A 133,917-nucleotide genomic window follows, 5' to 3' on the forward strand; every position below is an offset into this window, starting at 1 on the left:
GGTTGTTCTAGGCACTGTTTCTGAGTTTCCTAGGGTTTCTACCTCTTATGAACAAAAAAGAAAAAAAGAATGACAATGGAAAAAAAGAATGACAGAATGACAAAGAAAAAAAGAATGACAATGGAAACAATGCCCCTCAATTGTTTCGCGGGAGTGCATATGGCCTCAAGATGCCAGGCTGTGGGAGGAGGAAGGGAAGACAGAAGTTTTTGCGGGGGAGCCATCATGTGTCACTCCTGACCCCCTTGCTCATGGCAGGTCTGAGGCCAGTGGGTTGTCTTCTGTTGGCAAGGTCACCTTCTCCAGCTGAGGAGCAACTTTTGAAGATCCCCATACAAGTTAGGGAGAAAGAAAGAGCTACCTGGCCAGCCAGCCAAACCAGCAAAGCCTGGAGGACCCCTGGCCCCGACCACAAGGGCTAGCACCCAGGAGATAGAGACCAAGCTTAGAAGGGCTTGGCATCTGGTGGCAGAGAAGATTCTGAGATAAGAACATGTTTTTAAAACATAAGTGTCCCAAGAGGGTTGCTTCAGACTGGCAAGTAGCTCAAGCCAGTTTGTTTAGCTCAATGGGAGTAATTCCACTAAGTATTTCACTGGGGGGTGGGGGGAGATGAAATCTAATTTTTAAGAAGAAGCTTGGCTACCATCCATGAGATTTATTTGGGTGGGCCTCACCAGCGCACCATTCTCATTAGAGAGTATCTGCCTCTAAAATGAACTTTCTGATAGAAACGAGACTATACAGGAGTGAAAAACCAAGTCGCACCCTGAATTTGATTCTATCAGTTAGCAAGCCTTCCTGAACCTCCGTGCATTCCCAACCCCTTGCTAGAAGCAGGTGGGAGGTGAGGGAGGGGCAGGGATGGGAATAGTGAAGGACGAACAAGTATGAGAAGGGCTGAACGAGGTCCAAGCCACGGGGTGGCAGGAGTTGAGAGCCAGCTGTGGGCTCGAGCTGTCTCCATGGACAAAGTAGGTCTTGAGATAATATTTGGAAAGACAGGGAAACAGTCGTGTCTCTATCCAAATATCCAAATATGTATCTTATCCTGATGATTAGTAGCACACATGGAACTGGGAAGATGGTTAATGTAGTAGATGCTGTCAGTGCTCTACCTATATACCCTTAAAACCACCTATTCCATAGCTGCCACCTGCCAGCACCTGCAACCCTTTTCTTGGGGGCTCCCTTTGGCTGCTGGCTCTTCCTGCATGAGTAGGGACCAGGCTACAGTGACAAGAAATTAGCATTCACCCCAGCAGCCGTAGCAATGATGATGGGAATGGATGCATAGATTCCCCATCCCCTGACCCCATTGTAGGATATCTCTGAAGTCCCTGTTCTTCCACAGTCTCCCAGAGCTCCCATGGAGTAAGCCCCAGATGCCCACAGTATTAACTGATTTGATAACTCCCTTGCCCTTCTCCATCTCACTTCCTCACTCCTTAACAGGTGTTTCTAGGAGTCACCTCCCAGATAAACTGCCTGAAATCAAATCCTTTTCTCAGAGTCTATATTCTCACCATCGCTTCAAGTTTAATTCCATATTTTTTATCTTATTTAATCTTCCAGCAGCTTAAGGATGGAGAAATTGTTCTCATTTTCCCGATGATGGAATAGAGACCCTGAAAGTTAAGGTAACCACCTGAAGATCACGGAACGAGTAACTGACATACCCTGGGCTGTATTTCACATCAGATTTTCTGACTCTTGGCCTGATACTCCCTCCACCACACCACACAGCCTCTGGTCATCCCATCTCTAAAATAACCCAGCACAATAATGTGGCCCTTAATGTTCACGTCAGCAGGGTCCTTGCAAGAGGGGTATAGGGAACGATACATTTCCTAGTACTTCGCATATCTTAGCTATAAATAAAATAATCCTGTTACCTTCACATTTGAACAATTTGGTAAAGCCAAGAATTCTTGAGTCACAATCCTAAAATTCTGCTGCTAAATAATTCCCAAAGTAGTGGAAATTATCTATGGATATCAATAGAGGCATAACATTTTATTTGGGGGAAATATGGGTGAAAAAGATAAACCATTTACTTTTTTACTAAAGTAATGAGCTTTTTAAGTTTCAGAAAGAGGTACATAGTTTATAGCCCTTTGCAAGCACGCACCTGTCCCTCAGAGCATGTCCATCACAGCCTCCCAACACAACGGCAGACTTAACATCTGCTTAAGAAATGACACAGTAGCCCTGGCCGGTTGGCTCAGCAGTAGAGCGGCCAGGGCACACAGGAGAAGCGCCCATTTGCTTCTCCACCCTCCGCCGCGCCTTCCTCTCTGTCTCTCTCTTCCCCTCCCGCAGCCAAGGTTCCATTGGAGCAAAGATGGCCCAGGCGCTGGGGATGGCTCTGTGGCCTCTGCCTCAGGCGCTAGAGTGACTCTGGTCGCAACATGGCGAGGCCCAGGATGGGCAGAGCATCGTCCCCTGGTGGGCAGAGCGTCGCCCCATGGTGGGCGTGCCGGGTGGATCCCGGTTGGGCGCATGCGGGAGTCTGTCTGACTGTCTCTCCCTGTTTCCAGCTTCAGAAAAATGCAAAAAAAAAAAAAAGAAGAAGAAGAAGAAATGACACAGTAGCATTTACCCCCCTTTCTTTATCAGGGAAAAACTAGTCCAGACTGAATTACTTTTCTCAAAATACCCAAAATATGACATCTTCACCAGGCTACATTAGAATATCAGGCTCTATTCAGATGGGGGAAATGTAGACATACCCATTGACTTAAGCTGCACATCTTTGGGATGCGGGAGGAAACCAGGGTACACGGTGAGAACCCTCGCAGATATGGGGCGGATGTGCACACTCCACAGAGACCGTGGTCCCAGCCGGGAGTTAATTTCTCTTCTCAATGGTATTATGATCTATAAGCCTCAAGTTTGCTAATCAGCTGACCTTGAAACAAGACAAGTATTCTTTATTAAGCAACAAATATCTATTTCTCACAGTTCTGGAGACGGAAAGTCCAAGATCAAGGCGCCGTCAGAACCAGGGTCTGGTGCGAGCCCGCTGCTGGCCTGTAGACAGCTGCCTTCTTGCTGCATCCTTACATGGCTGAGCTCTATCCATGGGCCCTAGCTCCCCTGAGGGCTCCACATCATGAACTGATTACCTCCCAAAGGCCCCATCTCCAAGGACTATCACATTGGGAGTTAGGGTTTCAACATATAAATCCAAAGGTAATCAAATATCAGTCCTTAGCAGAAGGTAAGTCAAAAACTAATTTTTAAAATGGTTAAAAATAAGGGGAAAGAGAGAACTTGGGGGGATGGAGTGGAATTTTGAAATAATGTGTTTCACATAATTTTTTTAAAAAAATAACAATGCAAAAAAGAACAAAAGCATCTCTAAAAGTAAAGTAAATAAATAAATAAATAAAAGTAAGCTGAAACAAATGAGCCATTTGTACATAAAGTTGGTGGAATAACCATACAGAGGATAATTATTTCAAATGACTTAAAAACAATATTTTGACCATGCATCCCTAATGAGTTATATTCTAAGGACATAATGAACCACAAAGAAATCTTAAACTGTACACAGCAGTCTTATTGTCGGCAATACGGTCAGCTTATTTGTTTCTTATTGCTGCTGTAACACATAGCCATAAACTTAATGTTTTAAAACAACACAAATTTACGATCTTATACTTCTGCAGGTCAGAAGTCTGAAATGGATCTCACTGTGTTAAAACCAAGGTGTCAGCAGGGTTGCATTCACTGATGAAGACTCTAGAAAAGAATCTGTTTTCCTGCCTTTTCCAGCTTCTAGAAGCTTCCCATGTTCCTTGGCTTGGGGTCCCCTCCCATCTTCAAAACCACTGGCCTCCAATAGCCACTCTAATCTTTATGCCATCGTTCTGGTTCTAACTCCTCTACCTTCCTCGTCCCCACTTAAGAACCCTTTGATCACATTAGTCCCAGTTGGATAATGGAAGATACTCTCCTTGCCTAGGACTAAGCAATTGAGAAGGTCCAGATGTCCCCTGGAAGTCTCCAATGGGACAGGAATAGAGCAATTCTGATTCCTCATCGAGATAATGGTTACACAAGGAGAAAAAAATCAGTGCAATTTTTTCTGTATACACTATACTTTAATAAAAAGTTTACTTGAAAACATTCCATTGTGTGGAATATTTGCAATTAAACACAGAAACCGTTCTGCATAGGCCTGCCCCCAGCTCCCTCTCTAGCTGCAATGCAGGCCCTGAATCCTTGTTCTCTATGCTCTAAGCTCACTAGCCCTCATTTGGTAAACAGGAATGCCAAGATTTTCCTGGCCTGCGACTTTTCTACATGCTTTTCTTCTGCCTGCAGTGAGTTTGTCTGTCCTCATGGACCTGGAATTTCTAAAAATCCAGTCTCGGGTGAAAAGGCACCCGTTCAGAGGGGCCTGCCCTCACCACTCAACTAGGTTACCTTCTTCCTTCCATGATCCTGTCACAGTGCCCTCTGTGTGTTCTTCATTGCACTAGATTCATTGCACTTTTGTTATCATCTGTCTCCCATGATAGACCAATAGAGTGACCGATGAATACCGTACATGTGTAACACATCTCTACGGAGTGAATAAATGAAAGGGGATACCAACCCAAGAGTGGAGTGCTGTGGCCAGACAGTAAGTGAGGCTTTGTTGGCAGAATCTTTTTTTTTCTTTTTTTTTTGTATTTTTCTGAAGCTGGAAACAGGGAGAGACAGTCAGACAGACTCCCGCATGTGCCCGACCGGGATCCACCCGGCACGCCCACCAGGGGGCGACGCTCTGCCCACCAGGGGGCGGTGCTCTGCCCCTTCGGGGGGTCGCTCTGCTGCGACCAGAGCCACTCTAGCGCCTGGGGCAGAGGCCAAGGAGCCATCCCCAGCGCCCGGGCCATCTTTGCTCCAATGGAGCCTCACTGCGGGAGGGGAAGAGAGAGACAGAGAGGAAGGAGAAGGGGAGGGGTGGAGAAGCAGATGGGCATTTCTCCTGTGTGCCCTGGCCGGGAATCGAACCCGGGACTTCTGCACGCCAGGCTGACACTCTACCACTGAGCCAACCGGCCAGGACTGTTGGCAGAATCTTGAGGCCCTCATGAAATCACCCTAGATAAGCAGTAACTGGAGACTTCAGATTATAGTTATTCCTAGAGCCAATCTTTTAAGCAGAAGGAAATGCATTCAACAGAACAATCTATCATGTCCGCCACCTCCTCACCCCTACCAGCCCAGGGGATTTGTGGTGTCACAGCATCTTGATTCTTAACACAATGGCCCAAGAGGAGTTCTGGCTTCTCAGACGGTGACTGTCACAGCATCTTTGTGCACAGGTGTGATGACGCTCTTCTCACACAGCAGGGAGAGACTGCAGGCTGTAATTTCTCCCTAGCCCCCTATTATCAAAGCCACGTCACTTACTCCCAACCTTAGAATATACCCAAAAGTACACCCCCAAAGGTGCCAATTGCAGCTGGGGAGGCCCTATTAATGCCAAAAGAGATGTCAAAAAAAAGTAGAAGAGCTTAAATCAGAGATGGGGCCAACATCACTGAATCAGCCCTTCACTGGTGCCTTACCCTCAGAAAGAAGCCTCTGGCGACCCCCTTCCTTCCCCACAGTGACCAGTCACTGGCCCACAGCCCAAACCCTTACCTGAATATAGCCCAACCCTGCACTCTCTACCTAAATACACATTCCCACAACTTGACCCTCACTCTACCTGTAGTCTGATCCCTTAGACTGGCCTCAGACAGGTCCTCCCAATTCCAGGCACAAACAGTCTTGTCTTTGAAAGTACATCTTATCTTCTTACCAGATTGTGAATTTTCTGGGTCAAGAAGTCAATAAATCCTCAGAGACCGAATATACAAACCTATAATGGCCGAGGACCACCATTTAACCCACTACCCAAGGTTATGATTTCAACTAAACCACCAAAGAACAGATCTCTGGAAGGATTCAAAGAAGCCATTATAAAACACCAACATTTAGCCTTTGGTTTTGAAAATTGAAAATGGAAAAGAATCTGGTTGTGACCTTAATTCACATCAACTCTGTCACTCTCAAGGTGACCAGTTGGTGGAACCAGACAATTTCAAAGGATATTAGCTGAGTGGGTCACCACTGCTCTTCTGCTGTGGATCTACAGACCCAGAGAAGCCTTCCTCCCAGATCAGAGCATGTACAGGGTCCTACAGTGCCCATGACCACCTTCCTTTAAAGGCCTCAGGTCCTAGACAGCAATCCAAGCCAAGAACTATAAGCAAATGTTAGGCACATTCTGACACTGGGATCCTTCTATTCTCTCTTGGGGAGCAGAGGCATGTAGAACTCTAACCCAGCTTCCTGTTGGTGCCTCTCAGCAGCACTCCCAGGAGAAAAGTGCCTACTCTTGCCCTAGACAAACCAAGTTCCCTAGAACATGTGTGTGTAAGCCATTCCCATCTTTTGCAAAAGGCTGACACTCTGGGATAGAGTCTCATACTCTAACCCTCAGTGATGCTCAGAGTACACAATCCTTCATAATTTCATTCATTTCTTCATCTGCTGATTCATACTTCCATCCACCGACTCAACAAACATTCGCCGGGCAACTTCAAGAGGCCAGCACTGCACTGGCCACTGAACACAACAAAGACAAAATGCCACAGTCATTGAAAAGCCCAAGAAGGTCACTGTCTCCAGATACCACAGTTAAACAATAGAATTACAAAATAGCACTCTACAGAAGAATAAATCAAAGACAAGGGAACCCTGACGAGGAGGTAAATGGGATTTCTGCAGGCCCTAAATGACCATGTGGAACAGAGTTATCACCATTTTACAAATCGAAGTTTAGAGAGACTCAGTGATGCATTCACAGAGGAGGGAGGAAGGCAGAGCTAGTAGGATCACAGGGATAAGGCATGGAGAACACTAAGGCCAGCCTCACCTCCTAAGCTTTTTCCTGGGACACTTGGGAGTTTTTGCTTCCTCCATATTTCCATTTCTCCAGGGAATCATTCAAAGGAAATCCTCCTTTCTTCACTGTCCTCTCCAGAGACTGACTCTTGGCCCAGGAGAAAGGAAATGGAAAATGGCTTTGGGCCATCTCGTTTATGAGCTAGAAGGCGGATATCCCAGCAGGAGCTGTCTCAGCCTGCCTAATTGGGAGTGGAGTCATGCACCCTCCCTGGCCTCTCCGGTGACTGTAGGCCATTTCCTCTGAGTTGACAGACTTATTTTAATTTTGTGTTAGGAAATCTCCCTCATTAGCATTTGCTGTTCCATTTTGGGGGTGGAGGGTCAGAGAATTTGTCAGGTTAGCAAAGTTTATCCCTGGAACTTCCTTATCTTTCTTTTCATTACTGCAGAATATCCCTATGGAATCTCTTCTCCATTCATTCCAGTCCCCCATCCCACAATAATCAGGTCTCAGGGGCTGGTGGAGATACAACCTGTATGTCACCTCTACTAGGAGATAAAAGAAGTTGTGATGTATGAAAAACGCTGATGCTTGGAGTTAAAAGACCCAGATTATAAGAGTGGAATTTCGGGCACTAATAAGGAAGGCAGAGATTCCCATTGGCACTGGGTGAATTCTACTAGAGAGGGGTTGCCTACTCTCCACGGAGGTTAGAGCCGTGCAAACTGACTCTCCACCGCCCACCTCAAGTCTCCTTTTGCATTCCCAGAGCTGAGTGAGTTGGAATTGTCATTGTCACCAGCTCATTCCCAAATGACATTGCCACTTTAACCCTTTTTAGTAAGCCATGCCAGAAATATTCATTTCAGGACAGTTCTGGAAGGAATAGCCGCATGGAAAGTGTCCGCTGGGCCTGACTGGTGTTAGCTGGAAGTTCACAGCGACCGACCACGTACCTGCCCTCCCCAATCCATCCAGCAAGCGCTGCCTCACTAACGAACGCCCAAGTCAAGTCTCTCTGGGACTCGTACTGTCCTGCAGCATGAGGCTAGATGGTTATCAAATCGATTTCTTCTTTTTCCTGGGCACCTGGTTGAACCACGTTTCCCCCTTGCATCTGGGGGGGGGGCATGGGCTTGGATACAGGTATTGTGTTTGCCTCCTAAAATGTCTATGTAATCCTCCACATTCCCCCTCTGCTCTTTGGGCCTTTGAATGTAGACAATATAGACAAGGACTCCAGGACCCTGGAGAATGACCAGGGTGAGTTACATCGGAAGAATCTGAGCTGCTCTAGTCCTATGGAGAGCCAACCAACCAGGTACCCTCACAGTGGACATTGAGTAAATGAGAAATAAAGTTTCATTGTACTAAACCACTGAAATCAGGGCTGGAAGGTAATTACAGCTTTTAACTTACCATAGCTAATCTCTGCGCCACTCTGAGAGTTTTCCATCTCAGTGGATCTTCCATATTTGCCCAATATCCTGCTTCCCAGATTACTTCCTTTCCTGACAAAAAAAAAAAAAAATTTTTTTTAAAAGAATATTCTTTAGGAGCAGATGAAAATACAGTTGCAAAGCAGTCACTGCAAGGGTTCCCCAGCTGCAAGCTGCTTGCCAGGCTCTGAGCTGAATACCATTCCACTGATAACAATTCCCGGTCTCTACTGTTTCTACTGTGCTGGGAAATATAGTCACTAACTTCTAACTCCATTAATTTAAAGCAAAAATTAACATAAACAATCAAGTTGTAAACGAGCCTCAAGTCCCCTGCAGCCTCTCTGACATAGGGACAGGGCTGGGAGGATGGACCGAGAAGGATCTCCTTCCTGTGGAAACAGCACCCTTCCCCCACACTTTCTCTAACCCATGGCCATTGAGAGGCGGCCAGTCCCGATGGTGGGAGAGGGTAGCCCCGAGCCCTCGCCCCTTCACCCAATGTCCCCACAGTATGTATCTGGGGAAAATGACACAATTAGGGATATCAGGAGGGCTTGGGGTATGGCCAGAGTAACGTCAGACTAGGGCTACAGGAGTCTTTGCAACTGAAGAATAGAATGGAAATCCATGTTCTTCACATGGACTGATCCCGAGAAGTGGCAGCTGTAGCCATGTTTGCCAGTGATACGCATGATTTTGTATGCTTTCAGGCTGCACTGCTACTCAGAAGTGGGGAGATCCTGACAAAGCTCCGATTTGGATTTTCTTTGAAGATTCAATTGACCATCATCTCCAGGACCCAGACGTCAAATCCAGATAAAACTTTTGTCCATAACATTGTAAAAGCTTTTCTCCTAACTTTTTGGGTAGCACTCCCTGCCATTTGAATGTGAGCCTTGGGATGGCAGGGACTTTGCTTTATTCAACATATGCCCAGTGCCAGGAACAGTCCCTGGCATAAGCTGGAGCTTAGTTAACTTGTGTTGAATGAATAGAAAAGGTTGCCCAGGCTTAGTAGGGTAGAAGAGAGCTGGGGGTTGACTGGCTCGTTTCCATAAACAGGACAACCATCAGGAAAGCCTTCTCCATCACAATTCTTCTTCATGCAACATTCTGAATCCGAAAGTGACGACCACTTGCACCGTCTTCCCCAGGGAGGACCAGCTCCAGCTATCCTCCAGCCCTTCCGGGCTTCTTGTAGCATTCCTTCACGCCTCCTCTTTAGGGGCTGAGTTCAGGTTTATCAGCTTAGGAGTTAACTTCGTTGTAGAATAAACCTGTCCTTTTTTTTTTTACTCTCACTCTAAAGGAGTCTCAGGAGGGAGAGGGGGATAAACACAGATGGTTTGTTTCTCATCTTATGTAGAAGCCATGCCACTGGGTCACAAAGAACCCAAGGGCCAATGGGATCTCCAGGGTTCACCTGGCTTTCATTTCATCTCTGGCAAATTATCAAAGACCCAAGTAAAACAGAAGATGTGATGGGGAAACTTGGGAAGGGCCTTGGAAGAGCTATTTCTAAATGATGACTATAAGAGCTTTGGCTTCCTGGACTGAGAAATAGGTTATGGGGGTCTAGGGGTTACCCATCTCTCAACATTTTCTGCTTTGTCCAAAGCACCTGATTACCTAGGACTCACACACATCCTGCCGGTGTCATCCACAGCCAGTATGTACCATTGCTGTGAGTTCTCCACCTCATCCCAGGCATCTCTCCAAACAGGCTCTTGTCTCCCTGGCCAGTATGTACGATGGCTGTGAGTTCTCCACCTCATCCCAGGCATCTCTCCAAACAGGCTCTCGTCTCCCTGGCCAGTATGTACCATGGCTGTGAGTTCTCCACCTCATCCCAGGCATCTCTCCAAACAGGCTCTCGTCTCCCTGGCCAGTATGTACCATGGCTGTGAGTTCTCCACCTCATCCCAGGCATCTCTCCAAACAGGCTCTCGTCTCCCTGGCATGCCACAAGCCTTCCTCATCCTGCATGGACACAATGGTGCCATCCTCCCTGCAATTCCCCCCTTCCTCTGCCACCTAGAGTGTCCAGCACGGTGCCCATCGCATGACAGCAGCCTGGTTAGTATTCCTATTTTGGCAAAACAAATAATCTCTTTTCTTCTTTCCCTATCCAGTCCTACCTAGTCGGCAAGAGACTCCTCACATCCCCCCCTCCTTCACCTCTGTTTATAGTTCATTCCTGCTCCACACTCCTTTTGCCCTCTGTGTTCAAATCTTGTCCTACCAAGCGAGCCCCATTCAGCTAACAAACAAACGCAGGCACTGCTCTGGAGCCTTAACAAATATTAAGTTATTTAACTTTGTGGCCGTTAAGTAAAAATTCCTCTTACCCTCGTTTTACAGATGAGGAACTGAAGCACAAAGAAGTCAGACAGCTAGTAGGAGGTGGAACTTGGATTTGGAGCCAGACTGTCTGCACCCGCCCCCCTTAACGGTACCACCAAGTGCCCTTTCCCACCCTCATGCACTTAAACTCTCCCTCCCCAGACAAGGCCACTTAATTGGTGTGACAAGAAAGTTTTATTCCAACACCTGATACGGAGTAAAGTGACAGTGCAGAAGTTAGTATATGCAAGCTGATGTTTCGTGTTCAGGGTCCAAGGTCTGTCACTATAGAGTCTCTTCTTTGCCCATCCCAACCAAGGAGAGGCATTTGATTTCTTCCACGGCTCTCTCCTCGCCACTGCACTGGACAAAGGTGTTTAAGACCCTCCCCTGTCCAGTGGCCCGAGAGAAGGAAGGAGGTGCGACAGATCCACCCAGGCAGTCCCAGGAGGCGACTCGCCACGCCACTGCGCGGTTCGGTCCGCAGTCCGCAGATCCCGGACGCTTGCTGCTCTCTGGCGGCCGGAGCCGGGAGCCCGGAGACTCAGGACTCGCACCTTCGCTCCACGTACTCAAGGGCACCAGCAAGTGACCGAGAGGCTGGGGAAAGGGTGAGAGGAAGGGAGGCGCAGCTGAGAGAAGAGAGAGTGGGACCGGGGAGGGACGCGGGGAGGATTGCGGAGAGAGGAGAGAGCGGGCGTGGGCACCCGCGGCGAGGCTAGGAGAGCTTGCCACGGGGCTGGAGTGCGCGGCAGTGCCCCGCGTCCTCTGGACCCCAAACAGCCGCTTGCGGGAGTGCACGGCCGGACCTCCGACAAGTGCAGCGTGCCTCCTACCCCCGCCTGGCCCCGGTGTCGGCCGCACCTTCTCGTCCCCGCGCCGCCCCTCCTCCGTCCCGCCCCCCGCGCCTAGTTGCGAGCGCTGCAGTGGCCGCTGTCTGCACCGCCCGGGCCGGGAGCCGCGCCTCGCCCGCTCGCCTAGGCGCATTCGGAGACCGCGCGGGCCGGCGGCCGGCTCTCCCGTGCGACCCCGCGCCTGGCTCTGGGAGCCCCCGCCGCTGCCCCTGCCGCCCCGTCCTGCTCGCGGCCAGCCGCGCCCCGCGTCCCGGGCACTCGGACAGGACTCCGACGGAACCCGCGCAGGGCTGGCCCGGAGCCCTGCGGCTATGCCCGGTGTCCCCCTTCCTGATAGTCAGCTGTCCTGCGCCCGGGCCCAGCCCCCGACGGCTGCACTTTGAGATGACTTTCCGCGATCTACTGAGCGTCAGTTTCGAGGGACCGCGCCCGGACAGCACGGCCGCGGGCCCCGGAGCGGGCGGCGGCGGGGGTGGTGCGGGCAGCGCGGCCGCCTCGGAAGGCCCGGCGGTGAGCGGCGTGCCGGGAGCCGTGGGCGGCGGCGGCGGCGGCGTGGTGGGCGCGGGCGGTGGCGAGGACAACCGGAGCTCGGCCGGGGAGCCTGGGGCCGCGGGCGCCGGCGGCGAGGTGAATAGCACGGCGGCCGTCGGGGGCTTGGTGGTGAGCGCGCAGGGCGTGGGCGTGGGCGTCTTTCTGGCAGCCTTCATCCTCCTGGCCGTGGCGGGCAACCTGCTGGTCATCCTCTCCGTGGCCTGCAACCGCCACCTGCAGACGGTCACCAACTACTTCATTGTGAACCTGGCCGTGGCCGACCTGCTGCTGAGCACCACGGTGCTGCCCTTCTCCGCCACCATGGAGGTCCTGGGCTTCTGGGCCTTCGGCCGGGCCTTCTGCGACGTGTGGGCCGCCGTGGACGTGCTGTGCTGCACCGCCTCCATCCTCAGCCTCTGCACCATCTCGGTGGACCGGTACGTGGGAGTGCGCCACTCGCTCAAGTACCCCTCCATCATGACCGAGCGCAAGGCCGCCGCCATCCTGGCGATGCTCTGGGCCGTGGCCCTCGTGGTGTCTGTGGGGCCGCTGCTGGGCTGGAAGGAGCCGGTGCCCCCGGACGAGCGCTTCTGCAGCATCACCGAGGAGGTGGGCTACGCCGTCTTCTCCTCCGTGTGCTCCTTCTACCTGCCCATGGCCGTCATCGTGGTCATGTACTGCCGGGTGTACGTGGTAGCGCGCAGCACCACGCGCAGTCTCGAGGCAGGCGTCAAGCGCGAGCGAGGCAAGGCCTCCGAGGTGGTGCTGCGCATCCACTGTCGCGGGGCCACCTCCGGCGCAGATGGGGCACACCGGGGGTTGCGCAACGCCAAGGGCCACACCTTCCGCAGCTCACTGTCAGTACGCTTGCTCAAGTTCTCCCGCGAGAAGAAGGCGGCCAAGACGCTGGCCATCGTCGTGGGAGTCTTCGTGCTTTGCTGGTTCCCGTTCTTCTTTGTCCTGCCACTTGGTGAGTGACCCCTCTCCCACGAGTCCCTACCCTTCCTCCCTGAGACTGTGGCCGAGCCTTCCAGGCACCCAGACTTGGATGGCTTTCTCTGGTGGAGAGTAGCTCTCCACCTGAACATGGAAGGCAAACTTAGCAACCTCCCTGTTCTCTTAGATGCTCAGCTTTGTAGGGGACAAACAAGAGGCTCTTTGTGCTTGCAGGACTCGTTTTACAGGCTTCTAACTTTTCTGCTCCACCCCCACCCCCACCCCCCTACATTGCCATTAGGAGCCTGGGCTTGCTTTACACTCTAGATCCCGCTAAATATAAATGGTCCATGGAAATTTGTGCCAGTATCTGACATAGTATGTAATCAGCAGTATATGTGCTCATCTACATATTAATACACAGACGTTCCCAGATATACATGTCAACCCCCAGAGGTGGGTGCACAGAGAGGGTGGCCTACATCCACTCAGGGGCAGCAAGCCCTGGCCAGTCAACACGTACACCAGCAGGCACCAGAAACCACCTGTTTTCTCCCGCACTCATTCAGCTTGGAAGCTGGCCTCACTCAGAGACCCTCCCAGCTGCTGTCTGTGGATGCCCTGGGCTCTAGCTTCTGCAGTCTCCTCTTGGAATTGGGGCGGGGGGGACTATATGTGGGTAAGAAGGAGAAAGAAAGGGGTAAATTATCCAATGGAAAGTTAATGTTGTTCATCATGGTTTCTTAAATCTACCGAGTCCTTTAGCACTTTGGGAAAACTCACTATTTCCTCCACCAGGGTCCCTGCAGTCTTGGGACATGGACAGCTGTTCTCAGGGGCCTCTTCCCACACCTGACGGCCCTCCTGAAAGCCTTGGGACTGGGTCAGCCCCAGGAAGAGAAGGAGAACAGCATTTCTGGGGACAAATTTACCCTGAGTCATTTTTCCCACAACCTCAGCATTCCCACGCCGGGGCCTCCCCTGCCTTTCCTGGGCCTGCTCCTTCCACCCTCTGCAGCTGAGTCAGGGAAGGCACTATGGCCTCCTGCTCCCCCGCAGGCCCTCTCCACACCGCAGCCAGGGTGATCTTTATACATTATAAATTAGAGCGTCACTCTCTACAGAAACCCCTCAATGCTTTTTCTCTGCTCTGGGAACAAAATCCAAACCCTCCACCATGGCCTATGAGAGGGTGACCTTCCAATTTATTACTGTCCAAACCAAGATGAGACACTAGGAATATTTATGCTTGAACCACGGGCACAAACCAGGACAAACCCAGACATGTGGCTCCCCTCCTGTAAGGAAAGCCCCGCGTGATGAGCAGCCTCCCCTCTGGCCCCATGGCTTGGTTGCTTTGCCTTTCACTCCCTGCATGCTCTTGCCCTTCTGACCCTCTTCGAGTTTCTTGCCCACATCCCTCATGCCCTTGCATGTGCTCTTCCAACTGTCTGGCCTGCCCTTCCCAACCCCTCCTGGCTAACTCCCCATTCTTTGGGTCTCAACATAAACGCCCCCTCCTCAGGGAGGCCTTCCCAGATGCCTCGGTCTCAGTGTGTGTTTCTCTGCATTTCCTCCCTCGGACACAGGCTCTCTTCCTTTACTAGCTCCTCAGCTCTAATCACATCTGTGTTGCTTGGTCTGGTGTCGAACGTCCCCCACTGGTCCTGCAAGGACAGGGATGTACTGGCTGTGTCATAGAGTCCACAGCAGCCAGGACAGCCGGCTCTGGCACCAGATAGCCTGGGTTCAAATCCCAGCTCTGTTCCTTACTAGCTGAGTAACTTCCAGCGAGTCCCAGAACCGCTCTGTGCCTCTGTCTCCTCGTCTATTAAATAAGGAGGGTGGTAATGGTCATAATGACGACCTGTAGGGGTGTTGTAAGGGTGAGATATCATGTGTGATTGCAATTGTGGCACATGGTGAGTGTCATGCGAGCTGTCGCTTTTGTAGTAGATGCTCAACACAAGATAAAAAAATGAGTAAGTCACTGATTTAAAAATCACCCAGCCAGGGGCTCTTGTAGGGATAGGGTGAAGGGTAGAGGGGGTAGGTAGGGTGAGGCAAATTAGCAGGCAAGAGAAAGTTGATGTGCCCCCCTTTAGAAACCCACCCACCCAGTATTTAGAACACCCTCAAACCCACCACCAAGGCTATTTGCCCTGCCAGTCAACCCCTGCTCTGGCCATGCCCAGCTGTGCCCTGTCATCCTAAGTGTCCTCATCCTCCCACTGTCCCTTGGGTCACACCAGCCCCCTGTAGGAGATTATCAACCTGTGTGTAGAAGCCACCTCTCTTTATGGTTTTTTCACTTCCTTTAAAATTTCTAGTTGCGGAATAATGCACAGAGAAGAAAATAATATAGCAAATGTCTGTGTACCTGTAATCACCCATATTGAACAGTTGTTCAAATTTTGCTATATTTGCCTCAGGCCCCCTTTTCTCTCTTTTCTCAAAGAAATAGAACACAGCCACAACGAAGTTTTCTTCTCCTGTCTTTTTTGATCCCTCTTTCCCCTAAGGTAAATCTGGTATTTATCACTCTCGCACATGTTTACACTCTCCCCCAAATATCTGTATCCAGACTAATACAGAGTATTGTTTTTGCGTGTCTTTAGGGTTTATGTAAATCGCACCATGCCTTGCAAATCCATCTTCAGTTTGCCTTTTCCACCCAGTGTCGTGCCGTTGAGAGTTATCCATGCCCAGGCCAGTTCATTCCAGCAGCCGTGTGCTGCTCTGTTTGAGAGCGTTTCGTGGTGTCTTGATGCAGTGTCCATGTTTCTAATTTCTCACTGCTACAATCAACGCTGCAAGAGGCTTCTGTTTTCTGAGGTCTAGACCCTGTGTCCCTCTTCCAGGAAGTCATTCCTAAATTTCCATGGCCTTTGCCCCTGGCTGGTACACACAGCTTTTTCTCACTTACTCCATCTCTGCTGCTCCTCACAGCTTGTCTGGGGACCCCCGGAGAAGGGGAGGGGCAGGTATCCTTTCTACCTGCCTGTTCTGTGCCCAGCCTCCCAGGGCACCTAACTGAGCCCCAAAGCACAGCCCACAGCCACTGGTGGAGCTGTATTGAGTGGATCCTGGCAATTAGCAAACAAAACAGGACAGAGGCCAAACAGGTACACAGAATATTTCAATCAGCATAATGTGGCTTGGCGAGCGAATCAACAGGGAGAACAGGAGGGCAGAGCCTGAGGTGGTGGAAAGGGTGGCCTAAGGGCCATTCAGGCAGGACAGGGGGCCAGGAGACCCTGACGCTGCCCAGCACTGAGCCCAGGCCTGGAAGAGGGAAGGCACCATTGAAGGAACGGGAAACATTCTGAGCAACAAGATGGGGGGGTGATGTGGCATCCAGGGGAGTGACATATCTTGGTAGGAGGTGCCAGTATGTGGTGCGGAGTGGAGGGCATTAGGAACTTAGAGAGGGGGGCCAAGGATGGGAGCAGTTGCAGAAGCAGAAGTGCGGAGTACAATCTCCCAGAAAGAGGATGGAAGGGGAAAGAAAAGAGAGGGGCTGGGGACAGAGCCTGAGGGAACTCCCATTTTGAAGAAATAAAGAGGAAGTAGAGAAAGGGAAAGCCAGGAAGAGTGACACCTTTCAGCTCCCAGGCCCTGGTCCCCACACCAGGTTGAGGAGCAGCAGAGATGAACGGTTTGGGGAAAACTGTTGGGCCAACAAGGGCAATAGGCTATGAGAATGAAGACACCCAGTAGGGCCACAACCTGAGGGTTGTCAGACAGAACCAGGGTGCTCCTGACCCACACCTCCGGACACAAAGCCACGTGGCAGCTGCAGCCAATAGCCAGTGCAGGGGCATAGCCAGTGTGTGGTCCCGAGAGCCCATGAGGTACTGAGAGCCTTAAGAGAACCCGGGGTCCCAAAGGCACCTTGGCACAGAAGACAGTTGACTGCCATTCATAAACCTAAAATGCTGTAGGTCAGGCCAGAGCAGCATCAGAGAGAGATGCAGGTGAGGTTCCCTGAACAGTGGGGACTCTGGGGGCCCAGATCAATAGGCAGGAGAGATTGGGACACCCTGAAAATCCTGAGAATCCTGGAAAGGGAATAAGGGTCATCCCCTACAAACTAGCTGCCGTCTTTCCCCGTGAGGAGCAACTGTAGGACATGTGGCAGGCAGGCAGAGGGTCAGCTCAGTGAACTAGAGACACCACATGCCCAACCCCGTGATTTCAGGCAGCAAGCCCAGAAAGGGCAGCACCTGCCCTTCCAGGACACCCGGAAAGCCGTGTAAGGGCACAAGACACACCCCTCACCCCCATGAGAGGGCGCCACCTGCCTGGTGGTCTGTGCTGACGCCCAGCTGTGCTGTCTGCTCTGTGTAGAGTGACCACACATCCCGATCTGCCTGGGACAGTCCTGGTTATGCCTGTTGACCCGCATGATTACTAGTAGTACCCCCTTTCACTCTCAAAAATGGTCCAGTCTGGATGATAGTGTATCTGGTCACCAGCCCTTGGAGGAGGGGCTCTTGGCAGCCTGCCTATGACACATATGTGCCTCGTGCCCTCACCCCAGCAAGCTGGCACAGGACTGGGTGCCTGAGAAAATCCCAGGATGTTATTTATGTAAAGGGTCCTTCTTACAAGGGTCCTTTAGTCTAATGTGTAGAGGAGCCCAATCTTGCAGAATGCATATGGGGAAGGGCAGTAGCTAGGGCCTGCTACCTGCAGACTTCCATGGAGGACCCGCAAAGAGGGGGCAGGGGTGGGACCAGCTGGAAATGCACCTGATAAAAACCTCTGCCCCAGACACTTAGCATTAGGGTCCCCCTCACCCATAGCCTTCTGGTGTAGAAATGCTAGTCACCCTCCCAGCAGGCAAGAAGGGACAGAGGGACTGGAGGTAGGCAAGCACCCATCTGCAGAGAGCTCCCTTCCCCTCCCATGCGCCTTCAGAGGCCACATCTCTCCTGATGTTCTCATGGCAGGTACCTCACTGAGGCTGGCTTTGGCCTGCCTGGCAAGTCCCCACAACCCTCCACCCGTGCCCAGAAGTAGACCTAGCCACTGAGACCTACCCGTGTGCACACACACACGTAGTCCCACCCCCTGTCATTCCTAGTGACCACAGGCAGGTGCCCAGCCTGCATGCCCAGCTCTCTTTGGTTTGGCAGGTCACCAAGCCTCACTGGCTTCCTAGTCAGCCTCTGAATGGATAGAATGTGTTGGTCAGATAGAGCAGCCTCAGAGGCTCAGAGCCCATGGGCTCCTCCCAGGTAGACCTCCAGGTGCATAAGCTACCGGGAGGCATTGATATTGGAAGTCCCAGGGCTCAATGGGACTCCAGCCATGTGAGCCAGACCTCAGCTCCCTCCTGTACTGTCAGCAAGGCCCTGAGATATTGCTGCTTCCCTGACCGCAGCCGGGTGAACTCAGGAGCTCCCTTGTGTTCTAAACACTCCAAACATACCTTTGTCACACGCACTGTCAATATTCTTACACATACCATCAAGTGTGAGGGCCAAGGAAATGGTACATATGCAAGCGTAGAGGAGTGGAGGTGTTCGTGATCACCCTGTGGTTTGGGAAACCTGGAATGTAGAATCTATGAGAAGACAGGTCACACGATGAAGCAAGATGTCAGCAATTGAATGGATAAATAAATTGTGGTGTATTCGTTGACTGGACTATTATACAGCTAGGAAAATAACCAACCTGATGTCCACAACACTGCAGATGAGTTTCATGGGCACTATGCTGAGCAAAATAAGCCAGGTCTGAAATTAAAAGCTACCATAGTATGATTCTGTCGTGTGACATCCAAAAACAGGCAAGACTAATCAATGCTGATAAAAATTGGGATGGTGGTTATATGCATGAGGTGGGGGGGGGGGGGAGGTGGTGATATTAACTTGAAGAGAGCGCAGAGAAACCTTCCTAAGAGCCAGGAATATTCTATCTGAATCTGGGTGGTGCCTACACCGGTGCATGTATAGGTAAAGTTATCAAGCCATATTCTTAAGATATATGCACTTTCTAAACTTGACTGTCGGTATCTTATGCCTTAATGAAGAGAAAGAAAGTGGGAGGAGGCTGGAGGAGGCGGTGAATGTGCTGAGCCGTGGGTGTGCAGACAGGAAAGCACACTTTGGCCGCCAGCTGTGGGGGGTAGGCTCTGCGTGTGCGCCCCAGAGTGCTGGCCAAGTACCGTAGGACCCATCACTGCAGGCTCCCCACGGCCATGCACAGGTCTCATGCGGGGATCCACAGACACAGGGAGAGGCGTGGGTGCTTCAGGTCCTCAGTAGTGGCTGTTCCATTCTGTCCCCTGGCCCAGAAGCTTGAAGGAGGGGTTGGCATTACATCTTCTATCTGTGCCTTTACGGTACCTGGCACCCAGTAAGTGCTTGGTTGATGTGCATAGAGGGAGGAAGTGACAGAACCCGTGGCCTCTTCACATCCTGCCAGGACAGGGTCTGGGTGGCAATGTGCAGCATTATATTATATTATATTATATTATATTTATTATATTTATTATATTTATTATATTTATTATATTTATTATATTTATTATATTATATTATATTTTACTTTGTTGTGGTAAGAACACAACATGAGATCTACTCTCTTAACAGGCACAATGTTGTACAACAGATTTCTAGAACTTATCATTTTGTTTAAGTGAAACTTGATGCCTGTTGATTAGCTACTCCCCTCTCTCCCTTCCCCCAGCCGCTCTTAGATTCTGTGCGTTTGACTGCAGGCTCGCCTGGTGTTATTGTGCTTCGCTTTATTTATACTTCACAGATGTTGCATTGGTTACAAATTGAAAACAAGACCCTCCACCAGCAAGAAGGTCACAGCTCCCTTTACTGTGGTGTCCTGGAACCAAACCTGCAGTGTGTCCGAGGTGCACCTGTATTCTAGACACCTCTTGTAAGTGGAATCAAGCAGTCCTTCCGTGACTGGCTTATTTCACTTAGGACAACAGCCCTCTGTGTAAAATCAGCCATCCTTACTAGTGATCCATCAGGGATGGCCTCCCACTTATGTGACTGAAAACAAGTTTTAAAACATAACTGCTAACATTTACTGAGTGATTACTATGCATAAGAAATGATCGAGGGGGCCCTGGCCGGTTGGCTCAGTGGTAGAGCGTCGCCTGGCGTGCGGGGGACCCGGGTTCGATTCCTGGCCAGGGCACACGGGAGAGGCGCCCATTTGCTTCTCCACCCCCACCCCCTCCTTCTTCTCTGTCTCTCTCTTCCCCTCCCGCAGCCAAGGCTCCATTGGAGCAAAGATGGCCCGGGCGCTGAGGATGGCTCCTTGGCCTCTGCCCCAGGCGCTGGAGTGGCTCTGGTCGCGGCAGAGCAACGCCCCGGAGGGGCAGAGCGTTGCCCCTAGTGGGCGTGCCGGGTGGATCCTGGTCGGGCACATGCGGGAGTCTGACTGTCTCTCCCCGTTTCCAGCTTCAGAAAAATACAAAAAAAAAAAAAAAAAAAAAAAAAAAAAAAGAAATGATCAAGGGTTAGGGTTTTCCTATTCTCTCTTTTTGATTGTGGATAGTTTCAGACACATACTAAGTAGACAGAGCAGTGTGGTGATGCTCAGGAACGTGGGACCCAGCTACAACAGCTGTCAACCCACTCCCCTTCTTGGCTCATCTCAACCGTGAGTCGCTTTCCCACCACTGCGGATTATTTTGAAGAAAATCCAGATAGCATATCAGTTCATCTGTAGATTCTTCAATATGTATTTCAAAAAATAGAAACTTTAAAAAATAACCTTAACTCATTATAACACAAAAAACATTGTTTCATATCATCAAATATCTACCTAGTGTTCAAATGTTGACTATTGCCTCAAATTTTTAGTTTGTTTGAATCAAGGTCCCAAAAAGGTGCGTGCATTGCATGTAGTTGATGTGCATCCTTTAAATTAAAGATGTGCATCTTGATAAGATTCTTCTCCCCCCCTCCCATCTTTTTCCTTTCAACTTATTAGGTAAATGAAACCAGATTGTTTGCCCCAAGGAGTAGCCCACAGTCTGGGGTTTGCATCCTCATAGTACAATTTAATGTGTCCCTCTGTTCCCTGTACTTCCTGAAAAGTGGTTTGATCAGATTCACGTTCAGTGTTTGGAGCAAGAACTCTTTTTTGTAATATTAAGATTGATCAAGGGTTTAAGTGCCATCAGCCCGATCCACCCATTGTAAATTGTTCCATCAGCTTTTTGCCTGCTGGTTCTAATGGCCATTAACCATGGCCTGAACTCATATCACTGGGACTTAAAGTGGTGATATCTGAATTCTATCATCCCTTCTACATTTGTGCACTAAAATTCTAAAAAGAATTCACCACTACCTGTTTGGTTACTTGAAATAGAGTTGGTACAGGAAAAGCTGATTGACCCCAACATTGATCAAACCTTCAACTCCCTGTACTCACCTTGTCCTCTGGTTAGTCTGGCCTCCCTTCCCAGAGCTCCCTCACCTCCACTCACTTCTGTGAGCCCTGAACTTTGAATCTGACCATTCTTTTATGTGGGACACAGTATGTGTTAGTAAGTATTTAACAACTGGCTCTGGAGTGGAGGTTAATTTGTAGCACTTGCCCATTTCCATGGTGTAAATATTCCCACTGTGATCAATTTCAAGTTACTAAAGAGACATCAACAAGCTTGCAAAGTTCCTGAAAATTTAACCATCAGCTCTTGTGAGCCAGGGCGAACCAGTGTCTAGCTGAGCACTTGCTAAAGAAAAATCACACTTTCCACAGGCAGGCTTCCTCCTCGGGGCAGCCTCACGGTGTCCACTGAAGTCCTACATGTTCCCTGTGGGCTCTGAATCTCTCTCAACCCCTCCTGGTCCTAAGGGGTCTCACTCATCTGTTACTTCTCAGCCCTCCCTGGTTTCTGCCTCTCCTTTGCTCACACACACAGCATATAGATGTATCCCAAGTTTCTCATAAAAAGGATTCACCCTCAACTCCTGGTCCCTTCAGCTTCACCCCTCCCCATCTTCTTGCTTTAATCTTACTTTTTATCTACTTGCAAGAATATCCTATGCTACTTACTTCTTTTTAAAATATTTTGATATTAGTCTTAATCCTAAATATCAGAGCTGGGACTGGAACCCAAGCACTCTGGCTCCAGAATCCTTGTTACTTCCGCCAGGGTCAGCGGTCAGGCTGCGTCCAAGGTTCAGGCCAGTTGGCAGCCATGTTTTAAGCTTTAAATCTCACTGAGCCCCTCAGCCTCAGCACTCACCCTCCTGGCTCAGGTTCATGCTCCCTTACCCACCATATTCCGGCCACCAAGGGTCCTGAGCATTGCCATGGGACAAGGCCACTTCCTCTGTGACCTGATCCTCTCTCAGCCCCCAGGAGACCCCCAGAGCCCTTGAGCTCATCCATCAAGGGAAAGCCTCTGAGTGCCTGAGCCCATCTCTGCACTGCCTGAGCCCTGCTTCATCCTGCCTCATGGGCTGTATGCCCACCAAACGAGTCTGTGAATGCTGGAGGGTTTGTCTGCCTTAGCTTTGTGGGTGGTAACCCAGCCCGGCAATGTCCTGGACCCCTGAAAGCTGGTATTGGGGCCTTGTGAGCAATGCCTACAGAGTGACCACTGCCTGGGCATCTTCTCTGGCATAAGCGCTGATCTGCTCAGACCCATGAGCCGTTTGTCACTGCAGCCCCAGAGCTGAGAGGCTCATGCTCTGATCAAAGACAAGTTCAGCTGAAAACAAGAGCCATTTGGCAGACATTTCAGCCTTGGGCACTCTGAGCTTGGAATATGGCCACTCCAAGGCCACAGAGCAGGAAATAATGAGTTAAGAAGTGACAACAAAGAGTGGAAAGAAGGGGAAGAAAGAGGGAAAGAAGATGGAAAGAGAGAAAAAAAGAGGGAAGAGTTGACGGGAAATGGGTGGGGCTACTGTAGGCCTCAGGACAGGTCTGCGACTCCTCTTCCTGCCTTGGTCCCCTCTAGGCAGCCTCTGGGGCTCTAGGAGCTGCCCCTTCTCGCCCCACCCTCCACCCCCACTAATGGCCAAGGGAGTAGAAAAGGGGGGGAGGCTGGTGCAGCCCAATATTTCACCATTGGCTGCAAGTTATGAGCAAGGCTGACTGTGAATTCTGACATTCTGCCAAGAAAGAATGAGTTCCCTTCTGGTGAGGCCAAAACAGTGCCGGTAATCACATGGTCCACTCCTTGGCTTCAGAGCTGTCACTCTTCCATGAGGCTGGGCCTCACTGATCACCATCAGCCTTTACTGGCATCTCAGCATCAACTCCTGGGCCTGGCCGTTCTTGTTCCTTAGGAGGCGGGACTAGACTGTGATGATCTAGGCTGCAAATACCTGCCCCTCAACCTCACAGGCCAGACTGGCCCAGCCAACATACCAGAGAATGGGCTTACCAAGAAGCACCCTGACACTTCTGGCCAGTATTGTCCACTCATCCCACACATTGGGTGACTCCTGATAAAGGCACCCTAATATAGGGAGTGGGGAAGGCAGGTGGGAGCAAGCTTGATGGAGACTCACTTGAGAAAACAAGGTCAAGGAGTCGAGTGAAGCAGCCAAGAGTTATCTGTGCAGCCGTCTCCTTGCTGCGTCCTTACCGCCACTCCTCATTGGCAGGTAAATATGGCCACTGCCCGGCTCCAACCAGCCTGCTGAGCAAGAAGAAGTGAACACAGACATGCATGCTTGTGCCCTGCCTCCCCCAGCAGCAGACAGAAGAACTGATCCAGCCACAAAGGCATAACCCCATCGTTGTAGGTTGGGAACCAAGCAAAAGGCTTGAAGACACATCCTTGGGTATCTTGGGTCCGATCCCTAAAGGCAGAGCCTGAGACAGGGGTTCTTATGCAAATGATGGACTGAGGGAGGCTTTCAGGAGGGACCTGCGAGGAAGAGAGGAAAGTGGGTGAGGTCAACAAAGAGCTGATCCAGGAAGATATGGTCGGTCTCAAAGTCTAGCCACAGCCCGGCTCCACTGGAGCCCTGGAGCAAGCTCAGCAGCCTAGTTTGTACCAGCTGGAGGCAAGCGGGCTGGCCTTTTTAATCCCACTTCAGTTTGTCCCTGGCTGTGAGCTGCCCCTTGGTGGGAAAGTGTCATCTCCCAGTTGAAGCAGTTCCCATTGGCCAAGGGCATTTCTCCAGAGAAGGGGCTACTGTGAGCCCTAGTAGCCAACACTCATAGCAACTGGGAGCTGGGGACCTGGCTGAGGCATCAACAGCATCTATTTCAAACCTTAGAGGTGACTTTTTTTTCTTTTAATATATTATGCTCACTTTGCTAAAGATGGCACTGCCTACTTACTTAGAAGCCCGTTGCCCAGGTGATATCAATGTGTGTTGGGGGTGGGCTGTGGGCAGGCCTAGAGGTGACTTTTGAGCAAAGACTTGAAGGAGGGGAAGGAGATGGCCAAGCAGCTCTGTGGCTCCTCCTAGGAGGCGGGGGTCTGTCTGATGCTCTCTTCTGATAAGCAGCTCCCACGAGGAGGCAACGAACAGCCCAGCCCTTCTCAGCATTCTGGATGGAGCACTGAGTGTAGTGGAACCCAGCGTGGCCAGCCCCACAAGGCACCCTTGAAGCCATATGGAAGGCCAACAAACGCCACCTAGCCTGCTGGAAACCAGATTAAGAGGTGCTCAAGGAATACATAGCCCAGAAACTACTACTACCTCCCCAGGTGCCCAGGGGAGTGCAGTTAATCACAGAACCCTCCTGGAGAAGGTGGCTCTCGGCCGGAGTCTGAAGAAGGGGAGACACCGTTATGGAGAGGGGGTCATCCTGGCCCGGCCAACATGCAAAAGCCCAGTGAGGGGGGACAGCTACTGGTGGAAAAGAGCAAGTGTTTGTGACTCCTACGTTAACACCGGGGACCCCTGAAAGACCAGGGGAAGTCCTATTTTTATCTTGACATAGTGCTCACAGAAGACCAAGTGCTTCAGGGCTAGACTGACTCAAGTCCAAAGCTTGGCCCTGCCCCTTGCCCTCTGGACAGAACTAGAATCTTTCTGCAAAATGAGGTGTCAGTGCCATGAGAATTCAGTGAGAAGTACACACAGGGCCCGGCGTGGAGCCGAGTAGGTACTGGGCACTCAGAAAGCATGAGCTTCCATCTCCTTCCTCCTCACTTTACCCTAACACCACTTATTCATTCATTCAACAAATATTTGACAGTCTGCACTCTGGGGCAGGCACCTGTGTTAGAGGCTGGGATGAAAAGAGCAATGAATCCCATCCCTGCCTTCAAGAAAGCTAACGTCCAGTGGAATGGATAGAGAAATCATAGATTTTACTATATAAAAGTAGAGGCATTCATGAAAGGGCCCCTAACCCAGGCTTGGTCAAGGAGGATGCCTGACCTGAGGCTTCAGGGGTGGTGAGAGGAAGCAGGAAACACCGTGCAAGCAGAAAGGAAGAAGGGGCCCAGTTCCTATGGGAAAACTTGCTTGTGGCTTCTTGTGGCCAAATTTGGGCGGAGTTAAGACAAAGGCAGGACTGGGTCCTAAAAAGCCATGAATGCAACACGAGAAATTTTGGGCTTATTCCTCAGAGCCACTGGAAGCCACTCACGGTTTTCAGAGGGGAAGAGAGAGAACGCCTCCAGTGGCTGTGAGTAAAGTGGAGAGGACAGGGGACTGTGGGGACTGTAATAGCCTTGCAAACAAAAGGAGATGCCAGACTCAGCAAAGGCTGCAGGAACGATGTGAAGGGAGGGACCCTGATGGAGAGAAATTAGAATGCACTGGTGGTGACCAGTCGGACATGCAGGGTAGAGAAGAGGGATTCATTCAGCAAACTCAGCAAGTGTTGAACGCCTACTGTATGCTCAGTGTGATCATGAGGTCTTCTGGGTGATAGGACGGCAACACCAAGTAAACAGACACCAGTCCTGGCCCGTAGCCTCAGGGGAGAAAGATGATGGAAAACACAGTGAAGCATTACTCAGCTAGTTCACGAGAAGGTGGCAAGTGCCGTGAACAACAGTAGAGCCAGTTAAGGGGGATGCGGCTTGCAGGGTTGGGGGTGAGGGCGTAGGATATTGTAATTTTAAATAGGAAGTCAGAGAAACCTTACTGCTTTTACAAGACTCCTCTTTTAAGGGCAATCCTACATTTAGCAATGGGAACATGAGGAAGAAGCAAAAAAGGGAATTAATATGGAGTCACCTGACCAGGTGGATAGAGTGTCAGACTGGGACGCGGAGGACCCAGGTGTGAAACCCTGAGGTCACCAGCTAGAGTGCAGGCTCACCAGCTTGAGCATGGGGTCACTCACTCTGCTGCGGCCCCCAGTGAAGGCACATATGAGAAAGCCATCAATGAACAACTAAGGAGACTAAGGAGCCAAAACGAAGAATTGACGCTTCTCATTTCTCTCCTTCCTGTCTGTCCCTATCAGTTCCTCTCTCTGTCTCTGTCACACACACACACACACACACACACACACACACACACAAGAAATTAACATGGAGTAAAAAATCCAAGAGAATGGTACCCCAGAAGCAACAGTGAGGCAAGAAGCATCAAGGATGTACAAGAGAAATGTGTTCAGGTCGGGGCCTGTGCGGATAGGGGCTGAGGAGCAGAGCGGTGGAGTGAAAAGCAGGGAGGGAAGAGGAGACAGCAGGTGTGGGTGGAACCGGTGCAGAGAATGAGGGCGCATCTGTGACCGAGGCTAGCTTGCGGGTGACTGATGGCTCGAGAGCACCGCAACACATGTCAAACATGAGCCTTGGGTGAAAGGAGACATTCTTTTCTTACCAAGGAGGAAGGGAAGGGAGGGAGGTTTGAGCAAGTCCCCAACTTCTTTAGCTTCTGTTTTTCCCGTGAGACAGGAAGTGAGGTCAAGCACTCTGGAGAAGGTGAAGGGGTGGCACAAGGAGTGTAGAGAGGAACAGGCGCAGGAATAGGGGAGAGCCCGCTGAGCATGGGTGGCAAGACTGCTGGAAACACAGGACCCTGAGCTGAGATCACAGGCCCCAAGTGTGTTCAGGGAGTGAGTGACTCGCTCCAGAGTCGGATGTGGCTGGAGAAGTACAAGGTAAATCCAGGAAGATGTGGGTGTGAGAGCATGGCGAGCGGGCCGGGCTCAGCTAAGCGGAGGAGGCAAACAGAAGGAGATGACGGGAAGAAACCGAGAGACTGGCAGATCAAAGTACCAACGAGAGAGAGAGAGAGAAAGCTGCAGTCAGCAGTGGAAATGGGTTCTAAGTGAAGAAATAAAATGCTCAGATATATATTTTAAAAGGACCCCCCAGCTGCTGTGTGGAGAACAGGGTTTGGGGGCACAAGAAGGAGCACACTTGAAAGGGCACTGAAGACCCTGGCTGGTTTGCTCAGTGAATAGAGCACTGGCCCAGCATATGTATGTCCCAGGTTCAATTCTAGGTCAAGGCACACAAGAGAAGCGATCATTTGCTTCTCTCTCCCTTCTCTCCCCCTTCTCTCCCTCTTCCTCTCCTGCAGCCAGTGGCTTATTGGTTTGAGCATTGTCCTGGGCACTGAGGATAGCTCAGTTGGTCCAAGCACGTCAGTCTCAGGCACTAAAAATAGCTTGGTTGATTCAAGCATCAACCCTAGACAAGGGTTGCCAGGTGGATCCCAGTCAGGGCACATGCCAGAGTCTGTCTCACTATCTCTCCTTCTCTCACCAAAAAAGAGGAAGAGGGGCACTGCAAATGGTAGCTGGGATGAATGGTAGCTGGGGTGAGGATGATAATGGGATGGTGCATAGTGGGGATTCTGGGACCAATGAGATAGGATATTGCAGGGTGCAATAGAAAGAGAGGGATCAGCTGTATCAGGCACCTACAATGAGCCAAGCATGATGTGGGGAGCTTACCATTTAAGGTTAAGATAGACAGGAAACTGCCAGTGACCTGCAGTGTTCTTGGCACTTGAAGTAAGTAGATAATCTGGGGTGGGGATAGAGGGTAAAAGGGAGTACAACTAACTGCTAGCTTGGGAGAGAGTGATGTAGGAAGGCGTCCAGGAGGAGGTGCCCCTGGAGCTGGCACCACCAGGTGGAGGAAAGAGGAAGCGCATCTAGAATGATCATGTGCAAAAGCCCAAAGGCAAGACTGAGGCGTTCATTGGGGCCTGAAGGCAGCAGCAGTCAGTGTGGCACTTCTCTGATGCGCATGAAGACAGAGGTAAGACTGCAGAGAGGAGCAGAAGCCACGAGAGGAAGGAGAGCTAGGGGGTGATGCCGGACTCGTGGATGGAGAGGCGGGAAGGTGAGGGAGGGCATCCCATGAAAGCTCCTGGTTCCAGTGGCAGCTGCCGAGATGAGTTAGCACAGCTGGGCTTCATGTCTGCAAGAAAGGTTGTGTGCAAAGTGGAGAGTGGAAGAGGGAGCCAGCTCAGGGCAGAGAAAGGGGCCTCCAGGCCCTGAGAGAGAGTAGCCTTGTCTCAGAGGCCCCAGCTGCCCATTGAGGCTTTCCTGTATCTGAGCAACAGGTGCTGCCAAAGGTGTGCACTGGGCAGCTGGAGAGGGATGCAGGTGCAAGCCAGGCAAGGCAGCTGGCCACCCCAAGCAGCCAGTACTCAGAGTGGCTGGGGAAGGAGCAAGCGGGGAGTGGCTGAGAAGGAGCTTGTCTGCTGATGCCCCGACAGCACACCAGCATTGCAGGGACAGCAATGCCTGTGAGCCAAGTGCGCACCTTCAGGAGGCTGAGGGAAGTTCCCCATCTCATCTGTGACATGGGAAGGGGAGGGAACTGTCTGCCCACAGCCCTCTCCGGCCCAGAGATCCCTGCAAGAGGCTGTGGGCTGATGCGAGTTAGTTGGAGGTTGGGGGTGCAGAGGTGGCAGGGAGAGTGAAGCAGATTGCAGGGGGCACAGGGGGAGACGACAGCACTCCAGGCAGAGGTAGATACAAGACTCGGAACTGCCATCTATAAAGGGAACAGGAAATGTCTCTTGGGAGCTACTGCTTGTGGAAGCTGGAGCCCAAAGCACAAACATCGGTATTTTCCAGGCAAGATGTCTGCACACAGTGGACAGGGATCAAATAAACAAAGTTGTGGCGGATGCTGTTGGTGCCTCGCTCATCTCCCCTAGACCTTAGTGCACTAGGGAGCTAACTTCCACCAGAGCATCTGCCTTTGTCTCTCTGTCCACCCAAATCCTCCTCATCCACCCACTCAGCAGGCAGGAAGTGTGGGAAATGAACCAATGACTTGTGGGAGTGGGCGTATTTGTACCCCGACTCCCTCACTCCTCTGGGGGGCGGGCGATAGCTCTGAGTTCCTGTTCTCCGCTGTCTCCCAGCCCACCCAGGAACTCCAGAACACACCTTTTATTGGCCTTCTCTTCCCTAGCTCTTCTTTCCACTTCACTACTGGGGTTCCACTTATCTCCCAAATTAACAACTGGCATTTGAATCCTTGTCTCAGAGGGAGCTCAAAGACAGACAGAGCATCAGCAGGACACTGTAGCAAAATTGAGGGGGGAGCCAAAAGGCCATTTGAATTCCAGCGCCTTCTGTGTAAGGAACTCCCAGCTGGCAGCGGGCCACACAGGTCAGTTGAGAGTAAATTAGAATATTAATGTTTACACCAAGGCCCAAGCTATACAGTGTGCTGTGCTGCCCACCGATCTGAATCAAAACCACACTGATAACAATGCCCTTTGGCCGGCTTCGGGCTCATTGCTGAAAGCATAGTCCACTGATTTGTCATCGTGGGCTAAATATAAAAAATTGTGGCCTGAGTCAGAAAGTTATTTTCAGCACTCTGTCTTACTCTGCAGCCATTGAGGGATGCTGTTCGGAGGGCTGCTTTTCTGGAGGATGAGGCCAACCCTGGCGGGCCCCACATTCCAGGAACAACTACCCAACTCCTCTCCCAGGGGGTACCATCTCCTCAGCACACCCTGACTGATGCCCTCGTCTCCCTCAAACTAACTAGGTCTAAGCTTCTGTTTCTGGCCCCTCTCCAGAGCTGGGAAGTGGGTCCCTTCCTGGTCTGGGGTCTCCTCTCAGAAGCCACAGAAATAGGGAGGGAGGGAGTGAATAACAGCAGTATTTATTAAGAACTTAAGTGCTAGACACTGAAATTTATGAATCATCACAAAATCTCTGCCAGAGAAATATTATTGTCTATATTTCCCAGCAAAGGAAAGTGAGACTTAGCCACATAACTTGCTCACATAGCTCAGGGCTACGTGACCAAGGTTAAAAGGCCTTTGCACACAACGCTGCGTGACCTTCCTCTACCTCCACACTGTCTCTTAGCACCAGGAATTCTCTGTGTGGTGGGAGGTGGGTACTATGCAGGGACCCCAGGTTCGAGAGCGGGGCATGGCGCCTCTGTCCTCTCAGTAGGGAACCCTGCTTCTATTTCTTTGGGGGGAAGGGAAAAGAGGGCATGTGTCATGATTTGTCAAGGACCCCTATGCCTGGCCTGCTCAGCCTCTTGGGCACCTGCACCTTCTGCCCGGAATGGGACACTTTTGCCACCTACCCTCTGCTGCTGCTGTTGCTGACGATGAGTGAGGCTGAGAGAGTGGCCTTTGCTTCCTGGATCATGCTTTGCATGTTGTCAGGTGCTTTTTAGAGACACGACTCCTTTGGGATCATGGTGTAGATGCCAAGGGAGAGGTTTGTGGCAAGGTCTTCCTGGCACAGCCCAGACCCAAGTGCGCCCACCTCCTCCTGCCTGGCACTGCTCCCTCAGAGCCATCCCAGAGGCCTTCCTTGACCACCCCCCAGGGGGTAGCCCCACTGTCCTGCATTCCAACAGCCATTGTTTATTGAGATTTAATTCTAGGCTCTCTCACCTGCTTTAAAATATCCATGGCTCCTAACTGCCCACAAAATAAAAGCCAACCTTCCCAGAATTTAAGGCCCCTTCTGTCCCAATGAAGTTTTCTGAGCGTATCCTATATGACACTCCCAGGCCCCAGACTTGTTATCCTCTTGCCATCTGTCCTCTGCACTTGTGCCCTCTGCCCTGCCTATCCTGGTTGGCTCCTGCCCATTCTGTGAGACCCCTGCAAGGCCCCACCCCACGTGGTGAGCACCACCATCACCCCACCTGCTTTCCCCTGATATCTGATCAGATTGCTAACAAGGAGCCAGGCTGTTTGGTGTAAGCCCAGCGCAGTGCCTGGCATGGGGCAAGCCTTGCTCAGCATCGATCAGGGGTTCTTACCTTTTGTGCTAGGGACTGTTTAAGAGCCCATCTCGGTCACGCTTTCAAATGCACTAAATGAAATACAGAGAACTGAAATTAAGCCGATTTTATTGAACCCCTTGTAAAAATATTTTTAAATGAAATGTATGATGTAGTAATAAATGTGTGTCTACGTTAAGGCATGAAATAAGATCTAGAGGCGCGTTCTAATGACCTGAAGGTCGCGGAGGTTCGCCCTTTTGCGCCCAGGGGCTGCTAGGGCCTCCCGCCTTCTGGAGCATCTGTCTAACCCGTGTGGGTCTCTGCTCCCCGCAGGTTCCCTGTTCCCGCAGTTGAAGCCCTCGGAGGGCGTCTTCAAGGTGATATTCTGGCTCGGCTATTTCAACAGCTGCGTAAACCCGCTCATCTACCCCTGTTCCAGCCGCGAGTTCAAGCGCGCCTTCCTCCGCCTCCTGCGCTGCCAGTGCCGACGTCGTCGGCGCCGCCGTCCCCTCTGGCGCGTCTACAGCCACCACTGGCAGGCGTCGACCGGGGAGCCGCGCCTCGACCGCGCCGCCGGCTCCGACTCCGCGCTCCCCGGGGCGCCCCTGGCCCTCACCGAGCTCTCAGCCCCAGGCACCCCTGGCACGCCCGAGGTGCAGGCTCCCGTCACCGGCCGCGGAAAGCCGCCCTTCGGTTTCCGCGAGTGGAGGCTGCCCGGGCCGTTCCGGAGACCCACCACCCAGCTGCGTGCCAAGGTCTCCAGCCTGTCGCACAAGATCCGCGCCGGGAGCGCGCAGCGCACAGAGGCCGCGTGCGCCCTGCGCTCGGAGGTGGAGGCTGTGTCCCTTGGCGTCCCCCATGGGGTCGCAGAGGGCGCCGCCTATCAGGCCTACGAACTGGCGGACTACAGCAACCTCCGGGAGACTGATATTTAAGGACCCCCGAGCTAGGCCGCTCGAGGGGCTGTGAGGTTGCGCCGGGAGAGGCGGGTAGGGTGGGGAGAGAGCGCAGACGTGGAGAGGGAGGCTGGCTCTGTTCAAGAGGCCCGTGAGGATCAGGGACTCGAAACTGACCAGGGCAGCTGCTCTAGCATTCCCCGAGGAGCTGGGGCGGGGTGGTGCTCAGCAGGGTGGAAGGTTATGCGCCCCCACAGATGCTCCGAGCTCCTCCTTTCAGAGGGAGGGCTTATGGACTCTGTGGGGCTATTTGCTCCCAATCCTGGTTTGAGAAACAATGCTCCATCTATGCCTTGAGCCCTGGGTTGACAGCCCCAAGTATGGCCAGGCAGGCCCGTCCCTCCCTTGGGGAGAAAGGAGCACGGGGGCCCTGCATGGCTGCCCCACCGCCTCCCTAGGAAACAGTCACTGGGACCAGGGTTTCTCAATGAACACAGTTTCTCCTTACTGCCGACTGGAGGAAACTTGAGGGCCTGTCTCCACCACCCACAAGCTTTGGTGGCTGATTGGATGACCGTTTTACAAGCCTATTGTATTTCCCCGTGAGCCACTACCCCCTACCGGTACTCCATGCTCACTGCATCACCTGGCCCTGCTCCCCATTCTGCCCCCCAAGGGCCTTACTGTTTACACTGTACAGAGCTCCTTGTGCCTGTGCCCATCACCTTTTGCTGGGATCCAGAGCTGTCAAATGAGGAGAGCTTTATTTGTCATTTTGAGACATATTTATTGGTAAGAGTACTTCTATTTTGTCCAAACTGTGCAAACTGTCCCTTTTTAGCTTATAACCTATAAAGAACTACCTTTCCCCTCCCCCTAAAATCCTTCAAGTACTAGGGGCCCACAACAGGATAGACTGGGTATTCATTCACCTTTCTAGTTTCAAATTACCTCTCTTTTAACTGATGGCTGCTGTCCTTTAGGACTTGGAACATGACCAAAGGACTCTGGGGAAGAGGGGGAGGTTGTTGGCTTTTAAAATTCACTTGAGTAGTCTTGGGAAACAAACAGTAATCATAAGCACAGATTTTTCTCTTTGTCAGTCTCCCCAGATCTACCTGTGATAGTTTGAGGGCCTCAGTGGGGAAGGCAGCCATCAGTTAAATGGGTGAAACATTTCAAGAAAAAGCATACAAGCCCAAGAAGATAGGGGTACATGGTGAGTGAGAGAACGCCTACCTAGGCACCGTGTTTGTTATCTTTGAGTAAAGTGTCCAACACATCATAGTCCCAAGAGATTGCAAGTAATTCAGTTTTCAACTGGATAATCTCAACCAATCACATCCACCCAACCAGCATGGGAGTGATGACTTGGACCACTGGACCCTTGGGAGGAGAGCTGGTCAGACAGTGCCCCAAGGAGTCTGCAGTGGCGGTGTTCTGAGACGGAAGCTCCAGCTCCTGGAGCCACCATGGACCTGTACTTTGAGCTGGAAGTTTTCATCCTGTATTGGGGAGGTAGTCTGTTTGAAATGTCACCACAATTTCAGACCCTTCACCCCAAGTTTACAAGGTAAAAAGGCGGCCAGTATCGGGGCTCAGGAACTGACATTTCCCACTGTGGGTCTATAGCAAGTTCGGGATGTTCGGGACTGGCAACCCCCAAGGCACAAGAAGGGCAGCTTCAGGTCGGTGTTGGGAGCGTGTTGCACACTCCAAGAGGGTTCCACTTGGCAGCACACTGGCCACCCTAAAGCTGGGGACTCTTGGGGGGCAACCCTGTGATCTCACAGAAGTGGGGACTGTTGGTCAAGTCAGGGATCAGCAGTGGGGCAGACCCCAGTATCAGGACTGAACACTGTACCGCTGGGCAGAGGTCAATATCAGGGGCGGGTTCCTGAGCAGGGTGACATCGGTTCCCACGTGCCAGGGCAGTTGAGCCCACAGGAGGTCAACAGTGGGGACAAGGGAGTGAGGCGGAAAGTGAGTCCTCATCAGTAAGATCTTTTGGTGAGGGAAGGGCCTCCTTGCCCCCATCACAGCTTGCAGGCAGTGCAGGCAGCTTGGCCAGTGCTTTCTGTGGGCACGATGATCAGTCAGCAAACGTGTCTGATGTTCAAGCCTCAACTGCCATCTGCCAGGCACAGCGGCCCTCTGCGCTCAGATACCTCCTTCTGCACCCCCCACCAGGTACTGAGTCTTCAGGAGATGGGAGAGGGCTGCAGAGCCCCCAGAGAGGCCATACCACGGCAGGAGCATCCAGGGACTGGGTTCTAATCATCGATAAAGCACTGAGCTGCTGGCCTCCATCTCAGGACATGCCAAAAAGTTGTAGAGGGGCCCAGAGGAATGGAGGGAGTGACGACAGCATTTCTGGAAAGGGGAGCCTCTTGCAAGTGATTTTGGGGCATTTGGAATAAGTGCACTCACTGTACCATATCCTGGGTCCTCAGGTGTCCCAGCCCCCAAGCCTGGCCCACACAACTCATTAAAGACTGTCCCTGAAGTGCACGTAAAAAAATGGGCCACTGTCTCCAGGAAGCCCCTATGAAATGTCAAGGTGATTGGGGGAAGAAGGAAGATGAAGTGCCGGTCAAGATGGGAATAGGAGTTCCTTTGCAAAATCCTCAAAAATGAGGGCGTTTCTTAGTGAGAAAGGCAGGGTCCTGTGAGATGTGACAGGGAAAAAAAGCAGGTCTCCTAAGACACTGGCACTCGCCCAATTGCCCCAGTCCCCACCCAAAAGCCTCATTACTGCTTCCCACTTGAAACCCCTAGCTCCAGTCCACCCTCCCTCTCAAACTGGGCTCTTGCCACCCATCTTGCCTTGCTTCCCACACTCTCTGGGACCTCTGTCCCCAGCATTCCACAGGGCCACTTTGCAAGTCACCTGGGACCTTTCATTTCCCCAGTCTCCCAGCATCTGTCTCTGCTGCAGTCCACGCTAGTGGCCACGCCTGCTTCCTGAAATGTCCCTCCCCTTCCTGAGCCACGCCCCTGGGATTTCTTCTGGTCCCCTGACCACGCTTTCTCTCACTCCTGCGCAGGCGCCTCTTTCTGACCTTAAATGTCCCCCGGGGTTTTCTCCTTCCTTTTCTCAACTCCACACAATCTCATCCACTCCAAATCATTTCACTCTCATACATAAATGGTTCCCAAGGGTCTGTCTCCAGCTCCAGATGTGTGTTCCCTCTCCCCCGGATGACCCCCAGACGCCGCAAATGCAAGTCTCTTATCCACTGCAAAGCCCTCTTATCTGCTGCAGGCGTGACAAGCCACTGGTGCCGAGGCTTCAGGCTCCTCGAGGCCCTGAGTCTGCCTGTCCTCTCCACACTTCACCGTTTTCTCAAGACCTCGTTCCCAGATCCCCTGCCCAGAACTAGTCCCTGAGCACCCCTCAGTCTCCCTGATAGCTCGCACCAACATCACCCGGCTTCGAGTCCACTGATGGAATCTATATGTGGTCCACTGGGGAGAGAGCTGTCTATCCCCAGGGCTGCTCAGGACTGGATCTAAGTGTTCACTAAATATCGGATCTGTGGATTCACTAACTCTTCCTCAGGACACGACACCATTGCCCACCTGGTAGATGGCTCCACAGCACCATTTTTGTGAGACCCTCACCCCATCTGGTCCTGTCAGTCCTCAAGGAGCTAGAGCCTGAGTCCTCCCCTAGCCTGAGAGCCAGCTGCATCCAGACCCGTGCAGGAACACCTGCTCCACGTGTCCTCCACCCTCCTACCTGGAGCCTCCCGCAGGGCCCTCCCTACCACGCCTCTTCCAGGCGCTGACGGCACTGGGGAAAGGATGGGACCTCAGTGTCCCCACCCTCGGTGATCTGTCAGAGCTCTAACTCCTCAGTGCCCTCCTGACCCTGTTTCTATTCCCATCCCACTTCACCCCCAAGGGGTTACATGTTCACCGTCCACTTGGAAAGAATTTCTCTCTTTTTTTTTTTCCTACGGCTTTAGCGAAGCAGAAAACCAGATGCTTGTAAAGGCTAAACCGGTCCCGCAGCCTCTCTGCTCGGAATAGCTCTCTGGGGAGCCTGGTGGGCCCAGGTGTCGCTGGGAGCAGAGCCTTTGGGGAGTGGGCACTGCACTCACTCTCCTGCTGGCTGGGGCTGGCGCGTCTGCCCTTTCCCCATCCACCTGTTGGCAGGAGCAGGGGCACAAGGGAAACGCTGAATGGGGCCCGGCCGACATTCTCACACTGCTCTGGTCTGGGTCAGAAAGAGGTGGAAACTGCAGGAAGAATTTGGAACCCAGAAGAAATCCAGAAACGGGGGCCGTGGCAGGCTGGGCTTTCTGAGCCAGGCGTCAAAATGAGGGGTGCATAGGAGGCAGCTCTGGGCACCTCACCCTGACATTTGTGGCAGTCCTTCTGTTACTGGCAGTTAGAACTTAGACCTCAGTCCTTGAATTCAGCTAAGAAAGAATTCAGAGCCAAGAACTCAAATATAAGCGAAAGTTTATTTAGAAAGTCACAGAGGTGAAAGAAGTCAGCTAGCAGGAATTTTAGGGGAGGATCTCAACAGCTTGTTCATCAGTTTCCCAGGTGTGTCCTTTCAGGGTCCCAGTCTCCACCGACCGGTCTGAGCTGGGGCAGGGGGTCCTTCGTCCTTGCATCTGCTCCTGAAGTCAGTTGTGCTATTGCTTCAGCTTGTTTCACTGCTTTTCTGAGCCTGCAGCTGAAATGCAACTGAGACCTAAATGTCATCTCTAGTTTAACCAAACCCCTGTCTCTGGGGTCAGCAGACCCGAGGCTCTGTTCCTGAGGTTACTTGATGCAGGTCAGAGCCTCAGTCCTGAGGGCTTAATGCATAAGGGGGTGGTCATGCGAGAGCTCGTATGGGAGTCGTGTGAGGCTATTCTCCGGCCCCCTTATTCCTCCTCCAAGGGTGTCCAAACTGCGTGACTAGTGGTATGAAAGGTCAGGATGTCCAAGCCACGTGACTAGCAATATATTAGGGGAGGAAAGGTCACCCTGGGAGTCTGATTCCAGCCTATAAAACATTTTTCCCATTGCTAAGCACCTGGCACTTTCCAGCCTGCTGACACTCTGTACCTGGCCTATCAGTCCTGCTCATGCTTGTCTAACTGCTGACTCTGTCACTTCCAGGGTTCTCCACTCACATGACTCCACCATGCTGTCTGTGTCCAACTCTCTGTCCTGTCAAAAACCAAAGGAGTCCTAATTCCCATTCCTCAGAGAGACGCCCAGATGGGTCTCACTCATCTTTTGAACCAAGCCACCTAGGCTGGTCACAGGCTAGCCTATGATTTAACTAATTTGGGGAGAAGTCTGTATAGTTGTGCAGGCAGATAGGAATGGGATGGATCATGTGGCACAAACACAGTTGTCTGTGTACCAGAGCCTATGGATGGAGTGATTCTCCTAGATGGGGGAGTAGAGCAGGTAATGACTGACATCTCTAGCACACTGGATCTGTTGAGGGTACAGCTGCAAGTCAGGCGAAAGCTGATCAATAGCTGCTTGAACGTGAGCTATTAAACATGAATAGGGATGTGTCATGGAAACAGAGGCAGGACACACAGGGAGGTGAAGCCCTGCCTGGTGACCAAGCCCCATGCATCCTCCAGGAACCTGAATCCCTCAGCCCATTCCGACAAAGGTGCTTTGCTGGGGCTGAGCCACCCCTGTATTCTGGGTGGCTTCCTTGTCTATAAGTCCATTGCTCACTCTATCACTAGTGCCTAGAAATATCCCTTTTAGAATATTGACTCCCCCAAGCAGAGGTGCATCAGTCAGCTATTGCCATGATAATGCTGGAAAACAAGCCATCCCAAAGTTCACAGGTTACGAGAGCAAGGATTTGTTCTCTTACTTAAATGTTTGTCTGCAGGTCCTAGGTTTTGGTTTCAAGCTTCTGTGGACTCAGCCAGATCTATTTCCCTTTTTTCCATATTCTCCCTGAAACATCAGCTATCAGGGGCATGTTAGTCTCAGGATAAACAGTGAGTACACGAGATGCCAAACCCAACTGTGCAAATGTGTTTAAAGCTTCTGCTTATATTGCATAATGACTGTTCACAGTCCATTGGCCAAAACAGGTGAGATGGCCAAGCCCAAAGTCAATGGGCCAGGAAGATATGCTCTGCTCCTAGAGGGAGAAGAAAGTGATTGAATATTTGCTGGATAATCTTCCAGTCTAACTCAGAAAGCTGGATCAGGACTTCAACATAAGACTTGGGCTTGGGGGCCTGACCAGGCGGAGGTCGCCAGCTTGAGCGCAGGCTCATCTGGTTTGAGCAAAGCTCACCAGCTTGAGTCCAAGGTCACTGGCTCGAGCAAGGGGTCAATCGGTCTGCTGTAGCCCCCTGGTCAAGGCACATATGAGAAAGCAATCAGTGAACAACTAAATTGCTGCAACGAAGAATTGATGCTTCTCATCTCTCTCCCTTCCTGTCTGTCTGTCCCTATCTGTCCTTCTCTCTTACTCTCTCTGTCTCTGTCACACACACAAAAAAAAAGAATTGGGGGTGGGGAGGTCATAATTCAGCCCATAACAACCTCTTTAGTGGGAGGAGATTCAAGGTCACAAGGCAAAGCATGCAGTCACAGGGAGGAGGGAAGAATTGAGGTCACTCTTGCCATCATATACCATCAGTGGCAACACCAATCTAGCTCATGCTCTGAGCTAGCAAGCACTGGTCCAGGGTGGATTACCAACTCCTGCGGCCTGGAACAAGGGCCTCACCCCACCAAGCCCTAAGTGTCTTCAATTGTCACTAGGGCCCAACTCACACTATTTTTTGTAAGAATCAAATGAGATCCTGTTGTAAATGTTCTTTGGAGAGTAGAGGTAGCTCTAAGAAGAGAAGGTAGCTTTCTAAGCTAAATAGGGTGGCATTCATACATAATGAGGCAAAAGACAGATAGGTGTTCCAAAACATGCATAGACTCAAAGAAGAAAAAAGACCCTCTGACAAAGCCTGGTTGATGCAAACACAATGAAAACAACAAATCTGAAACAAAAAGGGAACATAACTGAAGTCACAAAAGAGAATACATACTTGAACAATTTTAGACCAGTAAATGTTTAAACCAACACAAAAAGGCCAATTTTCTAATTAACTTGCCAAAATTGTACCCCTCCAAAAAAATAGAAAATGTTAACAGAACATTAACCATGCAATCAATTAAAATGATAGTCAAAGATCTACTTCCCCAAAAATGCACTAAGTCCAGCCAGTTTTGCAAGTAAGTTATTTAAATCTCCAGGAAACACATAATTAACATAGTTGCAAAAGCCTTAAAAATACATGCACACGAAATCCAGCAATTCATTAAAATAAGGATATCGTGACCAATGTAGTAGATTGTATTACTGACAAAACAGTCATTGTCCCAACCTGCTGGGTACTTTCTGCAAGAGGAATACCTATTCACTGACATCAAGCCCAGGACATAAAGTCAATCCTCTGGCCTCATGTGAAATGGACAAGAAATAAACTTCCGTTGTAATTCACTAAGATTTGGGGGAGAAGGGTTGTTACCAGAGCAGAATTTAGCCTAAGCTGACTAATACAATGAGGTAAAGACTGTCCCAAAAATACAAGAAAAACATTAGAAATTTTATCAGTGCAATTAACGCATTAATAGATAACATAAAAACCCTATGATCATCTCAACAGACGCAGAAAATACGTTTGATAACATCCAATATTCATTCGTAATAAAACATTTACAAACTAATATGGAAGGGAATTTCTTTAACCTGATAGAAGATATCCAGAAACAGAGCAAACGGGATACTTATTAGAAACTTTATAAACATTCCCATTAAGTCAGAAATAAGGCTACAATCCCTATATCACTTTTACTCAACATTGTACCAGTAGTTATACTATAGGTAATAAGGAAAAGAAAAAAAGAAACAACCAGTACATATATTGACAGTAAAGAAACTGTATCAAACTTTGCACTTAAACTAATCTACCTAAAAAAAAAAACAAGAAAAGTGACTGATTATATAAGCCAAACTGATAAAAGACTTTACAATTTAACCAAGTCTGAATCAATATTCAAAAACTAAATTCTTCCTATTCCCCAGATCAGTGAGGAAAGGGTGAATTATCCAACAAGTAGTCAACAATGAGGAGTAAGCGTAAACTTGGATTCCTGCCTCGTGCCACAAATCCACTAAAGGTCTAAATATATAAAATAAAACTTTAAGAATCACTTTAAAATATAGAATACCATCTTTATTACTTGGGACAAAAAACAAGGAGAGTCTGAGAAAACGTCACAACCAAGAGGGAACACACCTAAGGAAACATGATAACTAAATGTAACATGGTATCCTGGATGGAATTCTGGAACAGAAAGGGGTATTAAGTAAAAACTAAGGAAATCTGAATAAACTATGGACTTTAGTTAATAATAATGTTCCAATATTGGTTCATTAGTTGTAAAAACATACCATATTGATAGAAGATGTTAACAATGGGGAAAATGAGAGGGACTCTATTTACTTACTTTTTCTGTAACTCTAAAGATGTTCTAAAGTCTATTGGTACAAAAAAAATTGATAGAGCTGAAAGGATAAATACATACACAATTATAGTCGGATACTTCAACATTATTCTCTTAACAGCTGATAAAACTAGACAGAGCCTGACCAGGCAGTGACGCAGTGGATGGAGCATCAGACTGGGATGCGGAGGACCCAGGTTCAAGACCCCAAGGTCGCCAGCTTGAGCGTGGGCTCAACTGGTTTGAGCAAAAGCTCGCCAGCTTGGACCCAAGATCGCTGGGTCCAACAAGGGGTTACTCGGTCTGCTGAAGGCCCACGGTCAAGGCACCTATGAGAAAGCAATCAGTGAACAACTAAGGTGTTGCAACACGCAATGAAGGACTGGTGATTGATGCTTCTCATCTCTCTCCGTTCCTGTCTGTCTGCCCCTGTCTATCCCTCTCTCTGACTCTCTCTCTGTCTCTGTAAAATAAATAAATAAATAAATAAAAATTAAAAAAAAAAAACTAGACAGAACATCAGCATGGATATAGAGAAAATCAACAATACCATCAACCAGCAGGGTCTAATCAACACCTATAGAACACACCACCCAACAACAGCAGAAAACACACCTTTTGCAAGCACCATAGACCAGTGGTCCCCAACCTTTTTTGGGCCACGGACCAGTTTAATGTCAGAAAATATTTTCATGGACTGGCCTTTAGGGTGGGACAGATAAATGTATCATGTGACCAAGACAAGCGTCAAGAGGGAGTCTTAAGACGGATGTAACAGAGGGAATCTGGTCATTTTTAAAAAATAAAACATCGTTCAGACTTAAATATAAATAAAACGGAAATAATGTAAGTTATTTATTCTTTCTCTGCGGACCGGTACCAAATGGCCCACGGACCGGTACCCGGTCTGCAGCCCGGGGGTTGGGGACCACCGCCATAGACCATATACCAAGATAGGCCATATCCTGCGCTAGAAAACAAACAGCAACAAATTTAAAGGAAAATAAGTAACTAAATAAATAAAAATAGAAAAACAAATTTAAAAGAATTGAAATAACACAGTCCAGTTGCACTTGGGGAACAAGATAAGCTCGCATTTCTTATTTATTAATTTAGTAAACTTATTTATTGAAGCATAATTAAATCTTCTAGCATAGAGGCTGGCATACAGAAGGAAGTCACTAAAAGTCTGGTGAATGAATAGTGACTGAATGAATGGGTGAATGAAGAAAAGATTTCATCTTGGGGGGGCCAAGGCCTGTATTTACTGATAAGAATGAAAAATAAATGATACTCTAGAATAAGTTACAATCGTATTTATTTATTTAATATTAATTAATTAAATATTAATCACTTTCTGTGATTTATTGTTTTTGTTGCCTTTTTTTTTAATTCAGTAAAGCTCACATAGAATCCGGAAAACTTCTCCTTGCAGCAAGAGGGCTGTTGCCCAATAAGGCCAGCAGATGGCACCAGAGGACGTGGTTCAGTCCATGAGGCAGTTCCGCCCCATTTCTCCCAGCCTTGGTGAGAAGGGGCAGCAGCCCAGCCCTTCCTGTGTCTCCCTCAGCAACCTGAGACCGCTCCCCACCACCAACAATCCAAAGGATGAAAATAGTGAAGATGCAGAGAGAGGACCTGTGAAGCCTGACTATGAAGGGGAGGCCAAGGGAAGGTGGTAGCAAGAGGTGGGTGGGTAATGGGAAAGACATGAACACACTGAAATGTGGAAAGGAAGGATGTCCCAGAGAGAAGGGGGAGAGGAACGGATGAGACAAGTCCCTGAGCTTGGGACATGGGATCCACAGTGGAGGGTCACACACTTCCTTTGTGTGTGTGTGGAGGGGGATGGGGGGGTCTAAAAGGACCGGTGTAAAGGCTGCCTGTTTGTAGATCTGGAGAGGAAGTTGCCTCCAGTTGGCGTCTACTTTGTCTGTGACGCAGGAGACCGGGCTGCCTGTTGACAGTGAAGACGCAGGAGAGGCAGAGGGTGACAAGGAAAACCCAGGCAGGTGCCAGCCAGCACCGAGGGTGGGTCCAGAAATTGGCACCATTCGGTTTGACTTCTTTCTTCACTTGTTCATTCATTCTGCAAATATTTGATAAATTACTATTACACAGGGTATGAATCTGGACACTGTAACTTATATTGGGGAGAGAAGGATACAGACAAGTAACTAAAACTATAAATAAACAAACAAAAACATGACAAAAGGAAAGAGAAGGGCTATGAGGAAACAGACCAGGGGAGGGAGCAGAGTACCAGGAGAGCTGTGAAAATGGGGTGCTTATAGAAGTCTTCCCAGAGTAGTGACAGCGAGCAGAGAGCTGAATTCAGGGAAGGAAAAAGACTTGCAAATATCTGGGGACACGCATTCCAGATAAAAGGGACAACCAGGGCCAAGGGAGGGTGCCGCATTCCAGATAAAAGGGACAACCAGGGCCAAGGGAGGGTGCCGGAAGTGGCAGCCAGAGGACAAATCACAGAAGGCGCTGGAAATCACCTTTTCGGGAGATCGTTGGAAACCAGGGAAGCACGTGACCGGGTTCATATTTTCAAAGGCTCACACCGGCTGCTGTGTGGAGATCGGGCTAAGGGGCGAGCACGGAAGGAGGAACCCCACGCAGGAGGCGACTGCAGCGCCGATGGCAGAGATGAGAGCAACAGGGGAGAAAGTTGCAGTTGCGAGTGATCAGATTCAGGATGTGTCTCGTAGGTAGATCCAACATCTGCTGATGGCAAATCTGATGACCAGATGTGCAGTGTGAAAGAGGAAGGGGAGTCCATGGCTCAGGGGTCTGCCCTGAGCCAGATGTTGAGACCGCTTCTCAAATCAAGCAGAATAGATTTGGAAAGGAACAGATCAAGAGTTCTGCTTTGGACATGTTAAGCCCATGAAATCTCCTGTAGGTGGTGTGTTGTGTGCTTTGCTGTGTTTCGGCCAGCAGGTGAGGCTTCGTGTTTTTCTCCAGCTGTGCCTATTGGTGACTCAGCTGTGGAGACAGGGGACAGTGGGTCCACTACTGGGCTTTCGCAGCACAAACAGCAAGAGAATTAAGAATATTGGAAAAAGATCTGGTGAAATGATAGATAATTGAAAAGCCCACTCCTGGAGCCAATTCTAATTAGTCAGGACTAATTAAATTAATACTATGATAGTTATAAAAGCCGAATCCAAGCTAATTAAAGCAAAAAGAGAACCAATGGCTCGTGTAGCTGGAAACGATACTGAAGTAGCTCAGAAACGGGAGGGAAGAGCTATAAGCCATCTGGTCTTAATCGTGGCCTTGAACTAGGCCTGGACAGATGTGACCCCATGCACCCCACATATGAAAGAGGGAAAGCGACAGATCCAAGACAAAAGTAGCAATGAGCTCTGCAGTGAAACGGAGGGGGAACACTGCATCCCACAGATCAAAATCTCAGATACCGAGCTCACCGAAATAAAACATGCCTGGCATGACCCCCTCACAAACCCGGTCGGGAACACTCCTGCCAAATCAGTGTCCAGCGACCACCGCTAGAACTGTGGGAGGCGAGAACAGCTTTTGTATCCGCCGTCCAAGTGAATGAAGCAGGGCTGTGACCAACCCTTCCTTTCTTATATGAAATATCGAACATAAGCTTAGGTGTCCTGGGTGCCACCTTGGGAGGACCACAAATCCTTCTGTTTGTTGCCACTTGATTATCCTAACCAAATGGCAAGGAGCCTCCACAAACAGCCCAGCCAGTCATTACGAGAAAGCACGGCCTCATGTAAACACTGCCATTCTGTTTGACAGACCATTCATTAGACAGGCAGCTCCCTGGCACTGAACCAGCAGTTCATCTCCCTCTGCACCTCGGGGTTACCCTTGGGCTCATCCCAACAGGCCCAAGTGAATGCTGGGTGACTCAAACCAGAGACACTTCACTCCCACATCTGTGGGCAGGACAGACATTCAAGGGGCTCCCATGAAGGGAGAGCTAACATACTGCTCACCTACCCAGTAGCAGCAAAGATGGGGAGAGACAGGACCCCAGGCCCCTGACAGCACGTCTCTGAGGGTGACACTAAACCACAGCTGAACACCTTGTCCATGGATGCCCTGATGCCAGCAGCAAGGAACAGTGCAAACCAGTCTACATAGAAGCCGGTGCCAGGAAAGAACTTTCCTCTCAGGTGGCCTTCCATAAGTGATAGGAACTGGATAGCAGGTGTTGGTGTTGGCCTGAGCGTGCCACATTTTCCACCCCTGATCAAGTCCTTTGGGTTTCAATCAATGCCAACACTGTGTCAGCAATAGTCCCAGCAAGGAACGCATGCTGTGTTCCTGGTACATCTAGTCTCTCCTCACTTCTGAATGACTCTTGCTTTTTGTTTGTTTGTTTATCTGCATTAAATCTGCTTTTGAAGCTGCAACTCATAAGTGCTGCCCACATTACACAACTGTTTGATATGGAGGCAGTGCACTGGAGGTCTGATTGCTTTGGCCAACTCTCCCGCACCTATCCCCACCTATGTCCCCAAGGCCCCCCTCCCTCCCTCCCTCCCAGGGTTGCTCCCTGCCCCTTCAGCTGGCACAGTCCCCACAAGTGCTTCGGGGAACCTGGATTTCCTCCGCTCTGCAGCTGCAGATGCCTGGATGAGGAGACCCAGGCTAGGGGTCCGGGAACCGGTGACATCCTATGTAAATGCAAGGCCCACCCTTACCACCAGAGAGCCACAAGGCCATAAGCAGGTCCTCCTCTCACATGCAGCATCTCTGTTGCAAGGAAAAACTTTGCTGGGCCAACACAGCCCTGTGTTTTGGGATGGGAGGACCAAGCGGAGGGCATCCTCAGACCCCTTTCTTAAACTTTGTAAATTGAGTTGTATCAGGCACACGGAAAAGTAAAAAGTCTTCAGTCTATAACCCAATGCATTTATATCAATGTATTTATCTATGTAAGCACTACCTGGATCAAGATATGGAACACTTCTGTAACCCAGAAAGTAGCCCCACCCTCCCTCCCCAGCACCACCCCCGTCCCTTCATTTCTACCACCTTACGTTAGCTTTGCATGCTCTTGAATTTCGTATAAAAGAAAATATAGGGTATATACAAGCACACCCCCTAGGAGATAGTACGGTTCGGTTCCAGACCAGTGCAAAAAAAGCAAGTATCACAATAAGACAACTCATAATCCTTTTGCTGGTGGAGGGCTTGCCTTCAATTTGTAAAAACGTAATGTCTATAAAGTATAATACAATAAAACAAGGTGTGCCTGTAGCCTTGTGTCTAGCTTCTTTTCACTCAACTAATATTTTTTAGATTAATAGCTGTCGCAAATATCAGCTCATTTTATTCCACTGTATGAGATACTGCAGTTTGTCCATTCTACTGCTGATGGGCATCGGAGCTGTTTCCACGTGTCCAGCGTTAGCTATTACAAACTGTGGTGCTATGAACATTGTATTGTAGTATGTATTTTCGGTGAGCGTGTGCGCTCGCCTCTCTGGGGTGTGTATACTCGGGCGGATATGCTGGCGGGCATGTGACCAGCTTTAGTAGAACCTGCCACACAGTCTCCCAGTGTGGTGTACCCATTTCCACTCTCTCCAGCAATGGCCTAGATTTGGGGGTGGAGGGCAGCACAAGCCTCTCCTTTTCAATGTGCAATAGGGTGAGTCTGTACTGTGGAGTCAGACAGGCCGCGGGTCCGTCTCAGCACCACCACCTGAGTGACACTGGCTACACTACTTAACTCTCAGAGATTCTGTTGCCCCATGGGGATGAATTGTCCTCCCCAGCCTGAGTTGTCATCCATGTCACATCAAGAGACCATGTGCCCAGCATTTACAACTGGCATTTGCCTGGCAGGTGGTTGGCACTAAGCAAATACCTTCTCCCTCTCTTGCCCACATATGAAGCTCACGACATGCCATCAGCAAATAAACATTTCAGGCCTTTTCATCCTTACGGAGTCCTTTAAAATTCCTACACTTGCCTGACCAGGCAGTGGCGCAGTGGATAAAGCGCTGAACTGGGATGTGGAGGACCCAGGTTCGAGACCCTGAGGTCGCCAGCTTGAGCACGAGCTGATCTCGTTTGAGCAAAGCTCACCAGCTTGGACCCGAGGTCGCTGGCTGGAGCAAGGGGTTACTTGGTCTGCTGTAGCCCCATGGTCAAGGCACATATGAGAAAGCAATCAATGAGCAACTAAGGTAGTGCTACGAAAAACTAACTAATGATTGATGCTTTTCATCTCTCTCCATTCCTGTCCGTCTGTCCCTATCTCTGACTCTCTCTCTCTGTCTCTGTTAAAAAAAAAAAAATTCCTACACTTGCAATCCTGAGAATCTACGTATGGTTTTCTTCCCCATTATTTATATGATGGGCCACTTCTGCTGTCACATCGCAGTTAGTGGGATGAAATCCAGGACGTGGAGAGAGTCTGGCTCGATCAGTGCCTCCCAAGGTGAAATTAACAGGTGCTTCCCACCCAGTAACTTGGGGCCAGGAAGGAGACCAAACTAAGGTCTAAATTTACATTGTCTGTTTAAGTACTGATTTTGAAAAGAGCTTCGAGATAGCCTGACCAGGTGGTGGCGCAGTGTAGATAGAGTGTCAGCCTGGGATGCTGAGGAACCAGGCTCGAGACCCCGAGGTTGTCTGCTTGAGGGTGGGTTCACCCAGCTTGAGCACAGGCTCACCGCTTGAGTGCAGGGTCACTGGCTTGAGCATGGGATCATAGACATGACCCCATGGTCACTGGCTTGAGCCCAAAGGTCGCTGGCTTAAAGCCCAAGGTCGCTGGCTTGAGTCCAAGGTCACTGGCTTGAACAAGGGGTCACTGACTTGCCTGGAGCCCCCCAGCCAAGGCATATATGAGAAAGCAATCAATGAACAACTAAGGTGCTGTAACTATGAGTTGATACTTCTTATCTCTCTCCCTTTCTGTCTGTCCCTCTCTCGCTTACTAAAAGAAACAGCTCCAAGATACATTATCTTCACTAAAACAAACAAAATGTGGACAGGATGAATAATTTGTCACTTTTGCATAAAAAGGACAGAGAAGGGTATATATTTCTATGGACTTATATCTAGAAATGGATACACAGGACTCCCAAGCACAGGGCTGTGAGGGGCAGCCATGGCACTGAGGCAGGTGTGGGGCAGATGTTTCAGTACAGCCTTCTATGACTTTTGAGCTTGAAGACCCACATCGATAGACCCTCTATTCAAAATATTTTCATATAGACACAGGCAGTCCCCAGGTTACAAATGAGATAGGTTCTGTAGGTTTGTTCTTAAGTCGAATTTGTATATAAGTTGGAACAGGTACATTGACCTATTAAATGCAACTTAGACAGGTGTTTGTCTTAACATAGTATTTATTTTTACCTTTCTGTGCATGTAACTACTTAAACATTTTCAAACCTACAGAACCTATCTCGTTCATAACCTGGGGACTGCCTATACTTATATATTTTTAAGTTATTCATTAGGTGAATATAAATCCCTGACATAAACTCCACTAAGATGTGTGGTGGACCAACCCTGGCAAAGCAAGGTGCCTGTTAGATGTGTGCATGCAGGTGAGCGTGCATGCGGGTGGGTGCTGGTAGGCGTGTGTACAGGTATGTCTGCATGGTGGGCAGTTCCACCATGACCTGAGGTGAGAGGGGAGCGCGTATAGGGTCACATCAAGGGCAGTGCCCTGAACTTCCAAGAAGACCCACCCTAAGCTCATACGGAGTTAGACCAAGCGGCCCACCTGGCTTTTCACTTCTTCCTCCACTCAACCCCTCCACTCCATAGATTCTGAAATCTATCAGTAGAAATCTGGAGTGAAAAAATGACTCAGTGTTCTTTCGGGTTCGATGTGTATGTGTGCAGATGTGGTTGTGTGTGGGTGGAAGGGAGTGGAAGGGTGTGAGATGGTGCATCTGTGTGGGAGTGTGTGTGTATAGATGGGTAAGTATATGTAAGAGATGCATCTGTGTGTGTATGTGTGTGTTTTTCACTCAGAAAAAAAAAAGGCAGGAAAGACTACCCCCAATAAGAAGTGGGCCCTTGGAATACCACAGGTGAACAACACTTAGGGATATCCCCTTGCCCAAAACTATGGCCAGACTATCCACCTCCCTACAAGTCAACAGCAGCCACCCGAGGGCCTGATCCCGGGCCCCAAGGCCAGTTGACACTGATTAATAATTAACGTAGCTGAGCTTGGCATGGAACCACAACAGGTGTCCCCTCCCAGGGAGCTCACCTTCACTCCATGTGGCCATATCACTCAATTAGGCCAGCAGAGAGCCAGCAGGCAGTCCCGGGCCGGCCGTTCTGAGGGAGCTGGGGCTGGGCAGTAAGGAGCCTTTATCCCCAAGGCATCTCTCCAGCAGGAAGGCAAAACACCACAAACAGAATGAAGCGAGGGGATATCCCTTCCAGTAGAAGTAGGCACCTCCTTTCTGGGGGCACAGCCAGGCCACGGCTCCCCCCACAATCCCCTCACTCAAAGGGAATGTAATTTAAAACACTCACACACACACAAGACTGATAAAAAGCAGAAGAGAGAGGCTGAGGAGTACAGAAAGGACAAGCCTCTTTTATTATCCCAAAAGGCAAAGTGTTGAAGGCACTTACAATGACAAGGGGGGGAGGGCAGGGGAGGCATGGGGAAGTCAGAGGTCAGAGGTCAGAGCACGGAGGTAAGTCAACAGGCCCCACCCTACTCACCACCAGCAGGGAGAAAAGGAAAGCTACGGGGCCAGCTCTGAAGCCAGTCAGGGTGTCTAGCTCTACAAAGGATACAAATCCATTCTACAGAGGATTAGGAAACTAGGAACACAGGGCATCAAGGGACAGGGCTGGCAGTCACGAGTTAGTGGTTCTTTAAGGAAGATGCTCAGCAAGAACAAAGGCCCTCAGGTCCCCTGCTGGAAGAGGTCTCTGTACATCTCGATGAGACGAGCGGCTTCACGCTGTCCAGAGAGCAGAGCACCATGGGTGGTAGAATAGTACTTGCGGTGGGTGGCCTCACCTGAGAACAGCACCTGCATGGGCTGGGAGGGCGATGGCGAGGTGAGGGGGGAGGGGCAGGAGAGGCCAAGGGGCTGCCTGTCTGCCCCAGAGACCCCCATCCATACGACAAGTCAGAGGAATGAGCAAGCATCTGAGATGCAGGCATTGCTGCTTCCCCAGAATGAGGAGCTGCCCACCCCACCTGGCTACCTTCCCCTGTTCTGCCCCAGACACCAGGCCTCAGTTCTGTCTGCCCTGAGGCTTTTAGGAGTCCTGACTCTGCAGTCTCAGAGGCTCATGATGCCTCTTTACCAGGGAACTCAGGGAAAGCAGTTTAACCTCCCTAAGCTTTGGTGTTCTCAGCTGCACAATGGATTTATACCACCTGCTTCTGAGGGTGGTTGGAAGGATTAAGTGAAATAATGTATCTAAAGCACTTAGAACCTGGAAGAACATAAGCACTCAATAAAGTTAGGCGGTAATTTAACAAACCTTTATGGAGCCCCTGTTAGGATCCAGGGACTGTTCTGGGCACTTGGAAGATAAAAGGTGACCAGGCTGCTGCTTTGAGGAGCTTCCTTGCTGGTGGGGAAGCCAGACACGAAACCCAATTATTAACAGTGTCATAGTGACGTGATGGGTGTTTGGGTGAGGCACTCAGAGCCCAGAAAAAAGGCTCAGGTCGGGGGTAGGGGTACACACAAAGCTTCCCAGAGGACGGACCTTTGGGCTGCTTCTTGGAAGACTCTGGGTAAACAAACAGGCAAAGGACATTTAAGGAGGAAGGAAAGTGGGGGCAAAAATGCATCGAAGCAGGCCTTGTTCAGGGGACAGTGACAATTTTGGTACAGCCAGGTCTCAACCTCAAGAAAGCAGGCTGTGTAGGTAGGGTCCTGGCAAAGCACACGTGCTCGCATTTTAAGCTTGGGTTCGGACTTTATCCCAGGGCACCTCAAACTGAATGTGCAAAGACACCAGCTGGGACCCTGGTAGAGTTGTTCATTCAGCAGGTCTGGAGTGGGCTGAGTCTGCATTTCTGATATGCTCCCATGGACCACCCACTTTGAGTAGTGAGGCTTTAACCCACCAACAAGGAACACACAGAGGTGGTCAAACCGAAAGGGGAACCTCATGCTATGACAGAGGGCAAGCTGCCTACTACTCCCACATCCATTCTCCTTTCTCCTCAGGAACAAAGCCCTGATTTTTAAATGGGTCCACTGCCATCCAGAATAAAAATGATGCATCCTAGCCTCTCCAGCAGCTGGTATAGTCATATGACTAAGTTCTGGCCTATCATCTTCCAATGCACTGTTGCTTAGAGACACCAATTTAGCCCCAAGGGGCTGCCTCCTTCCAGCCTAAAATGCAGATGCAAGAGCAGCAGCCTCTGCAGCCCTCTGGGACCACAAGGAGGCCTTGAAGATGGAGCAGGGTGTTAATGACACGAGGTCCTGACACCCACTCTGGATTCCTTTGCATGGGATAGAAGTAAACTTCTGTCTTGTGTAAGCCATAGTTATTTTTGTTTTGTTTTGCTTTTTAGGAGGATGGCTATAGCAGAGGTGAGAGCCCTTTCCTCTCTCCCCCTGAGCACAGCCAGGGCAGGCATAACACACTTTGCTGGCTGGTTGACTCCACATTGGCAGATGGGAGAGAGGCCAGCGGAAGCTCCAATTCCACCAAAATATTGTTTTAAATGTAATTCTGCTGGGGTTTAACATTTATTGTAGGTGCATGCTTGCAGGGATGGACTTAAAAATCTACTTTATGGGAGCAGAAATATATATATATAATTATTTTTCTCATATTGATTTTTTTCTCTACATATTTTTTAATTATATAATTGATATGATTTGTGGGAGGATAAGTATTCTCAATTATATATTCTAAAACATATGGGGGGGGTGAAAACATATTGAGGAAACTTCCTTCCACTGAATCAATATTGTCCAATAGAGTGCTCCACGGTGCTAGAAATGTTCTACAGCTACATGATCTAGCAAGGCAACCCCAGCCACATGTGGCTATTGAAACTGAAATGCGGCGAGTGCAACTGAGGACCTACAATTTCAATTTTTAAATTAAAATTTTAATTCATCGCTTTTCGGCCTTTTGGCTAAGATCAAGTGTAAATTTTAATTTTAATTCATTAACTTAAGTGAAATCTGGCTAATGCCCACCACATTGCACAACATAGCAATAAATGGCTGTTTTTATAACTTCAAGAAAGCATTTAGCCTCTCAATTTGATTCCATCTTTTCTTCCAGATGTTAAGTGCACAATTTCTTGTTTTCTCTTCCATTATAGGAGGCACTCCACCCCTCTCACCTTGGTACCGCTCAGTAAACACAACCCTTCCCCTCCCTCCCCCCAGACAAACACACATAGACTACATACTCCCGCCGCTCTCAGACCCCTCCTCACCCAGAACCCCCCTACACTCACAGACTGGGCACACCCACACTCACTGCGGTCTTGGAGCTCTCCGTGTAGGGCAGAGGCTTGGCCAGCTTCTCCACGTCTGTCCCACTTGAGCCCACCTGCGTGTACGAATAGGAGCCTCGGAAGTAGGGGTTGCTGCCCCAGGCCGAGCGCAGGATTCGTCGGGGTTTGGGAATGTTGGGGTTCCCTGTTGGGAGTCAGAAGAGCCAAGAAGAATAAGAAATGGCCACACACAGAGGACACCCTGAGGGGATCAGTCCCACCCACCTTCAGGGTTCCAAGAGGGCCAGCCTGCTGTGCGGAGTCTTGGGGGACTGGGAAGGAGGGTGGCTGAGGCTGGAGCTGTGTACCCCTTCATACCTCCTTGTGACCCCAGCAAAACACCTCATCTCCCTGGCCCTTAATTTTCCTATATCCAAAAAACATTGTAGATAATCATGTTTCCTTCCAACTACAGGGGTTCTTAAGGGGCTTTACTGGGAGAGTGGATTAAAGATGTTCAACTAAAAGAATGAGACCGTAAAACACAAATCCGTCCCTTAGCAAGGCAATGAGTAGGATATGGGCAATCTGAGGTTTTGCGGTGACATCTCAGTTTCTACCATCAGCCCTCAGAGAGAAGAAACACAGAGCCTATGGTTTTGAGTGTCTCGAGCCCCAGACAGCAATTTAGGAGCCCGAGGCTGAGACGTGGCACCCGGTGGCAGCTCTCCCAGTGGCCGCGCCACCTCAGTTGCACAGTCTGTGGAGAGGAGAGCTACCACACCGTTCCTGAGACCCAGAGGGTCCCGCAGAGGGTGGCGGGGGGATGGAGAGGTGGTGGAAGCAGGGCCGCACCTGTGAACTGCCGCAGCATCTCCGTGCAGATCTCGGCCACTGCCTCGTCGTCGCACTTCTCCATGACGAGGGCCTCCTCCCCACAGATCCAGCCGCTCAGCACGTGGCCGTAGCGCTCTGGCGGGTAGAGGACGTCGAAGCCACAGATCTTGCGGTACCAGAGCTCGGGTGGGTAGGTGAGCGTGCGGCTCTCCGCCTCGTCCTCCCACACAAACTGTAGGCTATTGCACTCCGGGCCCCAGAAGGGCTCCTCGAATTCCAGGAAGATCTTGTCAGTGGTGCCGATGCCCAGTCGGTGGATGGCAGCCACCTTCTCAGTGGGCAGGCCCGGCTGGAAGAAGCTGGCGTGCTGCTTCTTGAGCACGCCCAGCGACACGGTCACGATCACGTGGTCTGCCGGGATCACCTCGCAGTCTTCGCACTCCACCAGGACTGGCCACTTCTCGTCCTCATCCCGCCCATCCACCTGGGGCTCCCCTCCGCCCTGGCCCCCCTCCCCGGCGTTGTGATTATGGTCACCTTCACCCCGGGGCTCAATCTCAGGACCCCGCGGGCGGCCCGAGGCCTGGTCCCAGTGCACGCAGCGGACGGGTTTCCCCAACTGGATGACGTGAGCCGGGATGCCCTCTGCCAGCAGCTCCACGACGCGCAGGAAGCCCGAGGGGATGATGTGGTGGGCGCCGGGGATCTCTGTCCACTCCCCGAAGGCGCTCAGGGACACCTCGTCTATGCTGTGTGAGCTACTCTCACAGCTCTCCACCTGCAGGAGGAGCCAGAAAAAATCCAGGTGACCGCCAGGGCTGGGCACGGGTCAGAGCTTGACCTCATAACTGTGTGCCCTCCTCCAGCCCTGACTGCCCAGGATGGTCTTCCTCGCCCTGGTACCTACACACAACTAAGCTCACACATAGGCAAAGATACCTTCAGGTACTGCTGGATCATGGCGAGCTTCAGGCGCTTGGTGGCCTCCGGGTCGTCAGGGTCATCCCTGATGCGGTTGCGCACCTCCTCCCGGGTGAACACCCCCACGCTGTTCTGACTCTCAGCATTGACTGGTTTACCATGCCGGAAGAACTCCTGGGTCAAGTTATAGACCTGCCACAGAGACCCAAGGAGAATGAAAACATACTCCCCCAGCTCACCTCCAACTCAGACAGAAGGGCCCCAGCGCAAAACTTGCCACTTCCCAGAGGTCCCCAGACTCAGCAAGCTCATGACCCCTCTTCCCTTGGTGCATCAGGGTGGTGCTCAATGCTGTACTGAGACTCAGCCGGGCCATGGTTGGGTATGGCAAGCTCCCCGGGACAGCCAGCCTCTGCCAGATGCTGTCCTCTAAGGCCACCTGGGCCTGTGAGGAAGGGATGGGCCCTGGAGGCTCTGTGGTTAGGCCCTTGCTTAGAAGAGTGAAATGTTGGTGGCCGTACAGTTTGAGGGAAAGGAACTGCTCTCACAGGCTCCACCTGGCCAAGCGGACTACCCACTTTAGAACCCAGTTCCACACACATATCCTTTTTCCAGGAACCAAATACACTAAATTGTTTATTTTGCTCCCTTAAGTCACAAGATGCTGGGTGTTTGGCCTTAAATGGAGTCCTCAGCAAATTCCTCACCCAGTACTACTGCTAAGGAGTCAGGCTTTCAACTTGCCTCCCCTTCCCTGGGCTTTTCCTTTGGTGATAACCAACATGGTAGCCAGTCCTTAGCTTATGTTGATGGGAGGCCAAAATGCCCAGTTTGCTAAGGAGTAACAAATTTAGTCCAAGCAGAAGCTGATGATGATCTACTTTTTTTGTGTGTGTATTTTTCTGAAGCTGGAAACGGGGAGAAACAGTCAGACAGACTCCCGCATGCACCCGACCGGGATCCACCCAGCACATCCACCAGGGGGCGATGCTCTGCCCCTCTGGGGCATCTCTCTGTTGTGACCAGAGCCACTCTAGCGCCTGGGGCAGAGGTCAAGGAGCCATCCCCAGTGCCCAGGCCATCTTTGCTCCAATGGAGCCTCGGCTGTGGGAGGGGAAGAGAGACAGAGAGGAAGGAGAGGGGGAGGGGTAGAGAAGCAAATGGGCGCTTCTCCTGTGTGCCCTGGCCGGGAATCAAACCCGGGACTTCTGCAAGCCAGGCCGACGCTCTACCACTGAGCCAAACGGCCAGGGCCTTGATGATCTACTTTTAAGGACATTTATGTCAATCACCAACTAGGACAGCCTTAATTGAGCATGGCTTTTTCATATGGGGACAGTCTCCTGACCTGGGTTAAATGACATATTTCCCACGTGACATAAGGGAAATAGAATAAACCTGTAACAGCCAATACTCACCCCAATTCTCATTAAGCACTTTTTATCAGGACCTCATTTAATCCTCATGACACTAGTTAGTAGGTATAACTATGTCCACTTTACAGATGAGGAAAGTAAGGCTCAATAAGGCTTATTATCTTGCTTGAGATTATACAGCCAATAAGTCATAGAACTGGTATTTGAATCAAGGTAGTCTCACTCCAGAGAGTAAGCTCTATAATACTATTGCAACTCATTTATTTGTTAACAAATGTAATGCATTCAAATGAGAAGCCCTTCAAAGTCATCACCCTCGGAGAGAGGCTGCATATGTGTTATGAAACTACCCTCCGGCATGGCTTCACATGCTTAACACACCCCTTTAGAACAGCCTCCAGCATTGGTTAATAGCTGCACACGGAAATCTATCTCTGGACCTCATGATTAACACCTTTTTCTTCAGACCCAAAGTATTACCACCCAGACTGATAACCTACTTTATCCATCTTACTTCTATAGCTCATACTCTTGGTTTTCAAAAAGCAAACCCACAGCCTGACCTGTGGTGGCACAGTGGGTAAAGCGTCGACCTGGAAATGCTGAGGTCGCCGGTTCAAAAAAACCCTGGGCTTGCCTGGTCAAGGCACATATGGGAGTTGATGCTTCCTGCTCCTCCCCCACCCCTTCTCTCTCTGTCTCTCTCCTCTCTCTCTCTAAGGGGAAAAAAAAAAAAAAAAAAAGCAAACCCACAGAAGTTGATGATGTACTTCTAAGGACATTTAAAAGAACAAGTGAGTCAAAGACCCTGAAGGTCATTCTCAAGAGGCATCCATGCTTAAAACACTCACAGTAACCTGAGAATCAGAGCATGACTAATTCCCAGTAGACCATGAAGTTCCATTTTGAAGAATACTTGTTCTTATCTACTCATTAATAATTCAGTCTCCTTTGTATATGCATGAAAACACACAATAACAATGGGATTACACACAAAATATCTTGAGGATGCACACACACTGAGCCAGCCTCACTGAGCAGGGACTACCACAAAACAAGGGTCATTTCTCCTTTCCCAGGCCCAAGAGACAGAAAATGGACAATAGATGTTTGTTGGCCAATTTACAAACCTGGAGTAAAGGGTCGTTATAATGTAAATGACAACGTATCAGAGGGCAGAGCCTGCATGTTACCTAACTTGTCCAGTGCAGTTCACAGCACCATTGAAAGATACTAAAGCCTGATCAGGTAGTGGTACAGTGGATAGAACTTAGGACTGGGGCCCTGGCCGGTTGGCTCAGTGGTAAAGCATCAGCCTGGCATGCAGGAATCCCGGGTTCGATTCCCGGTCAGGGCACACAGGAGAAGCGCCCATCTGCTTCTCCACCCCTCCCCCTCTCCTTCTTTGTCTCTCTCTTCCCCTCCCACAGCCAAGGCTCCATTGGAGCAAAGTTGGCCCAGGCGCTGAGGATGGCTCTATGGCCTCTGCCTCAGGTGCTAAAATGGCTCTGGTTGCAACAGAGCAATGCCCCAGATGGGCAGAGCATCGCCCCCTGGTGGGCATGGTGGGTGGATCCTGGTCGGGCACATGCGGGAGTCTGTCTGACTGCTTCCCCGTTTCCAACTTCAGAAAAATACAAAAAAAGAAAAAAAGAAAAAAAGAATTTAGGATTGGGATGTGGAGGACCCAGGTTCGAGACCCCGAAGTTGCCAGCTTGAGCGCGGGCTCATCTGGTTTGAGCAAAGCTCACCAGCTTGGACCCAAGGTCACTGGCTCAGCAGGGATCACTCGGTCTGCTGTAGTCCCCTGGTCAAGGCACATATGAGAAAGCAATCAATGAATAACTAAGGTGCTGCAATGAAGAATTAATGCTTTTCATCTCTCTCTCCCTTCCTGTCTGTCTGTCCCTCTCTCTGTCTCTCTCTGTCCCTGTCTCACACACACACACACACACACACACACACACACAAAACGAAAGATATCACAATTATTCACGTTTTTAAAAACCTGAATAAGACAAGGATTTATGCCACTCCTATACAATATTGTACTGAAGATACTGGCCAGTGCAATAGGTCAAGAAAAATAAATAAACAGTCTTAGGCTGTGCTGTCCAATATAGTAGCCACTAGACAGACGCATGTAGCAATTTAAAATAAAATTAAATATCTACTTACTCAGTTTTACTAGCTATATTTCAAGAGCTCAACAGCCACATGTGGCTAGTGACTAGAATATTGGATAGTACAGGTATAACACATCTCCATTATTGTGGGAAGTTCTATTGGACAATGATGGTCTGAGGATTAGAAAGGAAAAAACAAAATTCTCATTTTTTATATAGAATTATATACATAAAATTTCAAAACATTATTAGAATATAAATTAATATATTAATAGATATGGTGTTAGAATTAAAGTAATAATTTACCACAAAAGCTAAAATCAATATATAAAAATCAGTTATAGTTCTAGATATCAGAAACAACTAGAAAATAAGGTTTTTTTCTTTAAATTACCATTTGCAAGAATATCCAATAACAATAACAGCAAATACCACTAAGTACCTCATAATAAATTTAATAGAAGATGTTTAAGGCTGTTCTGGAGAAATATTTAATCACGTGTAGCAATAATCTCTTATCTAGTACTTTCTTCACTTATCACCTTCATTCTATCCACAAATTGTCCTGATGTTCCAAATGCAGGGCCCAGAGAGTGTGTAAGGACATAGTCAGGATCTTACAAGACCCTGGCATGTCACCTCACTACTCTCCCATTGCCGAGAGCTCCTTGCCCCTATACTCCATGCCTATCAGCCCTGCTAACACCTCACCTCGTTGTATAAATCGCTGAATTCCTCAACCACGTCCTTGGGGATCCTGCGGCCACGGTTGGTAAGGTAGCAAGCCACACCATTCTTGGAGTAGAGGCTGATGCGGCCCACACTGCGCTCCCCATCAGTTGTCTCTTCCAGAAGGCCATTGGCTTCTGCTAGATGATAGATGGGATTCCCGTGGGAGCCATGGATCCAGGTGGCTCCCAGCTCAAAGGTGGCGTGTCCTGATGGTAACAACAACAGGTCCTTAGAGGGTGGCACTTCTTCAGAGAGGGCTAGAATACTGCTTCACCCTCCTGCCTCCAGGATAATCCTTGCACCCCCATAATAGGGCAGGACAGGGATTAGGGTCCCCCTCTGACAGCCAACCAAAGTTTTCAGTGAAAAGTTCCCAGTGAAACCACATGTGGGACAAAGTAGATTCCACTTTATAGGTGAGATAACTGCCACCCTGAATGACTCAGTGATTTGCCTTAGAGTCACCACACTGGACTAATTAGAAATGGGCAGACCAGAGGGCACCAAAAGCTGAAAATCCAGTGCCCTGCCTCCAGTGGGTTTCTGGTGGCCACTAAGGGCATTTATTTCTAAGCCACCTTTAGAGCCTCAGGCTTGGGGCTCCCCAAGAATCTTGCCTGGTCTGAGCTCCCAACAGGAGCAGAAGGGTGCCAGCATCCTGGAGACCCTACTAAATCTAGGGACCCTCCCTAAGACAGAGAAGGGAGTGCCAAGTCACAGAGCCACTGGGAAGTGATGTCCAGGCACGTGGGGTTCTTTCTGGCTCCAGACACTCAGCAAAACCAGGAACAAGGGAGAGCAGCTTGAGGTCAGCTGCAAGGTGAGTGCCCCACCGCGATCCCCCAGGCTCTGCCAGGAGGGGCAGCCCAGCGCAGGCCCCAGTCTGGGGACATGTCCTACCCTCTCCCACATGCTCCTCTGCCTGTGTCATCCTTGCTATACCTCTGTAACCAAAGGGTATCAGTTACTATATCCATGTCTACAGTCCCTCCCACACACACAGTGGGACCTCTAGCCCTTGACCCCTGATCTTACCAGTGAGATGCACAGCTACCATCTCCAACTGCAGCAGCCTGGACTTTCAGCCCTGGGTGTCGGCACACACAACACACACACACAACACACACACACACACACACATGCATGCACGCTCTCCCCTCTCCTGGCAGGTCTGCTTGGTGTTCCTAACATACATCATTCCACGAGCACTGCCTCATCCTCTCACTACTACCCAACTCCCCCATCACTTGAGACCCACTCAACCTCCCTCCCCCAGGGACGACTCCCTGCCTGATTATACATCCTCTCACCTCCTGAAGCCTCATCTCCTCCCCCTCACGGCCTGTACCATCATTTCACCGTACAGCGTGTCTCAGCGGTCAGCTGCCACTGAGGCTGGGCTACCTGTCCTCCCGTCTTCTGCTTCTCTGTCAGACCCTTAATGTCTCATCAAGACGAAGGAATCACAAGTGCAGGGGCCCCTTCTCTAAGACTCTAGGCCAGCCAATCAATGCCAAGCAAACAGTCCCACCCTTCCCTGCTGGCTGTCCCAGGTTTATAAGTGCCTAGGATGGCACTTGCATCCTTACGGCTGACACACCCTCCTGTCTGTGCCAGGGGGTGATGGATGCAATTCACATTCACCGTCCAGTAAATGCTGTAGGGAAAGACTCCTGATGTGATCAAAGGCTCTGAAAGAAGAGAGATGGTCCCCATGTGTCTGTGACCTCTGCTTATTCTAAGCACGACCACCTACTTCTCTTGCCCCGTCTATTAAACACAGGCACACAGATTCTTCTTGGCCTTAGAAAAGTCACAGATACAAAACCCTCTAGTCAATGCAGCCCACAGGGTATGGTCCTTACCTGCTCAACCTCTCAATGGTCAGACCCCCTGGCAGGGAAGCCCTGGCCCCCAGATGCATTCCAGATAATCTCCCACTTTTAGGATCCCTGACATAATCTTCCCACCCCTGGGGTGAGTCTCTTACCTGGCTGTTGTCTCCAGAGTCCTCATTGCTCTGCAACCTGAACAGACCCTCTTCCCAGACAATGCTAAGACCAGACTGTCACCATAAGGAGGCCCTAAATCCCCTTCCTCCTCTACTTCCCTGAGCTACTGTTGTTCCAGCTAACTCTCAGTTATCATGCACTAATTCACACTCAAAAGTTAATGACTAATAGAAACTCTCAGAATTCCCCTTCTTGTGAAATAGAAACTGGTCCATCCACAACCAAGAGAGTTTGTTTCTGGGTATCTCCTCCCTCCTAAACTCTGTGAATCTGAGGTTACGTTCCAGAAATGAAGCCCAGAACCCTACCCTGCTTACCTCAGAGGGTTACTGAGAGGGGCAAAGGAAGCTTCTGGAAAACATCCAGGCAGCATGCATGACAGAACACTCACACCAAAGAAGAAGCTAAAGTAATGAGATTTCAGGCAGCGCCAAGGCATTGGGAGACCAGAGGTGACTTTGGGAGGTGGCTGGGCTGAGGTGGCACTCACCGAGTTTCACACTCTCCACACGGCCTCCGATGCGACTAGACGCCTCAAGCACAGTGACATCCGTGAAGCCCTGCTCCAGAAGTGCTTTGGCTGCAGCCAGGCCAGCCAAACCGGCACCGATCACCACCACGCGAGGCTGTCCCCTTCTCCGTAGGCCACGACTGAGAGGGTCATCCGCACTGTCGCCACTGGATTCACAACTTTGCATACCGTCCGCACTCGCCTCCTAGGAACCTGCAGGGCGCAGGGATGTCACAGCTCAGCCACCGCCCCTCCACTTCCCACCTGCCCCAAGGGCTGCTCATAGGCTCTGCTCTCAGGGGAGACCTCCCTGGGTCTTCCCTCCATGGGTCTTCCTCAAGGACCTGGAAACAAGAACCCTCTCCAAAGGTTGTGGGGAGGGAAGAGATACAGGAAAGGAGAGAGGAAGGAAGAGATATATTTTGGGGGACCCCCATCAGCAAGCAGGAGAGCTAGGGGTCCACCTTGAACCCCTGAAAGCCATCGATCCCATCTGAAACCTGTTAGGCACTACCTCTTCCCCAAGACTGAGAGACAAGAGCCAGCCAGGTAGACGATGTCAAAGGCCAAAGTCAACAGAAACTGATTCTGGCACTGCTGACCATGGACCAGCTGGGACCAGCACAGCTGCTGTGGTTCAGTTCACACCAACCTAAGGATGCTCACACTGACCCCAGGATGCTTGCACAGACCTCAGGATGCTCACACCAACCCCAGATACTTGCATACACAGCACTGGGGCCTCTACTCTCCCTCCCTTGCCTAGCTCTTCCCTGACACACTCTCTCTCTCTTGCCCCTTCTCTTCTCCTCTGGATTTCTGTTGGTCTTTCACAGCCTCAAAGAGGTGGCAATTTGGTGGGCAGGACATAGTCCTGCCCTCCCCCCAGAAATGCCACAAGGCTGGTATTGGATGAGCCTCTGCTATTCCGGGTAGGCCTCTGGTTGTTTTCCCCCAGCCATCCAGCCCCTCAGTCACCACAAAGCAGCAAGGAGCCCAGGAAACTGGACCATGAGGACCTGTGGCACCAGAGGCCAGACATCAAATTGACAGTTACACTAAGCCAGCTTGCTCAGAGACGCCAGGCTAGGGAGCTGATGGCAAGGAAGCCAAGGGGGTCCCTAAGTGTGGCCCAAGGACTAAAATAGGCTACCCTTCTATTCCCAGAGTGACCACAAAGGTCTGAAGGTGTCCATGGTTCACCCCAGGGGGCTACTCAGCTGTGATTCTGTCCCTGCTCTTTCCCTGACCCAAGCAACGTAGATTCCAGTTGCCTTTACTGAGGTTTCAGTGGCAAAGGTTGCGGGCCCTTAATAGTACCCGGGACCTAACAAAAGGGGGAAATATGGGTGGAAGGTGGCGGCTGGGGAGCAGACAGGGGGCATCCAAAAAGCTGTCACCCATGCCTAATATGGCATATTCCATCAAATAGATCTTCTAACCCTGGCCAGTTGGCTCAGTGGTAGAGCGTCGGCCTGGCGTGCAGAAGTCCTGGGTTCGATTCCCGGCCAGGGCACACAGGAGAGGCGCCCATCTGCTTCTCTACCCCTCCCCCTCTCCTTCCTCTCTGTCTCTCTCTTCCCCTCCCGCAGCCGAGGCTCCATTGGAGCAAGGATGGCCCGGGCGCTGGGGATGGCTCCTTGGCCTCTGCCCCAGGTGCTAGAGTGGCTCTGGTCGCAACAGAGTGACACCCCAGAGGGGCAGAGCATCGCCCCCTGGTGGGCAGAGCGTAGCCCCTGGTGGGCATGCCAGGTGGATCCCAGCCGGGCGCATGCGGGAGTCTGTCTGACTGTCTCTCCCCGTTTCCAGCTTCAGAAAAATACAAAAAAAAAAAAAAAAGAAGGTGGAAGCAAATAGATCTTCTAAAGACTGTTCATAGCAACTTTATTCATACTTGTCAAAGCCCAGAAACAACCCAGAGGTCCATCCGCAGGAGAGTGGATAAATATATTTCGCTGTTTATAGCGCATCCAGGCAAGGGAATAGTTCTCAGCAATAATCTCAACATCACATTGAGCAAAAGAAGCCAGAGCTAAAAGAGCTCCTACTGTCTGACTCCACTCACGTGAAGTTCGCAAAGAGGTCAGATCAATCTGTGATGAGAGGAGAGATGAGGCGAGAGACTGAAAAGGGTCAGGGGGGAACTTTCTGGGGTGGGGGAATACGCATCTTGACCTGCGTGGTGGTTACAATGTACCTATAAGGATCCACAGAATTGGACATTTGGGATTTGTGCCATTTGCTATATGAGTGCACAGACCTCAGTACCCACTCAGAGATCCATTCCTGGCTCCTTATAAAAAAATAATAATAAAAGCTGGCACACTGACTTCCTGCTCCACACATCTCAAGGTCTAGCAAAGGGGTCTTTTCCTCGATATGTTCCAGTTGAGAAGCTGTTCCTCATGCCTTCCCCCATCCACTCCACCTGCCCACGCCACACCTGGGCATGGACTGCCCCCAAATGCCCTCCAAACCTCCAGGCCCAGGCCAACTGCAGAAATGCTTCTCCAGAGGACCAGAAGGTGGTGCCCAAGGTCCAGAGCTCCTCAAAGGGTCACCCCAACTCAGACAGCTGGCCCACCCCCTCCCAGGGCAGCCTTTACCCTGGCTTTCCCTTTCCTCCTCCCTCTTCCCTCTGTTCTCTGTCCCTCCACCAACCCCCCAGTACCCCCCCCATGTTCTGTCCAGCTGCACAAGGGTCCAGACTGGCTCGGGTCCTCTTCTCCCCTCCCTCTCCTATCCCTAGGTCCTCCTAACAGGAAGTAACTCTAGAGGTGAGGGTGTAGCTGCCTGCACCCCCTGCCAGGGCAGCCAGCAGGGAGGAAGGGTCAGAAATGCAAGGCAGGCAAGGGGCCTGCTCCGCAGCAGGTCTATAAACAGAGGGGGTGCTCAGAGGTGCCGCTGACATCACCACCACTGGGCACCCAGCAACGGGATGCTGTGCAGCTCTGCTGCCCTCCCTGCTCCCACGCCCCAGTTCCCCAGGGTTGGGGGCTCTGCCTGCATGCTTGTTTCTGGGCTTCCATCCCCACCCCCAGCCCTAAGCCTCCCTCCAAAAAAACACTCTTTTATACAATAAAATCAATGCGGCGGTTCTCAAACCTTGTTGGTGCAATCACTTCCCAAAAAGCTCCCAAAGGGCCCAGAATGTGGCTGGGATGAAACTGGCGGACCAGCCTCCACTGATGTCTCATCATAGAACCCCCGGACTCCCTGGGGCACCATATCTAAAAACCCAGGTCTAGATAAGCTGCTACCCTGGGAAACAAGTCTAGGGAGAGAAGGCTGGGGGCAGCAGCGCCTCCCCGGCCAGCCTACTTGAACTCCCTTCTCTCTGAGGAGGCCAGCATGTCCTCAGTATGCTGTTGTAACAATCAAATAAGGCACCATGTGGATGTCACAAGATTGTGATCATTTTCAAAAGCCTCATATATGAAAATCGTTTTGTCAAGTCCTGTATCTAAGTTATGAGCAGATTATCTTGGGACAGGGTTCAGAAATGGACTGTGGGAAGTATAGGCTTCCCTTAAGATGAACTTGCCCTTAAGATGAACACAGAAAGAATCCTGAGTTCGCAAGTATAAGAGACCTAGAACTCCGACTGATGTCACACATGGGATGTCACGGCGGAAGCAGGTAAGTGGGGCCATATACATCACCTGCACCCCTGACCCTCACAGCTAATCTCAGATGGGCCCATCAACCCCTGGGACCCTCTAGAAGCCAGAAAGACCACTCACACAGCCCACAGAGGGCAGAGAGATAAGGAGTTGGTGCCCTGTGTCCCCCATATCGGCCCTTGGAGCCAATACACTCTGGGATCCTAACTGAGAGAGAACCACAGGCAGGTACTCCTACTGTGCGCTGAGCCCTCTGCTCTGACTGGACAGGGCCTTCAGACACTCTGTTATCTGACTGGGGCTGGGGGAAGCAATTTGTTTTCCATTTGTGTCCTCTTTCCCTTTCATGGTTGTTTTTTTTTAATTTTATGAGAAAATGCCTTATTGAGGAAGAAGAATGACTTCACGCTCCTAGGGCCTGCCTGCTTCGCTGGACTTGGGGAAATAAATAAATAAATAGCATCCACTCCTTGATCTGCATGCGCAGGAGAAACAGAACACCCTGTACTTTTCTAGCAGATAAAGGAGAGGAGAAAGAAGTGCTGGCTCAGCCACACGAGGCGCGGGGGGGGGGGGGGGGGGGGGGAGGAGGGGGGGCAGGAGGCACAGGCCTGTTGCTCCTGCTTCCATGGCAAAATGGGGGTGGGCGCCCTCATCAAGAAATGAGGCCAGACACTGCATGAGTGTCTCCCCGCCATTCAGATGCCCACTACCCCACCCCCATCCTCCTTCCCATCGAGCTTGCAGGCCACCACCTCCCCCTGCTGCCCAGAGCCAACACTGCCTGGCTGACCTGCCCACGAAGCCAAACTGGAAAGAAGAGGGCGGCAGAGGGAGGAGAGAGGAAACACGGAAGAAAAGCCCCGTCCCACAGCAGGGTCACCAAACAAGGATGGCTGAAGACTAGGGGGCCACCCACCCAGAACAAGCACTAGCAGCCCAGCACGTGTCCACTTCCCCACCCACCAGTTTCATCTGTCACCCTGAGCCTTAACCTTCCAGAACTGCCTCCTAATCGTCAAACACTAGAGACATGTTTTAATCGTGGCCTCCCACCTCTGACCCTGCCCAGCCCCTCTTGGAAATGCCCAGAACTGAGCTGGGGGCACCACACAACGCCTTACACTTTCCCCAAGGCAGTTAAAACTGCTGGGGTGCCAAGCTCTCACTCTCAGGCTCAAAACTGAATGTACCCTTCATGGAAGACCCGCCCTTGTCCATCAGGTCAAGCCATGTCAACCCCACCTACCAAATAACTGTTGCCTCTACTGTCACCTTCCCCTGACGGCGCCTGCCAACACCTGAACCCCACTCCTATGGAATTAATTGCTCAGCCCACCCCTCAGAGACAAGCATGGCCAGGCCTCTCGCTGACCAGGAATGAAATCCAGTCACTGAGCACCTACAATGGCCCAGCCATGCAGAAGGTCTTAGCCCTGGACTCATTGGACATAGCTGACCTTTCTGGCTTCAGCTTTCCCTCACACCCCCTCAAACATACACACACACACACACACCCAACGTCTCCAAAGTCCTGAGCATCCCCCACAGAGCCCAGCTGAAGGCCTGCGGGAAATGTCCCTCCCGCACATATCAAAGGGGCTGGCTCCAGGGTCTCGTATGCACACCCTTGTGCAGCGTGCTGTGGTTGTGCAGCTGTGTGGCCGTTGCTTGAACCACCAGCAAGCCTGTTCCACTGATGTTTCCTGAAGCAACAGACATCCTGGAAATGTGAGTTTCTTATACTGGCCCTGCTCTGCAACCACCACCGCCTGGCCCCGGCCTCGTCTCAAAGCACGGGCAGGACATGCTGGTGCCTATTTCTCTGGAGTGAGGCTATGACCCCACTCACCTAGCAGGGCCTCGGTCCCAGCCTAGACTGGTGACCTCCTCCCCAAGCCTGGGGTGAATTGCAAGGAGGGTCAGTGGTCCAGCTCAGCACAGGGTGCCCCTTCCTCCTTAGTGTCAGAGCCCACTTCCCTCCCCTGGAGTGGCCACTAAACTAAACACAATGCCACAAAGGGCCAGCTTCCCAAGTGCCCCACACCCTTCCGACGTCACCCCTCACAAGAAACAAAAATCTCTATCCTTCCTCAGCTCCCCTCTGAACACAGGCTACTCCCAAACGTGTCTGACTCTTGACCTCTTCTCAAGGTCACCCAAGTGCAAGCCCCCCTGTCCCTGACAAGAGCATGGCCAGGGCAGTTAGCCCACCCGGCTGGCCTCCTCACCCCTCAGGGTCCAGCCTCCACCAGCGGAAGCCCTACAAAGTAGACCCACCCCTTCCAGCCAGCAGGCTCCTCCCCTCCTCCAGCCGCACCCCTGCCCAAGGGAGCCTCCCAGGGTTCTGGAGGCCACCTGCACCCTCTCCAACCAACCTGGGGGAATTCCAAATCTCTGCCCAGTGATACTCCTAGTGCTCCAGGGCAGCAACCCTACCTCAGTTTCCCTGGAGGGACCCCTCTGCCTCAGGCTTCCAACAGGAGGGGAGGGGGCTTTCAAGGGAATCTCTTTGGACTGCCTGGCAGGTCTAGGGAGGGATTTGGATTCTCGAGGGGACCCCCCAGACAATGCAATTATTCTTCAGATGTAAAAACACCCAGAAATCCCAGACCAGCTGCTTTGCACAGCGGCCCAGACAAAGGGGCTCTGTGTCTGCCTGCAAGGCCCCTCCCTGCCTCAACCCCAGGAAGGGGCTGGGCCTAAGCTCCTCCCCTCCAGACCCTCCTCACCCAGGCCAGCCAGCCAGGAAGTGAAAGAGGCAGGACAGCTAGCTGAGCCAGGCTTGGCCAGTGACTGAGGGGGGTGGGGGGTGGGGGCAGACACAGGACAAGGACAGCCTGTGAGCCCAGGAGACAAAAGGGAAGAGAACACTGGCCGAAAGCCGAGACCCAGGCCCAGCTCAGTCTCTTCCTTGCCAGATGACCCCTTCTCTGGGCCCCACCTGGCCAACAACATCTGAAGTCGCCCCAAGGACACAGCATCTGTACCCCGTGCCCTGGATCCACTTGTCTAAATCCCACCAGATGCTTAACTGCCTCCTTTAGTCTCCAAGCTTTCATCTGTAAAACAGGGACTGGCACACCTCCCTGGAGGGACTGCATGGGTCACCTTAGAGAGGGAAGGACAGGAAGGAACATCCCAGAGAGACTAGTGTAGATGTGGGAGCCACCTCTCCTGGGGCCTGGACCTCCATTTCAGTTGAGGAGCCCCAGCCTTCACCTGAATCAGACCCCTGCCTCAGCCTGGGCCCCAGCCCTCATACCAGACTGGACCGTGGCCCCGACATCAATCAGACCGCCCCCAATACTGTCCCAGCCTACCCAGTTCTAGGTATGAGGAGGGTATCAGAGATGGAAGCCATCAGCCAACCCCAAGCTCATACAAGGGACAAGGTGTGGATACCTTGTCCCACAGAGCCCCCCCACCAGCAGCCCTCCTTCAAGGAGGGGGGTAGGGAGGTAGAAGAGGGTAAAAGTAGACAATGGTGATGGAAGGAGACTTGACTTGGGGAGGTGAACACACAATACAATATACAGATGATGTACTATAGAGTTGTGCACCTGAAACCTATATAATTTTATTAACCAATTGTTGGGCAGATAAAATGTATCATGCTCACTTTGTTAAAGATGGTGCTGCCCACGTGGAGGCCTTCGCCCAGGTGATATTAATGTGTGTTGGGGGTGGGCTGAAGGCAGGCAGAATCCTTGTAGCCTGGTGCTCGGTTTTAGGACTAAGCCTTTCCCACCCTTTTTGATGTGGGGTGGTACAATCCCATTATGCCTCAGATAAGTGACTTTGTATCAGAGACTTCCTTATTTGTATATTGGATTAAGGTTTTGATTTCTACACTTTAAAATGAGGGCAGAATGGGAGCTTGCTCTCTTGGTTCCTGAGATTAGCATTAGAACAGAGAGCAGAGAGCAGAGCAGAGAAAGGCCACGTGGAAGAGGCCAGGAGAAGCAGCCAAGATGGCAGAGTGTTGAGTGAGAAGCCAGTTTGTGCAGAGTTTGTGCAGGGAGAAGGAAGGAGATGGGGAACAGAGGTGAATAAGTCTGGTGAGCTAGAAACCTTTGATTCTAGGAAACTCAGATAAGTCAGTAGCTTTGTGAACACTGAATGTGGTTTTGGAGCCCAGTGTGTGCTTTTACTTGCCCGCGGGGTGCAAGCTAGGATTAAAGATGATGGCCCATCAGTTTTTGGTTCCATTGTTTCTTTACCGACTGACTGTCCGAATCCAATGTGAACCTGCATGAGCCAGGCTGCTGTGATGGTGGCCTTGGCTACTGGCTTTACACCAATGTCACTCCAATAAATTCAATTAATAAAATAAATAATTTTTTAAAAAACACATAGTGGCTTCCACCTTGCTCTCTTGGACTGCTTTCTCAAGGGGAAGCTAGTCACTACGTCATGAGGCCACTAAAGCAACCCTATGGAAAGGCCCACGAGGCAAGAAACTGAATCCTCCTACCAACAGCCAAACCATTTCCCCAGCACGTGAGTGAACCTCTCTAGGGCAAACCCCCAGCCTCAGCCGCCATCTTGACTGCAACCTCCTGAGAGACCGTGAGCCAGAAACATCCAATAAAACCACTCCTAAGACTCTGATCCACAGAAATTCTGAGATTAACAAATGTTTATTGCTGTTTCAAGCTACTAAATTTTGGGGTGGTTTGTTACACAGCAATAGGTAACTGATATAGTCATCAATTCTCTCTCCCTGGGGAACCCCCCCCAGGGTGTGGACCCTAAGCAAACTCTCTATTCCACTCAGGGCCCCAGCCCCCTCTTTTCTGCAATTCAGGGCTGGGGTAGAGTGAGCAGAGTGTCTGGCCCAGGCCCCACCACTTACAAGGCCCAGGAGACAGGAACTCCTGCCCACCCAGTGCATTAGACTCACCTGGAGATTTCTATAAAGGACCAATAGCCAGCCCACACTGGGCCATCTAAATCAGAATGTTTGGGGTTGGAGTCCTGGCATGGATATGTTTTAGAGACCCTATGTGATGCTAATGTAGAGCCAAGGCTGAGAACCACTGCTCTCCAGCAGGCTCCAAATACAGACTCCAGGCCAGCGCAGAGATACCGTGTGTCCCTGTGCAGGACAGGAGGAGGCAGACCCAACAGCAAGCCAGGCAGTGCCCCGGGTCTACTCCCCTAAGCCCAGCTTAAACTGGGATCTCCCTCTATCCCCCTTCCCCTGCAGCCGCCCAGCTCCCTAAACCCTGTGTATTCCAATGCACCCCAAGCTAGACAGGGCCAACCTCTGCCCTTGGGGACTGTTCCCTCCGAGAGGACCCAGGGCGCAGGATGGGGTCTAGCTCTGAGGGATCCTGGGAAAGACTGTTTCTGCACCAGAAACACAGGAAGTATCCTAACACCTGCTCTGCTCTCTAATGGGTCCTCGGCTCCTACTCAGACATCTCCAGAAAGATTAATGTTTTGTTTCCCCCAAGACATAGCCCTAGGGAGAACACAGCAATGGATTAAACAGACAGGACACAAGCCAGTTAACTCACAGGTACAACATACAGTGATAAAAATTTGATAAGGACTGTAATGAAGAATGCGGGAGAGGGTGCGCAGGGTGACTAATGGGGGCAGGAAGAGGGGTCAGAGAAGATTCCCAGGAGCCACATGAGAAGTGAGCTCCAGGCAGGGAAACGATGTGCATAAGCTCAGAGGTTCTGCTTATAGGATCAACTCTCAACACTGCTTTTCCTCCCCTCAAGGAATCACCAGAAGCCCAGCCCCATGTGGCCACTCACTGACCTTCCTCCGCAGCTGCAAGCAGCCAGCACCCGAGCCACGGCACAGGCATGCAGGGCTTGCCCTGGGCTGCCCCAAGCCAGGCAGCCACACACATCAACTCACCCCCGTGAGGGCGCCCAAGAGAAAGGGCAGAATGGCCCCAGCTCCCCAGCGGAGTGTAGAGAGTAGCCCCTCTCCCAGCCTCCCTTTATCAGGCGTCACCTACAATCCCCACTATCCAGAGAAAGTGGGAGGAGGTGGGCCGGGGGCCACTCAGCCACAGGACAGGCACGCAGAGCCGGTGCACAGTGCGGTGAGAAGTCTGGGGGGGCACAGGACTTGGGGTCCCCCCACCCCTTATCCACGGTTTTGCTTTCCAAGGTTTCAGTTAACTCACAATCAACTGTGATCCAAAATATTAAATGAAAAATTCCAGAAATAAACACTTCAGGAGTTTTACGTTGTGTGCCGTTCTGAGTAGCAGGATGAAACCTCACACTGTTCCGTCCCGTCCCGCCTGGGATGTGAGTCACCCCTTGGCCAGCATACCCACTCTGCACATACAGTACAATATGATATTTGACAGGGAGCAAGACTGCACTCACATAACTTTTATTACGGTATAATCATTCTATTTTATTGTGTTATTCTCACTGTGTCTAATTCATAAATTAATCTTTATCACAGGTATGTATGTGTACAAGAAAAACAGTATATATAGGATTTGGTACTATCCACAGCTTCAGGCAAACACTGGGGGGGTCTTGGATTATATCCCCTGTGGATGAGGGGGGACTACTGCACACTTAAAAATGGTTAAAATGTTAAATTTTAGGTTATGTATATTTTACCACAATAAAAACGAGAACAGTAACAACAAAAAGCTTAGTGAGCACGAGTCCGTGCCAGGCACTTGGGATACAGCGAATCAGAGCCTCCCCTTCGAGGATCTAACCAATCAGGGTGACAGGTGCCACAAGGAAAGAAAAGCAGGGTGAGGGGAGAGGCAGCTACTCTGTGTGGGGAAGCCAGAGAAGCAAACCTCTCTGCTGAGGTGACAATGGAGTACAGGAAGTAACAGTCAGGAGGGGATCAGAGGGTGAAAGTACTATGGTGACCTTCTGGGAACTTGCTGAATGGCAGGATGTGGGGGTGAGGACGAGGGTGAGGTCAGGATGACTTGGGTGACCAGTTATGACACTGCAGGGACAAACTAGGACAACTGTGTCAACTGGTTATCCCTTCTCCCCTCGACAACAGGCCTGTGGAGTAAGAAAGACTAGAAACTGAGGCGAAATAACCTGGAGCAGGGCCTACAGGTGGAAGGAGAGCCCAGATGGTCTATTCTGAGCCCAGGTCTCTCCTCACGGCCGTCACCAGCTTCGGGGACGCTCCCCCGGCCATCTCCCACCCCCAGCCCCACCTGTCCAGCCCGACCTGGGTTAGTGCCCCCACACAGAGGCCCACCGTCCCACACCTGGGGCATGGAAGCCGGGTGGTGCGAGCTGGCAGATGAGGAGGTGGCTCCCCTGCCAGGTTTCTCCCTCTCCCCGCCAGGAGCCGCAGCCCCGCAGTTCTGGGGTGAAGGAGGACTGCCAAGTCAGCACTTTCCACTGACTCTCAAAACCACCAACAAGAACTGAGGCTTGTGAGACAGGCCCAAGCCGGGCGCAGTTCCCCCTTGCGGGCCCCTCGTGACTCTGCACGAAACCCATCCGCTTCGGCTCCAGCCCCCAGGCGGGGGGGGGGGGGGGGGGGTCTCCTGCAAGCCCCACCTCTCCCCAGAGCCACGGGGTCCCCACTGGGCCCAGCCCAGGGCCTGTGTGTGTGCTCTCTGCCCCCAAAGAGACACTGCAGCCCCCATGGCAGAGCCGAGTGTCCCAGGTTCACTGGGTCCAGGCAGCATTTGTAGGGAGTGGGCCCCTTCACTGTGAACTCTGTACCCCCAAAGCCCCCTCTCCTATGGGCCCCACTCAGCACAGTTAGCCACAGAGTGAAGGTGGCATACATGGTCACAAAATGAAAAAAGGAAAACATCCCCCCAAAATCCAGCCACCAGCTGAACCGCACAGCAAACCCCTATTTATTTATTGAGTCCTTTGTGTGCCAGGCCCACACTGGGCACTCTCTATTCATGGCATCATTGACTACTTGCAACACCCAGGCGTCCATTTTACAGATGAGGGGGCAGGCTCAGAGAGGTTCACAGCTGTGATGGAGGCCACCGAGATCACAGAACAGGGCTTGACGACACTGAGCTCATCTTTCTGCCCCACACTTGCTCAGTTCTCAGGCCTGAGGACAGCCCTCAGCCTGGCACTGCTCCTGTCTCACCCCTTCCCACAGACTGACACTGCCCACACTGTGCCAGGCACTCAGGGCTGTCTGGCAGGAGGTGTCCCCAAGCCTGGAAGCCTAACCCAGCTACACTGCCAAAACCAAGGGCTGCCATGGGCAGGCCACCTGCCTCCTGCCCAGGGTGATGGGGGGCTGGGTTTCGGGCCACCCAAGTCTCCCTGCCCCATGGGGGCTCGCTCAAGGCTTGCCAAGCACTACGCTACACCAGGCCACAGCCCTCTGCCCTTGGTTTCATTCCCCAAATGCAGGGACAAGGATACTGATCTAATTGCTGTGCCTAGACACACACAAAATAAATTCTAAGAGCAACTAACTTACACTTCCCTCTCGACAGTCACCTCCTCTCAGTGGCTCAAGATGTTCCCCACCTGGTAACTACAGGGTGGTGGGACTGTGCTCTACTAACAAGTCCTAACACAAGATCTGCGAACACAAGACCACCCAGGAGAGGGCTCTCCGTGAAGTTCAACGCTGAAGCAGGACCCCAGCAAGAGCTGCACCCACCTCTGAAGAGATAATGGTGCTCATTTCAAAACACACGTGTGGGCCCCAAGCCCATGATTTAATCCACAAAACACCCACAGAGGCAGGGCACTGAGCTTGGACAATAAACATATTCTTCAAGTCCTTCTGTAGAGTTCACAGAGAGACTTAACTCACCAGCTTTTGAAATCGAGAAATGCTTGTTCTTCTCATTCTCCCATCGTCGTTATCACTCTTTTTCACTGAGCACATTTGAAGTCCCAAGCGCAGGGCCAAGCAGTTCATAGGGAGTACATCAGTGAATCCTCAACTCAATATCCCCATTCTAGAGGGGAGACTGAGGTCCAGAGAGGCTCCACACCTGCCGTCTGACATAAGGCACTCCTAAATTCATTTAGTCAGATACTAAGTCTCAGGTTTTACACATTTTTAAAACCAAAGAATGAGTCAAGTTCATCGCCGTTAGTTACTTTCTCAGATTAAGTCAAAAGTTTTCCATTAATTGTGTGTGATTTTTTAAATTAAGAGACAGAGAGTAAAAGGGATCTGTATGTTTAACATTCAAAGGCCTCATTTAAAAATCCTTCTGAAAAATGTTTGTCCATTGGCAGTCCTGAGTGTCTCTGCTTGAGTCATTTTAAAATCTGACTCACCCTGGCTGGTTGGCTCAGCAGTAGAGCATCAGCCTGGCTTGTGCATGTCCCAAGTTTGATTCCCAGTCAAGGCACACAGAAGTGACCATCAGCTTCTCTACTCCTCCCCCTTCTCTCTCTCTCTCTCTTCTCTTCTCTTCTCTTACTGCAGCCATGGCTTGGTTTAAGCAAGTTGGCCTCGGGGCACTGAGGATGGCTCCATGGCCTCACCTCAGGTGCTAAAATAGCTCAGTTGCTGAGCAATGAGCAGTGGCCCCAGATGAGCAGAGCATCACCCGGTAGAGGACTTGCCTGGTGAATCTGGTTAGTGCGCATGCAGGAGTCTGGCTCTCTGCCTCCCCTCCTCTCACTTGATAAAAAAAAATCTAGCTGACTCAAGGTCTAGGTTTTTGCTGGTCTGAAACCACCAATCAGCCCCTCCTCCCTGGGATCAGAAGTTCGGGGAGCTGGGCTGAACTGGCTTAGGGTGTGGTGGGAAGGTCTGGTTGTGGTGGGAGGCGTGGCTGAAGGTTGGGGAATCGGCTCTGAGGGGTCTGTGAGGTGAAGAATGGGCATCAGACCAGATGTCCAAGAACCTGGGTTAGAGACCCAGCCATACCATTCGCTGGGACTGCCACTGTCTCTCTCTGTCTGTGAAATGGGCTAACAGCTCAGGCCTTGTGGGGCCAGGAGGGGAGGACAGGCACTACAGGTCTGCCAGGGCCTTGGCACAAAGTTGGCAGAGAGTGACTAGGTTCTTTGTTCTGTTTTCTAATAAATTACAACTCATTACCAAGTGCTTCTTCTCCTGGACTTACATCACACTTCCCTGTACACCCTCTTCCAAGAAGTAGCTAGAGGATAGAGGAGCCTGAACTGGGCGGTCAGGGGTGCCGCACTCCCCCAGCTGAGCACTCTGCTCTGGCTGGACCCAGATACTGCTCTTCCTCCCCCTCCTCCCAGCATGTTTAGAGAGAGCAGGAAAAGCCCCGCGCTTGTTCCAGCAAGAAAGCGAAGGGCAAAGCAGGACAGGAGCGTGGGGCTGGGCTGGGCGAGCATCCTCTGCCAGCGCCCTCCTAGCTGCCCGACTTTGCACCATTAAAGCAACTTCTCCTGGGTCACTGTTTGAAATGCCACACCCCATCACCCCCACCTGAGCTGCTGAACAAAGAGTCCTCACACTGCAGAGGAAATGAGGTGTGGCAAGGGGCAAGGCAGGGCAGCCTCACTGACCGTGCCCACCAGCCACGGGGCAGGAGGAGGAGGAGGGAGCAGGACCCTGGAGCACCCTCTTCCCCCCCCCCCCCCCCCGTCTGACACTTGCAACACCCCTTCCAGGAAGGCAACAGGATGAGATTCCCAACCTTTTGGGGAAAATGACTCAGAACTCTGAGAATCTGAGGATAGGGTCAAATAAGCAACCTGCCTACCCCCCACCCTGCCGCCATGCTTTGTGAAGGGGCATAACTACTCAGTAAGGAAGCCCAGTCCTGGGGAGAGGGCTGTCTGCACCTCAGCCCACCGTCACAGCCCTGCTACCTTTCTCACTAAAACGCTGATCTGATCAAACCACTGCCCTGCTCAAAAACCGCTGATGGCTCCCCACGGCCTAATGAGTGAAGGCAGGTCCCTGACACTGCCTCCCTGCCCTCAGCTCACCTGTCTCCTATACCCACCCTCCAAACCCTCTGACTCCCACACCCAGACTAGTTCCCTGGGGCTCAAAGCAACCTGTGAAATCTCCTCCTTCTGCCCATCTCCCCATCCTGCGGGTCACAGCTCCAGGAAGTCAGTCCTGGCTACCCTTACCCTCACTCTTCCTTCTCCTCTAAAGATCACTCCTCTGGTCTAATCAGGACCCACCCCAAGCCTCACCATGCTCTCTGCTGGCCTTTGTGCCAGTCATGCCCCCCACCGCTGTACCCTTCCCTCGGTCCTTCCTGAAGACACCACCTGTTAGCCATGTCAATTACACTAAGGGCAGCCAACAGGTATTCAATTATCACAGCAACCCCACGAGGGAAATAATATTATTCTCACAGTTCAAATGAAGAAACTGAGGTACCAAGAGGTTTAGCTTCTTGCCCAGAGGTCACAACCTCACTCTCCGAGATGAGTGGCTGGGAGAGAACTTCTAGAGCGAGGACACGGCAGGGGCGGTGGGGTGGGAGGCACTCCCAGAATCCTAAAGACCCAGGCCTGGCTATGTTGGGTTCTAGGCACCAGACAGGTCCTCCCAGGGAGGCAGAGCTGTTGCCATGAGAACCTGGAGCTGTGTCTGGGCCCCAGGCGCCTCCAGGCCATCCCTCCCTCTGAGGTGCCCTTTTCTTCCACCGACTGTCCAGATGGTACCCGTCCCACAAGTCCACCTCCCCCAGGAAGCTATCCACCCATCCTTCCCTCCCTCCCCGGCACCTCTGCACCTGGGCGCTACCCATGCTCATAGCCTTTCATGGAGCAGATTTCCACCTCAGCCCTTCCCACCAGGTGTTTTCCTGGTCAGCAGGGTATTATTAGGAAATCTTAAAATAAAATTAAAAAGATTTCCATAGTCAAATCATTTGGGAGACGCCAAATGGTTTCTCTTCTGAAAGACTTGTAAGAGCCTTTAATTCTCTTAAAAAGCATTCTGACTCTCCCACATGGTGGCAGTGGATTTGCCAGTTTCTACCCTGATTGGTCCCCTGAACCTTTGAAGTTTCTCAGAAGAATCTTTGAGAAATGCCACCGCCTCCCACCTCCTCAGGACAGCCTGGAACAGCAGTGGGCACACAGGCAGGCACTGGGCCCTGCGTCCTTTTAAGCAGTGTGGGACATTTGGGGAATTCGGCCTGAGAGCCCCTCTTAGCTTGCTCAGGGCTGCAGAACCTTTCCACCTTTCTTTGGGGAGGTGACTGACAACCCTCCTGCCAGGGTCTAAGGGACCTCATCTGGCCAGTCCCTCAGCTATTGCACCCCAGCCCATGCCCAGCCCAGAGAGCAAAGGGCCTTGGGGGACCCCCAAAACACACTGGACAGTTCTTCCATGCAAATTGCTCGTTCTACTCCATGCAAGTTTTCAACCTGGGAAATTTTTTTTTTTTTTTTTTACAGAGACACAGAGAGAGTCAGAGAGAGAAATAGACAGGGACAGACAGGCAGAAACGGAGAGAGATGAGAAGCATCAATCATTAGTTTTTCGTTGCAATACCTTAGTTGTTCATTGATTGCTTTCTCATATGTGCCTTGACCGTGGGCCTACAGCAGACTGAGTAACCCCTTGCTCAAGCCAGCGACCTTGGGTCCAAGCTGGTGAGCTTTGCTCAAACCAGATAAGCCCACGCTCAAGCTGGCGATCTCAGGGTCTCGAACCTGGGTCCTCCGCATCCCAGTCCAATGCTCTATCCACTGCCCCACCACCTGGTCAGGCTCAAGTTTTAATATTAAACCAAAATTAAAATGTATTCAGTTGCCTTTCTAGGAAGAAGCAGTGGCCTACCCAACAAACCCTGAGACCTCCTCCCCTGTCCCCAGTAAGAGTTCTGAATCCCTCCATTTACAGGAAACCAAGGCCCCAAAGGAAAGCAGACACTCGCCTGTAGTGGCCCAGCCAGGGGCAGAGCAGAGAGAAACATCTAGGCCTCCTCACTTCCGGGTGCACCAGGGAAGGGGCCCAGTGGTAGAAGACCCCAATAGCAGCGGCTCACGTAACCATTGGCAGTGGCTACAAGGACTCTCGCAGGTCAGGGCAGGGGACGCTGCCCCTGCTGGGGGGGGGGGGTGGCTCGGCAGCTAGGGAGGCTCTGGGGGCTTTTAGATGTTATGTCTGGGGCTGAAGTCGGCTGTCTCCCCAATCTCCTTGGGCCAACCCTGGATAGAGGAAAAGTGCTCACCCCAGATTGGCTACCCACAGGGCCGGGCTCAGCTGTGGGCCGAGATAAGGTGCCCACATGACACCCGCATGTCACCCTGCCCTGGGGTAGTCACCTAAGACCCCCTCCTGGTCTTGGGAGCTTATCACTGCCAGACACCCTAGAAATCAGGCTTGGTTCCTGGCTGGAGACCGAAGCCCCCAGAGACCCCCTCACCCAGCCCTACTCGCAGCATCCTAAATCCTGCTCTCTCTACACTCTCCCTCTGCCCTGCCTCTACCTCAGCCCCCCACAGAGGCAGTCCCCACACCTTCCCCAACAGAGTCCACAGGAGCCTGGATGGTCCCCTTGACCAGTTCCAGGTCCCATCTGACCTGTGCTTATCCCTGCCCCTGCCTGGCCCCCCACAATCTCAACCCTTGCTACACAAAGATGGCACGTGGACTGGCTGCATCACACCACCCAGGAGCTTGTTAGAAATGGGGAATCTCAGGCCCCACCCTAGACCTGCTGAATTAGAACATGCATTTTAACAAACTTCTCAGCTGACCCACTGTATTTTGGAGTTTGAGATGCACTTTTATAGACTACTGTTCTAATCAAGTCATTTCACCTGAGACCTATAACCACCGGTAGCTTCCTGGGGCCTAATGAATCGAGTCCAGACTCCGCAGCTTGGCAGTCAAGGCCTTCCCCAACCTGCCTTCAACACACTTCTCCAGGCTTGGGCGCCCCCTCCCCCTTGGGGGTGCCATCTCTTCATCTGTTGGCCAAAGCGGCTCAGGACTTCAGGACCCTATAAAAGCACTACCTCCTTGAAGAAGCTGATCTGAACTGTACTTCATTATATCACACCCAGCAAGGCTCACTCTTATTTCCTGGAAAGTGGGGATCCTGTCCTGTGTTCCCAGTGGTTGTAAGTACCGGACTGGGGCATAGGAGATGCCAAATGATGCCTGAGGGTAACAAGGCCCCATCCATTGCCAAGAAGTCTGCTCTCGGCTCCTGCCGGCCGGCCTCTGGCTTGGCCACAGCTATCACCTTAGACCAGCAGACAAGGACTCGGGCAGCATGGATAAGCCTCCTGCATACTCTCTGCCAGAAAGGGGCACTCCCCAGAGCCACAGGCCTGGGGAGCTTCTAGCAGCCATGTGCTTGTTCTGTGCCTCAGTTTCCCAAAATACAGAAGAATATGCCACCAACTCTGCTGCCTCCCTTTTTTCCTGGAGGGCTGGCAGGATCTGCCAAGATGGATGAACAGATCCCTTAAACTCCGGAGCTCAGAAATTGAAACAGGGACTCCATCCCTGTGTGGTCAGCAAACCCCTGCTTGGCCAACTAGCCAGGCCCCTAGAAGGCCAAGTCACCTGCCCAGAGGCCTCTTATGACCAAACAGGAAAGCCTTGCAAGACATGGATGTCACACCCTCCTCCTGGCTCCCTCCTCCCTGGCCCAGTTCTTCAGAGCCAGTGTCCCACGGGAAGTCCTCCTTCATACTGGGTCGGCAAGAAAGGCACTCAGACATGCATCCTTTAGGATTTCCTGGTTTCCACAACCTCTGGGGAGCAAAGGGAAGAAAACCTCTCTAATCCCATTTTCCAGATAGACAAAAAGAAGTAAGGACAAGGCCAACAATGAAGTGGATTAAAACTCTTTTCAGGTCCCATTTCTCTGTTTCCCCAGCTCAACTCCTATATTTGACCCAGTCCTACTCTGACCCGCACGCAGGTTTCCCCAGGCCAAGTCTGAAGCTCTCCATCACAACGTTCTAGATGGAATCCAAAACCAACCAGTTTGTCTGAAGAGCCCCTACCTGACCTCCTTGGGCTCTCCAGAGGCAGCTGAAAAAGGCAGTGAGACGATGCTGAACCCAGCGGGGTGGCATTCTGATGGTGGTATCTCAAGCAGGGAGCTGTTTTTATACCACAAGAAGGTGACCCTCCCCCAGAATCACAGGATATATGATGCCCAACTCCTCAACCCGGGCCGAGTCCTTCCTGGAAGAAAAGGTAGGACGTGGAGCCGAGAAGCTCACCGAGGGAGGATCCCTTCTACCTTAGAGGTTATGATTCCTTTCCTACTTCCCGGTCCCCAAGACATGCAGTCCGCACGTCACTGTACAAGTTTGGAAAAACCACTTATTTGTTAAGAACTTCAGCTGCAACCTATCTGACAGGTGGAAGAGAAACGGTAGAGTGAGGTGGTTTACAGCAGTGGTCCCCAACCCCCCGGGCCGCGGACCGGTACCAGTCCGTGGGCCATTTGGTACCGGTCCGCAGAGAAAGAATAAATAACTTACATTATTTCCGTTTTATTTATATTTAAGTCTGAACGATGTTTTATTTTTTTAAAATGACCAGATTCCCTCTGTTACATCCATCTAAGACTCACTCTTGACGCTTGTCTCGGTCACGTGATACATTTATCCGTCCCACCCTAAAGGCCGGTCCGTGAAAATATTTTCTGACATTAAACCGGTCCATGGCCCCAAAAAGGTTGGGGACCATTGGTTTAGAGCATGGAATCCAGAGCCAGGCTGCCAGGGTTCAAAATCGTATTCTGTCACTACTGCATTCATTGAATGACTATGCCTCAGTCTTCCCATCTATAATATGGAATAAGACCTACCTTAAAGAGCTGTTAAGAGGATTAAAGTAGTTAATATCTGCAAAGTCCTTAGAACACGGCCTGGCACCCACTGAATATAGCAGGGCCCCGGACCAGCCTCTTAGCCTCTGCCTGATTCCCCACCCAGGATACCCTCCTTGCTCCCACCTATCCCAGGTGAAGGCCTTTCTTAGGCATGCCAGCCCAACTCTAGATCTGGCCCCTAACCCTGAGTGCTGGCAGTCACCTCACAGTATCACCGTGGTCCATCACCAGTCTGCCTGTCCAGGGCCCAGCTCCTCTCCCTCCCAGATCTGACGTCCCCTGGGCCTTGGCCCTCCATCTGGGAGCAACAGCCACACAACTGAATTTTCAGCTGGCTCCTCTGTGCAAAGAGGGTGGAAGGACCCGGGTCTAACAGACCGCCAGCCCCAGACTGTTCCACCCTTCTAACTCTCTGCCTCCTGGGAATGGGCACCCAGCACCCACCCAACGGAGTCGCCTGAAATGAGTCCCCAGCTGCCCAGACTGCCTCTATCTCCTGAGTTAGAGAACACACAGCCTAGATTTCTCTCAAAGAGAGCAAAGGAAATCATTTATCCCCAACCCACAGCAACCCATACGGACTCTATATCCCCCAGCCCCCTAATCTCCCGCTAGGCATACAGGCCTCTCTTCAAGACACTTGTGCCTTCTCCACTTCCCTTTCTCACTCCCACTGGCCCCCTCAGATTCCTGCAGCCATTTGCACAGCTACTTTTGTGGAAAGAAAATAAAAATCTTCAGGGTCACTTGAGGTTGAAAGGGTGTTCCTGCACTGGCTGCAGTACCCACCTCTTGCTGCCTAGCCCAGCCCTGACCTTGCCACCTGGCTCCAGATTTCCTGAGCGGCAGCTATGTGCCAGGCACTGTGCAGATGCTCCAGATACAGCCATGCACCATTCAATCAACGTTCCAGCCAGGCAATATAAAAAGATAATTGTAACAAATGGTTATGGGCCGTGGTAAATATAATGAAGAAAATTAAACAGGTGCTATGATGAATTACGGGGTGGAAAGGGGCCTTCTACCAAGATCGGGAAGGCATTTGAGGGAGGCAGATTTAAGTTGAGACCCATAAAATAAGAAGTAGCCAAGCCAGCTCAGCAGAAAACCCTGGAAGAACATTCCAGGCAGAGAAAACAGCACAAGCAAAGGCGCTGGGGCAGAAGAGGGCTTGGGGTACTCAAAGCAAAATGATTCAGATGTGGCCATCAGGAAGCACGCAAAGGGACAAGATAAAGCTGGAGAGAGTCAGAGATGGCCAGATCATGAAGGGTCTCATAGGCCAGGGGAAGCTTTGAAATTTTATTCCAAGTGCAATAGGGAGCTATAGAGGGCTTTAGAGAATGAGATTATCTAATCAATATTTTTCTAAATACTTTTCTGTTAAATGTGAGGAGAGCAAATGAGGACTTACAGTAACAGGTAGCAATTACTGCAGCATTCAGGCAAGACATAAAAGGTGGCTTAGCCTGGGGCAGTACCCTAGGGTGGTAGCAGTGGAGTCAGAGCTTGACAAACATGCCTGAGATAGATTTTGCAGAAAGAACCAAAAGGATTTGCTGTTTGGCTGGGTGTGGGAAGGGAGGCAAAGGGAGGAGCTGGTGCCACCTGGTTTCCTGTCTTTAAAGCTGGGTGGGTTTACTGAGATGGGAAGGCCTGTGAAGGATCATGCTTGGGAAGCATAGTCAGGGTTCTGTCTCGTTCATATGAAGTTTTTCATACCTATGATATATCCAGGATACTATATATCACATGGGTGGTTGGATAAAGAGGCTAGAGATAAAATTTGCTACTTAAAAGCATAAGAAATAAAATGATATACATTTCAGATTTACATTTGTAAATGAATGCTTGATTTTAAAAGTCCTAAGAAAGAATGAGAGCTTGGGGAGGGGAGTGTAGGTAAACAGAAGGGAGTCCAGGGACAAGAAGGAACTGAGGACAGAGCCCTGAGATCCTCCAACAAAGTTGAGTGAAGTTGTCCCCAAAGAAGACTGAGGAAGGGCTAGCCAAGGAAAGAGAAGAAAACCAAGAGAAGCCAAGAGAGATTCATGGTTCTAGAAGGAGAAAATGATCAACATGACCAAGGGAGGTGAAGGAAGACCTGTTTGTGGGGGAGTGGAGTCACTGGAGACATGGACCGGCGAGGAGGAGGGGACGGGGCAGTTTCGGTGAAGTGGTGGGACAGCAGCCAGGTGGAGTGGGCTGAGGAGCCCCAGCGATGTGCTCCTAAGGGGCAGGCACAGGCAGCTCTCTGGAGAAGCTTTCCTGCGAGAAGCGAAGCGGTCTGCTGCTGAGCGAGAGTGAAGGGTGAAGGCGAAGAGGGGACTCTGAAATATGGGGTGGGATGGAGGGCGACAAAGCGGGTTCTTACACTGCATGAAAGATCTGGGGGAAGCAGGGAGGAGAGGCCACTTGCAACTCTGGAGAGAGAGGAAGTAATTGAAGAATGGGGGACAGAGAGTTGAGCATCTTAGAGCCCAAGTGGAGGCATGGGCCTGTGGCAGGAATTGGATGCTTCGTGCCCCTCACCAGTGAGAAGGGGCAGAAAGGGAGGCAACAGAATGCAGATGTGGGGCCTTCACTGCATACACTTTCAGATGCACACCTACCCATCCCTCTCTGCGGACCCACTCCAATGACCCCTGGGGCACCTGCCTTGTTTCGCTGCTTGGCCAAGTGGCCCCGCCATGGATGACACAGTGTGCCACTACCTGCAGCTTCTGCAAACAACCTGTGGACACATCTTACCATACGTGTCAGCCCCAGGACTTACCTCAACATCGTGCCCTTTTGCTGGTGTAAGCTCGGAGGGAGGTCCACCAAACACCAAAGCCCAAGCCCCCACCCCAGTACAGAGGCCTCCCTCAGCCCTCCCCCTAAATGAGCCCTCCAACACACTACCCTTTTCTGAGCCTGGCTCTCGCCAAGCCCAGCGCAGTGGGTGAGCCCAGAGTTGGCCCATAGGAGAGAGCTGCTCCCCACCCTGTCCGGCGCCCCCAGAGTGGACCACCCGGACGACCACGAGAAGGCGGCCCAGCCTCTCTGCTGTCCCGGCCGTCGCCTCGGATCCTTCTCTTCTCTCCCAGCGACCACCCTCTGAGCGGCCCCAGTCGTCGCGGGGCGTCGGCGCCCGGCTTTGTCTGCGCCCACGGAGCGCGCCCGCCAGGCGCCCGGGGCGCTCCCCCGCCGCACGCAGCCCCCGAGGTCCGGCCTGTCCTCCACCCTGGCACGCTCGCCGGGCCCGTACAGCCTCCTCTCGGGATCACCGACCCCTGGGCCCGACCACCGCCTCTCCCGACGCGGGCGAAGGGGGCGCGGTGCCCACCGCTCTCCAAGTGCCTCTGGGAACGCCGCGTACCCAGCCCGAGAGCCCGAGCGCCGCGCGGGCCGCCGGAGCCCTGGAACGACCCAGCCTCGGGCTGCTCCGGGCCCCTCACCTTCCCGCGGCGGCCGCAGCCCCCTGCCTGCCCCCGAGCGAGGACCGGGCGCCGGGGACCAGGGCCGGAGAGCCGGCGCACCATACCTTTCCCTGCTGAGCCGGGGAAGTGAGTCTGCGGCGAACGGCGCTCCAGCCTCGGCCTCCTCCGCCGCCCCTCCTTCAGCCGCCTGGCTTCCTCCTCCAGCCGCCACCGGGACCGTAGGGGCCCGAGCCAGCCGCCGCGGCCTGTATGGGGCCCCGCTCCGCCTCGCGTCCCCGGCCCACCCCGCCCGGTCCGCTCCGGCCCGGCCCCCGCTCCGCCTCCGGGCGGGGACGCGCCCAGCCCCTCCCCGGCCCCGCCTTGCCAGGGGCGGGGAAACTGGCGACCGCCGGAGACTCGGACCGCTGTGCCCCAGCCTCCGGTCCCCGGCCCAGCGATCCCCACCGGGGCCCCACGCCCCCTCTCCCAATCAAGCTGGGCGCCAAACATCCCCACCCATCCCCGAAAGAAGAGTAGCCGACCCAGCCTTGCCGGTCCTGTACTGCGCGTATAGTAGGGTCGAGGCTACCTGCCAAGCGACCGGCAGAGTCAGGACGCAGGCCTCAGTTTACCCACGGAGTTCAGTATGTCCCATTCAAAGGAAAAGGCACTCTTTCTCCTCCTGGAGCTGCCTTCACTACCGCAGACCCTCCGCCGGGGTCAGAAGGCTCGTCCTCAAGATCCACCCCAATTTCATATTCTCCCAGCAGCGCTGCCGCACCCTCCACTCCACGCCCCCACCCCGCGTCCTAGAATCTGTCTCAAACCCGCAACAGTAGTGGGTGGTGGGACACTCAGAATCCACACCCGTGGGTACAATGGCCTCTTTAAGAAAATATACTTTACTGGTACCCACTGTCTCATTTTTGATTTAGTAAAACAGAAGCTAATACAGATGTGAGGTTCACTTTTGGTTTTTCTTTTTTAAAAAATCAGAATTGTTTGCAAATTATTTGTTTTCTATTTGAGATTCTGCAATCACTACTCTGGTTCCTTGTACCATTTTTCATTTGCTCTAGTTTAAGGGAGAGGGGAGCAGAGAGCCCCTGATCTCTGACAATTTTATTCTGTTTAGCCCTGTAAGCATCTTCAGGGCCTCCTGGGCAGAGAGACCCAGTTCAAGGCGTGCAAGCCTTCAGTGGAATCCAGGTTCCTGTCCTGAACTGTCTTTCAGCCTGAAGGAGGTGCCCCACCTAACCCAGACTCCACAGTGAACCCATCAGACCCCCACGCAGAGCATAGGCCTTCACGAGTTCAGAGGCCAGGAGGACAAGGTGTCCCTGCAGTAATGGCTTTGATGCTTCCTGGCAGAAAGGACTAAACGGGGTGTTGGGATAATTTCCTGGGCAAGAACAAGGAACTTACATGGGAGGCTGAGGTTGGGCGTCAGCAAGAGGCCGTGGGTAGCAAGCATCTCGCTTCATGGCAGGCCCAAAGATTGATAGAGAAACCAGCAGGATGGGTGAGAGGACAGGTTCGTGATTCCTCCAGATGGAGGGATATGCCTTATGTGCTTGTGAAGACAAGGGACTGTTCCACAAATCAACACACCTGGGGCACTGGGAAGGGTAAATTAAACAGTCTTTTAGGGGATTTTTGGTAAGCAATCCCTGTTCTGGCCTGGATCTAGCTGGTGAGTCTGTTAATAGTCACACCATGAAGTAGTCTGTCCTCCACAATAGGCCACAGGGTACGTAAATGGTGAATTGCTGGTGAGGTTTCTTTTTAGTAGAAAATGCCTTATCATTGTCCAAGCTATTCCCTCCACCTAGAAGCCTTTCTCCCTGCCCTTGACAAACCTCTCTGTCCCCTGGAGCTAAACTTTAGATTAAAAGTTATGCGCTCCTCTGTGAATCCTGCCCCATCACCAAGGAGAACGGAATGTTTATGAGTGGGCTCCCAGGATTACATTTCCTGGGACTGGATTCTGCCTCCATGTGGCCTCTCTGTGCTTCAGTGTCCTCGTCTATAAAATGGGTTAATGAATAATACCTGTTCCAAAGACTTGTCATGAAATTAAATAAGAAAATTAATATATAGATATGGTGGTCTTGACTGATTACAAAGAATGAGAATCTACTCAAATTAGGTTGGTATAAGCAAACAGAAAATGTATATGTTCACGCAACAGAAGATTCTAATGGTATGACTTACCTGGGTACCAAGAGGCTCAAAAAATATCCTCAAGACTGTCTTCCTCTCCTTCTCCCTCATTTCCACACCTCGCAGCAGCAGCAGGACGGCTGCCAGCAGCTCTAGGCTCCATCCTCACAGCCTAAGTCTTCGTTTCTTTCAACTGTCCTAGCAAAAAGTCAAGGTTACTCAGAATTGGCTCTGATTGGATCACACATCATTATTTGGGCCTGAATCACATATCCAACCCTGGCATCAGTCCCATCCAAGCCACAAGGATAGAGAGTAAGGAAGGGTGATATCAGAGTACTGTTTACAATTAGATGGTGAATGGAATTTAGCTGTGTGCCAAGCACACAGTAAATATATATATTTTGAAGGCCATTGTTGAAGGCCTTCATCATGTTTCTGGGATGCCCAGTACCTTTTGAACGTCCTTCTATGTTGGGGGAGCTTCACATGTCACAAATCTTGCACCCCTACTACAAAGCCAAAAAACATTCTTTCCCAGTCTTTTCTGCAGCTGAGTGTTGGCATATCCAGGCCTGAAGTTAGGTGCACCCCTGAAGACTTTTATGTAAAAGTAAGCAATGTGAGGCCTGACCAGGCGGTGGCGCAGTGGATAGAGTATCGGACTGGGACACAGAGAACCCAGGTTCGAAACCTCAAAGTCGCCTTCTTGAGTGCAGGCTCATCTGGTTTGAGCAAGGCTCACCAGCTTAAGCCCAAGGTCGCTGGCTTGAGCAAGGGATTACTCGGTCTACTGCAGCCTTCAGGTCAAGGCACATATGAGAAAGGAATCAATGAACAACTAAGGTGCCACAACAAAGAATTGATGCTTCTCATCTCTCTCCCCTTCCTGTCTGTCTGTCCCTATCTGTCTCTCTTTCTGTCTGTCTCTGTCACGACAGAGAAGAAGAAGAAGAAGAAGAAGAAGAAGAAGAAGAAGAAGAAGAAGAAAGAAGAAGAAGAAGAGGAAGAGGAAGAGGAAGAAGAAGAAGAAGAAGAAGAAGAAGAAGAAGAAAGGAAGAAGAAGGAGAAGGAGGAGGAGGAGGAGAAGTAAGCACTGTGAAGACACACAAGCATCACCCAGAATCCAAGGAGGATGGTAGCGGGGATGGTACTAGAGGCATATGCCTTTAGAAACAACAGTGGTGCTGTCATACTTGCCAAAATACATTTCAGTTGTCTATTGCTACCCAACAAGCCACCCTCAAAACTTAGTGGCTTAAAACAATAATGATTTCTTATTTCTCACAACTCTCTGCATTGACTGAGCTCAGCAAGACAATTCTTTTGCTGCGTGTGATGCTGACTAAGGACACTAGCAGGTAGCTTGTCTGGGCTAAAGTAATGTGAATGGCTTCTCTCTCCACATGATGTCTCCCGCAGGATAGCCTAGACTTCCGCACAACATGGCAGCCTGGCTTCGCAGAGATTAACAGTGGAAGCTGCCAAGCATCTTAACACATAGGCCCAAAACTACCCATTCATGATTTCTGCCACATTCTATTGGCTACAGAAAGTCACAAAGCCAGCCCAGATTCAAAGAGAGGGTAAATTGACTCCAAGAAGAGTGGAATGTTGCAGTAGTTTGCTAAGGCTGCTACAACAAAGTCCCATTAGCTGGGTTGCTTAATCAACAGAAATCTACTATCTCACAGTGGTTCTTTCTGTGAAAGAGAATTCCGTTTCTCTCTCCTAGCTCTGGTGGTTTGCTGGCAAACTTTTGTGTTCACTGGTTTGTAGGTGCATCACCCTGATCTCTGCCTTCACTCCTTCATCTTAAAATGAGTTCTCCCTGTGTGCATGTCCCTATCTCTGTGCCCAAATTTCCCCTTCATATATGGACAGTGGTGGATTAGGGCCTACCCTAATGGCTTCATCTTAACTTGGTTACCTTTCTAAAGACCCAATCTTTAGATAAATTCATATTCTGAGGTATTGGATGATAGAACTTCAATATATTCAACCTATCTATGGGGGTGGGACATGATTCAACCCATAAAAAATGCACAAATAAGAATGGAAAACCTCTTTGGTAGCTATCTTTACAGATAATCTACCACAAAGCAGAACCTCCCCCCCAAAAAATAATGCCTCTCTCTTATTTTTAAGAAAAGATTCCTGGGGTGAGCAGGTTCAACTAGGTAGGGCCTGGAATTTAAACACTTCTTATAAACCACCAGCATCAGCAGCCTTGGGTATAGCCTGTTTTCCAATCCCTCAAGGTGGCCTTTGGAGCCTAGTTGGTGCAGAATGGATTAGAGCTAACATAGTTCTTCATTGTTTCCTCCAACAACAAGGGAGAAAGGTCAGGCGCAGGCACCTGACCAGCTAGCTGCAAGGCCTTGAGCAAGTTCAACATGTTCTTTTCTGTCATCTTTATAATGGGAGTAAAGATAAAAGCCTGTCTCTCAGGATTGTGGTAAGGATTGCAAGGAATAAAGGGTGTGAAGACTGATGTCAAAGCCACAGGCCCTCTCTAGATGTAATTATTAGCATCAGTTTCTGCTACATAGACACAGCTGACTAAGAGCCTGGTTTGTGTTGAAACATTAGTAAAGCACTGATCACAGTAAGACTTCTCATGTGTAGAGCACTTCACAGTTTGCAAAGCACTTCCACACCATCCATCAAAGGAGCAGGTTGCCCTGTGCTACGAGGGCAGAGAAAAAAAGAAGAGCTTTAGTGTCAGTCACAGTAATGCTGGCTGCTATAACAAAAAGACTCAAGAATACAGGGGTTCAAACATAATAGAAATTTGGCCCTGGCTGTTTGGTTCAGTGGTAAAGGATTGGCTCGGTGTGTGGATGTCCTGGGTTCGATTCCCAGTCAGGGCACACAGGAGAAGCAACCATCTACTCCACTTCTCCCTCTCCCTCTCCCATTTCTCTATCTCTTTTCCCCTCCCACAACCATGGCTTGATTGGTTCAAGCGCATCCACCCAAGTAGTGAGGACAGTTCAGTGGAGCCAGGACCTCAGGCACTAAAAATAGTTTGGTTGCAATCATGGCCTCAGATGGGCAGAGCATTGACCCCAGAAGGGGGTTGCTGGGTAAAAAGGGCACATGTGGGAGTCTGTCTCTCTATCTCCCCTCATTTCACTTGGAATAGAAAAAGAAAATAAAACATAACAGAAATTCATACCCTACCCACACAATAAAGAAGTGTTCCCATTACATCAGAGATCTCAAACTTGGGCCCGCGGGCCGCATGCAGCCCGCCCACCAATTTTGTGCGGCCCGCAGACTGGCCCGCAGACTAATCCACAAAGTTTGATTAGTCTGCGGGCCACACAAAATTGGTGGGCGGGCCGCATGCGGCCCGCGGGCCGCGAGTTTGAGACCCCTGCATTACATGATGGTTTTCCTCTACAATCAACTATCTAGGCTCATTTCAACCTGTGTCTCCAACAACCATTAGCTGCAACAAAGCCAGCAACAGAGGAAAACCTTAACTTGGCAAATGACATTACTTCTATTCACATACCATTGGCCAAAACCAGTCGCATAGTCACACTTTACTACAAGGGAAGCTGGGAAATGCATTCTAGCTGTGAGCTCAAAAAGAGTAGGAAAGAGATTTAGGAGTAACAGGCAACAGTGTCTGTCATTAAGGAGTTTATAAAATCCTACAAGGGATGGGTCACATATCCCCTAAGAAAGTGTCCCTGATTAAAGGATATAATTTCTCTGACTGATAGACTCAAATATAAAGAGTCTCCTTGCTCACCCAAATTTTTCATAAATCAGATGTCAAATCCATCTGATTGAAGAAAGAGCTAGAAAACAAGAGAGTACATGGCTCAAAACCAGGCCTGCATAGCTATACAGTCGATGAAGACTGCATCTGAAGTCAAGGCCACACTGTATACTTCCTCTTATCCTTTCCACATCCTGACTGGTGGCCTTAGGTTTCTCCGCCAGGACAGGCCTCCCTGCTCTTCAGCCAACATCCTTGGTTACTGTATGGCTGTCCCAATAGAACAGTGATGTGTCCATGAAAAGACAATAACAGACCCAGACAAAGGGCACAAGTTGCATTACTGCGGGCAAGGCTCCGACTTCATACACCCAGGAATGGAAGATACTACAACAGGCTCTATGGAGACATCATCGCCTACGGCCTTCAGGACCCCACTGAAGGAGGCCAGCTCTTACTGAGATCACCCCATCAAGATGAGGCTCCTGACAGATCTTCTCAGAATACACATGAAACACCTGGGGACTTTGTTAAGATGCAGGTCCTTATTCAGCAGGTCTGGGATGGGACCTAAGGTCTGCATTCTAACCATCTCCCAGGGGAGGCTGATGCCACTGGTCCTCAGGCCAGTCTTTGAATAGCAAAACTCCAAAGCAATAGTATCGACCTCAGCTGCGCATTGGAATAACCTGGGAAGCATTAAAAAGCACTGCCATGTGGGTGCCACCCCTCCCCAAGGTCCGATGCAGGGGGCCTGGGGTGCCGCTTGGGCCTCCTGGTTATTCCGATGTGTAGCCATTGCTCTAAAACAGGGGTCGGGAAACTTTTTGGCTGAGAGAGACATGAACGCCACATATTTTATGATGTAATTTTGTGAGTGCCATACAACGACCCGTGTACATTACGCATTATCCAATAAAAATTTGGTGTTGTCCTGGAGGACAGCTGTGATTGGCTCCAGCCACCCGCAACCATGAACATGAGTGGTAGGAAATGAATGGATTGTAATACATGCGAATGTTTTACATTTTTAACATTATTATTTTTTATTAAAGATTTGTCTGTGAGCCAGATACAGCCATCAAAAGAGCCACATCTGGCTCGCGAGCCATAGGTTCCCGACCCCTGCTCTAAAAGCACCCTCTGCTGTTTCCTGGGATTTGTACCACCTGCCTCCTCCCCACTTTTCTGAAGGCTCTGGCTCTCTCTGCCTGCCCACCCTTTATTTTATCAAGTAAGGGAATTTGTGGGGGTTTTCAACTAAAATAATACATTTTGTGAAAGAAGAGACAATTAAACATGTATCAGAAAGATAAATGGAAGGCAAAAATGAAATCCTTTAAATTAAACAAATGTGAACCTTTTTTAAAATCTCACACTCCTGTTCTTCCTTTCCTCTTTCACTGGCACCCGGTGCGCACACCCCCAGGCCAGCACGCCGGGTCCTGCTCCTGGAAAGCTGGCCACTGAGATCAGCGGAGCGCTAACTCCTGCACAACGGTGTGGAGATAGGTGGGCAATGTTTACCTTCACAGAGGACAAGCTAGTACCTGCTTTACATCAAAACCGGGTAGAAACATGAAGAAAACCTTAAACTTTATGTGACTTTTTTGCCTGACTGGTGGTTGGCGCAGTGGCTAGCGTTGACCTGGAATACTGAAGTCCCAGGTTCAAGCCCCAAGGCCACCAGCTTGAGCACGGGCTCATCCAGCTTGTACATGGGCTCATCCAGCTTGTACACAGGCTCACCAGCTTGAGCGTGGGGTTGCTGTCTTGAGTGTAGGATCATAGACATGACCCCATGGTTGCTGGCTTGAGCCCAAGGTCACTGGCTCGAGCAAGGGGTCGCTGGCTCAGCTGGAGCTCCCTGCCCCCTGATATCAAAGTATGTAGGAGAAGCAATCAATGGACAACTAAAAAGGAAAAGAAAAGAAAATCTTTATATAATTTTTTGAGGTGAAATCCCAGATTTCAAAGTAATTTAGGGTTTGCTGGTATGACCTCAGGTTGGGGAGAAGGGCCAACTTTTGGAAGACTTGGAAAGATTGTCAGATTTAACAAATAAAAAATGCAGGACACGCAGTTCAACCTGAATTTCAGACATTGAATCATTTCCTAGTAGAAGCATGGCCCCTGTCACACAGCCGTGAGTGGTAGAGTGCCCCCCACCAAGACTAACTCTATCTGGCTCTTCACCATGCGGTTGGCATGCAATCAGGCCAGGAGGCAGGCCCCAGACAGCTCCAGGTGACCACAAAAATTCTGAGAGCCCCCTTGAAGTATCAAAGGGTATATCTACCTGGACTCTCGGCTTATGTGGGTTTTCTGTGTTCCTCGATCTTTTGACTGACAGTCTTTGTCTGCTTGGGAACTTGTACTCTGAGTTTAGGAGTCAGGTCCTAGTCAAGCACCTTGGAAACACAGAGCACAATCTTCTCGGCCTTGGTTCCCCCTTACTGCTATTAAAACGCCCATCACCACCTCCCTTCTGTCCCCCCACAGATCTGGCCTTCCTCCCACCCCTTTTCCCACTCATGCCACCAACCCCTGGAAACCTTCTTAATCTCCAGCCTAACTCTGAACAGCAGCAACTGCACAAAATTTGAGGACACCAAGAAAACAAACTGAAAAGTGTCTCAAAACACATGAATTAAGGAGGGACGGGCCCAACCCTGGGAGGAGGAGCAGAAAGGGGATGTGGTTAAGGGAGACGATTCTGTAAGCTCTTTGCCTATTCTGTGGTCCTAACCCCCCGCGTAGAAATGGGAAGTCGGAGCAAGATGCCTTCTAACATTCTGCCCTCCTGCTGCTGCACTTCTCACTTCTACGACCTCCCCACCCTCCAAGGAGCTGTGCACTGTGCACTCAGCTTTAGTCAGAAGATCTTCTCTGAGCCTTGAGTTCGTGCCAAGCATGCTGGGCCCATCGACGTCAGCAGCAGAGGAGGTGACCTCAGCACAGCTGACTGTCCCACAGCATCCCAGAGAACAGAGCAAGACAGCTGAAGACCCACTGGTTCTGTGGGGCAAACTGACCTGGTCACAGCTGAGTGTGTGTGTCAGCATCCTGGTCCCCACCCCACCCTGGGAGGCTGTGGTGGACTGCCTCGTTGACCACAACCTGCTGTGTCAGCAATAAGTAAACAGGATGGGTTGATTGCTGCTCCCAAAACAGATGCCAGTCACCATCTAAACAGGAAATAAAACGCTCGACCCATGAGGAGGGGAGACTTCACTACTGTCTGTAATGTAGGAGAGAGGGGAGGAGACAAATAGAGGAAAACAGAGATGGACAGACACAGGTTGTGAAGGAGGCAAAAGAAAACCAGAACTGACAACTCAGGCAGCACCAAAACCAAGGCCTTGGGCTGCTGTGTCCCTGCCAGCTGTTCTATGCCCCCAAAGGTGTCCCACTGGCATTCCTACTTGCCACACTCCCCTGCCTTGGGCCAGCCTCCCCACATCAGACCTCCTACCTCTCTTCCTGTGGAGGCCTCCCCACTCTCCTGTGGGCCCTGTGCAGGCGACATCTTATCCTGAAAGTCCTTAAGGATGAACCACCCCCATGGCTCCCTTCCTTTGCCATGGAAAACTCTCACAGTGTGTCTCTAGACAGATACATTCCCAGAGAGCTCATCTTCTCTCCATCTGGGCCACTGCTGGGTCTACTCATGTTGTAGGATACACAATTTCTCCCGTTTTCAAAAAGGGACACTGAATCCTTTGTGGGTTCAACCCAAGGCCACCAGAAAATAAAGGACAAATTTAACTTCCTACATGCTCGCCTTTCAACTTCATCCTCTTTCCTGGTGCACTTATCGCTGATCTTTCTAGGCCTGTCTTCCCGGGTGTTGGTGGCAATGTATGGTGAGGAGCACCCAGAGCCAATGACTCAGGTAGGGGGAGGCTGGGGCTGCCCACTTCCTGGGAGGAGCTCTTATCCATTAAACAGAGCATCCTCTGAGTCACTGGGAGATCCTGGAGGTTGGGAGAGGCTGACTCATTCTCGTCTTTATTTCAGCTCAGGAGGAAAAGTCCTCACACGTAGGGGAATGACCAGTTCAGCCTTGTTTCCCCACAGACTTGTAACTAGAAGTGAGTTACATAGAAAAGACAGAGCAGACCTCAGAAATGACCTTTGTCATGACCCTGGAAGACGTGACCCAGGGAGGGCAAGGAAAGCCCAGGGTCCTTGCACAACACTGTGGAGCAAAGATCAAGACAAAGGAAACTCAATATTCAAATTCAAATTCAAAAGTGTATTTGAAAGATGGTGTTTGCCTTGCAAAATAATCTTTCATTAGAAAGCTCAAAGTTCCTGCTTGACCAGGCGGTGGTGCAGTGAGTAGATCGTAGGCCTGAGATGCTGATGACCCAGGTTCTAAACCCTAAGGTCTCCACCTTGAGCACAGGCTCATCTGGCTTGAGTGTGAGCTCACCGGCTTGAGTGTGGGATCATAGACATGACCGCATAGTCACTGGCTTGAACCCAAATGTCTCTGGCTTGAAATTCAAGGTCGTTGGCTTGAGCAAGGGGTCACTGGAGTCCCCCCACCCACCCCCTGTCAAGGCACATATGAGAAAGCAATCAATGAGTTGTGTGCCGCAACTATGAGTTGATGCATCTCATCTCTCTCCTTTTCTGTCTGCCTGTTCCTGTCTCTCTCTCTCTCTCTCTTTTTCTCTCACACGTGAGCATGCTTATATATTTATATATATATATATATAAAACAGAATTCACCATTTTAACCATTTTAAGTATAGAGTTCACAATGGCATTAAGTACATTCATGATCATCAGTCACTATTATGCATTCCCAGAAATTTTCATTTCAAACTGAAACACTGTACCCATTCAATAAAAACACCTCTTAGTCCCCACCCCGAGCCCTCAGCCCCTGATAACTATTGTTCTGCTTTCTTTCGCTATGAATTTAACTTTTGTAGGTATCTCATATAGATGGAATCATGCGATATTCATCTTTTTGTGTCTGCCTGCCCAAATTTTCCTCCCCTAGGTTCCACCATCCCTCAATTGCCCAAGAATACTCCCCAGCAAATAGGTTTCAGAGCTATTCTTCATCAGTTTTATTTTTTCAGGTATTTCTGTTCTGTTCTTTAAATTTTTTAAGTATAAGAAAATAAAGTAGCCAAAAAAGATATTAACATCATGCTCTTACTTCTCAGATTTAATCATTGTTAAAATTCTATATCAGTGACTTTGTCATTTTTAAATACAAGAAATAAAACATTATAATTCAAACTGTCATCCCCTTTTAATCCCTTTCACCAGAGACAACAGATAAATTATATATGTATCATATCATCTAGCCAATTTTATAGTATATACTTTTATTTTATATAACCGGAGACATATCAGTTACAAAATGCACTATTATTGTAAGCTGCATTCAAAAAAAAAAAAGCATCACCAATTGAACTAAGACACAATACTTTCTAATCTTAGATTTTATTTAATACTTATTGAAACAACTCCTTTAGACTTATTTAGACATATATATTTTGTCATACCATATTCCATCAAATCTAAAATGCCATCTATTTTAAGATACATCCATATTCAGAGATTTTTAAGTGTCTTAAGATCAGTGAGTTAGAACTTACCACTTTGTGCACACATTAGAAAGAAAAGTCAAGCAAAAGTCTGACCAAGCAGTGGCACAGTGGATAGAGCATCTGACTGGGATGCAGAGAACCCAGGTTCGAGACCCCAAGGTCTCCTGGGCTCATCCAGCTTGAGTGCAGGCTCACCTGCTTGAGCACAGGGCCGCTGGCTTGAGTGTGGAATCATAGACATGACCTCATGGTTACTGGCTTAAGCCCAAGATCGTTGGCTTGAGCCCAGGGTCACTGGCTTGAGCAAGGGGTCACTAGCTCTGTTGTAGTCCCCCACCCCCCACCCAGTCAAGGCACATATGAGAAAGCAACCAATGAACAACCAAGGAGCCGCAACAAAGAATTGATGCTTCTCATCTCTTTCCCTTCTTGTCTCTCTGTCCCTGTCTGTCTGTCTCTCTCTCTCTGTCACAAAAAAAAAGTGGCTAAGTAGTCCTAAACTTCCCATCTAAAGAGCAATTCTTCTGCATCACTTTCTAATTAACTTATTAATCAATACGCTTTAATTAATAAACTTTTTGGCTCTGGTCGGTTGGCTCAGTGGTAAAGCGTCGGCCTGGCGTGCAGGAGTCCTGGGTTCGATTCCCGTCCAGGGCACACAGGAGAAGCGCCCATCTGCTTCTCCACCCCTCCCCTTCTCCTTCCTCTCTGTCTCTCTCTTCCCCTCTCGCAGCCAATGCTCCACTAGAGCAAAGTTTGCCCGGGCGCTGAGGATGGCTCTGTGGCCTCTGCCTCAGGCGCTAGAATGGCTCTGATTGCGGCAAAGCGACGCCCCAAGATGGGCAGAGCATCGCCCCCTGGTGGGCATGCCGGGTGGATCCCGGTCGGGCACATGCGGGAGTCTGTCTGACTGCCTCCCCGTTTCCAGCTTTGGAAAAATACAAAAGAAAAAAAAATAAACTTTTTAAAAGTTTTAGGTTTACAGAAAAATTTAAGCAAACATACAGAGTTCTCCTGTACCCTCTTGCCCTCCCTCTTAACATCCCCAATTTTTAACATCTATCTGACATTATTGTAGTACATTTGTTATTGCTGATGAGCCAAGGTGGATGTTATTTTTTTATTTCCATTTTGATTTGAGTTTATAAAATTATTTCTTATTTTTCAATTACAATGGACATACAATATTATGTTAGTTTCAGATATACACCCCACTGATTAGACATTATATAACTTACAAAGTGATCATCCCAATAAATCTCATAACCACCTGACACCATACATAGTTATTAGAATATTGACTATATTCCCTGTGCTGTACTTTACATCCCTATAACTATTCATTAACAACCAGTTTGTACTATTCTCATATTTTTTGGATTCTTTCTTGCTGTTCTGATTGGGTGTTCTTTGCTTCCTTACATTTCAAATCACTGATTTGATTCTCAACCCCATCTACTCTACTGTTGATTCCCTGTAAATTATTCTTCATTTTAGTTAGTGTATCCTTCATATCTGACTGGTTCTTTTTTATGGTTTCCACGTGCTTTTTTATGCTGTTGAAGTTCTCACTAAGTTCATCTATTCTTCCCCTGAGTTCATTGAGCATCCTTACAAGTGTTTTGAACTTTGAATCTAGTAGATTGCTTGCCTCTATTTTGTTTAGTTCTTTATCTGGAGTTTTGTTCTGTTCTTTCCATTGGGACTTATTTCTTTGTCTCCTTATTTTAGCAGCCTCTCTGTGTTTGTTTGTCTATATTAGGTAGAGCTGCTTTGTCTCCTGGGCTTGGTAGAGTATCCTAATGTAGTAGGTGTTCTGTAGGTTCCAGTGGCACAGCCTCCTTGTTCACCCAAACTGGGCACTCCAGGTATGCTCGCCTGCTTTCCCACCTGGGGTTGGGGCTGTGTACACCCTCCTGTTGTAATTGAGCTTTGATTGCTGTTATAAAGTGTCTGTTCAAATCCTTTGCCCACCTCTTGTTAGGTTGTTTGTTTTATCGTTGAATTAAAATTTTTTAAACAGGAGAAGAGACTTAAAATGATTTCATCATGTGTTTCCTTTAAGCCATATTTTTCTCTCCATGGTTTCCATCACATATTTCAAAATAAAAAGTTATAGTGTTTCTGATGACAGCCAGAAACACTGGCTTTGAACTTACTTTTTCTCAACCCCTTAAAGCATTTGGTTGCAGTGGTTTTATTTTCCACTTCTGAAGCTCCTGAGAATTGGGCAAGTGGCAGAGCCATAACAAGGGAGTGTTGTCTGGTACTGGGAAATGAATGCAATGGAAAAACACATGAACATATTTACTTTTCTTAGTGGAAAGATGTTTTAGCTGGGTATAGAATTCTATTAATTTTTTCCCAACACATTGAAAATATTATTCCACTTTCTTTTCACTTCTGTTGGCATCTAACTAAAAGTAATGACTTTTTTTCTCCTGGATGCTCTTAAGCTTTTTATCTGTGTCTTTGGTCCTTTGTAGTTTCACTAGGATATATCTAGGTACAGTTTTCTTTTTGTGTAGACTGTTTGGAATTCAGCTCCTAAAATATGTAAATTGGTATTTTTCAATAGTTTCAGAAAAACTTTTCAGCTCTCTTTAACTATTGCCTCTGTCCCTTTCTTCTCTTTTGATCTTCAACTTCTGGAACTTTGATTAAATATATATTAGAACTTCTTACTGTGTTCTCTCTGTCTCTGGCCCTCTTATCTTTATTTTCCTTCTTTTTGTCTCTTGAGCTTATTATCCCATTGTTCAAATAAATGCCCACGAAATGCATCAAGACAATTGTACTGGGTGGATTGGTCACCCATGACTCCTGTACACCTATTCTAAATGATTTTTAGCTAATCTTCCATTGACCCAGCTAGCATCCATCCATTATCGTATGCCAGGGGTCCCCAAACTATCCAGCCCCCACCGCACTTCAGGAAGGGGCACCTCTTTCATTGGTGGTCAGTGAGAGGAGCACATTGACCATCTTATTAGCCAAAAGCAGGCCCATAGTTCCCATTGAAATACTGGTCAGTTTGTTGACTTAAATTTACTTATTCTTTATTTTAAATATTGTATTTGTTCCCATTTTGTTTTTTTACTTTAAAATAAGATATGTGCAGTGTGCATAGGGATTTGTTCATAGTTGTTTTTATAGTCCGGCCCTCCAACAGTCTGAGGGACAGTGAACTGGCCCCCTGTGTAAAAAGTTTGGGGACCCCTGTCGTATGCAGATATAATACATCCTTGAGGAAAATGTTATCCTTGGAAATTGCTTTATAATTTAAAATTAAGGTGACCTAAGTTTACTTGAGACAGTCCTTGCTAGCCTTACACAAGTACTCATGATTCATTCTTTTACTCTCATAAGTATTCTGTTTTGGAAATTAAGCTATATGAACATATTATTCATATGATCATATTATTCATATTAAGTATCATGGCATCTTTTAGTTAACAGCAGCTACATATAACATCACAGTGACTTGCTTCTTTTGGTAACATGCTTACTATACAGAATAAGGCAAAATGGGTTTACAGTTGTTCATGTGGAAAATAATATAATAATTAATAAATAATAATACAAGAATAAACTCTGTGTTTCATGGACTCAAAACTATAAACCTACTTTTGCCCCACCCTGTATTAATTTATTTAGTGCTTTTAGAATTAACAGTAAAATTTGGAGGTATTGAAAGAATATGTGAGCCTGGGGTGTAAAGAGGGACAAATACACAGTGACAAAAAATGATTTGACTTTGGATGGTGGGTATACAACATAATCAACAAAATTTTAAAAAAGAAGAAAAAAAGATATGTGAGTCTGACTAGTAGCGGTGCAGTGGCTAGAGTGTCAGTCCGGAACACTGAAGTCCCTGGTTCGAAATGATAAGGTTGCTGGATTGCACACAGGCTTGTTGGCTTGAGCACAGGGTCACTGACTTGAGCGCAGGGTCATTGACATGATCCCAATGTTGCTGGCTTGAAGTCCAAGGTCCCTGGCATGAGCCTAAGGTCACTGGCTTGAGCAAGGGGTCACTGGCTCGGCTTGAGATCCCTGGTCAAGGCACATATGAGAAGCAATCAATGAACAACTAAAGTGAAGCAACTACAAGTTGATACTTCTCATCTCTTTCTTCCTTCTCTCTCTCCCTCCTTGTCTCTCTCTCTTTCTCTCTTTCTCTCTAAAATCAATATTTTTTACAAGTGTGATTTTTATTATTCTCTATTTGCCTAAATGTATGGTTTTATTTTTTTTCCCCAGTTGAATCACAACACTAGAAATTAAACAGCTTCTGCTCAAACTCAGCAGAAAGTTTCTGAGATACTGATTTTCAAAGTTTCAGCAATGGTTTCCACATGACACATCAGTCACACCAGCTTCTAGACATTTTGAAATGCCTTTCATCCAATTCAAAGGGTTTGGGAATTTCTCCTGCTTTGAGTTGTATTGCTTAGTGAGTGACAGGTAATTTGTTTAGCCATAACACAGTTTCATCTACTTATGAGTTTTTTAAAAATATTATTTCATAAAATCCCTGGTAGTTGGTGCTATTTAAAAAAATAGAATAACAGTAATCCCTCCAACATCATCTAGGTGTTTTTGCCTTGCTGCCCTCTTTCCATACTTAGAATATACACAACCTTCATTCCAATGCTGTAGTAATCTAACATTTTTAGAAAATGTAAAATGGTCATTAACTTCCGCACATAATTTGCCCACATTATTCAAATGAGATGATGACAATATTAACAGCTATGACCAAGTTCACCCATGCTCAAGCAATGACAATTTCATCATGACCTTCATCTGGCTAAAAGCAATTATAAAGTACCTTCAGTTGTGAAATGTATCCCAATGACAGAAATGTTAACATATGAAAAGAATGTGCATCTTAAAATTGATGAAATATGGTAAAAATAAAATTTGAGAACAATTGACAAATCCATGATCTTAGCATAAATTTTCAACAAGTGTCTTTCAATAACTGAGAAAGTAGATCAAAACTTTTTAAGGAGGTCTGGCCAGATAGCTCCATTGGTTAAGGCATCGTTCCGAAACGCGGAGGTGGTGGGTTTAAACCCTGGTCAGGGCACATACAAAAATAGATCCAAGTTTCTGTCTCTCTTCCTCTCTCTCCCTTCCTCTTTCTCTAAAATCAATAAAAATAATAAAATAAAAGTGTTTAAGAAATATAGACGATTTGAACAATAGTATTAGTAAGCTTGGTCTAAAGGGTATATATAAACCAGCCAAACAACAACAGCAATAGCAACAAAAGGGGTAGGGGTAGACAGAGACAGAGACACAGAGAGACGACAGAGAGACACACACATACACAGAAAGACAGACAGACAGAGACAGAGATAAAGATGACCAGAAACAAAAACCAAATGTTAATAACTGTTAAAGCTAGCAATAAATATATGAGGGCTTATTATATGTTTTTAAATGTCCATAATAAAAAGTAAAAAAAAAAAAAGAATGAGTTCTTTTGGCTGCTGTGTGGTAAAGAGAATGATGGGAGCAAGGATGGCAACAGGCAGACCAATTAGACTACTACAATGATTAAGGTATGAAAGACTGGCTAAAAGCCATGCTCATTATAATATACTTACAGTAAGTGGCCTCAATAACTGCTCATTAATCATTGACTGTAAGCCACATTAACTTTGTAAGTATCTTGTAATTACAATAATAAAACCTACATATGAATGATCAGTCCTCAGGGTTTGGTGATAACTTGAGATTTATGCATAAGGTGAGTGATTAGACAAGTCAAGTTCTCAAATTTTTTTTATGCTGATTGTGGCAGCCACCTTCAAGAGGTCCCCTGATAAGACTTGTCTTCTGGTATTCACACCCCACACCCCTGTCTAGTTTTTTTCAACACTACATCAAAGCTGGCCTGTATCACCAACCAAATATGACAAAAGCAACGGTATATGATTTCTGCGGCTGGATCCTAAGAAACATTGCCATTTCTGCCTTGTTCTCTTGAGTTGCTTCCTTTGGGGAAAATCAACACCATATTGCAAAGACACTCAAGCAGCCCTATAAAGAGGCCCACACAATGAGAAACTGAGGCCTTCGACCAATAGCCAGCTCTAACCTTCTAGCAACGTGAGCGAGACACCATGGAAACAAACCATCTTGTCCCAGCAAATCTTTTAGATGGCTGCAGCAGCTTTGGCTGGCATCTGGCATACAGTCTGATGAGAGACCCCAAACCAGAACCATGTAGCTCAGCTGCTCCTGAATTGCTGACCCTCGGAAATGGAGATGATAACAGATGCTTGTTGTTTTAAGTAAAGTTTGATGTAATTGTTAAGCAGCCTTAGGTAACTGATACACCAACGTACAGTAAGAAGTAAATTGTATATCATGACCCAATATACACTTACCTGTCTATGTAAAAATATAATGCATTTCATGAAAATAAAAAAGAAATGCAAAGAGAGATGTCTGAAATTATGCTTACCATGATGTGAACCAGTTGGGAGGCTTGCTGCTTTCTACTTGACACTTTTCTCTATTGCCTAAAATCCAAATGCATTTGTTATCATTTTGTTAATTTAAATTAAATATTAAAAATTATCTTTTTCTGACTGAAAAAAGAATAGTAAATAAAAGCCATATATAGAAGCTTGCGCACAGCAAGAAGGAAAAAAAAAGCATTATTCTTCTCAAACACATACATAATATTTACAAAAATTGACCATAGAGTAATTCACAACCAATGGCAAATAATGAGTAGCATTCTTTTAATTTTCTTTTAATATAAAGGAATTAACTTATTATTTTTGATTATTAAAAAAGATAACTAAAAAGTCACATTTATACATTATTTAAATGTATTTCTAAATCAGTTACAGATAAAAGAGTAAATATGTGTAAAATCATAAAATACCACAAATATGAAATAATAAACATACAATATATTAATGGAGGTAGTAACTGCTGTTGGTGCCCCAATCGTATCTTTTTTTTTTTTTCAGGTAGAGAGAGAGGGACAAACGGGAAGGGAGAGAGATTAGAAGCATCAACTTGTAGTTGTGGCACCTTAGTTGTTCACTGATTGCTTTCTCATATGTGCCTTGACCAGGAAGATCTAGCCAAGCCAGTGACCCCTTGCTCAAGCCAGCAACCTTCGGCTTCGAACCAGTGACCTTTGGCCTCAAGCCAGTGACCTTTGGGTGTCAAGCCAGTGAACTTGGGCTTCAAGCCAGCAACCTTGGGTATTAAGCCAGTGATCTTTGTGCTCAAGCCAGTGACCATGGATGGGGTCATGTCTATGATCCCATACTCAAGCCGGCGACCCCGCACTCAAGCTTATGAGCCCGCGCTCAAGCAGGTGACCTCGAGGTTTCAAACCTGAGTCCTTAGTGTCCCAGGCCAATGCTCTACCCACTGCGTCGCCTCCTGGTCAAGCCCATATCCCTTTTTTTTTAACCGTAGTTTTCTAACAGGACAACATGTGCATTTCCAGCTTCTATGAGTGTTGCCTGCTAGCAGTTCATGGCTGCCCTTCTCCAAAGACCTGCCCTCAGTTCATGAGAGCCATCTGATGTGAGAGATTGTGCCCCACCTACCACTCCATGGCAGTCTATAGCCAATATGTGACTCAAATAGCAGTGCCAAGGTCCAGCCCACTTGCCTCTGTGGCTACTCATGCTCCAGAGTTCCTATGGATCAGGCCCAGGTAGCCTCCAGCTGGGACCACATCCTGGCCAAGTGCCTTCCTCTACCTTATCCAGCTTCTCTCAGCTCCCTTATTCTGAGAGCCCTCACTCAATAAACCATGGACACAAGAATCACCATCTTAGGCTCTACTTCTAGGAAACATGGCATAAGACAGCTGTATAGCCATAAATGATAATATTAGACCCGAAGAAAGGCTAGAATTGTTGAGTTAATCAGCCAACATTAGACATGAAGAAAAGAGTAATAGAATAAACCTAAAGAAAGCAGAAAGAATCAAAGAAAATCTAGAAGTTAAGTATATATACAATAGCCTGACCAGGCGGTGGCGCAGTGGATAGAGCATCGGACTGGGATGCAGAGGACCCAGGTTCGAGACCCCAAGGTCGCCAGCTTGAGTGCGGGCTCATCTGGTTTGAGCAAAAGCCCACCAGCTTGAACCCAATGTCACTGGCTCCAGCAAGGGGTTACTCGATCTGCTGAAAGCCCGTGGTCAAGGCACATATGAAAAAGCAATCAATGAACAACTAAGGTGTTGCAATGCGCAATGAAAAACTAATGATTGATGCTTCTCATCTCTCTCCATTCCTGTCTGTCTGTCCTTGTCTATCTCTCTCTCTGACTCACTCTCTGTCTCTGTAAAAAAAATAAAAAAGTATATATACAATATACAAGAAAGACATAACAGCAATGTAAAAATAAAAAAGGTCCATAATGATAGAAAAAACAGAAATTTAAATTATAAAAAACTATAAAGTATAAACAACTTATCTACTAAACTGAAAAACTTCCTTAAAAAAATCTATCTATCCAAAACTAACTCAAGAAGAAATAGAAAAGCTAAGTAATTTTATAATCATTTAAGAAATTTAATCAAAAGCTTGAAAATCTACCCTTTAAAAATTAGGCTCTGTGCAGCGGCTTGAGCACAAAGTCGCTGGCTTGAGTGTAGAATCATAGACATGACCCCATGGTCACTGACTTGAGCCCAAAGATCACTGGCTTGAAGATCAAGGTCGCTGGCTTGAACAAGAGGTCACTGGCTCAGCTGGAGCCCCCCCCCCATCAAGGCACATATGAGAAAGCAATCAATGAACAACAAAGGTGCTGCAACTATGAGTTGATGCTTCTCATCTCTTTCCCTTCCTGTCTGTCTGTCCTTGTCTGTCTGTCTCTTTCTCTCTCTCACTAAAAAAAAAAAGGCTCTGATAGTTTTATAGGCAGTTTTTTTAAAGCATTCAAGGAACAGATCATTCTAATCTCATGCAAACTGTTCCAGAAAACAAAAAGAGAACATGCCTCATTCATTTTATGAGATTAGAAAAACCTTGATAGTCAAGCCAAACAAAAATAAAATGACAAAGAAATATCTCAGAGCGATATCACTTATAAACACAGATATAAAAATTCAAAACATATCGCTTCTTGGCCTTTTGGCTAAGATCAAGTGTAAAAACTCAAAACAAATTCTAGAAATTGTATCAAATGATGTATTTAAAACAATAATATGTCATACCCTAGTTGGATTTATCTCCAGAATTCAGATATTAAATTGTAATTTAATTTAATTACATTATTATAATTAATAATATAATAAATTATATTATTATAATTAATAATATAATAAATTATATTATGAAATGTGTTAATTTTTATTAAATATATTTCATTATAATTAAATTATTATACCACCATTAAAATATATCAAATATTCATCTTATTATTAACTTCAAAAGTACACAAAGTTACCTCAAATTTTAAAACAATCTTTTTTTAAAAAATCATACCTATTACAAATAAAAATTCTTAAGTAACTTGCCATAGAATGAAACTTCCTAAACCTGGTAAAAAATATCCACCAAATTCCTTTGAAAAATTTTACTTAATGGAGCAACATTGAATTTTTACTCTTAAGATTCCAGAATCTTAGGCAAGGAAACCCAATATCACTGCATCTGTTCTCCTTGTACTGGAATTTATGACCAGCCTCCTTTTGAAAGTTCAGGAAAACTAATTTTACATAGAAATATGCAATAGAAAATTATCAAGGCCAACCCCATACAGTGTTTTTATAAGAAAGAAAAAGAATAGGCCTGACCTGTGGTGGCGCAGTGGATAAAGAGTAGACCTGGAAATGCTGAGGTCGCCGGTTCGAAACCCTGGGCTTGCCAGGTCAAGGCACATATGGGAGTTGATGCTTCCAGCTCCTCCCTCCCTTCTCTCTCTCTGTCTCTCCTCTCTCTCTCTCCCTCTGTCTCTCTCTCTCCTCTCTAAAATGAATTTTAAAAAAAAGAAAAAGAATAAAGAGCAAAATAACACCCCTACAGATAACAAATGTGAGCCAGAAAGATGTGCCCACAAAACAGATTTAAAATGTAGTCTACTATAGCCAAATGAGCTCAAAGATAATGTCATATAAGTTAAGCAATAGCAACACAAGTCTTAATAGAAAAACTTGAAAATAAAATGACAGCTCTGAAGAAAGAAATTTAAATAAAATTAAAAATAATTTCAGAAGTGAAGAATAAACTAGGCCCTGGCCAGTTGGCTCAGTGGTAGAGCATCAACCTAGCATGTGGAAGTCTCAGGTTCAATTCCTGGCCAGGGCACACAGGAGAAGCGCCCATTTGCTTCTCCACCCTTCCTCCTCTCCTTTCTCTCTATCTCTCTCTTCCCCTCCCACTGCCAAGGCTCCATTGGAGCAAAGTTGGCCCGGGCGCTAAGGATGGCTCCAGGGCTTCTGCCTCAGGCGCTAGAATGTCTCCAGTTGCAAGGGAGCAATGCCCCAAATGAGCAGAGCATCACCCCCTAGTGGGCATGCTGGGTGGATCCCAGTCGGGTACATGTGGGAGTCTGTCTCTCTGCCTCCCCACTTTTCACTTCAGAAAAAGACGAAGAAAAAAAACTAATAAAAGAAGAGTAAACTAGAAGGAACACAAGTAAACTTCCTTTTAAAATTGTAACCAAGGTATTGTAGACATCATTCCACTCCTATCCCACTGGCCTGAATGCATGGCCACATCTAGCAACAGGGGAATCTGGGAAATGGGGTCATAGCTAGGAAATCAAGCACCTAGCAAAAACTTCTATTGCTATAGAAAGAAAGGAAAATAGAGAAGATGGGGTACAAGTTAGTAATCTCTTTAAGTCCACCACTTTGGCCATGCAAACCCTTCTGACCTTATGTAGAAAAACCCTTCCCCTTCCCCAAGGGAGATGACCTCTAAGTCTTGTCCAGTGAATGATTCCAGTTTGGGTCTGTGAGAGATGTGAGGCTCTCTCCATCGGGTCTGGATTAAAGTGTCTGTGTTCAGTGACCTAGAAAATAAAAGACAAAAAGTATGGCCCCCATCACACATGGGGTTGTGTACCATGCTGGAATGGAAACAAGATAACTGCAACAAAAACTCTCACTTGATAAATGGGAGGATGGGAAACTTGCCCAGCAGCTGGTGGTCTAAGCTATGATCAACCCCCCTGGGTGGGCAGAACTCATGGGACTCACTGCTCTGACAATGGAGTGAGTTTTTTGTTTGGCCCATTTGGTTCTGCTCATTTTCTCTTTGGCAGTGGCATTGCCCACTTGGCCAATTTAACTCTTCACAATTTCAGATGGACTCTAAACCATGTGCCCTTCCTGGGTTCTGCATAGCCTTCACAGCTGGCTTCTCATTGGTGTAGGTCTGGGGTTGCTTTAAGGATTGCAGACCAGGCTTAAAATTTCTTGAGCAATCCAGCTCCTTGAAATCCTTAGAAGGCTTCAGGTGTGTTTCTCCACATTCAATTTGATGTTTCAGTAACCTTATTCAAAGAGCATCTGTTTTCCTTTTCCTTTTTGCTTTTACATTTAAAAACTCCTGATTGTCATTCATTGACCTCTATACTATGACAACTCTTATTCAGCTTAATGACAGCATCCTAAGGGCATATAAAATAATAGACTTGCATATTTCTATGTATGTGTGTTTTCCAGCACCAGCAAGCAGTTTTGCAACTCTCAGCAGACACTGACTGTGTCCTACAATTCAACTCAATTCCCACAGATGAAGGGCTCAATCCCACAAAACTGCCCTCCCCCCAACTTCAGACACCAATCTTGAATCCAGGTTGATGCCTGCACTTTTGACCTACTGGCTACAAATTAGAGATCTCTTTGGGTTGTGATTAATTTGCTAGAGCAGCTCACAGAGCTCAGAAGAACATTTCAGTTACTGTATTACTGCTTTATTATAAAAGAATATAACTCAAGAACAGCCAGATGGAAAAGATGCTTAAGGCAAAGTATGGAGAAAGGGGTGTGGAGATTCCGTGCCCTCTGTAGCATGTAACTATTCCAGCCTCTGTGTGGTCACAACCAAAAAGCTCTTTGAACCCACCTTCTTGGGGGTTTTTTTATATACCACTCAGACTGCGTTCTCTCCCTCTTACTCTCCCAAAGGAAGAGAAGAACGATCATCAATGGCAAAAGACAGTTGCACAAGCAACACCAAGAGCCAGCTTCATGCTCAGGAGAGAACACTACAAGTCCTCCTCGTGGTTTCGGGCACTCTACACGATCAGAGAAACTTCTCTAGTAACAAACTATAGAAATGATCCCTGAAAGTATAGTCTTCCTTCTTGGGTTTTATGGAGGCTTTATTACATCAGCATGATGAATTAAACCACTGAACTCAATCAGCATCCCCCTTCCCCCATGGATGTGGGAGAGGGACAAAAAGTTCTGACTCTGTAATCAGAGGGTTGGCCCCCTGGGAACCAGGCTCCATCCTTAGGTGCTTTCCAAGAGTCATTCACATAAACTCAGTGCGGTTGAAAGAGGTTTGTGCCTGACCAGGTGGTGGCGCAGTGGATAGAGCGTCAGACTGGGGTGCGGAAAGACCCAGGTTCGAGACCCCAAGGTCGCCAGCTTGAGCGCGGGTTCATCTGGCTTGAGCAAAGAGCTCACCAGCTAGGACCCAAGGTCCCTGGCTCCAGCAGGGGGTTACTCGGTCTGCTGAAGGCCCACGGTCAGGGCACATGTGAGAAAGCAATCAATGAACAACTAAGAAGTCGCAACGCGCAACGAGAAACTGATGATTGATGCTTCTCATCTCTCTCCGTTCCTGTCTGTCTGTCCCTGTCTATCTCTGCCTCTGTAAAAAAAAAAAAAAAAAACAGAAAGAGGTTTGTGATGAATATCAAGATACCTTTATTGCTCTTATCACTTAGGAAATGCCACGGGTTTTAGGGACTTTATGCCAGGAACTGGAGACAAAGACTAAAAATATATTTCTTAACATAAATCACAATATCACAGACGTGAAGGTAACAGCTGTATTCTGATCTTTGCTACTTAACAGGTACCCATTGTACAGCCAAGAGCCCTTCCTGTAAATGCTTGAGAAAGCCTGGGGTTCCTGTCATATCTCTTGCTTACGCTGTCCTTACAACACTGCCTCTTGTAGATACCCAGCTATCTGGAGTGTTTCACCTCCAGGTTCCTTGTTCTGGGATCACCCACTCAGGTCAGGCAGCCCTTTGGGGAAGGATCTAAACAACTCTCTTTGCCTCTTGTGCATAACCACACACAGTACAAGAAGATTAGTATCTTTGACCTGCCACCTCATGGTCTGCAGTTACTTTCCAAATACAGTCATATTTCCATTTAGATCCCAGACAGTCAGTTCTAAGAACAGTTTCTCACAAGTCAAGTTTTTTACATGAATCAAGTACCAGTCTGCTGGGTCTTGCAAGCTCCGAGGGCACACACACATCAAGCTTTCTGAGTGGAGTCAGCAAAGCCCCTCTCACTTGGCCCTAGATAACGGGAAGCATTCCTCTACCTGATTCCCAAGGAGATAAACTCATAACACAAGAGTCTCCAAAGACATTCTAATTTTCAACTCTGTCTCTACCTCACCAACGTTTTTTATGAGCCAGTGTGGGGAGGGTCATCTAAGGTTCCCAAAGCTGGTTTTCGAAAAGGGCACATCCTGCAAAGGTGGTCTAACAGGACTTCCTCTATGAGCAGAGGTTGGGATGGGAGCCACCTAGTCTCTTAGGACCTCAGCCGAAATCAGGATACAAAGAGTCTGATCCTGCCATAGTCATTAACATCCTGCCATATTCCAGAGAGGGTGACAAATAACCAAGCAGAAGCCTACAAACCTCAGGGATATTTTTCAGCTGGAACATAAGGCTAAATTAAGCGCTTCCTCTGTGGGAGGGAATGTCTGGGGGGGGGTCACTTAATTCCAACTCTTTTTTATGAATGAAAAAATAAATAAATTAAAAGCATTCACCAGGAACATCCTCGCAGCTCGGAAATTCCAGTCAACTCAGCTCCCAACACCACTTCCTGCTGCAGAGGGAAGATGGGTTCCGGTCCAGATATTCTGGGCCCAGCCTTGGCTGGCTTCCCTGAATGGTGTGTTTATTTGGCTGTTGCCACATTCCTCCTCCACCTCCATGTCCCATCACAGCTTTCCTCCTCTCTAGCTGGGTACCGAGGAACAACAGAAAATGGGAGACCCTGTTTTAAAGAGCTCTCCCCTCCTCCATCCATCCATCCCTCATTTTCTAGGCCTTCCTGTTGCTCACAGAGCAAACTCTTATTGGTGTCTCTCTGCATTGTAGGCTGCCGATCACTTAAGCCCCTGGAATCTTGATTCCACCCTTGTCACTGCCCTGAAACTCTCCTTCAATAATAACATCCTCATTCGACTCACTAACCACTTCCTCCTTACTTGGCAGTGCCCTTCGTCCCTTTGGCACAAGGTCTTAGTTTGACACTCACCTCTCTGGCCACTCCTCCCCGGCCTCCTTCTTCTAATTCTTCAATGTGGTAGGTCTGAGGCTCAGCCCACGTCTCTCCAGACACTCTGTCCTAGGTGTGGCTTCGTTTACCATGTATTTGCTGAGTCCCACCAATCTGTATCTTCATCTAGATGAGTCCCCTGACTTTATTATAAACTCCCCACTATCACATGTCTCCACAGGTGCTTCGAACAAAACACGTGCAAAAGGAAGCTCATCTCCGCCACCCACCAGTAAAATTCTATTTTTTTAAAAAATCACCTGACTCATTAAAGGCACCAATATCAATCCAGTCAGTCAAGCCAGAAGTGTGGATGCTGTATCCAGTTTTGACTTATCTCCCTGCTCATCTTCCACATCTAATTAAGAGTCAAACCCGCCTGACCAGGCAGTGGCGCAGTGGATAGAGTGTCAGACTGGGATGCGGAGTTTATAATAAAGTCAGGGGACTCATCTAGATGAAGATACAGATTGGTGAGACTCAAGCAAATACATGGCAAATGAAGCCACACCTAGGGACAGAGTGTCTGGAGAAACGTGGGCGGAAGACCCAGGTTCGAGACCCCGAGGTCGCCAGCTTGAGCGTGGGCTCATCTGGTTTGAGCAAAGCTCACCAGCTTGGACCCAAGGTCGCTGGCTGGAGCAAGGGGTTACTCGGTCTGCTGTAGTCCCCTGGTCAAGGCACATATGAGAAAGCACTCAATGAACAACTAAGGTATTGTAACACGCAAAGAAAAACTAATGATTGATGCTTCTCATCTCTCTCCATTCCTGTCTGTCTGTTCCTATCTATCCCTCTCTCTGACTCTATGTCTCTGTAAAAAAAAAAAAAAAGTCAAACCCCACTGATTGTACCTCTCTCATACCCCTTATATCCACCCATTCAAGTTTATGCTGCAGTTTTCTCCCAGAAGACTGCCACAGCCTGACTGGTCTCCATGTCTCCAGTTCTGCTTTTCTCCAATCCATGGAGATTCAGTAGTTCATTCATTCAAACAATTTTTTTGAGCATATGGGCGGAGAAATTTCTCTAACACGAAAATCTAACCCTGATGTGCCTTCTATAATACCAATCCTAATCTGTCGCACATCCCACATCCTCCTATGTATTCATCGGGTCTTAGCTCAAATACCACCCAGCTCTTGGAAATTCCGGCTCTGACCACACCCAGCCTCAAGCAGACACTCCTCTACCTCCACTGGCACCAGGTCCTGGCGCCTTTCCCAGTGCCCAAAACAGTCACAGTGCATCATTGGCGGCTTTCTGCCTCAACACCCAGACTGAGCTCCTGGAGAGCAGGACCAGGTCTTGGTCTGAGTTGTTCTCTTCAAGAAATGTTGAATGTAGATAACAGATCGGAATATTATTTGATAATGTCAGGGAGGGCTTAATGGAGGAGGTGGGGCTTGCAATAGACTCTGAGTCTGTAGCCAATCAGGACAGGCGAGGCAGTCCAAAGAAACTTCCTATGGAGAAAAATGGCCTGGGGAGGGGACTGTCTAACTAAGCCAGACTGAAGGACACTGCACAAGAAACTGGCCTGGATTCTTAGGAAGCTTTATACTCAGGAGATGTGTTCAGAAGTGACGTATTTAGCGTTTAAAAGTAAAATATTGCATCTTCAAAATATTATCAAATATTTCAGGAAAAAAAAACCCATAGATTTTTTTTTCCTTTTTTTTTTTTTTTTTTTTCATTTTTCTGAAGCTGGAAACAGGGAGAGACAGTCAGACAGACTCCCGCATGCGCCCGACCGGGATCCACCCGGCACGCCCACCAGGGGCGAGGCTCTGCCCACCAGGGGGCAATGCTCTGCCCATCCTGGGCGTCGCCATGTTGTGACCAGAGCCACTCTAGCGCCTGGGGCAGAGGCCACAGAGCCATCCCCAGCGCCCGGGCCATCTTTGCTCCAATGGAGCCTTGGCTGCGGGAGGGGAAGAGAGAGACAGAGAGGGAAAGTGCGGCGGAGGGGTGGAGAAGCAAATGGGCGCTTCTCCTGTGTGCCCTGGCCGGGAATCGAACCCGGGTCCTCCGCACGCTAGGCCGACACTCTACCTCTGAGCCAACCGGCCAGGGCCAAAACCCATAGATTTTAATATGTGTATATAAATAAAGCAAATGTGAAAAATATTACCAATTTTGAATCTTGGTGGTGGGATGTACTGTACAGGTGTTTGTTGTTCTGGTCTTCTGAGTTTTTCAATATGCTGAGAAGTTTTCATTACACGAAGTTAAGGAAATCAAAGCTTTCCTTTGATGATAGAGGTAGGAGAGGAAGCTGGCACTCAAGGTCAAGGAATAGGAATTGGGGGTATTTATAATTATTCTCATGGTTTCATTTTTAATTATTGTGCGCATGATTCATGTTGATGGGAGAAAGTTTCAAAAATTCAGATAAATGCAAAGACATAATAGAAATCATCCCTATCACAGCTCCCAGGGAATAAAAGCGCTGTCAATGTTGTACTGTCCTGAGGACAATAAATAAACACTCTTCCCCTCTCAGGAAGGGTAGTTAGGGGGAGGAGGGTAGTTAGAGTCGTTATTATTGTTTGTATTTCCTGGGCTCCCTGTGAAACATGTCCCTTGACATCTGGACTAAAGGTGGACAAGCTGCTTCTCAGACCAAGAGGAAAAGGACCCATCACAGCAGTGGCCACCAGGTCCTGCCATTCAGGGTCCTCCTCAGCTTCCCCGACTGCAGGAGGCCCTCTGGCTGGCTGCAAACCAGCTTTCAGAGGAGGTAACTAAGCTCAGTCATCTAGGCAGCCTGAGCCTCTGAGCCAGGTTTATTTTTATTTTCCCAAAGCAAGCCAAGTGACATTTTCTTTTACACCAGGGTGTTGTTGCCTGTAATTTATACCTGTTGTACCAACAACAGTGCTGGGCATGTGGGATAAGCAGTGACTTGGATCAATTCAAGTCTAGCTCTGACCTAATTCTCAGAGGGGCTCCAGAGCATAATTCACACTGGATGTCCCACCTTGAGACAAGGGCCAGCCTGTTACGCCCTGAACATCAGTCACTGGCCGTGGCCCACAGGGACCAGGTGTGTGCGTACATAATCTCTCTGGCATTTCTGGGCGCAGTGATTCAGCACAAGGCAATGCTCAAGAAAAAGGCCAGCTGGAGGCCACTAGAAGCCAACACTCATTCACAGGAGCTGGGGAACGGGGCACTAGGGCCGAAGGGGATCTGGGCAGGCGCCAGACCATCCCTTCTTTACCTCTTGCCCAAGCTGTTCTCACACTTGGATGAGCATCAGAGCCCCCTGGAGGGCTCCTTCAAACACACATTGCTGGGCGGCACACACACACACACACACACACACACACGAGTGTCTGATTCCATAGCTCTGGAGTGGGACCCAAAAACTGGCCTTCCTAACAAGTTTTAGGGTGAGGTTCAGGTCTCTGGTCTGGGGGCCAAACTTTGAAAACCATAGGTCTAAGCTGCGGGACAGAATTCCCACAATTAAAGTTTAAGTTTAGAAAGCAGATGGACTTTCCTGAGAAAGTCATCGTTAACATCAGGTGCTCAGCTCTCTGCAGGATGCTGATTTGGGGCAGGAGTTGGAGGAAGAGCCCTGAGGAGAGAGGCCAGGGGCCTAGAAGAAGGCTTCATTGTCGCTGCATGGGCTCTGGCCCAGCCAGGAGCCTGAGCTTTCTCACTGAAGAATGGGAGGGGGGAGTCCTGGTTCCTCTCCCAAGGGCAGCAAAGCTGTAGACTCTGCGCCAGGTTGGAGTGGGCGCACTCCTGATCTCCACACCCGCCAGCGGCTCCCAGAGAGTGATGCTCACACTGAGCCCCATGCACTGCCAAGCAGGGAGCAGGTGTCGTCATGACTACTGTGAGAAACCTAGGGCCCTGAGAGCAAAAGAACCCTATCCATTGACCCAGCGTGTTAAAGGCCGACCCAGGTTTGAGCCCAGGACTCCCAACTGATTCCCACAAGCAGAGAGAGGCCTCTTTGTCCTGATCCCTCTCACACTAAACATCAGACCACGGGGTCATAAGGACCGAGTTATAGGGGCTTCCATTCTGCCAAGGCTCTTCCCTTTGCAAGCTCTGGGGAAACCGTCTCTCCATTCTCCCACAGAGCACTTCAGCCACCAGGCTTTTCCCACAACAGTGCAATTCATTTCTCTAGCAGACGCTCTGGGTGTCCTATAATTTAACTCAACTCTGACACTAGCTAGAGACAATATTAGGTCCCCAGGTTAGGACTGTCTCCCACTTCAGAATGCAATCTGGTACAGCCATCATGGAAAGAGTACGCAGGTTCCTAGAACATTTTTAAATAGAACTAACGTAGGCCTTGGCTGGTTGGCTCAGTGGTGGAGCGATGGCCTGGCGTGCAGGAGTCCTGGGTTCGATTCCCGGCCAGAGCACACAGGAGAAGCGCCCATCTGCTTCTCCACCCCTCCCCTTCTCCTTCCTCTCTGTCTCTCTCTTCCCCTCCCGCAGCCAAGGCTCCATTGGAGCAAAGATGGCCCGGGCGCTGGGGACGGCTCCTTGGCCTCTGCCCCAGGAGCTAGAGTGGCTCTGGTCGCAACAGAGTGATGCCCAGGAGGGGCAGAATGTCGCCCCCTGGTGGGCGTGCCGAGTGGATCCTGGTCGGGCGCATGCGGGAGTCTGTCTGTCTCTCCCCGTTTCTAGCTTCAGAAAAATACAAAAGAAAAAAAAAACATAAATAGAACTAACGCACGATCCAGCAATCCTACTTCTTGGTATTTATCCAGAAGAAATGTAATCATTATCTTGAAGAGATACCTGTATGCCCATATTTATTGCAGCATTACACACAGTAACCAAGATATGATGTGTGGATAAAAAGAGGCCAAATACCAACCCTGACGAGCTCAGGGGAGGCCAGCATGGTGGCCTTACAAACTCAGAAACCAAAAGTAACCACATGAGATTATCTGAAATGAAAACTGCCTAACTAAAAGTGAGTCATGACAGGAAGGTATGGCCTTCTTTGGCAAAGGTCAGTCTTTCCCTTAACTGAGCCCATCTACTGCCTTTTTGCATCTATGATAACATATCTTTGGAATGTCAGAGTCATCCCCTTTTTCTAGACCCCTCAGGACACAGTCTCCCCCCAGAGCATGGGACCACAGAACTCCTCGCTGTTGTCTTATTCCAGCATGCCGTCTGTGTGTGCTGTAGATGTTCACTGTCAACTCTCCTGGACCCACCGATGTGAAACAGGTATGTGTCTCTCCATTTTATTCTTTATCCAAACTCAGGGATTTCCCCGCTTTGCCTTCTCCTGACTCCCTAATTTACCACCAACAGATTTCATGTAACTCCCCCTTATGTCTCCTCCTTTGATTGTGATGTATAAAAGAAGCTGCAAAACTGCCATTCTCCAGAGCATTTTCTCAGTCTGTTGAGATTTTGCTTCCTGGCAACTATAGCCAGTTTGGCTCAAATAAACTCATAAGAATTCTCTGCAGGTTTGGACGTTTTTTACGTCAACAGAAACAATCTAAGCGTTCATCAATAGATGAATGGATAAAGAAGACCTATGTCTATATATCTATATCTATACCATCTATCTATATCTATATCTACCTATATAGATATATTAGTTACTATTCAGCCATGAGAAATAAGGAAATTTTGCCATTTGTATTCACTTGGATGAAATCAAAGGGCTTTATAGTAAGTGAAATAAGTCAGACAGTGAGTGAAAGACACATACTGTATGATATCATTTATATGTGGAATCTAAAAATGCCAAATCCAGAGAAACAGAAAGTAGAAAGGTGGTTACCAGGGGTTGGGGAGTGAGGGAAATGGGAAGATGTTGGTCAAAGGGCACAAACTTCCAGTTATAAAATGAATAAGTTCAGGGGTTCTAATGTACAGCATGGTGGCTATGCCTAATACTGTACAGTATTGTATACTTGAAAGTTGCTAAGAGAGTAAATCTTTTTTTTTTTTTGTATTTTTCTGAAGCTGGAAACGGGGAGAGACAGTCAGACAGATTCCCGCATGCGCCCGACCGGGATCCACCCGGCACGCCCACCAGGGGCGAGGCTCTGCCCACCAGGGGGTGCCCCTCCGGGGTGTTGCTCTGCCGCGACCAGAGCCACTCCAGTGCCTGGGGCAGAGGCCAAGGAGCCATCCCCAGCGCCAGGGCCATCTTTGCTCCAATGGAGCCTTGGCTGCGGGAGGGGAAGAGAGAGACAGAGAGGAAGGAGGGGGGGCAGTGGAGAAGCAAATGGGCGCTTCTCCTGTGTGCCTTGGCCGGGAATCGAACCCGGGTCCCCCGCATGCCAGGCCGACGCTCCACCGCTGAGCCAACCGGCCAGGGCCAAGAGAGAAAATCTTAAATATTCTAACCACAAAAAAGAAATGGTAATTCTGTAAGGAAATGGAGGTGTTAGTTATGGTGGTAATCACTTTGCAATATATAAATGTATCAAATCAACACATGTACACCTGGCATTTACACAATGTTATATGTGGATTATATCTCAATAAAGCAGGGACAGGAAGACTGTCTCCTCCTTCAGACACCAATACCAACTGGCTAGAAACTGAGGGTCCCCTTACCACCTTCCTCAGTTCCTTAATTTGCTAGAATGGCTCACAAGCTCAGGGAAACATTTACTGATGTTTACCAGGTTATTATAAAGGATACAGATGAATAATCAGATGAAGAAGTGTGTAGGCCCACCCAGAGGCTACAAAAGACCCCACACTATTGCACCTCATTAGCATAAACTCACACCTCATTAGCTTAAGCTCAAGTATAATAGAAAGGGCTTGTTATGAATAACAAAAGACATTCTTATCACCTAGAAAATTACAAAAATTTTTAAGAGCTCGGTGACACTAATGGGGACAAAGACTATACATATGTATTGCATATATATATGGTGGCTTTAAGCAAAACGGGAATTCATTGGATCATGTAACAGGCTCCAACGTAGCTACTTCAGGGCTCAAATAATGTCTGCTTCGCAGCCCTGTCTTCTTCCAGGTTGGCTCCTGTCCTGGATAGGTTGGCAGCAGCGCCAGACCTCTTTGACTCTCAGCAGGTCCGGGAAGCGGTTCTAGAGTTAGCTCTGGTTAAGCCCGATGGGCTTACTGGCTTAGGTCAAAGGTGAGCTATAGGCTGAGAGGGAAAGAAGAGTGGCTGGAGAAGGGACTCCCCAAGGGAAAATCTGCTGTCAGGAAAGGGGAGAATGCAGAGAGCAGCAAGATCCAGCAGAGATGCCTTCAGAGTGCTGCCCGCTGGTCGGCTCACCTGGCTGTCTGGCCCTCTGGTAGCCTCGATGTCTAATTCTCTGCTTGTTTTGTTACTTGGTCACTCGGTCAAAGGGGCCCCATCTGGGGAGGCATGCTCGATTGATGGACCCTTCTTGCCTCCCCCAGGCCCTGAAGCTGAAGAAAGAAAAGACACAACTCTAGGTCCCTTCTTCCCAACTAGCTGAGAATGGAGGGCCCAGGGGACATCTTTGGGGGAACTTGAGGAAGGGTTCCAACTTCTCCTGTGGGTGCTGTCCAAGGGTTGGACCCTGGCCTGAGTTCCCGGATACTCAGCCCTGATCTGACTGTCCTAGGGAATGGGGGCTACAAAGATAGACTTGAGGGTACAACAGAAAACAAAGATCCTTGTACCACTCGGGGTCCCAGACGGAAATAGATTCAAATTCAAATTAGGATAATTCTGGGAGAATTTCGTAACTGGACTATTTACAACAGTCTGAGAAGCATATCAGGAAATCTTCAGGGAAGGGACAGTAGTGACTTCTGGATTCTGTGACCAGGCCTGACAGGTGGACGGGAGGGAGTGTTAGCCAGGAGAACTGCGGCATGGAGGCAGAGGAGGCTGTGTGAAGACAGCTACCTGAAGAGAAGCTGTGACCTGGGACAAGGCTGCAGGAGGCTCCAGGAGGGAGCTGGGGGAATTAATGTCCTACTTCTCTCATTCCTCCCTCCCTCCAGTTTTCTGCTATGGCTCTTATTGGTCACACTCAACCAAAATCCAGAGTGCAGGCAGCCCATTGGGACAGCCACACAGCCCAGGCACAGATCTGGGTAGAGGCCCTGCAGAGTGTCTGGAGTGGCCTGTACATGTGGAGTGTGTCTGCGGGGCTCTCCAGAGGCTGCCAAGACCTAAATCCAAGGGTCTGGCGGTTGTACGGATAAGAGCAAAGGGGCCCCAAAGGATCAGCCCCCATCCCAGAGCCGAGCAACACGGCAAACACAGCAACAGAGGCAAATGAGTCCAGACCCACCGGAGTCAGCCACATCAGAGGTAGGAAAGGCCCCCAGCCCCCACTGTGACTCCAGGAGCCTGGAGGGGAGGCTCAGCCAGAGAGGCCGGCTAAGCAGAGAATGCTGGCTTTGCGCGTCTCAGACAGTGGGGGTCCTGAGCTGAGTAAAGGACACATTTGTGTCCTTGCGTCTTCTCCAAGCAGCTCCAGGACCCCTTCTTGGTCCCAGGAAAGGAGCTGACTAACCATGCTGAGAGCTAGGGGCTGCAGGCCCAGCCAGCTTCACGCGGGTGCCCCCTGCGTGGTCGCCAAGGGCCCCACACTTGACTGAATGCTCTGCTGTCATGCACTTGAAATTCCTCAGGATTTTTGAACAAGAAACAAAGAATTTCCATTTGGCACAAAGCTCCACAAATTACATAGCTGATCCTAACTCTCATTTGCTAACTCTTCCAGCATACTGTACCTGGAAAAAGGCCATGCTTAACCCCTTGGCCTCATGCACAGTCAGGCAGGATGACAGGCTGGTAAAGGAGTGTTTAGGCTGCGGAGGGGGAGGGGGAGGTGCTCTGGGAGCCCCTGACATCAAGCCATGGAAATGAATGCCAACTCCATCCAGCAGCAGGATCAGCCCCACAGAAACCGTGAAGACCAAGGGCAAGTAACCACCAGGAAGCAGCCACAAAGAAGAGTAGAGTCCTGATGACAAAGACTGTTGAATAAGGTCTGCGCCCCTGATCTCGCAAGCTGCAGGCTGAGGGGCTACATCACATCCAGGTCCCCCCCCCATCACCTGAGATGGTCCAGGTTCCACGAACCCACACAGCACCAGCTGCCCTGCCAAAGTGCCAGGGTTATCTGGCAGCCCCCAGTGCCTGGTGTCCTCTTACATCCTATGACACCAGCTCAGGCATCTTAAGTGTCTGAAGGGGGTGAGCAGGAGCCAGCTTGGGTAGCCCAAGGTCAGGAATGGTAGAACCGAGAGCCACCAGGGAGCCAGGCTCCTCTTAGTCTCTCCCATCCTGCAGCCACTGCCTGACACAGCCACTCATGCAGGAAAGGGGGAGTCAGAGACAGGCAAAAGGACAAGTGTTAGGATACGCAGCAGCCTGTTCTATACGGGGCACTAACAAGGCCCTCCCATCAATACCAGGAGTTGACACTATTATTATCCCCATTAGATAGAGTCTTATTGTCCCAGTATTGAAAGGTCAGCTGAAAGTGGAACACACCAGAGTTCAGGCAAGAAAATTTTACTGAGGGGATATCTGCCAGGCTGACCCTTAAAGCAGAGGTCAGCGCCCTCTTTCTTACAGGCAGGGTTAAATAGGGAGCCTTTGGGTGGGAGTTGGGCAGCCATTAAGGAAAGGGTGAAGAGTGGTTTCAGCCATTGACATCAGTTTACCTGCAGGGAGATCACGGGATAGTCCTGCATCTGGGTTAGTCGACCTGCATCCTGAGGGTGTGATCTAGAACAACCTGTTGGTCAGAGTATGCAGGCGGAGGGGGAGTTCAGAGATTCAGACGGCAACCCAATCAGGCATCACAGTGGATGCCAGCAGCCAGAGAAGCCCTAGGCAAAGAGATGCAGGTGCTGGCAGCTAGAGGTCACCGCACTGGGGAATGTGGGTTCAGACGGCATCCCCTGCACCTGGCATGGGGCTGGCCTGTGCTCCCTGAATGTAAGTTCTGCTTGGCCCTGCACAAGGGGAAGCAAAGCTGCTGCACACTGAGCACTGTTCCCAAGACCCTAGGTAGAATTCTTTAATAAACAAGCTCTCTCTAATGATCACCCTATGAGAAAAGTCTTATTAATTGTCCCCATTTCACAGGTGAGGAAACTGAGGCTCAGGGTGATGTGTCTTGCCCAAGTCACACCCAGGGTCTGGGTCTGATTCCAGGGAAGGTACAGAGAACTGGGAATGGGCAAGATGCACATGGCAGGAGATGAAGAACTTTCGTGCCTTAGGGGACCACTGAAGAATTCTAAACCAGTGACACAATCGGTTCGGAGTTTCAAGATATTGTTCAAACTATGTGGGAAAAACTGAGGGAAGTTTGGGGCAAGATAGGAGGCAGTGAGAGCAGGGGAGGCATACGCATTTGCAGGTGCTTTTCATTAGTCTGTGCTTACCCTGCAGTCCTGTGCTGCCCCCAAGTGGGAGTTCCACAAAATTGATCCCTTCGCCAAAAGAGCGTGTAGAGCAGACATTTGTTGGGTGGTTCTGAATGTTGAGCGTGTGTGAGAATCAGCTGGAGGGTTTATTAACACATAGATTCTGACTCAGTAGGTCTGAGGTGGGCCCAAGAGTTTGCTTTTCATGCAGAATGTCTCCAATCCAGACTTGTCATATTTCTTCATCGTGATGTCATTTAATTTATTTCTTTATCCCCTATATTTTCTGTAATCTGAACATTCATTCAAAAGGTTTAATTACAGGGTAGGGCGAAAGTAGGTTTACAGTTGTTTATATGGAAAATAATATAATAATAAATAATACAAGAATAAACTCTGTACTGTGTACTTATAACACTATACTGTGTACTCTGTTTTGTGTACTTATAACTATTAATCTCCTTTTACCCCATCCTGTATATTTCTATTAAACATTTTTTGACAAGAGTACTTCAAAGGTGGTACTGTGATGTCGTATGGCATCATATCAGGAGGTTCATAATGTTCAGTTGGTCTGACCATAGTTGACAATAAGTTTGATCACTAGTTAAGATGATGTTGTGAGCTGACCTATGTCCCTCAAAAAGATGTGTTGAAACCTCAACCCCCAGGGCCCTGGCCGGTTGGCTCAGCGGTAGAGTGTCGGCCTGGCGTGCGGGGGACCCGGGTTCGATTCCTGGCCAGGGCACATAGGAGAAGCGCCCATTTGCTTCTCCACTCCCCCCCCTCCTTCCTCTCTGTCTCTCTCTTCCCCTCCCGCAGCTAAGGCTCCATTGGAGCAAAGATGGCCCGGGCGCTGGGGATGACTCCTTGGCCTCCTTGGCTCCAGGCGCTAGAGTGGCTCTGGTCGTGGCAGAGCAACGCCCCGGAGGGGCAGAGCGTCGCCCCTGGTGGGCGTGCCGGGTGGATCCCGGTCGGGCGCATGCAGGAGTCTGTCCGACTGTCTTTCCCTATTTCCAGCTTCAGAAAGATACAAAAAAAAAGTAAAAAAAAAAAAAAAAAGAAAAAGAAAAGAAACCTCAACCCCCAGTACCTGTAAATGTGATTTTACTTATAAGATTTTCAGCCCCGGCTGGTTGGCTTAGTGACAGAGTGCTGACCTGGAGTGTGGATGCCCCAGGTTCGACTCCTGGTGAAGGCACACAAGAGAAGCGACCGTCTGCTTCTCTACCCCTCCCCCTCTCTCTATTTCTCTCTTCCACTCCTGCAGCCATGGCTCAGTTGGAGCAAGTTGGCACCCTGGCACTGAAGATGGCTCCATGGCCATAAAATATCTCAGTTGCTGAGCAATAGAACAACGGCCCCAGATGGACAGAGCGTCTTCTGTTAGGGAAGCTTGCTGGGTGGATGTGGGACTCTGTATCTCTGCCTCTCCACTTCTCATTGAAGAAAAAGGGGGGGGGGGGGGTCCTACAGATTTAATCAAGCTAAAATGAGGTCATATTGGATTAGGGTGGGCCCTAATCCAATGACTGGTGTCCTTGTAAGAGGAAAATGTGAATGCAAAGACACAGAGATCACGGGGAGCCCACCAGGTGATGACAGAAGCTGAAGTCGGAGTGACATGCCTACAAGGCCAGGATTGCCGAGGATTGCTGGCAACCACCAAAAGCTAAACACCTTAGTTCTACTGTGGCACCATGCCCGTGCTCTGTTCCCCACCGGACCTAGCATCTAGTAGTACAGAAAACAAGGAAATGTCCGAAGACCCACGGGGTCATGTTGAAAGGGTAAAGGAACTAGCTTGAAGGGACTTACACTGACCTACCTTAGAGCATTTTGAGTATCAGAAAAAGAATAACTAAAATTGATTATAAAACATTCTTTTTTTTTTTTTTTTTTTTTTTTTCTGAAGCTGGAAACGGGGAGAGACAGTCAGACAGACTTCCGCATGCGCCCGACCGGGATCCACCCGGCACGCCCACCAGGGGCGACGCTCTGCCCACCAGGGGGCGATGCTCTGCCCCTCTGGGGGTCGCTCTGCCACGACCAGAGCCACTGGAGCGCCTGGGGCAGAGGCCAAGGAGCTGTCCCCAGCTCCCGGGACATCTTTGCTCCAATGGAGCCTTGGCTGCGGGAGGGGAAGAGAGAGACAGAGAGGAAGGAGGGCGGGGTGGAGAAGCAGATGGGCGCTTCTCCTATGTGCCCTGGCCAGGAATCGAACCCGGGTCCCCCGCACGCCAGGCTGACGCTCTACCACTGAGCCAACCGGCCAGGGCCAAAATATTCTTATTTAAAATCCATGAGTTCGCCTGACCAGGTGGTGGCGCAGTGGATAGAGCATCGGACTGGGATGCGGAAGGACCCAGGTTCGAGACCCCGAGGTCGCCAGCTTGAGCACGGGCTCATCTGGCTTGAGCGAAAAGCTCACCAGCTTGGACCCAAGGTTGCTGGCTCCAGCAAGGGGTTACTCGGTCTGCTGAAGGCCCGCGGTCAAGGCACATATGAGAAAGCAATCAATGAACAACTAAGAAGTCGCAACGCGCAATGAAAAACTAATGATTGATGCTTCTCATCTCTCTCCATTCCTGTCTGTCTGTCCCTGTCTATCTCTGCCTCTGTAAAAAAATAAAATAAAATAAAATAAAAATAAATAAAAAAAAAATCCATGAGTTCATAGTGATACTCAAAAAAATAGAAAGTAAGAAGAAGTAACAAATAATAATTACTCAACCTGAAATGAAATAAAAGAGTAAGGATTATCAATGGATGCTCAAAACATGGGAAAGTTTGTTAGGGAACAGGCCCTGTGCTGAGTTTGAACATTTTAACTTGTTTTTATGGTCTTTCCTTCTTCATTTTGATGTCATTTAATTTATTTCTTTATCCAACAGTGCAGAAAGCCAACAGTGTTTGCTAAATTCCAGGGCCTACTTTGTTTCTTTCTCTTTCCTTCAGGGCACAGGCATTACAGTAGTTTTGCTAACATGATCCTCCAGAGTCATGGTCTCAAACATTGTTGTTCCTTCGGAGAGCTTTTAAAAATCCTGACTCCTGGGCTGCAGCCCAGACCAATCACATCAGAATCTCTGCAGATTAGACCCAGGCAAAAATATTTTCTAAACATTTCCAAGTAGTTCTACTGTGAAGCAGGTTTAGGAATTACTGCTCTGGATTCAGTCTCTTGAGGTCCTCCTGGTAAGGGATACAAAGCCAAAAAGTGAGCAAACAAACCATGCCTATGATCACTTCTGAAAGGACCAATATTTATAATATTTTATTATAATTATTAAGTGAGAGATGGGGAGGCAGAAACAGACTCCCACATGTGCCCCAACCAAGATCCACTCAGCAAGCCCCCTAACAGGCGATGCTCTGCCCGTCTGGGCCACTGCTCTGTTGCTTGGCAACTGAGCTATTTTAGTGCCTGAGTGAGACCATGGAGCCATCCTCAGCATCCAGGGCCAACTTTTCTCAAACCATTGGAACCATGGCTGCAGGAGGGGAAAAGAGAGAGAGAAGCAAGAAGGGAGAGGGGGTGAAGAAGCTAACCTAGGACTTCCACACACTGGGCCAACGCTTTACCACTGAGCCAACCGGCCAGAGCCCAATATTTATAATTGAACTTGATCTATTATTGTTCTGTCCAGCTTCCCTTAATGACAGCCTGTCTTCCTTGGACCTTCCCTTAAAAGGCAAATTCTATACATGACCCAAGGCTATTCCTTCAAGCTGCAGGTTTTACTTCCTTCTCCATCCATCCCAGTTGTGTCACCTTGAAGCCCATCTAAAATGTCCTTTTTCATGTGGCTTCTTTCATTCAGCACAATTACTCTGAGGTTCATCCATGTTGTTGCAGTATCAGTAATTTATTCTCTTTTATTCCTGAGTAGCATTTCATTTTACACCTTATATTGCTCGTTCACCTGCTGGTAGACCTTTGGGCTGTTCACAATTTTTAACTATTACAAATAAACTGCTAAGAACATTCATGTACAGGTCTTTGTATAAATATATTATTTCTTTTGGGTAAATACTTAGAAAAGAAATGGCTTGGCCATATGCTAGATGTGTGTTTAAGTTTTTAAGGAACTGCCAAAGTTATTTTGGAGTAGTTTTACCATTTTCATTTCCAGCCGCACTATATGAAGGTTGATCTTGACCCTCAACAAGGCTTGTTATGGTCTTTTTTTTTTTTATTTCACCCATTCTAATAGATGTGTAATGAGATTTCATTGTAGTTTAGTTTGCATTTTCCTTATGACTAACAAGACATTGAATGTTGAGCATCTTTTTGTGTGTTTATTTGTTATTTGCATCTCTTCTTTGGAAATATCTGTTGAAATCTTTCCCCAGTTTTTTGGAAAAACAAGTAGCCTGTGTGTGTTGGGGGTGGGGGGGTGTCTCATTTAGGAATCACCAAAGTTCTCACCAGATCCACAAGGGGGCAAAAGAGAGTCGACGGACCTCCTGAGATCCCATCTCTGGCTCCCAGCCCTGGGAAGAAGGAGACTAGAGAGCAGAAATGAAGCCCGTCTCGGGACTTGTGTGGATAGGCAGGAGGCGAGGGAAGGAGAGGCCCCAGGAGCATGTCAACTGCTCCCGCGCCCTCACATACACAGCGGTGAAGACCTCTGCCACATTCCCTGTTAGGAAGAGGTGTGGTTTCAACTGGAATCCAGTCTCAGCTTTCAGCCTCTCCCTGAGGCAGGGGGCAGGGCTTTAAACGTACCAGTCACTCATTGGGTACAGGCTGCTGGGGGTGGAGTCCATAGCCTCTTGAGCACCAAAGTCCCCTTGGGACTGAGAGTAACTCGCCAGAGAAGGAAGCCGGGTGAGCCAGCAGCAGGCAGCACGCACAGCAGCCTCAGGTGGTAACGGGATCTGGGCCAGGCACCAACAGTGTCCACTTCAGTCTCCTGTCTAGTTTACTCCAGGCACCTTCCTGATTCTTCCGCTCTTTCCAGGGTGAGAACCAGATGGCCTATCTTCATGCAGATCAAGGCACTAGGAAAGTGGCACAGACGTCATGCCACTCTAATGGGTGCTGAGCCCTGGCTTCCTGCAACTGGGATCTTCTGGCCATCTCCTCCTTTCCAGGCCCACGGGAATCTCTCTTGCACAACATTTGCCTTGTCTCCTATATCCTGCCTCACTACCTAGAGATTAGGTCATGCACTTAGCTGTTAACCTGTTTCTTCTCCTCTGGACCAAGCTTACTGTTTCTCCTCTTTATGGCTTTGCAAAAAACAAAGGTCTCATCCTCACCACTTATCACTTAAACCAAAAGGGATTTGTGACTTTTAACTGAAAGAACACTTATTACAGAAGAAATAGTACATACAAACTAAGATACCCACCCAGCCCCTGATGGCTTTGGGAGCCCACTAAGCACAATAACTGTTGAGAGCAACTGAATGTCTGGCATCTTAATCTCCCATCTATACCAACCTAAATGGGTATATGCAATTTTTATTTGTCAATCATACCTTTAAAAGCTGAGAGGGGGGAATACTATACCATTTACAATTGCTCAAAATAAACGAGATGTTTATATACAACTTTAACAAAACATGTACAAGACTGCTATGCTGAAAACTACAAAACACCATTTTTTTTTTAAATCAAAGAAAATCTAAATCAGTAGAGAGACATAATATGCTCATGGATTGGAAAACTCACTATAGTAAAGAAGTCAATTTTCCCCAAATTGATATACAAATTTAATACAATTCTTATCAAAATCTCAGTGAGAATATTTTGTATAAACAAGATTATTCTCAAATTTATATAAAAAGGAACTAATAATTTTGAAAAAGAATAATAAAGTGGGAGAAATCAATTCTCAATATTGAGGCCTATTATAGCTATAGTAATCAAGACAGTGTATTATTGGTGGAGAGACAGACACATAGATCAATGTAAGAGAATGGAGAACCCAAAAATTTCTCCACACAAGCACAGCCAACTGATCTTTGACAAAGATGCAAATGATATTCAATGGAGAAAGGGTAGTCTTTTCAGCAAATGATGCCAGAGCAGTTGGATATCCATGGACAAATATATGGACTTCACACCTTATACAAAAAGTAACTCAAAATGGGTCACAGATTTAAATGTAAAACTTTGGGAGAGAAAATCATCAGGACCTAGAGCTGATGACCTAACAGGTCTTAGACATGACACCACAATTATGATCCATAAAAATAAATAAATTGGACTTCATCAAAATTAATAACTTTTGTTCTGGAGATGACACTGTCAAAAAGACTGAAAACACAAGCTACACGTACTGAGAGAAAAAACTTTCAAACCACACATACCTGACAATGGTATCAGAATACAGAAAGAATTCTCAAACCTCAACAGTTAAAAACAAGACCCTGGCCAGTTGGCTCAGTGGTAGAGCATCAGCCTGGTGTGTGGAAGTCCCGGGTTCGATTTCTAGCCAGGGCACACGGGAGAAGCGCCCATCTGCTTCTCCACCCTTCCCCCTCTCCTTTCTCTCTATCTCTGTTCCCCTCCTGCAGCCAAGGCTCCATTGGAGCAAAGTTGGCCTGGGCACTGAGGATCGCTCCATGGCCTCCGCCTCAGGCTCTAGAATGGCTCCAGCCACAATGAAACAACACCCCAGATGGGCAGAGCATCACCCCTCATGGGCATGCCAGGTAGATCCCGGCTGGGTGCATGTGGGAGTCTGACTGCCTCCCCACTTCTAACTTTGGAAAAATACAAATAAATAAATAAATAACAAGCTTGGCTTCTCGTGGCACAGTGGATAGAGTGTCAGCCTGGAGCACTGACATCGCCATTTGAAACCCTGGGCTTGCCCAGTCAAGGCACATATAACAAGCAATCAATGAACAACTAAAGTGAAGCAACTATGAGTTGAAAGTTCTTGTTCCCTGCACACCTCCTCTCTCTGTAAAATCAGTAAATAAAATCTTATTTAAAAATCCAATTAAAAATGGTCAAAAGACATAAAGAGACACTTTATCAAAGAGGATATACAATGGCAAATAAGCACATGGAAAAATGATCAAAACCTTTGGCTTTCCACAAAATGCCAATTAAGACCATGATGAGATATCACTACACACTTATTATAGCAACTAAAAAACAAAATACTGACAAAACCAAATACTTGAGAAGATGCGAAGAAACTGGCTTGCTCAGACATTGCTGGTGGAAATGTAAAATGGTAGAGCCACTTTACAGTGGCAGTTTCTTTAAAAATAACATATACTACCTTCTCCAGTTGGCTCAGTGGTAGAGCATCGGCCTGGCATATGGATGTTCTGGGTTCAATTATTGGTCAAGGGACACAGGAGAAGTAAATATCTGCTTCTCCACCCCTCCCCCTCTCGCTTCTCTCTCTCTCTCTCTCTCTCTCTCTCTCTCTCTCTCTGTTTCACTCTCTCTTCCCCTCCTGCAGCCATAGCTCGATTGGAGCAGGTTGGCCCCAGGTGCTGAGGATGACTCCATGGCCTCCGCCTAAGGCACTAAGAAGAGCTGAATTGCTGAGCAACAGAGCACTGTCCAGATGGGCAGAACATCGCCCCCCTAGTGGGCTTGCTGGGTGGATCCTGGTCAGGACTCATGTGGGGATTTGTCTCTGCCTCCCCTCCTCTCACTGATTAAAAAAATAATAACAATAACATATACTTACTATGTAACTCAACAGCTGCACTCCTGTGCATTTATCCCAGAGAAAGAATTATGTCTACACTAAAATCTGCCATCAATTGTTCATGGCAGCTTTATTTATAATATCAAAAATATCCTACAAGTGGCCTGACCTGTGGTGGCACAGCAGATAGAGCATCGACCTGGGACACTGAGATCGCTGGTTCGAAACTCTGAGCTTGCCTGGTCAAGGCACATACGAGAAGCAAGCAATGAATAACTTACCTGAAGGAACTATGGGTTGATACTTCTCGCCATCCCACTCCCTGCCCACCTTTCTCTGTAAAATCAATAAAATCTTTTTTTAAAAAATCCTACAAGTGGATGATTGAACAAATTATGTTACATTCACACCATGAATTACAACTAAATAAATAAATAAAACTGCTGATACGTGCAACAACCTGGTTGCATCTCGGGGGCATGATTCTGAGTAGGGAGGAAAAATGCAAAAGGTCACATACTTTATGCTTCCATTTATATAACATTCTCAAAATGACAAAAATATTAAGAGAGAGGACACATTAATGGTTGCCAGGGGTTAAGGATGGTGGGAAGAAAAGTAGCAGAACAGAGATTTTGCAGTGATGGAATAGTTCTGTATTTTGACGGAGTGGTGGTTACACAAATTTATACCAGTAATAAAAAAAACAGAACTATATGGCCTGACCTGTGGTGGTACAGTGGATAGAGCATTGAACTGGAATGCTGAGGTGGCCAGTTCAGGACCCTGGGCTTGCCCAGTCAAGGTACATAGGAGAAAAGTTGAAGCTTCCCACTCCTCCCTTGCCTCTCTCCCTCTCCTTCTTTCTTTCTCTCCTCTACCTAATATAAAAATAAATAAATAAAAATATTTAAAAACAAACAACAACAAAAGAAGAACTATACATACTTTGTACCAATGTCAACTTTCCAGTTTTGATACTGTACTATAGTTAGGTAGGATGTAACCATTGGGAGAAATTGGATGAGGGCTACAGGATATAAGAGATCTCCTTGCATTATCTTTTCAACTCTCTGTGAATATACAATCATTTCAAAATAAAATAGTTTTTTGAACCTTTGTACATAAAAGTTCACAGTCGTGAGAACCTAGGTAAGACTGGGTTGGGTTTGAAGTTCTGGAATGGAAAAGGAGCAAGCACATATTTTTGGTATGGGGGGAGAAGAGGAGAGAAACCATAACAGACTATGAGTTTCAGCTGTGCCTTATGAGACATCTCTCTTGGTAGCAGGAAGTAGCAGGCAGGCTGCAAAGACCTGGAAGCTGAAGGTTCCAATGACTGCTTACACTGCAATTTCTAGACCCTAGAGCAGGGGTCCCCAAACTACAGCCTGCGGGCCACATGTGGCCCCCTGAGGCCATTTATCCTGCCCCTGCCGCACTTCCAGAAGGGGCACCTCTTTCATTGGTGGTCAGTGAGAGGAACATAGTTCCCATTGAAATACTGGCCAGTTTGTTGATTTAAATTTACTTGTTCTTTATTTTAAATATTGTATTTGTTCCTGTTTTTTTTTTTTTTTACTTTAAAATAAGATATGTGCAGTGTGCATAGGGATTTGTTCATAGTTTTTTTTATACTCCGGCCCTCCAATGGTCTGAGGGACAGTGAACAGGCCCCCTGTGTAAAAAGTTTGGGGACCTCTGCCCTAGAGGGTCACCCACCCCACTTGTTCTCTATCCAGAACACAGCCAGCCCCTCAGTGCCATAACACATCAGAAAATAACCTGCGCTGGTCATTGGCAAGCATCTAGACCAACTTCTCCTTTACCATCAGGGAACTAGACAGGGACAGCACTTCTCCCAATGTCACACAGGTACATCATTGCATCAGAGTAGGAAGGCAAATAATTCTGACTTCTGAGTGCAATTTGAAGGAGTTAGGGATGCAGTGGTAGGAGGGTAGCAAGAGAGGGTGCTAGGGGATGGGTTAAGGGCCATTAAAATAGGCAAGATGTCAAACAAGAAGACAGGAATTAGAGATTGCATGGGAGTTCGTGAGAGTAAGGAAGGATCTCAGCTGACCTCAGCCTCTGGCATGTGCACTAGTTGGATGGAGTCGCCATTTCACAGCAACATGGGCAGGAGGGAGGCTGTGGAATACTTGCAAGAACTAGATTTTGGAGAAATATGAGTTTCATCTCAGTTCAGCTTGAAGTCCCTGGGAGATTACCAGGGGGAGTTGTCTAGGACAGTGGTCCCCAACCCCTAGTCGCGGACCGGTACCAGTCCGTGGGCCATTTGGTACCGGTCCGCAGAGAAAGAATAAGTTACTTATATTATTTCTGTTTTATTTATATTTAAGTCTAAACAATGTTTTATTTTTAAAAAATGACCAGATTCCCTGTTACATCCGTCTAAGATTCACTCTTGACGCTTGTCTCAGTCACGTGATACATTTATCCGTCCCACCCTAAAGGCCAGTCCGTGAAAATATTTTCTGACATTAAACTGGTCCGTGGCCTAAAAAAGGTTGGGGACCACTGGTCTAGGAGACACTGAGTCTGGAACCCCAAAAGAGGTCTGCACTGGTCATTGGAATAACCTTAGAACCAAGGAAGTATATATTTTTTAATGTCAAATTTTATCAGTCATAAAAAGAATGCTGAATTTGCCTGACCAGGTGGTGGTGCAGTGGATAGAGCATTGGCTTGGGACACTGAGGACCCAGGTTCAAAACCCTGAGGTTGCCAGCTTGACCACGGGCTCATTGGTTTGAGCGTGGTCTCACCGCCTTGAGCATGAGATCATAGACATGAACTCATGATCACTGGCTTGAACCCACAGTCACGGTTTGAGCAGGGGGTCACTGGCTCAGCTGGAGGGCCCACCCACCCTGTCAAGGCACATATTAGAAAGCAATCAATGAACAACTAAGGTGCCACGACTATGAGTTGATGCTTATCTCTCTCCCTTCCTGTCTCTCTGACCCTCTCTCTCACTCGCTCACTAAAAAAAAATTTAAATTAAAAAAAAAAAAAGAACAGCTGAATCAAGGTAGAAAAGAAGCATGAAGGGGAGAGTGGTTTACAAAATTCCAGATTAGGTGATCAAGTAGAAAAAACTGGGCAGAGGACTTATTAAAGTAACATTGATTCCTGCTGCCCCTTTAATTTTCTATCTAGAGATAGGAAATTGAGAGTCAGAGCCACCCCCTAATAAACAATCAGTTTAAAATGTGTCGTTCCCAGCTCAGTTCCGTGACTTGCCGCAGCTTCCCACCTTCTCAGCCAGATTGCACCCCCCACCCCAGGGCCTCCTTTATAGAAATTCTAGAGTTGTCGTGCCTCTTCTTACATCCAGCAGGGAACATGATTCAGGGCTGGGCGAACTGACACAAAAACCCTTTGGTTCATCCAAATCTACTGCCCTGGGTCCCAAGTCTGCTTTTGCATAGCAATTTGCATGCTAATGTACATTGTTCTGCAAACATTGGCTACCCCTTTAAAGGGCTAGTGCCTCTCTTTCCCTTACCATTTCATCTCTACCATACCCCTAAGCAATGTGGGCTTTGGTGATGAAGAAGAAGGGGTCCCTTTTTTGTGGGTTCGTAAGCTTCTTTATCTGTTCAAAATCCATTTATTTAGGGTCCAAAATTCAGTAATGGACACACAGGCTGTCCAGGAACTGGAGGCTGTGTCTTGCCCTCCTGCCTCTATCTCCTGGCACAGCCGTAGAAAAAGAGAGGGGACACAGCCCAACCCCCACAAGACTCCCAGACTGGATGTTGAGCTGGTGGGGTTGGAGGAGAAGGTCTGGGGTCTGAGGACCTAATACACTCAGCCTAGGACCCAGCCCAAGCAATCAGAACTCCTGCAACTCAGTTGGAGTGACCTATGTATAAAGAACATGGTCAGATAACAAAGGTCCTTGACCAAGAAAGGGTGAATACAGCCTGACCTGTGGTGATGCAGTGGATAAAGCATAGACCTGGAATGCTGAGGTTGCCAGTTCAAAACCCTGGGCTTTCCTGGTCAAGGCACATATGGGAGTTGATGATTCCGGCTCCTCCCCATCTTCTCTCTCTTTCTCTCTCTCTCTCTCTCCCCTCCCCCTAAAAAAAAAATAAAATCTTAAAAAAAAAAAAGAAAGGGTGAATACAGCTCCCTAACCTGGAAGGCAGGAGATAGTTCATGGGACCACAGTTTAGGGATTAACACTGCCCTGGCTTTGTGGCACAGAGGGACTCCTCACACACTACCTGCTCTGCCAGGGAGACTCCGGAATAAAGAAAACTCAAGCCTTGAGTTCAGAAATGCCTCCATCAAAGTGCTTCTAAAGCTGAAAGGCAGTCTTGAAGATCCTGGACCTAGGTTTCAGGGCATGTAGAAACAGAGACCAGGGGACCCCCCTCAGTCCCTCCCATTAGATCTAATTAACCTGCACCAAGCCACACTGCACAGCAGGGCTGACGTCTGGGGCAGGTTATGGTCACCCTAGAACCCATATACTTCAGCCAGGCCACTGCTAAGCACCGCAGTCTCCTGATGCCCCTGCTGCTGTTACAGCTCTCCCGGAACCAAAGCCCACACAGCCCCCCCCCCCCCCGACACTCGGGACTGCACTAGACTCTCAAGGTGCCAGAGGTGTGTGTGTGTCTGTGTGTTGTTCTATGTAAAACAGAGGAGGCATGGCTGCACTATGGTCACCAGCCTTCAATGATCCTTTACTCCTAGCATTCATGACCTCATGTAGTCTCCCCAACATTGGCTAGAGCTGGCCAAGCAGTCAGTAGGATAGTACAGAAATATCTGTCTGCGATGTGTCTTCCAAGCCTAGGTCATAAAAGGCAGCATAGTTACTGCCTTGCTCTCTTGGATCACTTGCTCTGGGGGAAGCTGGCTAACATGTCATAAGGACACCCAAGCAGCCCTGCGGGGATGTCCAAGTGGAGAAGACCCGAGGCCTCTTGTCAGTCAGGACTAACCTTCTAGGTGAGTGAGCTGTCTTGGGCACGGGTCTTCCGGCTCCATTGAGCCCTCTTCTTGGCCAGCTACCACATTGACTGTAACTTTGTGAAACACCTCTAGCCAAAACTACCCAGCTAAGCTGCTTCTGGGTCCCTGACCTCAAAAACTGTAAAGATAAGAAACATTTATTGTTCTCTGAAGCTACTATGTTTTTGGTATAATTTAGTACACAACAATAGATAACTAATACAATACATTTTCATTTGTCCCAGGTAAATACCTAAAAATAGAATTGTTAAGTCTTATGTTTAACTTCAAAAGAAGCTTCCAAACAGTTTTTCCAAAGTGCTTTTTATCCCATTTTATACTCCTGCCTAAACCACAGGCCAGTTGTGGTTGCTTTTTCCTAAAACCCATCTCACAAAAGACAAATACCATTGCTTTTGATTATAGGACATAGGACCCCAGTTGCACTATATACATCATCTATATGTATTGTCATATATACCTCCCTCCCTAGCCCCTGTTCTTTAGGAAGCAACCAATAAGCCATTGCCTGGATTGGGGTGAATCTCTGGTCCTTCCACAGAGTGAGGAACTTTCTCCCAACTGATCGCTTATATGGCCTTGCAAATCATCCTTCAGTTAAGAATTGACAGCCTGACTAGGCAGTGATGCAGTGGATAGAGCATCAGACTGGGACAAGGAGGACCCAGGTTTGAAGCCCTGAGGTCACTGGCTTGAGCAAAGGCTCGTCTGGCTTGAGCATGGGCTCCCCAGCTTGAGCACAGGGTCGCTGGCTTGAGCGTGGGATCATAAACATGATCCATGGTCACTGGATTGAGCCCAAGGTTTCTGGTTTTAAGCCCAAGGTCGCTGGCTTGAGCCCAAGGTCACTGGCTTGAGCAAGGGGTCACTCGCTCCGCTGGAGCCCCCAGTCAAGGCACATATGAGAAAGCAGTCAATGGACAACTAAAGAGACTAAGGAGCCGCAACAAAGAATTGATGCTTCTCATCTCTCTCCCTTCCTTTGTGTCTGTTGCTATCTGTCCCTCTCTCTGTCTCTCTCTCTGTTTCTGCCACACACAAAAAAAAGAATTGACAAATTCCTTTCCATATGTGCCCAGAGTTCCTCCAGGCCATACCAGCCCATGAACACAAATGAGGTCACATCAATAGGAAAATAAAAACAAAACAAAACAGAAGACATGTCATGGGCTTTCCCCCCTATTTGCAGACCACAGATGCTCCAGAACCCCTAACTTGCCCTAGTTACACGAGCTTAGTCACATGAGCTTAGTACAGGATCCCCTCCTAGAAAGTCCTTAGGAGCCACTTGAGGGCAGCACCTCACCACTGTCCCTGCCAGAGTGCCCTGAAGCTCAGAACTGGGTTCCCTCCTACATTCATCTCACTAGGTCTGAGTGTCACACAGAAATAAAGGAGAAGCCTCGTAGTAGATTCTGCTGGTGCCCTGTTTAGATCCCCCTTCCCAGGCCCGTGCACCAATTCACCAGCTGCTGTGAAGGCTGCCCCTATTCCTAAGAATTGCCCTTGGCTGATGGGCGACCCTGAGAGGTTATACTCCCCACCTACCTCCTAACAGCTGATTGACAAAGGGGAACAAAATCCTGCCCTGCTTTCCTCAAGAGGGGACAACTCTCTGGTCCAGTCACACCCAGAGCTCTCTGAGGGATCAGGGTGAGGCTGGGTTCCAGCTTAGATGCCATCCTTGCTAAGTGTCTTCCCTGCCCTGTCCAGCGTTCTCCTTCCCTTTTATGCTTCTCTGAGAGCACACTCCCAG

General features: G+C 49.0%; 2 protein-coding genes and 1 non-coding gene across 4 annotated transcripts; 1 reads left to right on the forward strand and 2 right to left on the reverse strand.

Annotated features, from left to right (window-relative positions):
• Window positions 1-10,867: 10,867 nt before the first annotated feature.
• On the forward strand, window positions 10,868-33,609 carry ADRA1D (adrenoceptor alpha 1D). Its single transcript, XM_066236893.1, has 2 exons — window positions 10,868-13,035; window positions 31,438-33,609. The coding sequence occupies exons 1-2, from the start codon at window positions 11,919-11,921 to the stop codon at window positions 32,037-32,039; spliced, it is 1,719 nt and encodes a 572-aa protein (XP_066092990.1). The 5' UTR covers window positions 10,868-11,918; the 3' UTR covers window positions 32,040-33,609.
• A 15,445-nt stretch (window positions 33,610-49,054) lies between these two features.
• Window positions 49,055-83,500, reverse strand: SMOX (spermine oxidase). Of its 2 annotated transcripts, XM_066236645.1 has the most exons (8): window positions 83,316-83,500; window positions 60,413-60,646; window positions 57,890-58,116; window positions 53,695-53,868; window positions 52,774-53,533; window positions 51,963-52,123; window positions 49,983-50,072; window positions 49,055-49,531 (listed from the first exon to the last, which is right to left on the reverse strand). In XM_066236645.1, the coding sequence occupies exons 2-8, from the start codon at window positions 60,618-60,620 to the stop codon at window positions 49,394-49,396; spliced, it is 1,758 nt and encodes a 585-aa protein (XP_066092742.1). In that variant the 5' UTR covers window positions 60,621-60,646; window positions 83,316-83,500; the 3' UTR covers window positions 49,055-49,393. The 2 variants fall into 2 exon arrangements, with proteins under 2 accessions (XP_066092742.1, XP_066092743.1); XM_066236646.1 differs by lacking the exon at window positions 49,983-50,072 and having other exon boundaries at window positions 83,316-83,499.
• A 23,264-nt stretch (window positions 83,501-106,764) lies between these two features.
• On the reverse strand, window positions 106,765-106,978 carry LOC136309674 (small nucleolar RNA U3). Its single transcript, XR_010726352.1, has one exon. It is a non-coding gene; the product is annotated as a small nucleolar RNA U3 (small nucleolar RNA).
• Window positions 106,979-133,917: the final 26,939 nt, after the last annotated feature.

This window comes from Saccopteryx bilineata, chromosome 6 (assembly GCF_036850765.1).
Source record: "Saccopteryx bilineata isolate mSacBil1 chromosome 6, mSacBil1_pri_phased_curated, whole genome shotgun sequence".
NCBI lineage: Eukaryota > Metazoa > Chordata > Mammalia > Chiroptera > Emballonuridae > Saccopteryx > Saccopteryx bilineata.

Bases quoted from the DNA above. Each gene is read 5' to 3' on its own strand.
- ADRA1D (XM_066236893.1), top strand. From the start codon at position 11,919: ATGACTTTCCGCGATCTACTGAGCGTCAGTTTCGAGGGACCGCGCCCG. The intron at 13,036-31,437 runs GTGAGTGACCCC...TGCTCCCCGCAG, and splicing joins CTTCTTTGTCCTGCCACTTG to GTTCCCTGTTCCCGCAGTTG.
- SMOX (XM_066236645.1), bottom strand. From the start codon at position 60,620: ATGCAAAGTTGTGAATCCAGTGGCGACAGTGCGGATGACCCTCTCAGT. The intron at 53,869-57,889 runs GTGAGGTGTTAG...TCTCTGTGGCAG, and splicing joins TCAGCGATTTATACAACGAG to GTCTATAACTTGACCCAGGA. The intron at 53,534-53,694 runs GTATCTTTGCCT...CTCCTCCTGCAG, and splicing joins TGATCCAGCAGTACCTGAAG to GTGGAGAGCTGTGAGAGTAG.